Source organism: Ursus americanus, chromosome 30 (genome assembly GCF_024610735.1).
Source record: "Ursus americanus isolate L20-20 chromosome 30, mUrsAme1.1.p, whole genome shotgun sequence".
NCBI classification, from domain to species: Eukaryota; Metazoa; Chordata; class Mammalia; order Carnivora; family Ursidae; genus Ursus; species Ursus americanus.
In genome coordinates this window covers 26,103,263-26,225,158 of record NC_142156.1, presented here as the reverse complement: position 1 = coordinate 26,225,158, position 121,896 = coordinate 26,103,263, and the positions used below count along the sequence as shown (strand labels likewise).

General features: G+C 44.4%; 1 protein-coding gene across 1 annotated transcript; it reads left to right on the top strand.

Annotated features, from left to right (window-relative positions):
* The first annotated feature begins 416 nt into the window (after positions 1-416).
* LOC148107469 (small G protein signaling modulator 1-like) lies at positions 417-84,976 on the top strand. Its single transcript, XM_087857173.1, is given in 16 exon segments — positions 417-763; positions 27,917-28,126; positions 54,802-54,869; positions 55,944-56,107; positions 56,498-56,627; positions 60,412-60,550; positions 62,917-62,981; positions 64,902-65,047; positions 68,610-68,738; positions 72,610-72,792; positions 74,280-74,348; positions 75,691-75,700; positions 75,703-76,277; positions 78,223-78,347; positions 80,272-80,354; positions 84,798-84,976. Coding segments are annotated over 16 exon segments (2,622 nt in total).
* The last annotated feature ends 36,920 nt before the right edge of the window (positions 84,977-121,896 follow it).

Below are 121,896 nucleotides of genomic sequence, written 5' to 3'. Positions count from 1 at the left end.
GATGCTGCCTTCAATGCCAGAGTCCGGGCACCACTGACGTCAGAGGGAGGCGCCGCCGACGCTGGGGCTGCCTCCAGCACCGAGGCGTCCTCAGTCAACGCCCCTCCAGGAACACCGCCACTGGCGCCGCCTCCAGCACGGCCTGCACGGCCTCCAACGCCTCCAGCAACGCCGCTGCTCCCGCTGACTCCCTTGAGGCCGAGGACGCCTTCAGCGCCACCGCTGCTGACTTCATCAACGCTGCTGAAGCCTCCAGCGCCGCCATCTGCATCCACGCCGGAGTCCCTGCCGCACTAAAGTGAGGAGGGCCGTCCAGCGCGCGGGGCTTCCACGGGTGCCCTTCGGCCTCCTGCGCACCGGGCCCCGCCTCCAGAAGGAGCGCGGTCCCAGAAGCCTTTGGCAGGGGCGCCGCATGCATGACTGCTCCTGCCGCCTCCAGTGAGGCGGGCGCTGCCTGCAAGAAAGGCACTGCTGCGGACACCACCTCCAGCAAGGGGACTGCTGCCGCCGTCTCTGGCAGGGGTGCCGCTTCCGTGGACGCCCGCCGCCTCCTCCAGCTTGAGGCCCCGGGAGCGGCGGGCGCCGCCTGCGTCGTCTCTTGCAGGCCTGCAGTGCGCCGGTCGCGCTGGTGGTGCCTCCAGCAGGGCGCCGCGTCTGTGCACGTCCCTGCTTCCTTCACTGCTGCCGGTACCGCCTCCAGCAAGTCATCGCCGCCTCCTCGAAGGGCGCTGCTTCTGTGTGGGCTTCGGCCACCTCCAGCTCGGTGGGTGCCGCCTCCTGGAAGGGCACCGATGCCGGCGCCTCCGGTTGAGGCGCGGCTTCCGTGAACCCCGTGCGGCCTTCACCGCGCCTGGTGCTGCCTCCAACAAGGGCGCCACCGCCAGTGCTTCCCGCAGGGGCGCCGCTTCCCGTGGTCGCCCTTGCGGCCTCCAGCGCAGCGGGCCCCGCTTTCAAGGGTCACCCTTGCGGCCTCCAGCCTGGCGGGCGTTGCTTTTGTTGGAAGGTTGGATAGGCAAGTATTAACGAACATATTTTTTCAGACACTCCTCTTTACAAATTCTTTCTCCCCTTTCACATTCAGAGAAATTGGAGTGACGACAGAAGGAAACAAAACATTATGCAGTGTATAGAATAAATGATGGGTGGATGGATGAATGGATGATTTAATCTGGTTGTTTAAAATTATACACAAGTATTATGAATTCTTTCTTAAATGACTCAATTCTGTATATCTCCATTCAAAATACATAATATATAAAGACATATTTTCCATAATTTATTTATAACTATATATATGTAGATATATTTCATTCATATTAATGGCTTTCCATTATATACCATGTCAAATTTGAAGAGAAATTAAAATAAGATGGTTTTAACTCCTTATATAAATTATAAAGAAAATAATGATAATTTATATTAATATAAAAAAGCAGAACTGTATCTTGGAATTTAAAAATATCTTAAATATACATATTTGTAGTTTATGATTATTTACATTTTTTAAGCTATTGAGGGTGAATGGTTTAAGCAATAACCTTATTATATATTTTACCAGAATGTCACAGTATTGGATTAGACCGAGCACATTTCCTCTGAAATACAATAAATACTGAACAGTACTTTGCAAAATGAATAAATGGGCAAGTGCATGCTAACTCTACCTTTAGACAGTATTTTAGGCTAGTCCTCCAAGATAAATTAGATGAACTGCTTACAAGTGTATCATCAAGTAATCATATAAATGGGCTAGTGATTCATGCCTTTTAAACTGCATGGATAACTGCTAATTGAATCAGATATCAAACATGCAGTGAATGTTATGATAGATGAGCTAACCAGTTTGACATACAAACAATTAAACCAACAGCCACGTCATAACTATGTAATTATCTGTGTTCATAGCTATGTATTTATATGGTTTACAAAATGTTCACATCTATTATACCACTCTTTACAATTAGGAACCCAAAGTTAAGCAATTACGACTTGGGCTATTTCAGATACATAAGAATTAGCAGAATCAGAATTAGGAATTTAGGTTTGTGTCTTTAAATCTAATGCCCTTTTTACTACACGATAAATGATTAAATATAGTTATAGACATAGATAATAAAACCACACACGCATAAATATACAAACAGATATATATCAATATACTTACAGACACTATGATGATACTAAATTTGCCATATTTAAAATCATAATAATAAAAATTTTAAGTAAGTGTCAACACTACTATTTTCTACATTTTGCTTTTTACCTACGAAGTAATCTGGGTGGTCTGCTCTGAGAAATTTCCTAAGTTTTGGGTTGTCGGAATATAGTGCTAACAGCAAAGAGGAAACGACAAGTACAAGGAAAGTTAGAAAAAAAGTCATACTCTGCTTACAATGAAGGAAAATAGAAGAAACTGTGACAGCTGATCTCACACATTTTAAGAACATTCATGTGAAGAAAAGGAATTTGTTCTGTTACGGGATTGTGGCATCGAAATAAACAGACTTCGTGGAATACCATCGTTTTTGCCCGAGGAAAGGTTCATCTAGAGTTTCCGACATGGACGTGCTCCGGCCATGTAAGCAGATGCTGACGCCCTAAGGAAAGTTGAGTCTTCATTCCTGCACTCACGCTTGATGCACGTGCCGGCGCTGTACTTCGTTCTCTGTAGAGATTTGGACCAAGTGGGAAGATTTGATTTCTCAGATGAATTAATTTCCTAGGACAGCCTGTTCCCTGAAAATCTGAGAAGTCGTGTTGCAGACAGTGAGTTCGGAATGCGGAAGACTTGTCAGGGGTTACAGCTGTGAACGTTAAAGGGAGGAAACGTGATTCAGTTGGGGGAGTTACTAGACCAGGATGCTGCTCCGGCAGTGTCTACCAGCTCAGTGAGAAGCCCTGGAGCAAAGACTGCCCTTTTTAGAAGTATCTCATGTTGGACAAAAATGACTATGTCCCTGAATGACTTTCTCACGCCTTCTCCGGAAGTGGCACCGTCACCTTCTTTAGCTCTTCTGCTGGATCTGTCCTGAAAAAAGCATGATGTTGGCTAGAGAGCTGAAGCAAACCCTGAAGGAGCTAGCAGTGAGCTGGCAGCGATCAGCTAGCCATTTTCTTCTGAGTTGGACGGATTTCCTCTCTTGAAGGGGTCCTGAGAGCATATCTGTATCCCTGCCACACCCTACCCTAACCTGCTTCTATGAAAACCTACTTTGCAGAAACTAGCAGTTACACAGGATAAAAAACTTGGAGTCATTACTCTCTCTTCTCTTTAATAACCCCTGTGTGATCTATCAGTCTTGTTGCTTCTCCTTTCAGACACTGTCCACGTCCCTGACTCCATACCTGCTGCCCCAGTTCAACCCATCATAATCTTTTTTCTTGGATTACTGTGATAGTTTCCTCACTAGTCTTACTGATTTTAAGCTTGCCTCTATAGTCTATTCTCTGCACAGTATATTATATCTCCTTTGTGTTCTCAAATCTTGCTGTCCATATCCTTGGGTCCTATCATATCTTTCATTTACTCAGACTCTTCAGTGATTACCCTTCTTACTCTTGAGAAGAAAACCACATTATCTAGTCCTCTCATTGTTATTATTAATCTTTATTCTGACCTCTAATTCTCTACTTACTCTGTTCCAACCTTAGTATTCCTTAAATATGCTAGGCACCTTTTAGCCTCAGGGCCTTGAACTTGCTATTCCCACTCCTTTCATACATATTCAGGTCTTTGATAAAGTGTCATCTTTTCAGAAAGACTTTCCCTGACAACTCTATTAAAAGTGCAATTCAAACCATAACTCCAGGTTGAAAGATGGCACTGCCATTTCTCCATCTATTATTTTTTTTCATAACACTTAACAACAAGTGTCAATTACTGTATCTCCAGGACCTAGACAGATTTTGGCATTTGTTATGTTTTCGAATGAGTATTTGTCGAATGTGCGAACTCTCAAAAACTATCATTTTCCTACCTTCACTCCGTGATGGTAATAGGAACTGTGTATTTGCACATTTTGTGTGGTTATCAGTGAGAGACTCGGTTGGGCCTGATCCAAAAATAACCAGAAGATTATTAGGAACAAGGCAACAACATAAAAAGAGATCCATGATGGGGCGCCTGGGTAGCTCAGTCAGTTGAACCTCTGACTCTCAATTTCAGCTCAGGTCATGATCTCAGGGTTGTGAGATGGAGCCCAACATCAGGCTCTGCCCTGGGTGTGGAGCCTACTTGGAATTCTTTCTCTCCCGGTCCCCCTGCTCTTCCCCCTTTCCCCCTCGCTCACACAGGCACTCACTCTCTCTCTCTCTCTCTCTCTCTCTCTCAAACATAAATAAGCAAGTAAATAACAAAAGAGATCCATGACATAAGAAATGTAATGCCAAGTAACGTTAAATGCTTACTCTGTGACTGGCACATGCAAATTATGAATAATTAATTATTTAATTTGTCCTTAAATAGGTATTAATATCATCTGGTCTACTGATAGAAACAGGTTTAGAGAAGTAAAGTACTTAACCAAGTCTCTGTTTATATGGAGAAGTAAAGATTATCTTCCCCATCCCTTTATCATTTCTACTGCATTCTGAGAATTAAGTACAATAACCATTTGTCAGGAATCATGCAATAACTTCCTAAATTTCACCAAAAAAATTCTGCATTTCCTAGTCTTTTATGGACCTCCCTCAAATGCACATTATTTTTTTATCCCAACCTTGATTTAAATATATAACTCAGTCTTTAGCATAGATTTGTAACTCTGTAAACTCAGATTTTTCACAAAGTAGCATTTACTCATTCATTGACAGTTCTGCCTATCCACCCACAATTGATTCAGTCACGCATCCGTTCACTTATTAGATTTTTCTTTAACTGTGCAATCTCCTGATGGTTTATTTGAAGATCACAAAGACAAAGTTTATACCTTCATGGGAATTAAATATATATAAGCATTTTGTATAAGCTAAGTGACACCGGTATTAAAAATAAGATTTTCTGTCAGTGGGTGCAGACATCATGAGGCTCTAATTTAGTTTGGAGATTAAAGCATTCACATAAACCCCACATACACCAAGATGAAATAACAACATCTTAAGAATGTGGTCTTGATGGAGCCAAGTGAAGAATAGCTCAGGACTGTTCCAACCCAAAGGAATTGCCAAAGTCAAAAAATGGGGGCATATGTGAAGAAATGAATTATGCTTAGCTGAGCTTTCTAAGCTAAGTGTATCTTATCTTGAGAGAAATTGGAATCTGTGAAAGTATTTTATTTATTTATTTATTTTAAAAAGATTTTATTTATTTATTTGACATGGAGACAGCCAGTGAGAGAGAGACAAGCAGGGGGAGTGGGAGAGGAAGAAGCAGGCTCCTAGCAGAGGAGCCTGATGTGGGGCTCGATCCCATAATGCCAGGATCACGCCCTGAGCCGAAGGCAGACGCTTAACGACTCCGCCACCCAGGCGCCCCCCGTGAAAGTATTTTAACTGAAAGACTGAAGTTGCCAGAACTGTATAATTGAGGAATTACTCTTACAATAATAGGGAAAAAGGATTGAAAGCGAGCATCTGCTGATACCTGGTTTCCCATGCCCTAATAGTTGAATGAAACTATTTTCACTAAATTTAACAATGACTGCCTGTTGCTAAATATTGTTTATATATGTCTTATACCTTCATCTTGTTTGACGTCCCATTATCACTTAGTACTTACATAGTAATAGAAAGTAAGCAGCAGGACAGAAAGGTTAAAAACTCAGATGAGATACAGAATGAAAAATAGAAAAGACCCTAAATGGGGCATACTGGGATAGACTCAGAACCCAATTAGCAAGACTTATCTTTAATGCAAGTAGGAATGTGAGTGTCATGGGGGAAAACAGCTTGAAAAATGTAGACTTGATTTGAATTTGGTCATTTTGGAGAATGGCATTGGAAGTTGATTACTGAACCATATGTAGATAAACCTAATGGGATTACTGGGCCATAAATTATACGGACACAAATCTTGGCTTTCATGCCTTTGTCTCCTATAGATCTCAGCTAACAGGTGCAAGAACCAAGTCCTGACCCTTGGAGTCCATACCCTATTCTGGTTTTGACAGGCGCAAAGGAGGGAAGAAAAGGTAAGAGTTTGGGATGCGGGCAGCAGGGTGACTGAATTTGGGCCCCGACTTCTAGTAAAGTGAAGAGAGGTTAATTAGAGTTAAATGAATAATTATTAAATAAGTGTTGTTCTGAGTTGCCATGTACAATGAAGTAAAGGTGATATTTCGTCAATTATGTAAGTTTCAAATTTTTCTCTGAAAGCAAGGTTACTTAAATAAATTGCTGGACTTGTCCGGACCAAGCATGTGCTTAACCCATGTTATTCCAGAATTTTTCAGGCCTCATAAGCTGCATTTAAGTTGTTTTTGTTGAGCTACCAGAATGTTAAAAAAAAAAAAAAAGTGTTCCAATATCTCTAGTTTTAGAGCTTCACCGCAACTATTGGTTTATAAGAACCTTTTTAATCTATAAATGAAAATTGCTTAACCTTTAATGGCATTTGAATATAAATCAAAAGAAAACAAGCATATATGTACAACATGAGATATAAAGGCAAACTATAAAGATAAGGTATTTTCAATAATTAAAAATCATTATTCGTAGAGCTTATATTCTTGTGAGATTTTCAGATCCACATAAAGTATCTTTAAGCATGTCATTTTTTTTTAAAGATTTTATTTATTTATTCGACAGAGATAGAGACAGCCAGCGAGAGAGGGAACACAAGCAGGGGGAGTGGGAGAGGAAGAAGCAGGCTCCCAGCGGAGGAGCCTGATGTGGGGCTCGATCCCAGAACGCCGGGATCATGCCCTGAGCCGAAGGCAGACGCTTAACCGCTGTGTCACCCAGGCGCCCCTAAGCATGTCATTTTTAAAGAATTTTGGTATAAACTAAGAAATAATGCAAATGTAGCTAAGCTGTTCCTTAAGCAAATATAACCAATTCTTAGAGTGTGCTCTCAAAGATTTTAAGGTCTTTTAATGACAAAGAAGTGAGAAATTCAAATATCATAACTGCTTCGTTGTAAGTTTGCCTCCGTGTTATAAATTTGTCTTCTCCACCCACTCCAAACTTCACACCTCATTTCACACAACCCTATATACTTGGAAGAGCATTCTGATTAATGTTTACTCTTTTCCCTCTGTCTGAAATCATTTTTTTTTCTCTTTCTTAAGCCCATCTGTTTTGTGGCAAACCCACCTGCTTCAATTGCTCCTTTGTCTTTTTCATTTTTCTTAGCACCGTCTATGGTTGCTGATAAAACCTCTCTTCGTGAGAATTGCGAACTCATTGAGTTAGAATTTGAATGTGCTTGACCTGTTTTCTTTCCTACACATTTCTGTATGAAAGCTAGGTACTGGGGCGCCTGGGTAGCGCAGTGGTTAAGCATCTGCCTTCGGCTCAGGGCGTGATCCCAGCGTTCTGGGTTCAAGCCCCACATCAGGCTCCTCCACCAGGAGCCTGCTTCTTCCTCTCCCACTCCCCCTGCTTGTGTTCCCTCTCTCTCTGGCTGTCTCTCTCTGTCAAATAAATAAATAAAATCTTAAAAAAAAAAAAGCAAGCCAGGTACTCATAAATAATATTAGGAGTAATAATATAATTAAAAATACTAAACAAAAGATTTATCCTCTCAAATCAGTAAAGATGCATAAAATTCTGAGATGTACATTTCTGATTTATAGTTAAGTGCTGAAAAATATTTGAAGACATAGCACTGAAATATATTAAGTACTGCTTTTATATAGCTCACTAAAGGATAGGATAAAATTTCCACTTTCCTGTAACAACAACTTTAAAAGTATTTGAGAGTATAATTTCAAAAATCATATTTACGGTGTATGTTGCTGACATATATTTTATGCTATAAATGCCAGAGTATTGAATTACAGTATTTCCACCTTGTTTAATGCATGCTTTTTCTGTTAAAATTATGAAACATTGATCATTTTGAAGACTGTCCTTTTTTTTCTCTCAACATCATAGATAGGTTTGTTTTTTCTAAGATTTTATTTATTAGAGAGAGAAAGAGAGAGAGCGCAGGGGGAGGGGCAGAGGGGAAAGGAGAGGGAGAGAATCTCAAGCAAACTCTGTGCTGAGATCATGACCTGAGCCAAAACCAAGAGTCAGATACTTAACTGACTGAGCCACCCAGGCGCCCCTCTCAACATCATTTATACATTATTTTTTCCATAAAAAGCCAAAACAAAAAAAGGTTTGACGAGTACAGCTTCAACTTTTCAAAGACTAAGTCAGAATGTTTTTATTCGGAAGTACAGCTGGATTCATATATGACATAAATTTGCATAATAACTAAGCAAAGGCAAAACAGGGTTTATAAACCACTTTTTTGTTTGTTAAATAAATAAATAAATAAATAAATAAATAAATAAATAAATAAATAAATAAAAATTTCCCTCAACATCATTTATAAAAATTTTTATAAAATTTTTAAAAAGTAGTTCTACCTCGGGGGCGCCTGGGTGGCACAGCGGTTAAGCGTCTGCCTTCAGCTCAGGGCGTGATCCCGGCGTTATGGGATCGAGCCCCACATCAGGCTCCTCCACCATGAGCCTGCTTCTTCCTCTCCCACTCCCCCTGCTTGTGTTCCCTCTCTTGCTGGCTGTCTCTATCTCTGTCGAATAAATAAATAAAATCTTTTAAAAAAAAAAAGTAGTTCTACCTTCCTGAACACATAAACACACCACACCCACATTCTATTGAATACCAAAAAGAACGGTGTCCTAGGTTTTATTTTTAAGATATTAGTAAAATTACCAGGGCCATTGATTGTTGAGACCTACCACTTTAGAAGACTGACGGTTCTCAATAATGACTTTGTGATTGATTATAGGGTTGCAGTTCCATTTAAGAGTGATTGTCATACTGTCTTGTCAGTTTGTGTTTCTTATATAGTAGAAGTCTCGTGGATCCTCTGCAATTTCTGTCTCTTAACCGTCTGGAGAAATATGGTTTTGGTTTTGTTTTGTTATTCCCATACAACTGTGTTCTCAGCGTGACCAGATAGAAAACACGTATTAATGCACAAGAAACATCACATATAGGGCGCCTGGGTGGCACAGCGGTTAAGCGTCTGCCTTCGGCTCAGGGCGTGATCCCAGCCATCTGGGATCGAGCCCCACATCAGGCTCTTCTGCTATGAGCCTGTTTCTTTCTCTTCCACTCCCCCTGCTGTGTTCCCTCTCTCGCTGGCTGTCTCCATCTCTGTCGAATAAATAAAAAAAAAAAAAAGAAAGAAAGAAACATCACATATAGATAACTTCACATCTTTTTCATAGCAGCCTGTCAAAAGGGAGACTTGATGACAAGATCCATTCCACACAGATGTTATTTTTTCTATCCCCTGTGTTCAAATGGACTTTCGGGCTTCTATGACGGCGTTTATTCTATTTGTGTATTAGGGCTCTATGTGCATTGATCCCCATTTTAAAGTATATTTAAAGAACTTGCAGGTAAGGGATAATTTTATTTTTCATCTTTGCATATGCTGTAATACCGAACAAAAACTTTTTGCGCATCAATGCATATTTATTGAAGTAACTACTTAAGAATACATTAAGCATTCAGTTTTTTTTTAAACCTACCATGTGGATTTAAGAATTTAATTGTATTATATTTTATATTAAAGTGTTTTTTTCATATAGCAGTTGTAATAGTATGTATGGAACCTGTTGTTGTAACTCATTGCCTGGGTTCAAATGTTAGAATTCTTCAGTATAAGTGTGTTCTTCGAAGACAGGAAACTACTATTCACCTAGAATGTGAACAACAGGAAAATTGCAATGGCCATGTATTTTACTTAAGGTTCTGTGAGCCATTTGAAGTAGAAGCATACCAATAGAATGAATAGACCTGTAGTGAACACAGCCAAGAATCAAAGAAAAACAGGGGCGCCGGGGTGGCGCAGTCCGATTAAGTGATCGACTCTTAATTTCAGCTCAGGCCTTGATCTCTGGGTCCTGAACTCAAGCCCTGCATTGTGCTCCGCACTGGGCCCGGAGCCTACTTAAAAACAAAACGAAACATAAATATGAAACTAAAAATACCAAAGGACATAGGACCACAGAATTAGAGGAGCAAATTTACATAAGATTATGCATATAGTTCTCACTTAATAAATTGTCAACATCACAAACAGAATTCACTGGGAAAATGTAAATGACCAAAACTGAGCCAAGAAATAGACAACCTCAGGCGGCCAAACAGCAGAGAAGACATCGAAAATGTCGTCAAAATACTACGTCTAAGAAACGTGGCAGGCCTAGCCATAAAGGCGAATGCTTTTTGTATATTCCAAGAAGAGATCCGTTGAGGATGTAATATAAACTCTTCCATAGGAAAAGATGGCATGCTTGCTGGCTTATCGTATGAAACAACATAACCCTGGCAGAAAAACCTGTTAAAATGTGGGAGGAAAAAAAATATACATTGATATTTGTGCAAATATAATACAAATACAGCTATAAATAGAGATTCGGAATGAAATATTAGTGCATCTCTTCAAGGATTCAGTATGGATAAGCCATCGTGGGTGGATAGACAAAAGGCATTTGGTTAAAATTAGCATTCGCTCGCAATCCAAACTCTTAGTAAACTAAGAATAAGACATTCATCCTCAACTTGATGAGGAGCGTGTCCTGGAAACTGGCACACGGCATCACACTTCAGCGCTGTCACGTATTCCCATTCGCCAGAAATAAGAAGTGAGGTCCGGTAACACCGTGGTTAGAGCAGTATTCAGGGTTGCTCTATCCAATGCAAGGAAATGCGAGACATGCATTTGACACCAAATTGTTATTGTGTGCTGATTATATAACTGGCTAACAGAATCAACAACGAATACTTTCAAACAGTCAGAATTTTATCATATATTTATTTTTTTTAAGAAAATACATTTTTATTAGATTCTTTTTCTTATAAGTTTTCTTTTTTTTGGTGTATTTTTTTATAATAATATTTTTTATTATATTGTGTTAGTCACCATACAGTACATCCCTGGTTTTTGATGTAAAGTTCCATGATTCATTAGTTGCGTATAACACCCAGTGCACCATGCAATACGTGCCCTCCTTACTACCCACCACCAGTCTATCCCATTCCCCCACCTCCCTCCCCTCTGAAGCCCTCAGTTTGTTTCCCAGAGTCCATAATCTCTCATGCTTCACTCCTCCTTCTGATTACTCCCACTTTCTTTATCCCTTTCTTCTCCTACCGATCTTCCTACTTCTTATGTTCCATAGATGAGAGAAACCATATGATAATTGTCTTTCTCTGCTTGACTTATTTCACTTAGCATTATCTCCTCCAGTGCCATCCATGTTGCAGCAAATGTTGAGAACTCGTTCTTTCTGATAGCTGAGTAATATTCCATTGTATATATGGACCACATCTTCTTTTTTTTTTTTTAAGATTTTATTTATTTATTTGACAGAGATAGAGACTGCCAGCGAGAGAGGGAACACAAGCAGGGGGAGTGGGAGAGGAAGAAGCAGGCTCATATCAGAAGCCTGATGTGGGGCTCGATCTCATAATGCCAGGATCACGCCCTGAGCCAAAGGCAGACGCTTAACTGCTGTGCCACCCAGGCGCCCCATTGCCACCCAGGCGCCCCATGGACCACATCTTCTTAATCCAGTCATCTGTTGAAGGGCATCTTGGCTCCTTCCACGATTTAGCTATTGTGGACACTGCTGCTATGAACATTGGGGTGCATATGGCTCTTCTCTTCACTACGTCTGTATCTTTGGGGTAGATACCCAGTAGTGCAATGGCTGGATCATAGGGTAGCTCAATTTTTAACTTTTTAAGGGACCTCCACACTGTTTTCCAGAGTGGCTGTACCAACTTGCATTCCCACCAACAATGTAGGAGGGATCCCCTTTCTCCACATCCTCTCCAACAATTGTTGTTTCCTGCCTTGTCTATTTTTGCCATTCTAACTGGCGTAAGGTGGTATCTTAGTGTGGTTTTGATTTGAATTTACCTGGTGGCTAATGATTTTGAACATTTTTTCATGTGTCTGTTAGCCATTTGTATGTCTTCATTGGAAAAGTGTCTGTTCATATCTTCTGCCCATTTTATGATTTATTTATTTGTTTCTTGTGTATTGAGTTTGAGAAGTTCTTTGTAGATCTTGGATACCAGTTTTTTATCTGTAGTGTCATTTGCAAATATATTCTCCCTCTTTTCCCTTGTTTTGATGTACATGTATGGGGACTCCATAGGCAAAACAAAACAAAACAAAACAAAAAACCCAAAACAAAACCCACTGAGGCTCTTTCACCAAATTTACTACCATATGGTATGTGTGATATTTCAGTTTCTGCAAAGTTGGGTTAAACTTGACCCATCTTCAAACACAGAAGAGAATTTAGCTTCAAAATTATTTCACCTGTCACGGAGAAGTTTAAACAGGTCACGCCGGTTGCTATTATTTTGTCAGTAGCGTGCTCTCTTGGGTAGAATGGGCCTTTCAGTGGGTTGTAGGATGTCATTCTGAATTCTGCAAGTCTGGTGGCTGCTGCTCCCCTAAGAGGCATTAGCGGGACCCTCAGAGTTCACCTCCCAAGCTGACAGCCGTGCCCCTGTTGTCGATCTCTGCTAACACCACCCTTTTTGCTCAGACCACAGAACTATGGCAGCAAACAAGACTTTGGGGTGTGGTTGCACAAATACATTTTGCACTGAGCCTGTGTTTGCCTACAGTTGGCTCTGAGGGAGCCTCTTACCCTTAGGGACTGAGTTAACTCTTAGAGAATCTCTAAACCCTGTGATGCGAAGGAGCCCTGAGCCATGTTACAGTTCAAGCCTGAGGCACCAAAGAAGGTCCAACCTGTAGCTTCTAGGCCAGCCTAGAGAATGACCTGAACTTAGTTGCAATGACAACAGCATAGGAAATAAAATTCATGAAGGTATTTGTGAGAGCAACACAAATTGAATTGGAAAATATAATTATAGGGGCGCCTGGGTGGCTCAGTCAGTTAAGCGTCCCACTCTTGGTATTGGCTCAGATCATGATCTTGTGGGATCGGGCCCTGAGTTGGGCTCACGCTCAGTGGGGAGTCTGCTTGAGATTCTTTCCCTCTATGCCCCCCCGCCCTGCGTGCTCACTCTATTGCTCGCTCGCTCCTTCTCTCTCTCTCTAAAATAAATAAATAAATCTTTTAAAATTTTTAAAAAATTTAAAAATTAAAAAGAAGAAAAAAAACACATGTAATTGTAATCATTGCTGAATTAACCATGAGCATATCCACCAAGCAACTGAGGGATGATTTCAGAACCATTGGTAGTTTTCCTGCTATGCTCAGTCTTTTCTTCAAACACTCCTTCTAATAAACATATCCTATGGTATCCTAGAAAAAGGGGCTTGAAACTTTCTTGGGATGAACGATGTTCACACATGTGAAATATTTGTTTCAATGCCCATAATAGAACAATACAGTTAAGTTTGGGGAATGAATTAGAAAGAGGGCAAAACTTCAAAATAAATTTTAAAATTTCATGAAATCAGCCCATGGCAATTTGTGTCTGCGTTTTAAAATAGAGATAATTTACTGTGCTACTGAAAATAGCCTATGAAATTATAAGGGGATAACAAAAATTAAAAGATCAAGGGGGAAATGTTGCTATTCCTGGAGAAGAAAGCTGAAAAGGAATGCTGTTTAAAAAAAAAAAAAAAAAAAATTGTCAGGGGCAAGGTCATGCTCGATAGCTATGGTACTAGCGCCACCCACTGTTCTAAGTATAAATTGCAGCTATGCCAGAGCCTATTCGTTCTGAATTTTCAGAATTCTTTTAAAACCTGCCCTTTCATGGCAGAAACAGGTGTGTTTTTGTTTTTGTTGTTTTGTATAATAATTTTTTATTATATTATGTTAGTCACCATACAGTACATCCCTAGTTTTCGATGTAAAGTTCCATGATTCATTACTTGCGTATAACACCCAGTGCACCATGCAATACGTGCCCTCCGTAATACCCATCACCGGCCTATCCCAATCCCTCACCCCCCTCCCCTCTGAAGCCCTCAGCTTGCTTCCCAGAGTCCATAGTCTCTCATGGTTCATTCCCCGTTCTGTTTACCCCCCCTTTCTTCTTCCCTTTCTTCTCTTACCGATCTTCCTACTTCTGTTCCATAAATGAGTGAAACCATATGAATATTGTCTTTCTCTGCTTGACTTATTTCGCTTAGCATTAGAAACTGGTGTTTTGTGTTGCTTTCACTATTTCCACTTACCTAAATCTTATTAAGGATTACTGTGCTAAGAGCTTTACATAGATCTTTGTACTTACTTGTCATAACCTTATCAGGCTGGTAGTATTTTTATCCCCATTGGATAGATGAACAGAACAGAACTTAAGAGTCCCTAAATAACTTAGCCAAGGTCCCATAGGTGGTGACGGACAGAGCCAGGGGTAGAACTTTCTGATCAGCAATCAACCTCAAGGCTGCTGTTCTGCCTTTGTCTGCTTTATGGCTATGTCTTGGTATCTCTCCTGTAGGAGATCTTCCAGAATGTATGTTTCCATCACTTCAGCCTTCGCTTATCATCTTTAGAAGAACTCACACAGAGGAACGAATTATTATAAAACACTATTAGGGCAAAAAAGAGCATCTGCAGGATATTTTGGGTGGTCCTTCCTATTTTAATTAAAAAAAACACACGGGTATCGAGTTTCAGGCCTTTATGTGCCTTTGTACTAATTTGTGTGTCTGACAGTGATAACTTGTATTTGGATATTTTCAGATTACCGTAAGTGAGAGATAGGAAGATGGGTCAGATTTTCCCTGAAAGGCACCCCCTCTAAGACTAAGGATTCCACCACCAATGTATTTCTATCAGGGGGACAAGAATGGCTTATTGGTGCTTACTTTGTATAGAAGGCTTGTTATCAAACCTTCACTGGCTGTCATATGGAGATGCTAAAAACTCTTAGTACTATCTTCCAATGAATCCCCGGGTTGTGCTAAATGTAATGGTATTTTGTGTCCAAGGTTTGAAAACACAAAACGGAGAGAGGAGGAAGCAAATGGAAAAGTATAGACTGGATGAAGTCCAGGAGGGCAGAGGGCAAAAGTAGAGGGAGACACGGACAGGGTCGCAAATCCAACTGGAGGAGAGAAGCAAAATCAGGGAAGTGTACCCAGGAGCCAGGTCCTAGGAAAAGCAGAAGTTGGAGATCCAGTGTCAGCACGCAGCCACGAGCTGCACAAACGCCGAGTGATGTGGAGTTGAGACCAGTTGGAAGCCCACAGTGGGGACTCCATGACAGTGTGTTGGTTGTTAGGAGGACAGCTTTCAAATCAAGAGAGTCAACACCAGATGCTATTAGAGTCCCTTCAATTCAACGGCATAAATATTTATCCAGTGCCTTTGGAATGAAAAGCACTGTGGTAGTTGTGCACTGTGAGTAGTCAAAAAATCTGCCTCAACAGACCTCTTCCCCTGTTCTCTCTGCAGATTAGCACAGGTAGTATTTAACGCCATCTAGCGGTAAAGACCGGTAAAGCTCAATGGCTGAGTTCCAATCTGATTAAGCATGGTGAGCCCGAAAGCTACAGTTTAGTTACCTAGTTACAGCCTAGATTGGCATCTCCAAGCTGTGTAATGATTCCCGAGCCAGCATCCTACTTCTAGCCTGGAGAACCCTACTTCTTACGTGTGTGTATTAGTTGTAATTTTTTTTCTCTTTTTAAAAATTGTGGTTAAAAAACACATAACATTAAGTTTATTATCTGAATCATTTTTAAGTGTACAGCTCAGTTGCCTGAAGTATATTTACATTGTTGTGCAACAGATCTCTAGAACTTCCTCATCTTACAGAACTGAAACTCTGTACCCATTAAAACAAATTCCTCCTCCCTCCTCTCTCCAGCGCTTGGTCACCACCTTCCTATTTATTGATTACTTTAGAGACGTCATATGAGTTGAATCACACAGTATTTTTCCTTTTGTAACTGGCTTAGCATAATGTTCTCAAGGTTCCTCCAAGTCTTAGCATGTGACAGAATTTTTTTTCTTTTTTTTTTTAAGGCTGCATAATATGTGCTTGTATATACCACATTTTCTTTATCCGTTCATCCATTGATCACATCTCTTGGCTGTTGTGAATGCTGCAATGGGCCTGGTGCTTATTTTTTAAAAACCCAAACTACCCCACCTAGAGGTTTAGCAGTCTACGGAGTGTTGATGGAAACAGAGGCAGAAAGGTGATGGGTTGCAGGCTAAGTGTCTCAGGAAGCAGAGCATGTAGCAGAATTGTTGGCTGCCATGCCTCACCGCCTGTACCTTTCACTTAGAAGAAAGTGTAACTGTTGGTATGACCCCTTGGGTTTACAGAAAGACAAACTTGCAACAAAGGGCTGGAACTTCTCTTCAGTGACTCATGCCGGTCACATAGCTCAGATCTCTAGTGTCCTTGTATGTCCCCCAGAGATTTCATGGGAGTCATCCTCATCTGCTTCCGACATGGACACATGTGTGCTTTGTCCAATTCCACAAAGGAAGGCATGCTAGAGGGGAAGAAAGAACACGGATTCTGAACTCTGGCCTCTGAGGATACTCGTTTTAGTCCATTGTTTTTAAACTTGGGAAAATCATTTAAATTCTTCGAATTTCAGCCTTCTCATTTATCAAATGAGGATGATAATGCAGACTACAAATTTTTGGTGAGGATTTAATGAGAGTAATTGTCAATTCTAAAAAAAAAGCCCAAGGAGGGTGAGCTAATTTAGGGGTTATCAACAGCTGCTACCACCACTGGGTCCAAGGGACAGAGGGAAATGATATAGATTATATCATTGTTCCCATTTATTCACTACGCTCCCAGGTTTGTATGTCTTGCCTCATGGATATGTGACTTGCTTGGCTAAGAAAGTGTGAGCAGAAGTGATAGACACTTACAAACAGCTGGCATCACAGTCTTTCTGACAGCTGGGCAGCTTGATAAGTAGGCAGCACTGGGCTTGGAGTCAGGACATCTGTATTAAATTCCTGGCTCGGCCACTTACCACCTAATAGATCTTGGGTCAATCACTGGGCTTCACCTGAAGGCAATTTCTTCACTGGGGAAGTGGGCTCTGTGATGGTTTTATACTGATCTGTCAGTGTCCTTTTATCCTGCTACCATATACCTTGGCTCAACCATACAACAACGGTCCCTTAAAGGAGGAATTCTTGTCCCTAGATTGAGTACTTTATTTTCCCTGTTCTTTGACTAAACATTGTCTTTGTCCTGGTACTTATGCACCAAGCAGGGTTTTTTTGTTTGTTTGTTTGTTTTCTGCTAAGAATGACTATTTCTTCTATCAACCAAAGCACTGCAAAGTCGACTCATTCCAATTTTTAATAGAACGATTCCATTGGCTGGGAAAAAGAGTGTCAGTTTCAGGAATGATTTGGCAGGTGCAGGAAAAACCTCAGCACTCTAGGGCCTCAGACAGATGCAGATCCTTTCAAGTGGCGCTGAGTGTTGTGATAAAGCAGTTTTCAAAAAGGAGCTGTAATGCAATCTTTTAGTCCCCCACCTCCCCCCAACTACACTTCCAAACTCCCAATTGGGCTTGTCACCTGCCCTGCCACCACCTTCTTTTCCTCCTTTTCATTGGAAGAAAGATTGTATTTCACTTGAGTTACTCCAACCAGATTTCCTGGACTGGCTACCAAGGACATCTCTGGTGGTTTTAAATCCTGCACACAGTTGTGATAAAAGTGAAGGGATAAGGGTGAAGAGTGCCATTTTAGGTGATCACCAGTAAGTCTGAGAGTTGTGGTGCTCTCCAAATCACTATATCAACATTCATTAACGATGTGCTTACAAGTCATCCTGCTAGGTACTTCTGAAGTGTAAAGTCCCAGCACTGGGGAAAACAGTCACCCCAAAGAATGGTAGAGAGAAGATGGGATGAAGGAAGGGAGGTCTCTTGCCTACCTGGCTGAGACAGAGCTATGCCCATCTTTCCTAGGCACTGTCCTGGGATCTCTTACCAATCCTACCTGACGGCCACACTGATTTCTCAATAAAAGGCCACGAGTGGGGCCATCACCCTCTCACAGGGCCTAGATTGCTCAGAGATATCCATATGCACAGGTGTCAGCTTGATCCCTAGGCCAACCTCCCTGGGCAGCACCACGGTGGGTGGGATGGCAGAAAGTTCTTCAGGTTGAAAGTCTTTCAAAACAGATTATCATGTCTGATAATCCCGTGTTTGGGTTTCCATGACAATGGATCTTCCTGCAGTTTTTCCAGCCTGGTTAAAACTTTTAAAATGAATACATGCAAAATCAAAATATGGCCTTGCCTGCCTTCACCAAGAAAGAGGGTGGGATTTCATCCCACTTCCCACCTTTCCTCCACCAACAGGCTTACATCTGTTTGTTTCTATTTCTTTAAATTTTTTTTTAAAGTAGTAAAAGTAATACACACGGAGTGTGTTCGTTTCCTGTTACTATTGTGCAAATGACCACGAACTGAGTGGCTTGAGGCAACACAAACTTACTATCTTCGGGTTCTGCAGGTCAGAAGTGCAAAATGAATCTCAGGGGCTAAAATCTAGGTGTCAGCAAACCTGTATTCCTTTTGGAGACTGTAAGGGAGAATCCTTTTTGCTATGTTTTCCAGCTTCTAGAAGGCTCCTCGGCTCCTGGCTGCTTCCTCCTCAAGATCTGTCGCTTAATCACATCTGCGAAGTCCCTTGTGCCATGTACATACAGTACCATAGTCCCAGGTTCCAAGGATGAGGAAATAGACATCCTTGGGGATCACGTTGTGTCTACCACACTTATTAAAAAGATAATAAGTAGTATAGAGAACATAAAATAAAAAGTCAAATCGTGCCCCAAGTAATTTTTAATTGCGTCTGTGTACATCCCTGAAACTGTACCTCTTGGAGGAAAAAATTCCAAGCATCAAGGCCAATGGAATCCCCCCACTCACCCCAGCAACTACTCAAAATTGGCTCACGTTTTAATTTGCCTCATAGAGACCTGTGACCTCCTTGGATAGAGGCCCTTCTGGCAAATTACAGGAGAAATCAAAACACAACTCCCAGGGCTAGAGCCCTCTGGGCACTTGAAGTGTGGGCCATGCCCAGTTAACAAGGACAGACATTAGCAGTCAGGCCATTTCTAACTGGAGTTTGTCTCCACAAAGAACATAAGCGAATTTACTTCTCCTAAAAGACTTTTTGCCTCTGTGGTATGAATGGTTCTGAGAAACGAACCCTGAGGCCTAATTTTATGGGAGGGAAGGGCTTGTTTAAATAAGAACATTCTGCCACAGTAACATGACTAAGAAACTATGTAAGTAGAAAGCCCTGGGGCGCCCTCCCCCGATGCAGCAGAGCCCGGTGATCTGGGCAAAGTGTGTAGACAGATCTTGTTATCTTGAAAGTGAGCTCGGGAATATTGCCCAAATAGGAGGCGAAACCATCTTGGGCTGAAGCCATACCCTGAGATTGCAGAGTATTACTTTAGAATGTTGACTGCATTTTAACGTGAAAAGTTTGTTAAGCTATCATTAATGGGCTTGGCAATCACAGATTTGCTTGATTCAAAGAATGGCTTTCGAACGATCCCAATTTAAAATCTTGTAATCCCAATGAACAATCCCTAAAACGTGGAGTTACTCGTACTGTGGCACGAACAATCCGAGGCTGAATGTAGGTTCTCTCAAGAGAATAAAAAGGCGGACGTTCAAAAAACATGAATTCTGAAACCAAGGACAGTTACAGACAGCAAACAGCGGTCTCAATTTTAGTGAGCTAATGAATGTGAAAGCATTTCAGAATATTACTTATCTGTGTGTCCAAACGAGATGAGAACAGGGTATTGAAGAGATATCTGCACTCCCATGTTCACTGCAGCATTATCCACAATGGTCGAGATATGGAAATATCCTATCAACGGATGAATGGGAAAAGGAAATGTGGTGTATTTATGCACAGTGTGATATTATTCAGCGTGGAAATAGAAGGAAATCCTCCCATTTGCAAGAACATGGATGGATCTTGAGGGTATTAGGCTGAGTGAAATAAATCAGACAGAAAAAGACCAATACTGTACGATCTTATGTATATGTGGAATCTAAAAAAAAAAGTCGAACTTATAGAAATAGAGAGGAAATTGGTGGTTACCAGGGCCTGGGGGGAGGGGGAAAAGTTGGTCAAAGGGCACAGACTTCCAGTTATAAAGTAGATAGGTTCTGGAAATCCAATGTACAGCATGGTGATTATAGCTAACAATACTGTATTATGGGGCGCCTGCGTGGCACAGCGGTTAAGCATCTGCCTTCGGCTCAGGGCGTGATCCCGGCGTTATGGGATCGAGCCCCACATCAGGCTCCTCCGCTAGGAGCCTGCTTCTTCCTCTCCCACTCCCCCTGCTTGTGTTCCCTCTCTCGCTGGCTGGCTCTATCTCTGTCAAATAAATAAATAAAATCTTAAAAAAAAAAACAATACTGTATTATGTCCTTGAAACTTCCTAAGAGTAAATCTTAAATGTTTTTACCACACACACAAAGTGGTAGAAGTGACAGAAGGGGACCTTACTGTGGTCCTTATCTCACAATATAGAAGTGTATCAAAATCTTTAAAAAAAAAGGGGGGGGGGGCGCCTGGGTGGCACAGCGGTTAAGCGTCTGCCTTCGGCTCAGGGCGTGATCCCGGCGATCTAGGATCGAGCCCCACATCAGGCTCCTCCGCTGTGAGCCTGCTTCTTCCTCTCCCACTCCCCCTGCTTGTGTTCCCTCTCTCGCTGACTGTCTCTATCTCTGTCGAATAAATAAATAAATAATCTTTAAAAAAAAAAAAAAGAAGTGTATCAAGTCATCCCATCGCACACCTTAACCACATGCAATTCGATATGTCATTATATTTCAGCAAAACTGAAAAAAAAAAAAAAAGAACTCCTATCGGTCTCTGGTTCTACACTTTCAACACCCTCCTTTCCCTGCCAAGTCTCCCTTCTAGTATTTCTGGAAAAGCCCAGAGGGTGTAACTCAGAATTCACACCCATCTGCCCACGTTGCTTTCTTTTCTTCTGCTCTGACCTTTGCCAGGTGATATCATCAGTAGCTACCTGGCCGTGCAAACGTTTTCACAGAGGTTGTCACATCTCCTTCTGGCACCGTGATCTGAGATACTCAGGAGAATGCCCCCTCCACTCATTTCCCCCTCAGCTTTACTGAGATATAATTAACATATAACATTGTGTAAGTTTAAGGTGTATAACATGTTGATTTGATACCTTCATATATTGCAAAATAATTACCCCCGCGGCTATGGCTAACACCTTGATCACATCACGTAATTACCATATGCTTTCCTGTATAGTTCAGGTGAGAACATTTCAGATCTACTCTCTTAGCAGCTTTTAAGTATATAATACAGTATCATTAGCTATAATCACCGTACTGTACATTAGATCCTCAGAACTCATTCATCTTTGACCTGGAAGTTTGTGCCCTTTGACCAGCATCCCCTCACTTCTCTCAACCCCCAGACCTGGCAACCACCATTATACTCTCTATGAATTTGGCTTTTTTTAGACTTCACCGTTAAGTGAGATCATACAGTATTTATCTTTCTCTGTTTGACTTATTTCACTTAGCATACTGCCCTCGAGGTCCATCCATGTGCTATCACACATGCCTGTCTTTCTCATGACTGAACAGTAATCTGTTGTATGTACACACCACATCTTCTTTATCCATTCATCTTTGGATGGACACTTAGCTGTTTCCATATCTTGGCTGTTGTGAACAATGGTGTGATAAATGTTCCTCCCCCGTCCACCTGTAGATGTCTACTTGTTCAGCGGGTAGCAAAGCAGTTGCTTGTATGCTGTCTTACAGAGGTTTAGTTATGTTTATTTATAGTTCCTGTCATCCAGAATAGAGTTCAGAGGGCTAGGCCAGGAGACAATTCCCCCAAACATACTGTTTTCAGAAGTGCCCCAACCTCTAAGGTAACTTGTATTACTTGGAGTCCTTCTCTTCACTCAAACTCATACAGCGGACTTCTGGTGGAAAGTTCCTACACTGATGTCTCCCTTGTCACCCTGACCCTTCTCCTGGTGGCACCCTCAGCCTTTCCGCTCACTTCAAAATGTGGTAGTAATGGTTTTGAGCAGGAATTGGCCAACTATGGCCCCCGGGCCAACAACAACACACAACCTGTTTTTGTACAAGCTTCAAGTTAAGAATGTTTTCTACATTTTTAAAGGATTGAAAAAGTAAAAAACAAAGATTATTTCATGACACATGAAAATCATATGAGATTCAAATTTCACGTCTACAAATAAAGTTTTATTGGAAAATGGCCCCATTCATTTGTTCACGTATTGTCTATGGGTATTTTCCTGTTCTAATTACAGAGTGGAGTGGTTGCAACAGAGACCAGATGGCCTGAAAATCTAAAATATATATATGGGCCCCTTATAGCAACGGTTCACTGACTCCTGGTTCAGAGCATGGACCCTGGAGCCAGTCTGCTCAGGGTTTGAATTTCGTTCTGACACTAACTTATGATGTGGGCAATATCTTAGCATGTTCTGGGCCATGCTTTCCACATTTGTAAGGGGGGAGGATGAAAATAGTTTGATTTATCTCATTAGCTTGTGTGAGGATTAAACAAGTTGATTTAGAATAGTGCCAGGCACAGGCCGTGAATATTAATTATTATTGTTACACTACAGCTGGTAACCATGGAAAATCTATCTGGTGTTAAATAAAAATTCTAGATCGAATGTGTGTTTCTTAACTGACCATGAAGTAATAGGAAGACAAATCTGCTGACTATGACAGTCACTTAAACAATATAGTCACAGTGTCACTGTTACCAAGCGGCTGCAGAATGAAACTTCACTCTTGTCCCAAATAAAGGTCAAATTTAGGCATTTAATTTCCTGGTTTCCTACAGCATCCAGGAATCTCAGCAACCAAGTGGTTTTCTTTTGTTTATTTTATTTTGAAGAAGGTTGAATAAAACTTTCCATTTTTTAATGGTCCTCTATAGTAATTTTTCCATGTAAAATATAATTTTATATAGTTGTATTATGGCATATACAATTTAATTATTTTTTACTTAAGCTTACATTATAATTTTTTCACATTGCTTCTTAGTTCCCACCATCTCTTGTTTTAAAGAGTTTAAGGAAGACAGATTTTCAAGTTCATATAGGAACTTTTCAAGATACATCTATAAGCAAAGTTTTGAAAACTCAGGTGGTTTTCATTGCTTCTCACCTACGTATTGATCCAATTTTCATCAGACTGATGACTTTGAATTGCTCATGTCATTGGTTTCTCCCAAAGGTGATCTTGGAGCATATTTCGATATTTGCAGCAACGAGCATTCGTTTTAGAGGGGTTTTTTTTTTTTTTTAGATTTTATTTATTTATTCGACAGAGATAGAGACAGCCAGCGAGAGAGGGAACACAAGCAGGGGGAGTGGGAGAGGAAGAAGCAGACTCCTAGCGGAGGAGCCTGATGTGGGGCTCGATCCCACAACGCCGGGATCACGCCCTGAGCCGAAGGCAGATGCTTAACCGCTGTGCCACCCAGGCGTCCCAGCAACGAGCATTCTAGAAACAAACTAAAGGCTTTTTGCTGTATTCATGAAGAGGGTTCCCAAGCATAAATCTTGCAGCGATGGGGATGAGGATATGACTGGCATTAGAACACCGACCATCATTTCTCACTCAGCAGAGAAACAGGACCTACAAAGCCACATGGCAGAGGCAAGAACAGACCCAAAGATGCTTACCAGACAAATCATTTGGGGGGCAAAGAGTAGATAGTGAGTTTGTAGGGTACAATTTTTAAAAAAAATGCTCCTAGGGGTGTGGAGGTCAGTTCCTTCGTCCCATTTGGCTCACAGGTCCCAAATAACCATGCATCGCCCTGCACCTGACCTACATACAACCACCTTGTCCTAAAGCATTTGCCCTTGAAAGACCTTAAAGTGGTGGTTAGAGCCAATTACGTTTTTCCTCTATTTTGGGGGGGGTGCATTCTAGCAGCTACATTCACTCATATGTAGGCTCAAAGAATGAGCCTCTTCTACCTAGAAAAAAAAAGAGACGCTTTTTAAGCAGAATCCATAACTTCCCTCAGAGAAGCAATCAAGTCAGCGCAAAATAAACCTGGTAATCAATGGAGGAAGTGAAGCTCTTGCCAGTTACCCTCACATGCATCTATTCTCTTAGGCATTGTAAGGGATAGCCACAATTTTCATGTCAAACTAGCCTCCAAATTCATGTATCCTCATTTCTTTCTCCAAGGCACCTTCAAGCAGAGTGTGCTGGTGCATAAATATGTTTGTATTTGTGTAGATTTTGGAGTCTGAATATCTCTGGTTGTGAGGTATGCTTACTGTTTCTTCTGAAAAGATATCAGAGGAAAGAGCAAGTGGTATTTCTGGGAATCCTGCTCTTATTCCACCCACCCATCTAGTTGACTCCCTAATTCTCAGCCTCATTTTAATAAAAGACATTGAGTAGCTCTGCGTTTATGATTTAAATGGACTTTCAAATTGGGATTTAACCATCTGATATAACAAAGTGGGCAGACTTCAGTCTTCAGAGGGAAAAGAATAAACATACCGAAAGCTGTAATTAAAATTTTGCCTTTGCCTCCAACCCTCTTCATGCAACTATTGTCAAACTTGAAATATCCAGTGCCCAAATTCCAACCTCAGGTTTTACAAAAAGTGGTAGGGGGTGGCAGCTGAAAACATTCCAGAAAAGGCAGCTGAAATGATTTTGGTAGAAATCCAGATCCGCCGGATGAGCATGAACACGCTGACGTGTATTAAATTCAAATTGTACCGGAGGTTAGAGACCATTGGTCAATTTCCTTGAACAGAGGGGGTTAAAATAACTTTGTGAAGCCCGCATTCTAGAACGCAAATGCTTCAGCTCCTAACGGTCCACGTGGAGGCATCACCGAGGAAGGTATGACCAAGTAGGCCCTAAAGAAATAAGAAAGAAAAACTTCAATACAGAACAATTGGGTATATTTACCAGTTACTCAAGCCCCCAACCTTAGAGTCATCCTTGACCCATCTTGTCTCTCACACCCAGGGATGAGATCCAAGGTCTCTGGGGCCTGAAGCATATATAGTAAAGATCTTAAGAAAAGACACACACACACACACACACACACACACACACACACACACACACGCGGGTTTTTTTTTTCTTTGCAAACTTTCCAGAAACATAAGCTAATGAAAGTGTCCAGAAGCCTCACAGTAAATTCCCCTCTGTGCACACTGCGCTCCTGTTGGTTCTGCCTTCAGTATATGTAAGAATCCAGCCTCTTTTCCATCTCTCCCCTACCATCCTGGACCCAACTACTTTCATTTCTTGCTTGAACTACTGAAATATTACTATGTCTTCCCTTGGGCCTTTGTAGTCTGTTCGTCCCACAGGCAAGCAAATTAGATTGTGTCCTCGGTTGGCTTAAAACCCTCCAACTTCGTCTTCTGTTGTACTCTGTAAGTCCTTACAGTGCCTTTCAGGGTGCCACTCTATCTGGCCACCCTGTGCCTCTTGGACCAAGTTTGCTCCTCACTCACCTCTTACCGACCAGGATTCCTTGCAGTTTTGGGAACCTGCTAAACATGCCTCCAGGCTTCTGCATTTGTCATTCCTGTTATCCAGAATACTTTCCCCTGGAATCCGTACTTCTGTCTGGTCTTACACTTCAATGTCACCTTCGCAGACCACCCAGTATAAAACAGCAGCAGCCTGTCCCCCCAGACATCCTCTCTTCCCTGCTTTGCATTTGTCTCTACATGCTCAGTGTCATGTGGCATATCTTTGTTTGTTTTACTCTCCTCTTCCAGACTGCAGGCTCTATGACGGTAGGGATTTTACTGTATTCACTGCTGCGATCCATTCTTACAACAGTGCCTAACGTTTGTGGAAAGAAGAGATTATCTAGCCTGGGTCATTAGGTTAATCATGATGTCATTGGCAGGGAAAGAAAAAATATATTCAGGGAGATGGTGGAATGCCTTCATGCCTTCTGGATGTTAAGTCTAAAGTGACAGATTCTTAAATTATCACTATATGCTGTAAATAAATACCTATTTTTGATGGAGAAGAAAGTGAGTGCTAGGAGTAACCCGCCTAGAACAGGACCTTTTTTTTTTTTTACATTTTTTATTTTATTTTTTAAAATATTTTTTTATTATGTTAGTCACCATACAGTACATCCCTGGTTTTTGATGTAACGTTCGATGATTCATTAGTTGCGTATAACACCCAGTGCACCATGCAATACATGCCCTCCTTACTACCCATAACCAGCCTATCCCATTCTCCCACCCCCCTCCCCTCTGAAGCCCGCAGTTTGTTTCTCAGAAGTTGTGGTCCATACACACGTAGTAAAAGGGAGTGAAACTTGACTGGAGAATTCGTGCATTGTAACTTTAGTAACTTTTGTAAAACCAGATATGAAATTTAAAAAAAAAAAAGCATGAGAGACTATGGACTCTGAGAAACCTTTTTTTTTTTTAATTTCATATCTGGTTTTACAAAAGTTACTAAAGTTACAGTGCACGAATTCTCCAATCAAGTTTCACTCCCTTTTACTACGTGTTTATCTTTCATGTTCCAAATAGGCAAGGAAAATTTCACAGACTGCAAGGACAAAACAATTTCTTTCAAGAGGTATTTTCTCAAACCGTGAACACAAATCGGCTGGTCATTTACTCTGAGATTTTACTTCTGTGGGTCAGGTAGCAAAACGTCCCTCCCCTTCACTCCTCAACTGGGGGTCTCTAATCCCATCTTCATTTCCCAGGTCTCTCCAGGAAGAAGTGAGTTCCAGGAGGGGTTTCAGAGGGCTCCAACAAGAGCCTTCTGCAGTTCAAAGGAGCAGTCCCTGGATTTGGCTGTTGGTCAAAGGATGCAATCAGTGAAGGAGAGAAGACTGGACGTGCCCTGTCCCCGTCTCCGCCTCCGCGGGGATGCTCTTTAGGCTGCTGGTCTCTTGGAAAAGGGGGGTCTTGGGGCGAACTTTCCCCTGGAGCATAAGGGTGTGCATTTCTCCAGCTGGGGAGGAGTCCCGGTGTTTGGGGGGTACAGGATGTCCAAGTTAAGGCTCTCTAAAGAATTTTTCCCAACGGATCTCCCCCAGGAAACTGACACTTCTGAGGAGCTTTTCTCCCTCGCATCAGGTCTCTATTTACCCGAAGAGTAAATGAGCCTGTTTTGAAAGCTATAAAAGGTGGCGCGGGGGGATCACGTCTGCCCTGGAGTCCGGCTTCCGGCTCTCTCAGTGTCAGTTAAAGCTCCAGGGGGTGAACGCAGTTGTCAACTGCTCATTCATTCAACAAATATTTATTGAGCGCCCGCTGAGTGCCAGGCACTGGGGGTGCCCGGGCCCCAGTAGCAACTTAAGAATTTATACTCGTTCCCCCAGAGGCGCGGCGCACAGTGGGAGCGACCCCGCACTCCTCGCCCACCCGCAGCTCCCCTGGGTGTGTCCCGCGCCTCCAGCGCTGCCCTCCCGACGCCCCCCGGGATCCAACCTCGAGGGTTTAACCCGGGGGAGGAAGGCGGGGGGGGGGGGGCGGCGCCAAACACTCAAAGGAAAAAAACCTGAGCCCAGTCGGCCCTGGGAAACCGCTCCCGGGAAGCACGCGAGGCGAACCCAGGAGAGCGCAGCGCCCCGGGGCGGGCGGGAGAGGCCGGCGCCCGCGGGTCGGGGCGGGGAGGCGGCCCCGGCGGGAGGAGGGCGCGGCCCGCGGCAGGGGCTGGGGCCGCGCCGCAGGGAGGGGCGCGCGACGGCGGGGCTGCCCGGCCCAGCAGGTGACCGCGGGCCGGGGCGGAGCAGGAGCAAATCCGCGCGCGCGGCGCGGCGGGGAGACGGCTCGCGGGGTCGGCGAAGTTTGCCGGAACACGGCGGAGGAGCCCGAGCCGTGCAGGAGCGCGGCACGGCGGCTGCCGGGGACGCAGGAGCTGTAGCCGCCGCAGCCGCCGCTGCGGGGCGACGTCGCCGCCATGGCCAGCTGGATCCCGACCAAGAGGCAGAAGTACGGGGTTGGTGAGTGCTCGCCCCACCCCGCCCGCGCCCTGCTGCCGCGAAGTTCGCGGGAGCGGCCCTGCCTTGCGCAAAGTTGGGTGGCGGACGCCGGGCCGCTGGGTACCCGCGCTGCCCGGCACCGGTTTCGGCTCCCGCTGCCCTCGCGGGCTCAAGCAGAGCTCAACTCCCGCAGCGGCAGTTCCCGGTTGGGGACGTCCCTCCGGGTTTGGGGAATCCGAGTGCACTCGGGCTCCGGGACTGGTAATTGGGCTCCAGAACCCAGAGCTCCAGCGCTTTGCATGGTGGGAACGTCAAAAGATGAGCGCTCGCTTGCTATTCATTCATTTGGGGCACCGGGCCTGGGTGCTCGCCTTTCTCCTCCCCATCCTTGGGGTTTCATTGAGTAGTTGTAATCGGCCGCCGTCGGCGGATTGCGGGTTGCCGCTCGCGGACCCGGGGCTTTCTGCCTTCCCTCTTCCTGGGTTCTCTCTGATGTCCCAAAGTGAGGGTTTGGCGGGAGAAAGCCGCCCGCCCCCCTTTCCTCCCAGGGACTGGGACCCTGCTAACAGTTATAAACTGAATGGGAAACTGAAGTCGTGGGGTGGAGGTGATGGAAGAGACATGAAGTGTGTGACCAGGCAACGGGGGTGGTTGCGCGGGGGCTGATTGTGCAAACACCCTCGTCGCTAACGGAGCGTGTATGAGACGGTGTAAGACTGCCTTCCGAGCCCCGAGTTTCGTCGTGGGATAACATGAGGATTTTTTTTTTAAAGATTTTATTTATTTATTTGACAGAGATAGAGACAGCCACCGAGAGAGGGAACACAAGCAGGGGGAGTGGGAGAGGAAGAAGCAGGCTCCTAGCGGAGGAGCCTGATGTGGGGCTCGATCCCATAACACCGGGATCACGCCCTGAGCCGAAGGCAGACGCTTAACCGCTGTGCCACCCAGGCGCCCCAACATGAGGATATTTTGTTAAGAAAACTGTGACAGGTCCTGGCCAGGCCCTTGGCATTCCTAGCAGCCCTCCTGGAAGAACCCCCACCACCCGCGGAGGGATTGTTGTTGTGTTGTTTTGCATCGGAAACACTGGATGTGCCTGGTTTTGACCCGGGTGAAAAACCATGGCCCTTGCACCTTTTAACCAGGAGCGAGGTTGCAGAGGTCTCCTGGAAAGACTGCCTTAAGTCCGGCGATTACAAGGGCAAGTAGACTTCCTGGCGGTTCCCTAGAATAAACAACAGTTGTGTGTGTTGAGAATTTTATCACTTCCTCTCAGGTTCATTCACTGGGCCCATTTGTAATTTAATCTTTTACTTTCGTCCCTTTCCTGCCCCCATTTTCCCTCCGAGCTTCAGTTAGGAGTGGTCCCTGAACCTCTTCCGTGCTTCTGCGTTTTCTGTCAGTGGAGTTCTTTCAGAGATACTCTTAACATCCTCTGGGTGCTTTTTACCTCTGTAACCGCGAGTCAGTTAAACCAACAACCAGACCCTTTTACATTTACTATAGTATTCTTGATTGTGACCCTTTATGTATGTATGTATCTGTGTATATAATAATATATATTGTATATACATAATTCCTTGTTTTCCCTCTGCTCCAAAAAGCTTGTTTCCTCTTAAATTTTATTTAGAATCCTTGCACTCTCCTGTGGCTACAACTCAGAAATGAGTAGGCGTTTCATCTGCCTCAGACTACCTGGTCCTGGGGCTTCAGGCAGGTGCCAGCACTAGCCAGTAGTTATGGAAGTGAAATGGTCTAAGATAGAGGGAATCCATTTCTTTATTTTTGAGCATTTCAGAGTACTACTAAATTAAAGCATATTTAGCAATGCCTAATCATTAATTACTACTTACAAAGTTTAATTTTATCAGTTTTAATTTTAACAGGATCCAAAACTATTATGACTTTTGTGTAGTTAATGCAAGCATACCCCCAATATGGTTTTAATTGCCATAGTCATAGGAGCAAGTATGACATGTTTTCTTTTTAATATACTTTTTTTTTTTTCTATTCTGGGGTCAGGTTCCCCCGTTATTTATCATCAGTCGAGAAAGGTATTTGAATTACATTTCCAGGGCATAGGTGGTAGCAAAATGGCCCCAGGATGTAATTTGGCACACTTATTTTACTAGACACAATAGATTCTGATTAATCTTGGCTTGACAAAAGGACCCACTGTTAGGACAGATTAGCTGAGGAGATAAATCACCATTGTTTTTTTTTTTTTTAAGATTTTATTTATTTATTCGACAGAGATAGAGACAGCCAGTGAGAGAGGGAACACAAGCAGGGGGAGTGGGAGAGGAAGAAGCAGGCTCATAGCAGAGGAGCCTGATGTGGGGCTCGATCCCAGAACGCCGGGATCACGCCCTGAGCCGAAGGCAGACGCTTAACCGCTGTGCCACCCAGGCGCCCCAACCATTGTTTATCCCTAAAACTCACTGTTGTTCCTAACACCTCCCTGCTTGGAAGCCTTCATTGGCCTACAGGGTAAAGTCTAAATTGAGCCCAATTTTCAAGGTTAAGATAATCTGGTTCAACCTATCTCCACCAACCTTATCTCTCCTGGCTTCTTTCTTGAACTCACCAGTGCCGACACTGCCCTTCCTTGCTCTTGCGCCATGTGCAATGGCGAGTCTCTCCTTTGAGACTTTGCTCTCTTGTGCCTGTCCCCTGTCCAGAGTGCCCTCCCACTTCTCCATCCCCCCAATCCGGCCTTTTCCTCAGGGCTCAAATCCATTGCCATTACTTCCCCAGATTTGGTATGAACCAGACCTTCCCAAACCTTTACGCCTGTCCTCACAGTCACTACATTGTGCCATCCTTTGTTACTTACCCTTTTATCCTTGGGTTCACTGAATCAGGTTATGGTTCTGTATTCCTGTCACAGTACTAGGCATAGAGCGTGTCTTCAGTAACCACTTGTCCTTGGTGTTGAGGTGACATTCTAAAGCCCTAACCTAATTTCTGTGATGATTTAATGCAGTTCCTCTCCCACCCCCCCAACCCTCCATTCACCACCATTTGAGTTTTATTTTGTTTAGTTAAGTGCAGAAAGTGAGAGCCTTCACTCTGTCTTCATCTTTGCAAGTAAAAAGAGAGAGAGAGAGAGAGAGAGAGAGAGAGAGAGAGAGAGAGATGTGCTGTTGAGAAAATAAGGAAGCATAGAGTAGAAAGACTCACTTAAACAGAATTAGGAAAATTGGCTTGTTGGACTTTTGGGAGGATAGTAATCACTTACGAGTGTCTGTTGGTCAGATTGCGTTTCTGGGTGAAGGAAGCCATATGGTAGCCATTTTGAAGCATTTCAATGACTCACAGCTACTCTGTGTGAGGGTAGGGCTTTGATCTCAATTTGAATTTTGCTAAGTGAAGCTAGCAGTCTCTACTCATATTATCTTGGTGCCACTATTGGTTGCTCCTGACGTAGCCCAGATTTTTCTATGGGGACTGAGATGCAATCTGTCTGGGCTTTCTTGGTTATTAAACATAGCTGTGTTGGCTCAATCTCTAGCATTTAGAAGGGCCTAAATGACCCATGTGTGTTTTCTGTGTTATCAAGGGAGAGAAGCAGTAGATTTGCTTCTTTAAAGTTCTAGTCCATTCATATCCCAGTGTGAAGTGCTCCCTGCCAAGTGCTTAGAATAAAGTGCTCTTCCTATAGCCATGGAAAATTCCCTTTCCTCCTTCCTTTTTCTTTTTTTTTTTTCTTTCTTTCTTTCTTTCTTTCTTTCTTTCTTTCTTTCTTTCTTTCTTTTTCTTTCTTTCTTTCTTTCTTTCTTTCTTTCTTTCTTTCTTTCTTTCTTTCTTCTTTACTTTCTCTCTTTCTCTCACTCTTTCTTTCTTTCTTGATTTTTTTCTGTTTGAGGATATGAGGGTACAATCACTTTTATTTAGATTTAAAGCAAATGTTAGTGGTATATATCCAGGTTACTCTTCTGATGATTGGAAACATTTATGTTTAAGTCTGCACCCAAACAAGCTATTTATATCAATAACAGCCCCAGACTATGTTGATGGTTGATTTTTTTTTTTTGCAAAATAGTTCATTATTGCTTATTTGTGATCTCTACTGTTATAATGTGATAAAAGATAGTGTGGGAGAATCTTTGCTTTCTGTTTGATTCTGCTAGGCCCCATTAATCTGAATGCATTTAGCTTGGTAGAGTAGATTCTCGAATGCTGGTGTAAAAATTGAAAGCAGACCCTTGTAGCTCTTTGTTAATGCATTCAGGTGTGCTGTGGGTTCCCGTCCAGCTCTTGGGGGGAGGATCTCAGAATAATCTCTAGTATTACTAGTCCAGTTTCCCTTTAAAGAGAAGAACTTAGTGTCTAAAGAGGTAAAGTGAATTGCTTAACACAAGGTAATCTTTTGACTACATGAACTCCCTTGGTCATCTGGTTAAGCCAGTGGATCCCTTCCTTAGAATAATGATTTTAAATACACAAAGTCAACTCTGAAGGATTGAAAATGAAACCCAGTTGTATTGAAATACAGCTGTCAAGATATTTTTCAAAATTTGTGATATTGTAATATACGTGCTTATCTGTGCACTAGATACCAAGATCTCCTGGCAGGTCTAATAACTACCGTACTTTTGAATTAGTGATGAGCATGTATGATTTTCTTAAGATATCTGCAGTAACTGTGAAATGATATGAAAATACCTATGATTTCAGTTTGGTACAAGTGGGGGGTCTATTGCCTGTTGTCATAATTAAGGTACATGCTGAGGGTTAGAAAATAGAGATGTATTTTTTTCCCTTTTCAAGTCCATGGATCTCTGAATTTGAGCACAGACTAAAAATCCTTGGCTGAAGATCACACGGCAGATTAATTACTGAACCAGAGTAAGCAGCAGTAGTAAGTAACCCTTGTTGATCAGCTGTCTACAGAGGCAGGGTGCTGCTAGATATTGTACAGCTGATGAAGAAGTCTTTGCCCTAATGTGTTCTTGTTCTAATAACATCGAGGCTAAGAACAAAGGGCAGAGAGAAGTAATATTTATTATGAATTTACTTTGTTTTACAAAACCCTTTAATTCAGTATGTTCCAGGTACATGTGGGGGTTGTGGAGACATTTTCAGTGAGCCCATGAGATTGAAAACTTTTTTGGCTATGATGCTAAGATGTTATCGGCCTGTTTCACTCTACCCTCTCTTGAGTATATGGTTTCCCAGAGCCTGCATGAAGTGTGATATCACAGCAGATTGAACGCCGAAGTCGATGGGAGAACCCAGTTGCCTTTCATGAAGGTAGACATTAAAGAGATTTACGAAGATGCAAAGCAGTGCCTCTCCTAAGTGGTTTTGTTTGGAGAAGTGTTTTTTTTTTTAATGATTTTTTATTAGATTATGTTAGTCACCATACAGTACATCCCCGGTTTCCGATGTAAGACTCGATGATTCATTAGTTGTGTATAACACCCAGTGCTCCATGCAATACGTGCCCTCCTTACTACCCATCACCGGTCTATCCCATTCCCCCACCCCCCTCCCCTCTGAGGTCCTCAGTTTGTTTCTCATAGTCCATAGTCTCTCATGCTTCATTCCCCCTTGTGATTACCCCCCCTTTCTTTATCCCTTTCTTCCCCTACCGATCATCCTAGTTCTTATGTTCCATAGATGAGAGAAATCATATGATAGTTGTCTTTCTCTGCTTGACTTATTTCACTTAGCATTATTGGAGAAGTGTTTTTATTTGGAAAAATACATATTCACAAAAAACATGCATTGGGTTTATTATGATTATTTTATTATTTATTTAAATTTTTAAAAACTTTTATTATTTGAGAAAGAGTGTGCAAGAAGGGGGAGGAGCAGAGGGAGAAGAACGAGCAGACTCCACCCTGAGCATGGAGCCCAAGGTGGGGCCTGATCACAGGACCCGGAGATCATACCCTGAGCTGAAATCAAGAGTCGGTCACTCAACCAACTGAGCCACCCAGGTGCCCCATGATTATTTTATTTTTAAGATTTTATTTATTTATTTGAGAGAAAGAGAGCACAAGTGGAGGAGGAGGGGGGGAGGGGGGAGGGGGAGGCAGAAGCAGACTCCCTGCTGAGCAGGGAGCCCCCTACGAGGCTCCATCCCAGGACGCCAAGATCTTGACCTGAGCCAAAGTCAGCTGCTTAACTGACTGAGCCACCCAGGCGCCCCTATTATGATTATTTTAAATTAGTTAAGTAAAAAAGTATAAAATGTCTCAGTTTTACTTTCTAATATGGTAAATAGTGACAGATGGAACCCAGATAAACAAAATCTCTTTGAGAGTCTCGTAACTTTTAAGAGTATAAAGGGGTTCCAAGACCAAAAAGTTTCAGCTTTGCTTCTCTACCTGCTATTTCATTAAATTGAGATAATGCTGTAGTTCTCATCTATCGTCCCCTTTCCCAGATAAGACAACTGAGGCTCACAGAGGGTACGTTTTTCATCTATGGCTGTATAATCTTACTCTCAAGCCAAAACTCTACTCCATATGTTTCCCCAGACTTTAGTTGTTCGTTGTCACCTTGATCTCTGCCGTGTCCAGGTGACCTTGTGAAGCAGCTTCATGCCTGATTCCAACCCGTTTGCCTGGTCTGTTTCCTAGTTCATCTTCTATGTTGCGACCTTTTTTTTTTTTGTCTTTACTGAAAACAATTATTGCAAAAGAAAATCCTACATTCCTACCACTAAAGGAGAACCAGTATCACATGTCATAGGAAAGAGCAACTATAAAAATAACACCAACAAAAATAAAACAGCAGTGTACTGGAGTCTGGCTAGAATCTGGTACCTGTCAAGCCATTTCTCTATTAAAGAGCAAGGATGATGCCCAACTCCAGCGTTCTCTCTGTTGTAATGTAGATCCCTGTGATTGGTGGAAGTTAATATTCTGTAAAGTAGCTGGGAACACTGACTTAGGGAATACTGAGCCATCGCTCCTAGGCGAAATTCAAGGTCAGGTTGCTGTGAGCCTCTGGTCACATTTTCATCAACTGGTCAGTACATAACCTTATTTTATGTGTCTTCCGTGTAAGGTTTAAAGACTTTATTTATTTATTTATTTATTTATTTATTTATTTATTTATAAAGATTTTATTTATTTATTTATTTATTTATTTATTTATTTATTTATTTGACGGAGAGAGAGACAGCCAGCAAGAGAGAGGGAACACAGGCAGGGGGAGTGGGAGAGGAAGCAGCAGGCTCCCAGTGGAGGAGCCTGATGTGGGGCTCGATCCCAGGGCTCTGGGGTCACGCCCTGAGCCGAAGGCAGATGCTTAACCACTGAGCCACCCAGACACCTCTTTGGCAGTCCTTCGACATTGGTTTATAGGTAGCATCCAGCATACCTCAGGAATCATGGGCTTTTATTTTTAAGTTTAAAAATGTTATATGCAAGTAATGAATCATGGAACTTTACATCAAAAACTAGGGATGTATTGTATGGTGACTAACATAATAAAAAATATTATTTTTTAAAAAAAGTAAGAGGTTAAAAAAAATGTGCTTTGGACATCAGGCGAAGAAATGACTTTGAGGCAGAGATTTGGGTAAGCAAGGGAAAGCAGAGGATGGTTGTGTTAATTTTATTTTTGCAAGTGATGTCCAGGCCGTGTGCTCCGGCAGTCGGGACTCAAACGATTGTCTGAATTACTGGCAGCCAGTTCCCAAGCAAGAGACGAAAGTGGTCTTTGTCTTTCCCAAAGCTCTGTGCCATCGCAAAGCTGCTGTTGTTCCAGTGGCTTTATAGTCATGGATCCACGTTTCCAGATTGTGCCATTTTCTCCTACTTTCCCATACCCCATTAAACTCGGGGACTGCCCATGTCAGATACAGTAGTTGGACCCCTTGGAAGCCCTCTCTCTCTAAGAATCCTAGGCATCCATTCTTTATCTTGTCAAATAACTTGAGGAAAAGAGATCGGAGCAGAGATTCATTCCCTCTTGAAGATAGCTCTTGGCTGACTCAGCCAAGGTGCGTAAGAATGCATCCTGCTGACCGGTTTGTTACATGTGTACCTGGGACAGGATGTGCCGTACTTTGTCTGTACTTTCTCTGAGCCTGGAGTGATAGGGCTCTCCCTCCCCAGACTTTCCTGCTGGAGACTGGTTATAAGTCATAAATCTGAGTTACAGAATCTGACAGCTTTGCCTTTTTGTGTGTAGAATCAAAATATTAAGGGCTAGAGTCTATACGTATCCCTTCATAGCTAACATCCTTGTATATTGGAAAAATATGCCGCAGAGGCATAAAGTGATTAACCAGAGTCATGGGTCTACTAGCAGATTTGTTTCAGCCTATTGTCTTCTGGCTGCTTCCTCTCTCTTTATAACCAGACAGAGCAAGTTTCTTTATACGCCTACTTAGGGGTCTGACAAGTAATTGAACCCCACGCAGTCCTAACGGGAAAATGTCTGTCTTCCCTGGGTTTTTTCTAGGTGGAGGTTTGTTATAAAGAAGATCCAGCTATCAAATCATCTTCTCCCCCCCCCTTATTGAAATATCATTGACATATAACATGATGGCAAGTTCACTTGTACAGTGTCAAGTGTCTAGAATGTGAAATGATCACCACGTTAAGTCTAGTTAACATCCATAAGCACACATCGTTATAAAGTTTTCCTGGTGATGGAGACCTTTTTTTTTTTTAAGATTTATTTATTTATTTTAGAGAGAAATAGCATGAGTAGGAGGGGCAGAGGGAAAGGCAGAGGGAGAGAGAGAGTCTCAAGCCGACTCCACACTAAGCATGGAGCCCGATGTGGCTCGATCCCGTGATCCTGAGATCACAGCCTGAGCTGAAACCAAGAGTTGCACGGGTAACCAACTGCGGCACCCAAGCGCCCCGTGATGAGGACTTTTAAAGGCTAATTTCAACTTTCAAATAGACAGTACAGTATTATTAACTGTAGTCATTAGGCTGTACACTACATCCCCAGGACTTACTTATTTTAGAATTGGACTTTTAAAGGCTAATTTCAACTTTCAAATAGACAGTACAGTATTATTAACTGTAGTCACTAGGCTGTACATTACATCCCCAGGACTTACTTATTTTAGAATTGGAAATTTGTACCTTTCGATCGCCACCCATCCCCCACCTCTGGCAGCCACCAATCTGTTCTATCTATGAGTTCCATTTTTGGGGTTTTTTTTTTTTTTGCTTACAATCCACATGTAAGTGATATCAGACAATATTTGTCTTTCTCTCTCTGTCTTCTTTCACTTAGCATAATCCTGCAAATGGCAGGATTTTCTTCTTTTTTATGGGTGAATAATATTCCGGTGTGTCTGTATCACATTTTCTTTATCCATTCATCCATCAGTGGACGCTTAGCTTGTTTCCAAATCTTGGCTATTTTAAATAATGATGCATGAAACATGGAGGTGCAGCTATCTTTTCAAGTTAGTGTTCCTTTGAATAAATACCCAGAAGGGGGATTGATGGATTAGATGGTAGTTCTATTTTTAATTTTTGAGGAAACTCCATACTGTTTTCCATACTAGCTGCACTAATTTACATTCCCATCAACTGACACAAGACTTTCCTTTGCTCCATATCCTCACTAATACTTGCTTCTTGTCTTTTTAATAATAACGTTCTAAAAGATTTGCGGTGATATCTCATTGTGGTTTTGATTTGTGTTTCCCTGATGATTCGTGACATTGGACATCTTTTCATGTGTCTCTGGGGCATGTGTCTTTGGAAAAATGTCTGTTCATATCTTCTTCCCATTTCTAATTTGGATTTTTTTTTTTGCTACTGAGTTTATGATTTCTTTCTATATTGGATAACTCCTTATCAGATAGGTGATTTGCAGATATTTTCTTTCATTTGGTAGGCTGCCTTTCCGTTTTGTTGACGGTTTTCTTTGCTGTTCACCTTCCCCTTTTTAAGAGTTCTGGGAAGGAAGGATGTTTTGAAGGTTTGAGCCTGCAAAGTAGAAGTCACGCTGTGGGTTCCATGGTGGTCATGTTTCAGGCCTGCTATGGGCCCAGTGGTCTTTGGTCCATGGTATTGACATAATGTCAGTCGCCCAGCACCATGGTATTGAAATAATGTCAGTCGCAAAATTAATAAGTAGTGTGACAGTCTTACAACTTTACAGGCATGTTTGAGAATGAATGTTACTATGGTTTACCGAGTGTTGATGGGTGAAGGAGAGGTCATGTATCGATCATAAAGGATTATAATATTGACCTGGAAGTGAGAGAACATTGGTCTTTTTTTAGACCTGTATTTTGAGCAAAATAGTGATGCTTTATTCAGAACACTTAAGCTAGGAGAAGTCTGAGCAAGGCTCCCTGCTGTCGTGGGGGATGCCAGTCCTCCTGCACTGTTCTGATGGGAAGGGGCAGTGGGCAGTTCGATACTGGGAGGATATGCTCCCTCATCTCAGGCCGAGAGCTACTGTGGACTTCGTATTGGAACACACTCCTCCTAGAACAGGGCTGGCGTCCGTCTACCTGGTTTCTGAGCTCTCCAGCCAGGCTTTGAGCTCCCTTATGAACAGAAGCAAATAAACAGAGAAGGCTTGCCCCCCACATCATGACAGCGTGATTCATTTTAGTTTTTCCATCTCACAGGATTGTGAGGCATAGTTTCTATGAACTTCCATGCTTGTATATCTTTTCTCAATCAGTGGGTACTCGAAGCATAGTTACACATTTATTGTCTTTGAAAAAGGAATCCAAAGGCTCAGAAAATGTTGGGAACTTTGGTATAAGCGTAATTCTAATGTGCCGTGTCTTATAAGAATACTGTATGTGCCGTATCATTGTGGTCTGAAAGATCCAATTAAAATTGGTATAACCTTGGGGCGCCTGGGTGGCACAGTGGTTGGGCGTCTGCCTTCGGCTCAGGGCGTGATCCCGGCGTTACGGGATCGAGCCCCACATCAGGCTCCTCCACTGGGAGCCTGCTTCTTCCTCTCCCACTCCCCCTGCTTGTGTTCCCTCTCTCACTGGCAGTCTCTATCTCTGTCAAATAAATAAATAAAATCTTAAAAAAAAATCTTTAAAAAAAAATAAAATAAAATAAAATTGGTATAACCTCTATCAAATATTGATTTAAAATGCATATACCTTTTGACTTACCAATTCCACTTCTGTGAGTTTATCCTGAAGATACAGTAACACATGTGGGGAATGATATATGGACAAGTGTATTCATTAGAGCATTTTCATAAAAAAATGTGAAAATGTATGTGAGTCAGTGGGGGATGGGTTTAGTAATTTATGGCACATGCATGTAAATATCAGGCTCAGACAGACAAAGTGTCTGCTAAAGATGATACTGATGATACTGGCATTTGGTGGTTTAAGGATGATCTCTTCAAAAAATGGTGCCGGGTCAATTGGTTGTGTATATTGAAAAAATGTGCTGGACCCTTGCCTCATGCCAAAAGAATTGATCACTGGACCCCTACTTCATGCCATAAAAAATGATTCCAAAGGTCTGAAAGGTGGAGACTTTCAAAAGAGAGCACAATAGGGGTGTCTGGGTGGCTTAGTCAAGCATCTGACTCTTGATTTTGGCTCAGGTCATGATCTCAGGGTTGTGAGATTGAGCCCTGTGCCCGGCTCTGTGCTAAGCGGGGACCCTGCTTGAGATTCTTTCTCTCCCTCTGCCCCTCCCCCGCTTTCTCTCTTTCTCTAAGAATAAATAAATACATCTTTAAAAAAAAAAAAAGCAGAGAGCATAAGAGAACATCTTGACCTTGGAATAGGCAGAGATTCTAAAAAGGGACACAAAATACACTAACTTAGGAAAAAAAAATTATACCAAGTCTATTAAAATTAAGAACTTCTGTTCACAGAAAGACACCCTTGAGAGATTAAAATGGCAACCCACAGAAGGAAGAAGACATTCCCAGTACACGTGTCTGACCAACGGATCATATTGCCAACATGTAAAGAACTAGAAATCAGTAAGAGAAAAGAATAACCCAATAGAAAAATGGGCAAAAGACTTGAATAGATTATCATAAAAGATGATAATCCAAATGTCCAGTAAACCTTTGGAAGGTGGCTGCTTTCCATTTGTCATCGTGGAGTTGTAAACACAATGGCAGCCCCACCAGAAGAGCTAAACAGAACAAACAAAACCATGGAGGGCACCTGGCTGGCTCAGTCAGTTCAGCATCTGCCTGCGTCTCAGCTCATGATCCCAGGGTCCTGAATCGAGTGCTGCGTCGGGCTTCTTGCTCAGCAGGGAGTCTACTTCTCCCTCTCCCTCTACCCTTCCCCCCTGCTGGTGCTCTCTCTCTCTCTCTCTCTGACGAATAAATAACTAAAATCTCTAAACAAAACCAAACCATGGAATCATTCCGGCTATTGGTGAGGACATATGGCTGTAGGAAGTCTCACGTGTCGTGGAAGCGTACATCGATCGGTACAACCATTTTGGAAAGCAGTTCAGTAGTTCCTAGGAAAGTTAGGCGTGGACCTCCTCTGTGCCTCAGCAGTTTCACTGTTAGGGGAATGACAAGTTTGTGCAGAATGTTCAAGTACACTAAATAAAATAGCCCCAAATTGGGAACTACACACATACCCGTTGGCAGTTGAACATATGTATCAATGATGGTGTCTCCACTCAATGAAATACCATAGGGCAGTGAGAATGAAGGATTTACATGTCCTCACAAAAATACAGTTTAATCCGACAAAAGGCTATGGGAAAGAAGGTGAACAGAAAAGGGTACCCATTGTATTATTGAATTTCTATAAATACGAATACAGGAGAAACTAATTGGTTTTTAGAAGTCAGGGTAGCGGTTACTCTAGGTGTGTGCAGGGTGAAAGGTGTGCTGGCAGTGAGGATGAGCAGAGCATTTAGGCTGTTGGTAATGTCCTTTCTTGATCAGGGTGCCGCATAGCTAGGTGATTCAGTTTATGAAAACCTAGTGCACTGTGCATGTGTGGCACGTGCATTTCCTGTATGTATATTACACCAAAAGAAGAATTTTGGAAAGGAAAAGAGTGAGGCAGCTATTTCCAAGATATATCTGAATGCAAGGGCAAGATGCAAAAAGTACCTATAGTACTAATTCTGTTAAATGAATATTTGTGCCTTACCCACTGTGTCCAGCACTGTTCAAGGCACTGAATGCAGTAGGCAGAGAAAGGTATGTGTTTGCGTGCACTTGTAAATGCCAGACCATTTCTGAAACTGTACGTAAGAAATTGTCCCATCAGTCGTTTCTTGGAAGGGGATGGTGGATTGGGTGTCAGAAGTAGAGAGCTTTTATTGAGTACTTTTGCGTCTTTTAAAGTTTGTCTGATGTGGATTCGTTACCAATTTGAACAAATAAATAAATTGGACTTAAGGATCCTATGATTATTCATGTAATGTGTGACCTAAAGGCAGTAGCTGTTGTCACCTCTGTGTTAGGGGTCTAGCACATGAAACAGAGTATTTTGGTGGTTTGCCCCAAATCACACAGGATGTCTTGTCTGGGTTCAGCAGTTAGGTCTTCGACCCCATCTCTCAAACTTACACTGACTCTTGCATATTCTAGCAGAAATCTAACCTTATGTGTCCCTGTGTACTTGAGGACAGTCTGTAATTTTGTATACTTTGCTTTCTATGGTTGGGTGAATTACTTATGACACACTCTGTCTCTGTTCACAATCAAAAACCAATTCCAAGATTGTTCTTCACTTAAGGGCAAAATGGAATCTTCATGTTTACACCAGTCTCATCTCTTTATAACCCTAAAACTAAAAACTCGCAGAATCACATCTCACTAATTCTAACCTATCGGCTGTCCTAAGGCCCTAGATGACTATTTTATGGCTGATAAACCATTAGTCTCTGGCTTTGACCCCTCTATCTGTTCAGAGACAGTAGGTGTGAGGTCATGGTCTTTTTTTGTTAAGGTAATGGACAGTCCCGTGGAATACATAAGACTTGGTGTCGTTGGGGCGCCTGGGTGGCACAGCGGTTAAGCGTCTGCCTTCGGCTTAGGGCGTGATCCCGGCGTTATGGGATCGAGCCCCACATCAGGCTCCTCCGGTGGGAGCCTGCTTCTTCCTCTCCCACTCCCCCTGCTTGTGTTCCCTCTCTCGCTGGCTGTCTCTATTTCTGTCGAATAAATAAATAAAATCTTTAAAAAAATCTAAAAAAAAAAAAAAAAGACTTGGTCTCACATTACATAAAATATTTGGCTAACAAAACAGAACAGTTACATACGATTATTTCTTAGTCTAACAGCTTCACTAATAGGGTATGCCTTTCAAAAAAATAAGTCCTGTTCTGCATGAGTGAAGAAGAACAAGGTACAGATGTTGATTTACTCAGTGCCACATGGTAAGCCGACATGGTAACTACTTCCAGTCCTGCAGACTGTGGTTAGTGCCAGTGGCCAAACCACGCTTAAAATCAGAATTGTCAAGGCAGACGCAAGAGTGAAGTTTTGGAGGGTAGCTTCTTGTGGCTTGGAACTTTGAAGTTCAGGTCTACTAACTTTTGTTACTCTTGGCCTTTATGAAGTCATACAAGGCTCTAAGCCAAGTGAGAAGTTGGGAATATGATTAGCACACTTCCTGGTACCGCGGGCAGTATGGCGATCATTACCTGAAATTTTGCTAGGCCGGAGCCTGCCTGAGAGTACGCTGGGCTGGCAATCAGGTGCCCTTGTTTGCAGAGCAGGGTAGATTATTAAGTAGTTAATGTTGGTTAGCTCTGAACCCATCTTCAAAGGTCCAGACTAAACTCTAGTATCAAAGTGTCAAAGTTCTTATGGCTGGAAATGGCCTGGTCTTGCAAAAATTGTCATAGAAAATATGTGAATTCCCAGGGGTCTCTGGGTGAGGGGACTTCTATTCTCTGTTTCTGTGCTCTTGAAGTAGCACTCGCTCACTGGCTCAGATCAGTCTGGGATCTGAAGAGGTAAAAATAAATAATAAACTCACACATAACTGACTGACTAACATGGGTGTTTTGAGTCAGGCCAACTGGAATTTTTTTTTTTTTTTAAGATTTTATTTATTCGACAGAGAGAGAGACAGCCAGTGAGAGAGGGAACACAAGCAGGGGGAGTGGGAGAGGAAGAAGCAGGCTCCTAGCGGAGGAGCCTGATGTGGGGCTCGATCCCATAACGCCGGGATCACGCCCTGAGCCGAAGGCAGACGCTTAACCGCTGTGCCACCCAGGCGCCCCAGGCCAACTGGAATTTGAATCCCTACTCACTCTGACGAACTTACTGCTCTGAGGAAGTACACGTTCTCCGAGTACCTGCTACTTTCCAGTGGCTCATGTGCTGTGAGGATTATGTAAGATACAGAATGTGTGGAAAATACATAGAGAGAGTAGGCACTTCATAAAGGCTGGCTTCCTTCCCTCTGGCTTGATAGAATGCCACACAGTCCATCCTCTCCAGCCTCGTCTCCGGTCATGGACACACAGCCATTTGTGACCAGTAGCCCGCCATTTCTGGCCCTATCACACAGACTATCATAGAATCTGAAAACAGGAGTCCCCTGAGGACAGAATCCTGAATGACTATCTTGTGGGCCTGTGAGCCTCTCCTAAAGAAGACCGATGCCTGCTTGAGTCAAAGAGTTGACTGTGTATAGAATACTGCAGAGTATTTCAGAAGAACCGTAGACACCTTGGGAGAGGCCAGTACCCAGTTCACGTTGGGTGACGTGAGGATTGCAGCTCCAGCTTTTTTTCCATTTGCGCGATAGCTTCAGGGAGGTCTTTTTGGAAGCTCACAGATTCAGAAATGGTTTGACTCTGGAAGAATTCCTTTCATGTTTGAGTTCCGATCTAAGCCAAGAGCCTTGGAAATTTTGAATCCACCTCTTTGGTATAGTTGCTATAGAAAATATAATGATCACTATGGTAAACATATCATATATTAAAATATATAGCATATTGGGGCGCCTGGGTGGCTCAGTCGTTAAGCGTCTGCCTTTGGCTCAGGGCGTGATCCTGGTGTTATGGGATCGAGCCCCGCATCAGGCTCCTCCGCTGGGAGCCTGCTTCTTCCTCTCCCAGTCCCCCTGCTTGTGTTCCCTCTCTCGCTGGCTGTCTCTCTCTGTCAAATAAATAAATAAAATCTTAAAAATATATATATAACATATTAAAAGAATGTATAAATTATCATAGTTTTGTTTTAAGAATTATTTAGTGAACTATCCAACCCTTAGCTATTTGGGAATTTTTCCATTAAAAGAACCATTTCACGTTTCACAGGTCAAAGCTACCATTTAGAGAAACATGCATTTAGCTTACAGCAAAATTCTGAAGCTCTCCTGGTGAGAAGTACTTAGATATAGACCGCAATGAAAAGAAAACTACACTCATTTTCCTTAGCCCGTAACGTGAGAGTTCAGAAGGAAAGAAGCACTTCTCACTAAGAATAAACTGTGAAATGCGTGGGAAGTTGTTGGAGGCTGTGCCAGGCGGTTTGTAAGAGGAAGTACACAGAAGTTCGCAACTATTAGTGGTTAATTCGAAGGTACTTAAATCCGCAGTGACTAAATGGCATTAATGTTACATCAACAAATTGACCTGCAAAGGTAACCATCCTCAATGTCCCTGTGATCGTGAATGATTTGTACTTAAAAGTAAGTATATGAAAGTCCTCATTATAGTTGTCATTGCTCCAGAAATAAGTTAAAAGAAGCCTTGCTTATCTTTTCCCTGCTAAGACTACTGTAACGTTCGCCAGGTCATCTCTTCAAAAGACAGCTGGCCTGATTGTTAGAGTGTTCGATTAAGAAAACTAGATACTAAGGCAACATAAGGGTTCCAGCTTGCTCAAACTCTCGGTCAAGCCTAGAAACCTAATAACTGTGGATTATATTGACCATATTTGAATCAGTTATTGAAGCTGAAAAAATCGATCAACTTCTATTTCTGGAATTCAAAACAATACTCCTAAGACTAGAAGCAATCCTTCGTAGCCACAGATTATCAATGAAGATATTTGGAATTTCCATGTTTTTGTTTAAAAATGGTCACATGTATACAGGTCCTTAGGGTTGACCCTAATGCTTTACAGCATTTCAGTTGCAGTCATCCAAGTAGAAGTGTGTGAAGAAAAATACCCCACCGTTAAGCTTACTGATACATGAAAATGTTATCTGCAAAATAAACCACAGGTGAAATGCTGTAAATATGTGTTGGAGCTCTTCAGTGAAGGAAGTGGGTTACGTTTTAAAGTTGAATGAAATAATCATAACTCATCAGTAAAATGTGTGACCCTTGATAAAATGTGTCACTTTTAGTCTAATTCAGTGTGGTGATTTCTAAGGTATTTTTGCTCATTCCTCAGTATGAAAATCCGCATCGTTGAGTTACTCATTGGGGCTCATATGTCACTTTTTCAGAACCTTATCCAAAATGTCAGTTGAATCCTCGACGTCAGTATATTCTTGAAAACCTGGCAAGTTTTACTTTTTTCTACTTTCTTTAAATTGTCATTAATGTAGTTTAATACACTTTATTAGTAAATCCAAAGAAGAAATCAAGAATAGATGTAGAAAAGAAAAGTTTTTGGTTCTTTGTGTATTTAGGAGTCTAGTTTAGTATTTGAGTGATTTATTCAATAATAATTGTTGAATGCCACTTAAAACAAAATGAAAATCATCATCTTTTACCTATAAAAAAATCCCTTACATAGATGAATTCACAAATGGAAATTGGTGGTATGCTTTCTTAAGACGAAATTGTTGGGATTTAAAATATGATATTTTTATATGATTTGATATCTCTCAAATCTGAGAAATAAAAATCCATTCTGCAGATAGTTTTAAATTTGCATTTTCAAGTTAATATTTTCAGTGGGATGTTAGACCTACCACGCGAGCAGATTTGTCCTGAGAGTATTTCCATATCTCTGCCGTGAAGTGCATCCTTAGTCTGGAACTGAATGAAGCAAAGTTGCTCACATTACCTCGAGATACAGACTCAGGGACTGCTCTCTGTTACGGGGTATTAAATGGCTCTCTCTGGTAAGCAGTGTACAGAATAATCCTGTGCAGTCTGAAAAATCCCTAGAGATGTTTACATTTAAATTGCCTGTTTTCCACTGAAAAGCAAAATAATTCCAGTGGAGAAATATTACCATTTATGTTCAGGAAAAAAGGATGGGCAGACCCGTAGCTGCAGAACTTCAGTACCAACTAAATATTTAGTAAATAAAGCAAAAGAAGAGCTGAAAATGAGTTTGAAATCCATATGTAATGTGCAGTAGGCTTACATGATATTAATTGATGGCATAAATATATGCAATGTTAAACTTACTAAAAATTCACTGTGAGGGGCGCCTGGGTGGCACAGCGGTTAAGTGTCTGCCTTCGGCTCAGGGCGTGATCCCGGCGTTGTGGGATCGAGCCCCACGTCAGGCTCCTCCGCTATGAGCCTGCTTCTTCCTCTCCCACTCCCCCTGCTTGTGTTCCCTCTCTCACTGGCTGTCTCTATCTCTGTCGAATAAATAAATAAATAAATAAATAAATAAATAAATAAATAAATAAATAAATGAAGTCTTAAAAAAAAAATTCACTGTGAGACTAGAGCAATGCTCTTAACTTCCCAGTCGTTGCTGGCAGTTTTGAACGAAAGGAAGTTTTGGTTTGGGTTTACGCCCCTTATCATCATTTAACAATAATGTCGTCTTCATCATTATTAACATACTCGTTCTCATCCTTATTTTCATTGTTAAACAAAACGTGTCACAAAGCATTGTTTTCATAACCATATGTATATTAACTCTGGTTTCACAAACGAGAAATTGGATTCTTATAGAAGAGTTTTAAATACCTTGCCTGAGGTCATGAAGTTATTTTAAACGACAGTTGGGATTTGAACCTGTGTCATCTGGTCCCATAGGTCACTTCTCACATTGCAAAAATCGTATCATAACTTTAAACATAATTTGGGAAAGAACATGTTTTCTAGGTTTCTCATATATGGGGGAGCGATTAGAAAGTGACTCAGAATACTAAATTTTCACGTAACTGGGTTACGTTGCAGATGCTATTTTAGAAGCAAAGGTTCAAAGACAAAGGTGCCTTTAAACATGGAGACACAATTAATTAGATTTTGATTGTTTGAGTGAGGTGGTACCACGGTGAAAATAGTGTTGTTACTATTAACTATTCCCCAGTGAACCACTCCCTGTATTTATGTCTTGTGCGGTCCCCTCATACATTGACTCTACGCCTGACCTTGTGACTTTCTTTAGACAATTTAACGATTGTAAGCACCACACAAATAGAAATTTTATAAACACTTGCAAATTGTGCTGTTCTCTTGTATTATAGTTACAGTGTAAAGAAGTCCAAGCTGTCTATAGGCAGGCAGCGCGTGTAGACAGAGAGAAGTGTACAGGATTTATCTGGACTTTCTAGCCTAGCCAAACCACCATCTGAAAGCAACCTAGTAAGCTCAGTCATCTCCATATAAGCGGAATGGCCAAGATGGACTCATTCAACCCACAAAATCAGGAGAAATAATAAATCGTTGCTGTTATAAGCCATTAATTATTGGAGCAGTTTGTTACACAGCAATAGTCAATCAAAATGCAGAGAGTCTTATTAAATAACTTTGTCAAGAATCTTATTTCAGTGGAAAAGAATAATTTATATGAATGAACTGGAATCTCATCCACATATTTAGTAGGGTCTATGAATATCTTATACACATATTTAATAAGATCTGTAGCATGAATAAATATCCCATACACATATTTAGCAGGGTCTGGGACAAAATGTATAATCAAGGAATTTTGTAATTATAAGCTATTTTATTGATAGAAATGTCATTTATTGGATTCTTACTGCCACATTTTTGATGCTACAGTCAGGGAAATGATGGTTTCATTTCAAATACCTTTCATATGTATATAGTATATATGTGTATACAAACATATGTATGTATATGCACATAATATACATACATACATATGTATATACATGCATGTATATATATTATTGCCTAGAATATATGTAAAATGTGGTTTTAATCAGTTTAAGTAATAATGAATTAATATAATTAATATAAAGAAATTTATTTTTTTAAATTTTTATTCCAAATTGATGTCTGTGTTTTAATTGATTAGTTCAACTCATTTGTATTGATTATGTTGAAACTAAAATTTAATCTTGTTTTTTATTTTCAAATTACTTTTAATTTTTTCTTTTTTGCTATCCATTTTTTTATTTTATTTTTTTTATTATGTTAGTCACCATACAGTACATCCCTAGTTTTCGATGTAAAGTTCCATGATTCATTACTTGCGAACAACACCCAGTGCACCATGCAATATGTGCCCTCCTTACTACCCATCACCAGTCTATCCCATTCCCGGACCCCCCTCCCCTCTGAAGTCCTCAGTTTGCTTCCCAGAGTCCATAGTCTCTCATGGTTCATTCCCCCTTCTGTTTACCCCCCCTTTCTTCTTCCCCTTCTTTTCCTACCAATCTTCCTATTTCTTATGTTCCATAAATGAGTGAAACCATATGATAATTGTCTTTCTCTGCTTGACTTATTTCGCTTAGCATTATCGCCTCCAGTCCAATCCATATTGTAGCAAATGTTGAGAAATCGTTCTTTTTAATGGCTGAGTAATATTCCATTGTATATATGGACCACATCTTCTTAATCCAGTCATCTGTTGAAGGGCATCTTGGCTCCTTCCACGATTTAGCTATTGTGGACAATGCTGCTATGAACATTGGGGTGCTTAATGGCCCTTCTCTTCACTACGTCTGTATCTTTGGGGTAAATACCCAGTAGTGCAATGGCTGGGTCATAGGGTAGCTCAATTTTTAACTTTTTAAGGGACCTCCACACTGTTTTCCAGAGTGGCTGTACCAACTTGCATTCCCACCAACAACGTAGGAGGGATCCCCTTTCTCCACATCCTCTCCAACGATTGTTGTTTCCTGCCTTGTCAATTTTTGCCATTCCAACTGGCGGAAGGTGCTATCTCAGTGTGGTTTTGATTTGAATTTCTCTGATGGCTAATGATTTTGAACATTTTTTCATGTGTCTGTTAGCCATTTGTATGTCTTCATTGGAAAAGTGTCTGTTCATATCTTCTGCCCATTTTTTGATTTGTTTATTTGTTTCTCGTGTATTGAGTTTGAGCAGTTCTTTGTAGATCTTGGGTACCAGTCTTTTATCTGTAGTGTCATTTGCAAATATCTTCTCCCATTCCGTGGGCTGCCTCTTAGTTTTTTTGACTGTTTCCTTGGCTGTGCAGAAGCTTTTTATCTTGATGAAGCCCCACAAGTTCATTTTTTCTTTTGTTTCTCTTGCCTTTGGAGATGTATCATGAAAAATGTTGCTGTGGCCGATGTCCTACAGGTTGCTGCCTATGTTCTCCTCTAGGATTTTGATGGAATCCTGTCTCACATCGAGGTCTTTCATCCATTTGGAGTTTATCTTTTTGTATGGTGTGAGAGAGTGGTCAAGTTTCATTCTTTTGCCTGTAGCTGTCCAATTTTCCCAGCACCATTTATTGAAGAGACTGTCTTTTTTCCACTGGATGTTTTTTCCTGCTTTGTCAAAGATTAGTTGCCCAAAGAGCCGAGGGTCCATTTCTGGGTTCTCTATCCTGTTCCATTGGTCTGTGTGTCTGTTTTTGTGCCAGTACCATATTGTCTTTGTGATCACAGCTTTGTAGTACAGCTCGAAATCTGGCCTTGTGATTCCCCCAGCTTTGTTTTTCCTTTTCAACAGTTCCTTGGCGATTCTGGGCCTTTTCTGGTTCCACACAAATTTAAGGGCTGTTTGTTCCAGTTCTTTGTAAAATGTCATTGGTATTTTGATCAGGATGGCATTGAAAGTGTAGATTGTTCTGGGTAGCATAGACATTTTGACTATGTTAATTCTTCCGATCCACGAGCATGGAATGTTTTTCCATCTTTTTGTGTCTTCTTCAATGTCTTTCAAGAGTGATTTGTAGTTTCTAGAATACAGATCCTTTACTTCTCTGGTTAAGTTAATTCCGAGATAATGTATGGTTTTTGGTGCTATCGTAAGTGGAATGGATTCCCTGATTTCTCTTTCTTCAGTCTCATTGTTCGTGTATAGAAATGCAACTGGTTTCTGAGCATTGATTTTGTATCCCACCACATTACTGAATTGCTCTATAACTTCTAGTAGTTTGGGGGTGAATTCTTTGGGTTTTCCATATATAGAGTATCATGTCATCTGCGAAGAGAGACAGTTTGACTTCTTCTTTGCCGATTTGGATATCTTTGATCCCTTTTTGTTGTCTGATTGCTGTTGCAAGGACTTCTAGTACTATGTTGAATAATAGTAGCGAGAGTGGGCATCCTTGTCGTGTTCCTGATCTTAAGGGAAAGGCTTCCAGCTTTTCCCCATTGCGAATGATATTTGCTGTAGGCTTTTCATAGATGGTTTTTATGAAATTGAGGAATGTACCCTCTATCCCTACACTCTGAAGTGTTTTAATCAGGAAACGATGCTGTATTTTGTCAAATGCTTTTTCTGCATCTATTGAGAGGATTGTATGGTTCTTGACTCTTGTTGATATGATCTGTTACACTGATCGATTTGCGAATGTTGAACCACCCTTGCATCCCAGGGATGAATCCCACTTGGTCATGATGGATAATCCTTTTAATGTACTGTTGGATCCTATTAGCTAGGATCTTGTTGAGAATTTTGGCGTCCATATTCATCAGGGAAATCGGTCTGTAATTCTCCTTTTTGAGGGGGTCTTTGCCTGGTTTGGGGATCAGGCAAAGTAATACTGGCCTCATAGAATGAGTTTGCTAGTTTTCCTTCTGTATCTAGTTTTTTGAAACAGCTTCAGGAGAATAGGTATTATTTCTTCTTTGAATGTTTGGTAGAATTGCCTGGGGAATCCATCAGGCCCTGGAGTCTTGTTTTTCGGGAGATTTTTGATCACTGCTTCAATCTCTTATAATTAATTGGTCTGTTTAAAAAATCAATTTCTTCCAGTTTCAGTTTTGGTAGTTTATAGGTTTCCAGGAAGGCATCCATTTCTGCCAGGTTGTTTAATTTATTGGCATAAAGCTGTTGATAAAAGTTTCTAATGATCCTTCCTATTTCATTGGTGTTAGTTGTGACCTCTCCCTTTTCATTCATAATTTTATTAATTTGGGTCCTTTCTCTATTCTTTTGAATAAGTCTTGCCAGTGGCTTATTGATCTTATTTATTCTTTCAAAGAACCAGCTTCTAATTCTGTTGATCTGAACTACTGTGCTCTTTGTTTCTAATTCATTGATCTCTGCTCTAATCTTGAACTGCTTTCTCGTGCATGGGTTAGGCCTGTTCTTCTGTTCCTGTTCCAGCTTCTTGAGGTCAGAATATAAAAACTGCATTTTAGATTTTTCTATTCTTTTGAGTGAGGCCGGGATGGCTATGTATTTCCCCCTTAGGGCTGCCTTTGCAGTGTCCCGTAGGTTTTGGACCATTGTGTTTTCATTTTTGTTATTCTCCATAAATTGTTTAAATTGATTTTTGATTTCCTGGTTTATCGAATCATTCTTGAGCAGGATGGTTCTTAGTTTCCAAGTATTTGAGTTTCTTCCAAATTTTTCCTTTTGATTGAGTTCCAATTTCAAAGCATGTGGTCTGAGAATATGCAGGGAATAATTTCAGTCTTTTGGTATCGGTTGAGACCTGTTTTGTGACCCAGTATATGGTCTATTCTGGAGAAAGTTCCATGTGCATTCGAAAAGAATGAGTATTCTTTTGTTCTGGGGTGTAGTGTTCTATATATATATATATATATCTATGAGGTCCATCTGGTCTAGTATCTCATTCAAAGCCTTGTTTCTTTGTTGATTTTCTGCTTAGGTGATCTGTCTGTGAGCAGAGTGTTGAGGTCCCCTACTATTAACATATTTTTATCTATATGTCTCTTTATTCTGGTTAAGAGTTGGCTTGTGTATCTTGCTGCTCCCCTGTTGGGGGTATAGACATTTATAATTGTCATATCCACTTGTTGGATACATCCTTTAAGAATAATATAGTGTCCTACTGTGTCTCTAACTACAGTCTTTAGTAAAATCCAATCTGTCTGATCTGAGAATTGCTACCCCAGCTTTCTTTTGAGGTCCACTGGCATGAAAAATGGTTTTCCATCCCTTCACTTTCAGTCTGGATGTATCTTTAGGTTCAAAATGAGTCTCTTGTAGACAGCAAATGGATGGGTCATGTCTTTTTATCCAATCTGCAACCCTGTGGCATTTATGGGAGCATTTAGGCCATTCACATTGAGAATGATTACTGAGAAATATGATTTTAATGAGGTCATGTTGCCTGTAAAGTCTTTGTTTCTATAGATTGTAGCTTTCTGTTCTGTATCACTCTTGGGCCTTTTTACTTTTATAGAACCCCCCCTTAATATCTCCTGTAGGGCTGGTTTCGTGGTTATGAAATTGGTCAGTGTCTGGCGATTCTGGAAGGTCCTTATCTGTCCATCAATTCTGAATGACAGCCTTGCTGGATAAAGGATCCTTGGCTGCATGTTTTTCTCTGAAAGAGCTTTAAAAATGCCCCCCCCCAACCCTTTCTCTCATTCCAGGTCTGTGTAGACAAGTCTGACGTAATCCTGATATTTTTGCCTTTGTATGTGAGAAATTTCTTTGCCCTGGCCGCTTTCAATACTGCATCCTTCAATCTAATAGTTACGAAATGCACTATGACATGACGGGCGTGGCGTAGGTTTGTCGTGGTTGAATTTGGGACGGGTCCTCTCTGCCTCTTGAACACGAATGCTTGAATCCTTTGCTAGATTAGGGAAGTTTTCAGCTACAATTTGTTCAAATATCTCTTCTAGACCTCTCTCTTTTTCCACCCCTTCGGGGATGCTGATGATTCTGACATTGGAACGTTTCATTGAGTCAGTAATCTCCCGTAACCTACATTCTTGAGATTGGATTTTTTTGAGCCAAGTTTCATTTTAACTTTCCCTTCTACCATCCCATCCTCCATTTCACTAATTCCTTCTTCTGCCTCATTCACCCTAGCCGTCAGAGCCTCTAGTTTAGACTGCATTTGATTCATAGCATTTTTAATTTCTGCCAGATTCGCTCTCATTTCCGCCCTTAGAGATTCTATATTCTCGTTAATATTTTCTTCAAGTCTACACATCATCTTGACCATTGTTACTCTGAACTCCATTTCTCACAATTTGGTTATATCCATAAATATCAGTTCTGTGGCAGAGGCCACAGACTCATGGTCTTTTCTTTGCTGGGGGGTATTTCTCCTTCTCGTCATTCTGATGAGGAGAGGTAGCCGGGATGCCCAGAGCCCAAATTATTGACCAGGACCCAGGCAGCGTGCTTTTGTTTTATAGGGACCTTAGGAATGTGGGCTTCTTGATTTTTCAGCCTGCCTTCTGGGGGAGGGGCCTGCCGCACTGATACTCAGGCACCCCTGTTTGGGTAGAGTTGCCCCGTCCCCTGCGAGGGGGGATGGGGATGGGCACAATGTGAGCTGGTAATTCCGGGCTTTTGTTCTCTGGCAGCTTTCCCTGATGGTTTTCTGTGCCTCTTCTGAGAGTCAGAGCAGCAGTGGCTGAATCCTAGCCTCTGTCTCAGAACAGAGAGATCACAGTCCGCTCTCCACTGAACTCTCCTGGCCACTTTACCTCTGTTTCTGTTGGTGCTGCTAAAAACCCTGAAGTGTCCCGGGTTGTGCGCCCCACAGCCACTCTCCCAGTCCTCGCTTCCAGGGCTGGCAAGTCCCTATCCTTTGTGCTTCGAACACCGCCAGCCGCCCCGGTTCCCGCGTGCGCTCCCGAGCTCTCGGTTTCAGTGTGGTTCGGGGTGCTCCGGAGCACCGGTTTTCAGTCTGGTCGCGCACGCGCACTCCCAAACTGTTGGTTTCAGCCTAGTTTGAGTGTGCACTCCAGAGCTCTGGTTTTCAGTTTGGACGCGCGCACACTCCCGAGCTCCCGGTATCAGTCCGGTTCCAGTGAGCACTCCGGGGCGTTGGTTTTCACTCTGGTCGGGCGCGTTCCCAGGCTTACGGTCTCAGTCTGCTCTCTCTCTTGCGGGTGCCAGTCCGGGAGCCCGCCCGCTCCCCCGTGCAGGTGGCTCCTGCTTCCTGGTCGGTGCCCGAGCACGGTGGCTCCCTCCCCCTTCTAATTTATCTTCCAATATCTGTGCGGGGATTCACGGCTCCCCCACTTCGTACCTCAATGCTCAGTGCTAGAGATGTTCATTTGTAGAGATCCAGATGTATCTTCCTGCGTCTCAGGCTGATTCCGTGGGTGTTTAGGCTGGTCTGGTACCTATCCAGCTCGACTCAGGGGACCGGCTGAAAAAGGGGACCCCCTACTCCTCTGCCATCTTAACTCTCTCTCCGAGCCTCATTATTTCTGCTTGGGTTGCAGGGCCATCCCTAAACCAGTCACTTGGCTGGAACAGTGGAAAATGCTGACCGGCCAGGCTGGGGTCAGATGGCCATTCCTGGAATCCTGGCATAGAGGGTGGGTGGACTCCGCCTCAGCCACATGGACTGGGGTTAAGAGAGGAGTGGTCCTTAGAAAACTGGGGTGCTGGGACCAAAGAAGGGGAGATGGATTCTGGGAAGCCTGGAATACAGATGTTGGAGACAGGTGGGTCCTAGTGAGAAGGGTGCAGGAGCCCATGGGTGTGGTTTCGTGGCCTCCTGGGCCCTTTGCCACGAATCGGTGAGCAGGCATCCTGCGGACCTAACCATCCCTCCCCTTCCAGCGTCTACTGGGACTATGCCATGACCATCTGCCTGGAGGAGATTGTGTACCTGCACTGCCATCAGCAAGGTAGGGACCATGGGGGAGCACGGGGCTGGGGTGTTCCTCCTGGCTCCCCTGCCTGGCCCCACCTCCTTAGTACCTGTGCAGCCTCAAACAAGTGACCTCTCGCTGAGCCTCAGTTTCCCCATCTGTAAAACGGAATCACAACAGCACCTACTCCTGGCGTTGTTGTGAACATCCTGTGACATATGATAAGGGCTCAGCACCAAACCCATGGTATTAGCTGCTCACGCCTATTGAGCGCTTACGATGTGCCAAGCAGGGCTCTAAACAGCTTGGCACGAGGTCACACACCCCGGGAACTCCTGAGTTTGGACTCGAAATCAGGTCTTTATCATTCCAAAGCCTGTGCTCTCAAGATCTGGGATTAATAACTAGAGTTCTCCTTTAAGGCTCAGAGAAGGCACATTCAGAACAAGCAAAAGGCCATCCTGCTGTAGAAAGCAAGTGATCCATGCCCCACCAAGGCACAAAACATGAAGCTTAGTTAGTGAGACAGATCTGGGTTCAGATCCAGGCCCTACTGTGCAGCCCTGGGCAAATTACATCGCCTCTCTGAGCCTTGGTTTCATCACTTGTAAAACACACAATAAGAGATATACCTCATAGGTCTATTTTGAGTATTCCAGTAAGACACTGCCTTTAACATGCTGTGCTATATACAGTAAGCGCTCAATACGTGCTAGCAAGTCAACTACTGCCCTGAGAAGGGATAGGTCTGCAAGCCTCCATGAAGAAATAGGTCAGGCTGATTCGTAGAGGGTGATTGAGGGTGTAGAGGGACATCACATGTTTAGGGGCATCATTTCCTTTGGGGGGTGACTTCATCGGGGCCAAACATAGTCTTCTGGATCATGTCCTCTACTTCCTGGTCAGTGACCGTGGCAGGTGGGGTGGAAGAGGCTTGGCGGGGGCTAAAAACTGGCCCTGACCTTCTGCCCAGGCCTTTCTCAGAGCCTTGGAGCAGGTCTGTGGGTCTGGTTTGACATGCCTGGGGGGATGTGTATGCCGGGAGGGCCCCATACCCATGCCTCATACTGACTTCCCGCTGGATCTCCTCTGGCTGGGTCGTGGTGGCAGTGGACAGCGGCGGGACAGTGGTGCTGGTCAGCCAGGACGGGATCCAGAGGCCGCCTTTCTGCTTCCCCAAGGGAGGGCACCTCCTGCAGTTCCTCTCGTGCCTGGAAAATGGGCTGCTCCCTCATGGGCAGCTGGACCCTCCACTCTGGTCTCAGCGGGGAAAGGTGAGTGATCACAGGGGACCCAGGGAGGCTGGGGTGGGGGTCAGCTACGGGGAGTGGTCATTCTTTATTTTTTGAAAGAGAGGTGCATGCGTGTGTGTGCAAGCAGGGTGGGGGAGGGGTGGGGGAGAGGGAGAATCCCAAGTAGGCTCCGCACCCAACCCAAGACTTGGGGCCGGATCTCACGACCCTGAGATCATGACTTGAGCCGAAATCAAGAGTCAGATGCTTAACCGACTGAGCCACCCAGGCACCCGGAGGAGTGGTCATTCTTGCCCATGGATCCTTAAGTGGCTTTGTGGGCACATACACACCCCACTGAAACCCTCAGGCTGTGCAGATTGTGGGGACAGGTGTATCCCAAGGACTGTGCAATAGGACACCTTCTTTCAGGGCAAAGTATTTCCCAAACTGCGCAAGCGAAGCCCTCAGGGTTCCGAGTCCACGTCTTCAGACAAGGAAGACGACGAGGCCACAGATTACGTGTTCAGGACCATCTGCCCCGGCATGCGGTCTGAATTCGGTAAGCTGCCCCGTCTCTGGGCCCCCTGGATCCAGATGTTAGCTGATCATGAAAATGATTCCAGGTGTTTGGAACTAGAGGACAAGTGGTTTTTTTCCCAGGGGCCTGAGCCTCACAGAGCTAACACAAGCAGTCATGTATGGTTTTCAGAATCTTTGAGAACAAGGACGTCCTTTCTGAAGAAGTGCCTACATCAGAAATGGGCAGACTCCTTCCTGTGGTCCAAATTCGGCCCCCTGCCTACTTTTGTAAATAAAGTTTTATTGGAACACAGTCCCGCCCATTCATATCCATATTGTGTGTGGCTGCTCTCACACCGCAGCAGCGGAGTGGGAGTGTTGTGACAGAGACCGTATGGTCCACAAAGCCAAAAATAGTTACTATCTGGCCCTTTATAGAAAAAGTTTGCAGATGCCTGCCTCAAGTAATAAGAGAGAAGAGTTTGGCCCTGTGGGAGGGATGAGGGGCCATAAATGGTTCTAAACCCCCTCTCAGTGTCTTCCTGCCTCTGTCTCCACCACCCGGTCTGTGTGCACAGAGGAGGCAAAGACAAGTTCTGAACCGTGCAGACAGGCTCAGAGTCAGAGGAGGGCATTTTCAGACTCCTGTGTTGCTGAGACTGTCTGTACCATCTGGCGTGGTAGGCGTGAGCCACGTGTGGCTCCCGAGCACTTGAAATGCAACGAGTTCGAAGAGAGATGTGCCTTAAGTGTAAAAGACACCCTGCATTCTGGAGACTTTGGAGCAACAATAGGAAAGAATGTAAAATATCTCATCAGCAATGTTATATTGACTCTATGTTAAAATGGTAACATTAGGGATACACTAGGTCAAACAGAATATACTGTTGAAATTGATTTCATCTGTTTCTTTTCCCCCTTTTAGTGTGGCTACTAGAAACTTCTAAAATAAGCTGGTGGCTCAGGGAAGATTCCTATTGAACAGAGCTGGCCTAGGGCGGGGTTGACACATTGGATGAATAATTGTGTGTTTGGGAGGGGGGGTCTTGTCCATTATAGGATGGCAAGCAGCATCCCTGGTCTCTACCCACTGGATAGATGCCAATAGCATCTAGCAAATTCTCAGGTTGCGACAACAAAAAATGTCGCCAGACATCGCCAAATGTCCTTGAGGGGCCAGAATTGCCCCAGTTGAGAACTGCTGGTCTGGACAGAGGATGGATGAGGTTGAGGGGGGATATCGGTCAGGAGAGTGTGAATAGGGTCTTGGGGTCTGATGCCCTGGGTCAGAATCCCAGCTGCACTATTTGTTCACTGGGTGGTCTTGGGCATGATGCTTCCATCTGTGCCTCAGTTCCCAAATCTGTAAAAGGGGATAATAATAATAATAATATTTGCTCTCAGTAAGTGATAGCTGTCGTTAGCAGAAAGAGAAAGGGGACCTCGGTCGGAAAGAGCTGTTATGCCAGTTACCACCTGCTGGGGCCGTGGATGGTTCAGTAGTGTTGCCATTCTGAGCCTCAGTTTCCACTCTGCAGAATGGGAGGAGAGATGCATCTCCCACAGGGGCATTAAGGCTGATAAAGCAATCCCTGCACAGCAGCCGGCACACAGTAGGGCATTTTATAAACATCAGCGTTCTTTCTTCCTCAAAGCCAACACAATACATGGGAGCTGTGCAGAGCCGGGCAGGGGGGAGATCAAGCCCCGAGGAGTGGGTTCTTTGGCTGTTTCAGGGTTCTGCCCACCTCAGACATTTCATTTCACTAGTGCTTTTTGTTTTGTGTCTCAAGTTGCTCCTGACCCCCTGGGCAGCCCTGCCCCCGGCTCCGCGAGCCCCGCCAGGACGGTGGTTCCTACCAGCCGGTCCGTGCTGGTGGTGGCCAGGGGCGGTCAGTGGGCGCGAGCCAGATGGGACACCACCTTCCCCGTGTCGGGCCGGAAGCAGCAGCCCCCCAGTAATGTCTGGGCTCCTCCCATGCCTGGGGCTGGGTGCTGGCCACCTCTGCCATGCTGTCTTTTGAGTCTTGGTCCCCAGGACGAGGGAAGCCGGAGACAAATGGATGCCCTCACGCTGTCCAGCCTCCACGTGGCAGAATGCAGCTTGGAGTGTTGTGGGGTCCATAGGGAAGGGGTCCACTGGTGATGCTGGTGGAGTGTGAGATGCTGGGGCCGGGGCCAAGGCATACTGGCCACAGCTTGCTGAAGCTGATCAATGCTTCCCTCAGACTGGCGGAGAACTGGGGATGCTTTTCTAGAACATTTTACAGGGGCTCACTGGTCTTTCTTGGCCAGCTCATCAGTGAGTCAGCTTGGGGAGGAGCTTTCTGCACTAACAGTGGCTAGGGCTGGGCCCTGTCAGCTACTGAGCTCTGATGACAAGTGGCCCTGGGTCCATAACTTCCCAGCCTCGCAGCCCAAGGGAAGAGGCCAGGGATTACCAGTCATCCTTGAGGGGGCAGGGCCTGTGGGACAGATGTGCACCCTTCTCAATCTCCTAGGTCAGGACTTGGCAAACCAGGGCCCAGGGGCCGGAGCCAACCTCATTCAGTGCGACCCATGAGCTAAGAATGGTTTTTACATTTTTTTAATGATTGAAAAAAATCAAAAGAAGAGTAATATTTGTGACCTGTAAAAATACGAAACTCAGATTTCAGTGTCCATAAATAAAGTGTTATTGGAACATAGCCACGCTCACGTGTTTGCAGCTTGTGGATGGCTGTGTTTGCATGATGATGACAAAGTTGAGTGGCTATGATCGCGGCCAAATGGTTCACGAACCCTAAAAATGTTTACTGCCTGGCCCTTGACGGAAAATGTTTCCCGAGCCCTGTCCTAGAGAAAATAAAATGTTTGCACCTGTCTGGAACTGCCAGGAGGCCAGGAAGTTAGTGATAGAAATTGTAATGTGTGAGTCACCGTTGTGTCTGTCATGCGGCTCTGCAGACGGGGCGGTTTCCATGGAGCTGGCAGGGAAGGCGGTGAGGGACACTCCAAGTGCTGCATCCTGGGACCATGTGATCACAAGTCACCAGTGTCCGTGTTAGGATATCAGTCATGCTCTCTTGGTTCTCGAACGTGGCTGCTGTTATCAAAATTTTTTTGGATATACGGATTTAAGGGCTGTATCTCCAGGAGGTTTAAATTCAGTAGGTCAGGGGTAGGATACAGGCATGGCTTTTTAAGAAGCCCCCCGCCACGTGATTCTGGGTGGGGGTAACCCACCTGTTTGAGACCTGTTGATGGAAGAGCCCTATGGCTCAGGATGATGGACAGTGCAGGTGGCCTCATCAGCAGGAGCTCCATTGGGTCCCTCGTCCTTGGCACCCTGCCTCATCTGTTGAGTTAGGCTCCCTTCTGTCTCCCCGGTAGACTCTGTCTTCCAGAGAGTCTGTCTCTGGCGACTCGGGACTATGAGCCGTCCCCAGAAGCCCCCAGCAGGCTCCTCTTCCTTCTTGTCAGCCTCCTGTGAGGACGCTTGAATGACAACATGGTGAGGCTCGGCCTCCTGCTCTGGGACTGGGTCTGTCCCTCTTGTCTGTCTCTCTTCCCCCCATGCCCCACTTCTTCCTCTCTCTTCAGCTCTCATCAGCTCTGCCTGTCTGCTGAGGGCCCCAAATCTTGGTGGTGGTTTTCCCTGGATCAGGTGGGCTCACAGGTCTGGGTCAGATAATGATTGGGGTCGCTGTCTCTGACTGTCACATTCAGGGTCTTTCCCTGTCCCTGTGCTGGCCTAGGGGCAAGCTGGTTGCTTTGGGATGAGCTTTCTGTGACCCACATAGGCTTAACCGGGGCTCTTGCTCCGACCCTCCTGTCCACCACAGTCCCCCAGGACCTGATGGATGTCTCCGTGAGCAACCTACCGCCCCTTTGGCAACCCAGCCCCCAGAAATCCTCCTGCTCACCCCGTTCACAGAGTGGCCTGGCCGATGGTGGCTCGTCCAATGGCTGCAACCATGAGAGGTATGAGGGGCTTAATCTGTGGGTGGAGGGTGTGGAAGGATTTGCCAAAGATTTGTAGATACCCATGTCTTGCCCAGCACTGAATTCAGAGGAGGAACATAAGCTATGAGATCATCGAGGTCTGGGTTAAATCCTAGCCTCATGAAGTCCTAGCTTCCTTACACGTATCAGTCAGGATAACCAAGGTTATGTTGCAGTAACAAACAGTCCTGGAATCTCAATGGCTTAGTACAACAGAGGTTGATTTATCATGCGTACTGTGTGTCTCTCGTGGGTCAGCTGGGGGCTCTGCTTGCACCACATTAAAGGGCCTGGCTGATGGAACGACACCTTCTGGAATATTCCCAGTCGCAGTGACAGAGGGAAAGGTAGGTCTGGGGCTCCTGAAGGACAATGAAATGCTCCACCCTGAGAGCAGCACATACTCTTTCTGCTCACGCCTCATTGACCTCATCCACAACATTCCAGGAAGCGCAGCCCTATCATGCTCTTGGAAGGCGGAAACTAGCAATACTACTCACTGCAAACCACATGTGCCTCCATTTGCTTCTCCACCGAATGGGGATACGAATGCTTGCTTTGCATAGCTATTGTAAGGACAAATCAGATACTGGTCTAATGTGGCCAGCACGTGGTACCCAGCCCCTGGAAATGTTCAATTAAGTGACGCTTCTTATTTTATTGGATAAAGTTAGACCCCCCCAGATCATCTATCTCCTGGCCGACAGATCTCATGTGTCTTCAGGGCTGCTCAGTGCAATAATGAGACTGGTCTTGTTTCCCACCAAACCCACCTGGCCTGGCTGGGGAGAGTGGAACCCCTTTTTCCATGCCAGGCCCCTGGCCCCATGGGTGGTCCTGTCTTCAGCCATAGGAGCTTAAGGGGTGGGAGCTGGCATCACACTCTTGCAGTCGTCCAGGGCCTGCTTTCGGCACGTGGTCCACAGACCTGCAGCAGCATCCTGGGGCAGATCTCAGTCCATCTTGCCAGACCTACTGAAGCAGAATCTGCATTTCACTGGATCCTAAGATCGTGTGTGCACGTTTCAGTTTGAGAAGCTTTCCTGTAATCAGAGAGTCTCCCACGTTTGTGTGCATCAGAATCACCAGTGGGAGGTGATACTGGTTCCCAGACAACTTCCTTAGGGGCCCCGATTGAGTCGGTCTGTGCGGGGCCCAGGAATCCGCATATTGGAGAAATCCCAAGTGATTCTTGGGCTGTGGTCCAGGGGCCATTGAAAAATGCTGTTGTAACCTAGTGTCCCCTCTCGTGGCATCTGCTTCCACACCTGGAGTGACGGGGAGTTCATCACCTTTCACAAGCCAAGTCCCCTGTGGGACAGCTGTCCGTGTGGTGCTCTTCTTAGGTAAACTGAGCAAGCCTGAGCCCCACCAACTTGAGGCCATGACGAGGGTGATTTTCATGTTTAATGCCTCCATGTGTGTAACTGGAACACCTTAGCCATGCCCCTGTTCCTGTCTTGTTGAGTTTTCCTGAGTGTCCCCAGGATGTCCTGAGAAAAAAAGATGCAGATATTCCTCCACTCTGTTCTCTGTGAGAATGCAGTCCCATCAGCAGTCCTTGATTTCGCCAACAGTGCTAGGGCCTTACTCCCCTCTCCTCTTTCAGCCAAAACAGCCCCCCCCCCAAATTCCCATGCAAGGAGAAGCTCTGAGGCGTCACCTCCTTTGCAACAGCCAGACTCTGAGTCCCAGTTCGGCTCAGTTTGGTTTAGCTGGGTCACTTCAGAAGTCAGAACTCTTTCTACAAGTGACAGAAACCCACTGCAGACTGGTTCAAATACAGAAGAAAATCTCAGCAGAACTGAGGAGTCTAGAGGTGCAGTGACTTCAGGCATGGTTGGTTCCAGACGCTCAGAACACAAATGTCTCTGTTTCTTCACCTCTTGTCTCTGGCTGCCTCCGTGATGGTTTCATTCTCAGGCAGGCCCTTCCTATGCAGCGGCAGAAATGGATCCCAGCAGCCACTGCCCTACATCCCTCTGGCTTAGGAACTCGAGCAGAGAAAAGAGTGTGTATCTCCCCGTAGTTCCAACGAAAGTCCCAGGGCTCATTCTCATTGGCTCAGGTCGGATCACATGACCACGTCTTACCCAATGCCTGTGCCTCCAGCCTGAATCCTGCACGGGGTCGAATCAGCCCCATGCAAACCACAGAGAGTTGGGGAGAAAGTGACCCCAGAGCTGATAGGTGAAGTGGACGAATGGGTAGAAACAGTAGTCCCCCCAGAGTCCCCTTGGCTGGTTGGTTTTAATCTGCCCCCTCCGGGTAACGGGCTCCACTCCTCCAGGAAACGTGGGCTCTGTGTGGTCTTTTCTAAGTGTCCCCTCTTCCTCCACCTGCAGGGCACCGCTGAAGCTCCTCTGTGACAACATGAAGTACCAGATCCTTTCCAGAGCCTTCTATGGATGTGCGTACTGGCCTTTTTTGCCACTGTGGTCTACGGGCACGTTGATCGAATGCCTGTTGTATGGCATCAGTATTGGGGGAAGGAGCCCGGCTCTGGCACGTGAACCTCGGCTCCCCTAGTTCCCGGATGTGTCTAGTTTTAGTGAAGTTAGGCAGACTTCTCGGAGCCTGAACTCCCTCCACCAGGGACTGGGCATAAGTTTTATCTCTAGTTCTTAGAGAGGGCAGCCAACGATGGGGCTCCTCGTGGCAGGGGTTTGGTTGGTCACCATCGCATCCCCAGTGCCTGCCTTAGAGGGTTTGTTCTCAGAATTAAAAGAGAAGCCTGTATAAAACCCCTAGCACCCAGCATTCCATGTCATGGGTGCTCAGCGAAAGTCCGTTCCCCTCACCTGTGGGCAGAAGCAGAAGAGTAAGGAGAAGTTAAAAATTAAAGCTTAAATACAGGTATTCTGATTATTTCCAGTTAGCATATGAGGAAGCTAAGGCACAAGGAGGCAGAGTGACTTGTCCAAGGTCACACCGCTAATGCAGGACAGAGCTGGGACTCAAACCTAGGCCTGTCTGACCTCAAAGGCTGTTTTGTTTGTTTTCCTTCACTCGCTGTGTTGATTCTTAGCACGTTTTATTTTCCCAGCCTCCCAGCCTAGATGAGGGAGATAAATCGTGTGTATTATCAGGGATTCTAGAAAAGTGTTAATATATCCTGCGTAGGCCTGGGGAATAGCAGGGCCAGCCGTGTGCCCGAGTGCCTGGAGGGGCAGGGAGAGCATGAGCTCCCAAGAGCAAGGATTTTTGCCTGTTCTGTTATCACCCATCCCCAGTGCCTAATGCAGGGCCTGGCGTGGAGCAGGCCCTGGACGAGTATTTATGGGACCCAAATGGAAGAGCTTCCTGGAGGAAGGGTTGGGGGTCAAGAGGGATCTCAAACAATGTTATCGCATTCAGTGGCTTGTCCCTGGTGGTGGTTAAGAGCCCAGGTTCTGGTGCTGTGCAGCTTGTGATCAAATCCCAACTCTGCACTTCCTAGCAGTGTGACCTGGGCAGGAGACAGAAGCAGTCTGTGCCTCGGTTTCCCCGTCTATAATGTGGAGAAGATAGGAGTACCTGTTTCATATGGTTGTATGAGAATTTAGTGAGTTAAGTATGTGAGGTACGGGCAGCTCCCTGGCACGTAGTGCGTGCTTGTGTAAGTGTTAGTCACTCCCTCCTCCTCCCCCTCCTTTCCCCTCCCCCTCCTCCTCCTCATTGCTGGTAGGGGCCTGTCCTCAGGCCCCAGAAGGGTCCTCTCTGGGCCTTGGTAAGGGAGAGTCAGAGGGCGGGGGCACAGGCAGAGCAAACACACTCTGGCATTTGCTGATTGCCTCTTGTGTACCAGGCACTGTGCCCTCCAGGTGCCCAGGGCAGAGCAAGTAAGGGGCAGCAGGTTAGTGGGAAACCCTTTAAGAGTGCAGAGCCATCTCTGAAAGCAAACTAGGTACATCTCCCAGGGCCTTCTTTATCCAGCTGCACTTTGCACAAGATTCGTCCACCTCTGCCATTCTCCTCCCTTGGGACAGATTGGAGGCACCCAGAGGCACAGCGAGCCTGTGGGGTCACTTACCACCTCCTTCCTGCCGCCCCTTCCCGGCCTCTGCCCATGGATTAAATACCTTGGCTTCTGGCAGAAATAATGTCACCCTGGCCCAGGCTAAGAAAGGTGATCGGACGTCTCCAGGCTCACCCAACTATTAAGCAGTCAGGCCAGCAAGGGATTTTGCCCCTCAGAGCCCCTTCCTCGCCTGGAAGAAAGGGATGGTGGGACTTTCTAGGTCATGAGGGTTCACTGGGATTGCGGGCGGGGCAGTGCTTTGAGATCCATGAGACAAGGCAAGGTGGGTTGGGTGGTGGATGATGGCCCTTTCCCTCCCTCCCTCTCCAGGGCTTGCCTACTGCAGACACCTGTCCACCGTGAGGACCCACCTGTCAGCCCTGGTCAATCACATGATCGTGTCTCCAGACTCGCCCTGTGATGCTGGGCACGGGCTGACGGCCAGGATCTGGGAGCAGTACCTTCAGGACAGCACAGTAAGGCTTGGCCTGGCTCGGTCTGCAGTGGGGCAGACAGAGCCTGTGGGGGGACCGTCTGGTTATCTGAGCAGTAGACCCACCTGCTTGTGAGGACTTGAGGCTGTTATGACACCTTTGGGTTCTGCATACCCAACGCAAAGGCCCTTCCCTTCTTGAGAGTTCCAAGACCCACAGCCCACTTCTGCCTGTAAGGGTGAGGATCAAGGAGGATGGAAAGTACATATTCTCATCTAGAAGGAGTAAGAATGAATCCATCACCAAGCATTTATTAAGCACCAGCTGTATGCTCAGTGGTGCAAGAAGTGCTTTAAGTCCCCAGCAGGAAGGAACTTACAGCACAGTTGAACTACTTAGAGTGACGGAGGTAGTGAAGTCAGAGGAGGCAGCTGGGTGGAGGAAAGCCCGCCACGTGCCCCTCTGCCTCAGGGCCAGAGAATCCTCCCATTAGATATTTCACCCGGAGACAGATTTCTAAGATTTTCTTATCAGAAGGCAAATGTCCCCACAAGGAAGGTGTTTACGGTGGAAAAAAGCTTCACGGTCGGAGAGTTTGGGAAACAAGATGAGTCAACTTTTCTGTACCCTGCAGCACTTCCTAGAACCTTGGCTAGGCTGATACACTTGCCGGTCTCAAGAAACGGGGGTGGGTGGGATGGGGGGGGAGCATATGGAACAATCCCTCAAATGTGTGGGGCCACAGGGACCTTTGTTGGAAAAGTGCCTCCATGGCTGGTGTGGAAGGCAGAATCGATTTCGATAGACACTAGTCTCACTGCCGCCAGCAGCAGGCTTTCAGAAGAGAGACCTGATTTCTCCACGCGGGACGAACGCGGTGGCTCAGTCCGCCGGGTGCCTTCCCACCCGGGCCCTGGGGAGGGCCTGGCTTCGCCACGCTGGGGAAAGGTGCTATCCTGTGTATTGATTTGGGAATGCTGGGGGACTCTGGGAGAAACAAACTGGTTCCCAAACCTGGACAAACAGAAGGGTTATTTGACATTTTTTTTTGGCCAAAATTAGCTGTTTTTCTGAACAACAGGAGGAATGCCTGCTTACTGGGACAACTCAAACAAGGAAGAATGCAGGTGTATAAAACGAAAATTGTTTAGTTACCTTCTTTCTGCCACAATGCGTTCGTTCTGATCGCCTGAGTTAATGAATAGTGTCAGTTATGTAGAGACCCTAATGTATATTTCTGGTGCTTATACATTCATAGATATGTCTACATAGATATGTCTGTAATTCTTATTTTTTTAAAATGAGGTGATGTTATATTTGTATTTTAAGCAACAATTTCAGTTTATATCAAAGACGTCTTTCAGGGGCGCCTGGGTGGCACAGCGGTTAAGCGTCTGCCTTCGGCTCAGGGCGTGATCCCGGTGTTCTGGGATCGAGCCCCACATCGGCTCCTCCGCTATGAGCCTGCTTCTTCCTCTCCCACTTCCCCTGCTTGTGTTCCCTCTCTCGCTGGCTGTCTCTCTCTCTCTGTCGAATAAACAAAATCTTTAAAAAAAAAAAAAAAGACGTCTTTCAGATCTGTAGGTGAAGTCCTAAATGCTAGCACCTTAACACCTCACAGATGAGTAGCCCATAATTTATTCAAATCTTCCCCTAATGATAGACAACGGGGCTCTTTCTCTTTTTAAAAACTATTTCAAACAGTGCTCCAGTCAACATCTTCATAAGCACATACCATTCTGCCTAGTGCTTTTATTTCAGGGGTAGATTCCTAGAAATTGATTGATACGCATTTAAAATTTAAATAGATATGCCAGCTTACTTTCTCAAAAAAGTCACAGTGTTCATAATCCCCGGGGGCCTGGGAGAGTGCACATTTCCTGAGGAATTCGAAAGATATAGACTTCTGGGCTCCACTCCAGTGTTACTGATTTAGCATCTCTGGGAGTGGAGCCCAAGAATTTATATTTTTTGGAAGTTCCCCAAACGCTTCAGTGATCCCCCCAGTTTGGAAGGTACTAGTCTAAGTACAAGTTGGTTGATCAAATAAATTAGTCAAAAATGAAAAATTTTCGTCTAACACTTTTGCAGTCCTTTCACAAATGGGCCGTATTTTTACCCTTCTTGGTTGCATTGTTGTATTAGGGTGGACTGAGCAGCAGTATAACAAATGTCCCCACTTTTTCAGTTGCTTGACATCATGGGGTATGTTTCTTGCTCCGTGAGGAGTCCTAGGTGGGCATTCCTGGCGAGTGGGCATTTGTCCTCCCTCCAGAGGTTCAGGGGCCTTTCATTCTCATGGCCCCACCATCCTCCAGGGTTAATGGGGGGATGCAGAGTCTGAAGGGAGTACACTTGCTCCTTTAAAGCCCTGGCCTGGAAATGGCTTATAGCACATCCTGCCAGATCCCATTGGCCAGCGCCTCATCACGTGGCCACACCTAACTGCAAGGGAGGCTGGGAAATGGAGTCCAGCTGTGGGCTCCAGGACCCAAGCAGGTGGCTTTTTAATGAAGCGTTTACAGCCTCGGACACAAATAGTTCTCGGATTTTAAGCAGCTTTGACAAGGCTGTCTGCAGAATACAAGTTAAAATTTCCAACAAAGACAAAAGAATGGCTGGTTTTGCCATTGTGGTTGGGTACATCTAAGACGTGCATTAAGATGTAAAATCAGTGGGATGCCTGGCTGGCTCAGTCAGTAGAGCATGTGACTCTTGATCTCAGGGTTGTGAGTTTGAGCCCCATGCTGGGCATTGAGCTTACTTTTAAAAAATGTCACATATGCTTGTAATTTTGGAATGTAAAGAGATAGGAGGAAACAGAACCCTACTACCCTTCAGAGTAGCTTTCTAGTAGTCATTGGTACTTTCCATACACACACACACACACACACACACACACACACACACACACACACACAAACATGAACAGATTGGGCCTGCTGGGTGCCCAGCATGACTAATTATAACTGCAAAGTCTTTGCCTGAAAGTGAATTTTTGAAAAGAGAGTAAATCTATTGGACAATACAGCAAACAGTTGTTAAAGTCGTCTTAGTGTGCACAGGAGTCATAGTGCATGAAGAACCAGCTGGAAATGTTCATTTGGGATTGATTTGCTTTTAAGCAATTTTCTTTGAGCTGAATCAAGGTTAATAACTTTGAACTCATGCTGCCATATCGACACAATGCACAACATCGACTAAAAATTCAGTAGAAATGTTCGTTCATTCTATACTGACCTTTTGGGATTTTTTGCAAAAAAATGGGTTCACACTAGATATGTTCCGCCTCTTGGGATTTTTTTCCACCTAATAATACACTTTGAACATCTTTTTGTGTAAGTTCTCACGGATGCGCGTCCTGCCCTTTCTCCTCCTGCCCTTTCGATGTGGTGTTCCCATGTAGGGATCCGTTGTTCCTCCGTCAGCGGGCAGTTGGGGGTTTTCCCATATGATGCCAGGATGGCTGTCCCGGTACACACAGCTTTGCTTATTCACAGCATGATCTCTAAAGGCCAGGTCTGAGAAGTAGGGCTGCCAGGTCACGGAGCCCTCCTTCTGGTTTTCTGTTGACCAACCCTTTACTTCCTGCCACCTACCACAGAGCTACGAGGAACGGGAGCTGCTACATCTCATCTCCTATGGCGGCATCCAGCCAGAGATCCGCAAGGCTGTGTGGCCCTTCCTCCAGGGCCACTACCAGTTCGGGATGACAGAGGCAGAAAGGAAGGAGGTTGGTTGCCCCTGATGGGCAGTGGGGTCTTTGGCAGCAAAAGGTGGGGCTGGGGGTGCTCTGGTTTCATGCTGGACCAAGATGGGGCAGGGGAACGTGGGGGAGCCAGGAAACCCCAGGGCGGGGCTGTCCGGTAGAAATACAATGCAAGCCACAGATGCCATTGCTTAAAATTTTATTTTGGGAGATAATTATAGATTCACATAGTTACAAGAAATAATGCAGAAGGGTCTCGCATATCCTTTATCCAATTTCTCCCAATGGTAGCATCTTACAAAACTATAATACAGTATCACAACCAGGGCATTGACGTGTGTGTGTGTGTGTGTGTGTGTGTGTGTGTGTGTGTACCACCCCAGTCAACATACTGAACACTTCCGGTGCTACCAGGGTCCTCGTGTTACCCTTTTTGAGCCCCACCTCCCGGCCTAACATTTGGCAACCACCAGTCTGTTCCTCCTTCCTGCAACTTTGTCATTTGGACGATGTTGTAGAAATGGGATCATGTCGTATCTAACCTTTTGGGATTGACCTTTTCACTCAGCATAATCCCCTGGCAGTCTGTCCTTTCTATGGCCAAGAGTTCCATGGTGTCCCACGGCCTGGGTGAATCACAGTTTGACTATCCATCTGTCGGCGGATAGGTGGGTTTTGTCCTGGTTTGGGCTATTACAAAGAAAGCTGCAGTGAACATTCGTGTTTTCGTGGGAGTGTAAGTCATCATTAAACGCTCAAGGGTACAATGCTGGGACGCACACTATGCATGCTTAGTTTTGGGAGAAACTGTCCAGCTTCTGCAGCGGCTGAGCTGTGTTCTCTTCCCACCCGCAATATCCAAGTGAGCCACACCTGCACCCTCCCTGGAGTTTTGGTCTCGTTGCTGTTTTTTACGTTAGTCACTCAGACAGGTGTCAAGGAGGTTTCATTGTGGTTTTAATTTGCATTTCCCAAATGGCCAGTGACAGTGAACATCTTTGCACACGCTTACTTGGCATCTGGGTATCTTTGGTGAGGTGTCTGCTCACGTCGTTTGTCCATTCTCTAGCTGAATTGTTCGGGTTTTTACTGTTGCATTCGGGAGTTCTTAATACACTCCAGATATTCCTTCTCTGTTGGATAAATGGTTTGCAAGTATTTTCTCCCAGTCTGTGTCTTGTCTTTTCATCCTCTTAATGGGGCTTTTGCAGAACAAATGTCTAAATTTTTTATGAGGTTTAGTTTACCAATTTTTCCTCATGTACATTGAGCTTTTGGTGTCGAGTCTAAGAACGTTTTGCTTAGTTAGCCCTAGATTCCGAAGATTTTCTCTTATGTTTCTTTTCTCAAAGTTTTATAGTTGCACGTGTTACACTTATGTCTGTGATCCATTTTGAGTTCCTTTGTGTATACAGGGAGTGGTTGAGGTCGGGGTTCATTGTTTGCCTTTGACGTCCAGCGGCTTCAGCCCCATTCGACAAAATGGCCATCCTTCTTGCACTGAACTGCTTTTGTGTCCCTGTCAGCAATCAGTTGGGCCCGTTAGTGTGGATTCCCGTTCCGTTGCATTGGTCTAATGCTACCCTGCTGTGAGTCGTCTCCAGCCGATAGCACACCGGGGCACCTACGTTGATCCTGAGTGTTCGGTTAATGCTTTAGTAGTCCTGTTTCAGAAAGTAGAAAGGAACAGATGCCCATAAATATTTTTACAAATGATAAGTTCACAAGAAGTTGCAAAAACTGTGACAAAGAGGTCCTGCCGTACCCAATGGAAGCATCGCCTAGAACAGTAGCTCATTATCAAAACCGGTACGTTAGCGTGGGCACCATAGAGCTCCCTTGACTACAGGCCTCACTAGGACTTCACCAGCTTCTGCAGTATCTCGTGTGTGTGCACACGCGTGTGTGTGCGTGTGTGTGTGTGTGTGTATGGGTAGGTCTGTATCATTTTATCAAGGTGAAAGTAATTTTAATAATACATTTTATTTAACCCAACATACCCAGTATATTACCATTTCAGCCTGTAGTCAATATAAAAATTATCGAGAGATTCTGCATTCTTTTATTCATACTAAGTTCTTAAAACCTGGTGGTATTAACATTCCATATCCGAGTACCACCTGTGCTATTATACATTTGTCAGTAAGTTGACTCACTATGTATATAGCTTATTTAAAAAGATATTTGGTATCCCTGCCATCAATGGAAAACTGACATGACTTGCGTAATAGAAGGAAACCATAAAAACAAATAGGATATGACAAAAGGACATAATTCAGTTCCACGCAGATGCCGTAGCCTGCCTGAGGCCAGCTCTCTCTTTGTCAGGAGGGGGTTTCTGAAGTGTGATAGGAGGTGTTCAAGACACTGTAGCACCAGACTGACCTTCCCCGTAATCTGAAAAGTTAAAGGGGAGCTGAAAATAGAAATCACACCGTGATTCTGTATGATAAGACCCCATGCCAGTGAACTGTCTGAAATCGTCTCGGAAATAGCGGGAGGCCCCTGCCACACCTCACCCCCTTGCCTGCTGGGCTCCCGGTGAACAGGAACAGCGTTCTGGTGTGCCAGGCCCTGTGCTTGGGACCGGGGACCCAGCGGTGTGTTAGACGAGGTCCTTGCCAGGTTAGTGGGGGTCGTGCAGAGTCCGATGGAGGCAAACCCAGGGTTGTAAGAGCGCATAGGAGGCACCTCTACCAGGCAGAAGGCTTACCTGCTCTCTTTCCAGGCCATGGGGGTGAGGCAGGGCCTCTAGGAACAGGGGCCAGCCAGAGCTAAGCCCAAGGGGAGACTCGTGCATAATGCAGTGTGTGTGTGTATCTGTGTGGGGAGGGGCGGGAAGGGCATGGTGGACATGGTGGCTGGCACATAAAGGACAGGAGGGTGGGGGTGACAGTGAGAGGTGGGGCTGGGGAGGAAAAAAGAGGAGGCTGCTGAGGGGTAAACTCATAGGAGGGGCCAGGCTGGGACAAGCAGGCACCGGGAAGGAGGCTGCTGGGGTCGTCCTGGTGCAGGGTCATGGAAACCTAGCCTAGAAAGGCAGTGGGAATGGGGAGGTATGCTGGGATGAATCTTCTGGAAGTCCGTGGGAGGGAGGACAGGCCTTGGGCAGGGTGGACCCTGAGTCTCTCTCTGGAAGCCCTGAATAGCTAAAGGATTCCCCACCCCTCCCAACCTGGACACGGAGCAAGCTCCCTGCCTTCTGTCTTCATGCCTGTCCACACCCTTACTTAGATCAGCCTGTCTGTCCCGACTTGTGCCCAGAGGCCGGGCTGATTCAGAGCCTTGGTTACCCAGGCCGTGTATCAGGAACAAGGCCAGCTACCCTCCCATCCGCTGACATGCCACAAGGGAAATGCTTGAAATCTGTAGTCCTCCTGTAAGTAAAGGGAGGGGTCAGTTTTGTTCATCTTTGTATCCTCGGCACCTGGCCCTGCACAGGGCACGTGGGAGGCCCTCAGTAAATGTGGGGGGGGGGAGGGTGGACGGGTGGTGGAGTGGGTACCTGGCACATTGTAGGTGCCTCCCGAATTAGGGGTGAATGAGTGAATGAGGAAGGAGAGAAGGTAATAAGAAAGGAAAGAAACAGTCCTCTCACTTCAGTACGCCCTGGGCTTAGTATGCTCCCTGGCTCCACGGATATTTGAATGTGTGAATGAATGAATGAATGAATGAATGAATAGGAGGGAGGAAGGGAACATTGAAAGAAAGATGCAGCCTCGCGCACGTTTGTGTACCCTCAGGGCCCAGCCGGTGCCCTGCACATAGTGGGTGTCCGTTGGATGTCCATGACATCTGGGGTGTCTCTGGGGCTCAGGCTCCCAGGTCGGAGCTGGCGTCCTCGTCTGGCTTGGGCTGGCTCTCCCCAGGGCTGACCTTGTCTCTGCCCCGGCAGGTGGACGAGCAGATTCACGCGTGCTATGCGCAGACCATGGCCGAATGGCTGGGCTGTGAGGCGATCGTGCGGCAGAGGGAGCGGGAGTCCCACGCGGCTGCCTTGGCCAAATGCTCGTCAGGGGCCAGCCTGGACGGCCACCTGCACCAGATGAGGCACAGGGACGCTACCATCAGCAACGAGGTGATGGGCGGCACCCATCTGGGAGCACGGGGGTGGGGGAGGGGCGGTAAAGGCAGGGATCTGCTCCGCGTAGCTCTTGTAGGGACGGTGACGGCTGTCTGGAGCTGTCACCCCTAGCATGTGGGTGGGAGGTGACCTTGGAGTTCGAGAGACCTGCATTGGAATCCAGCCTCACCATTTTCTGGCTGCGGGGCCTCCAGCAAGCACCTTTACTTCCGGGCCTCAATTTCCACATCTGTTAAAGGGAACACCCACTGGCATAGGGGAAGTTTGTGTGCAGCTCACGTGAGATCGTGCATACAAAGCGCCTGGCACAGCGCTCGACTTTCACATATTCGGCACATGCGCGCTGAGCACCGCGTTCTGGAATGTCGGGAACGCTCCCGTGGCCACATCACACCTCTCCGCCCTCACCGAAGCGCCGGCTTGGCAGCCCAAAGAAGGAGCTGAGAACAAGGTTAATTCTCTTCCCCAGCGAGGCACACTCATCGGGTTGCCAGCAGTCACGCTGCACAGCATAGCAAGCGACCACCAAAAGTCAGTGACTTCTGACAATGAGCCCTGAATGTGTCCTCGTGGGTCTGGCTCAGCGGAGCACTTCTTTTTTTTTTTTTTTTTTTTTAAAGATTTTATTTATTTATTTAACAGAGATAGAGACAGCCAGCAAGAGAGGGAACACAGCAGGGGGAGTGGGAGAGGAAGAAGCAGGCTCATAGTGGAGGAGCCTGATGTGGGGCTCGATCCCATAACGCCGGGATCACGCCCTGAGCCGAAGGCAGACGCTTAACCGCTGTGCCACCCAGGCGCCCCAGCGGAGCACTTCTGAGTGGGGCTGGCAGGGCTCACTCTTGCCCGCTGTCAGCGCCTGGTCCGCTAAAAGGTTTCTTGATCTTCGCTGGGCTCTCTGCCATGTCTGGGGTGACCGGGATGTGCCCCACATGTCCCATCGTCCAGCAGGCAGAGCTGGGCATGTTCTCATAGTGAACGCAGATCATAGACAAAGTGGAGATACACGAGGGCTGGTTAAACGTCTGCCCTGGCAAGGTTGCTCACATCCCCGGGCTGCCGCAGGTCCCAGGGCCAAGCCTCGCAGCCGAGTAGGCAGGAATGAGAAGTTCTAAGGGCAAAAGCATGTAGACAAAGGAATAAAAAAATCAGGCCATTAGTGCCAACCAGTCACTGGGAGTTGAACTTAAATAGTAGGCGGAAGTCTCAAGTACAGGGCAATTAAAGGTAGGGTTTTGCGGTTGCAGGAGTGGGAACTGGGGTCCCCTGGCTGCTGTGTGGCCCTGAGGCTCCAGGGAGCAGAGGGATACCCCCCCCCCCACTCTCATTGTACAGATAGGAGGCTGAGGCCCTGAAGGGACCTGCCCAAGTCAGGAATAGAGATGAGGCCGCACTTACAGAATCCCTGCCTGAGCTGAGAGCAGGGCCCCAAAGCCGGGATACAGCCTCACCCCTGCTCTCTCGGCCCCTTTTTCTATCAGTCCTCCCAGAGCTGCAGTTCAGGCCGCCAGCATGTCCGCCTGCAGAGTGACTCCAGCAGCAGCACACAGGTGACCTTCCAGAGGCCCCGCCCCTTCCCCATCCTCCCCTTCCCCCACCCACCCTCTCCCTCCAACCTGGAGTAAAGGGATGGGAGGTCCATCATCTATAGGTCACCTAGGGTTTATTTGTTTTAGCTTTTCATGCTAGCATTAAAAATGGAGTTTTTAGGCACACAAGTAATATATGAATCCCTGTAAAAAATTAAAGTATTGCAGAAAAAGCTAAATTTGGCTTTGATCATTCCTAATACCCACTTGCCCTCCCTAGAAATAGCATCATTTTGCTGTGTGTGCTGTCAGACCCTACTGATTGCCTGTACGTACACAGAAATATGTACACGGTATATAGAGGACATATTGCAATGTTTGGTAATTTTTGAAAATTTCTACATAAATGCCATCATGTGTGTTGGTCCACAGCTTTCCATTTTATTCAGTGAAATGTTAACTCGTCTCATGTGATATTAAATAAAAAAGCAAAGCCCCCAAAATAGGTGTACTATGTCACCTCTTGCATAACAAGAGGGAATATTAATATTAATATACCTATTTTCAAAAACAATGGATGAATAAGCCAGAAATGAATCAGAATGGTCGCCTGCAGGAGTCAAGGGAGGGCTCAGGAAAAGAAGCTACATTTCCCTGAATAGCCCTTGTTTCCTAGTTCCAACTTTGGAGTTAGGGACATTTTTTTTTTTTGCATAATTTAAAACAGTTGAATCTAGAAGAAATTTTGAAAAACCAAAAACGTGATTTTAACAGCAAATCAGATTGGTGACATAAACACACAGAGAAGAAATACTTCGTGTTCCCTTGGAACATGGTCTTACATCCTTGATAGGATCTGACCTCAGGACACAAAGAACCACAGAACAATCTTTGAGATGTATCCTGGAGGCTTTTCCATGGTAGTTCATACATTATCAAAGTACTTTTGAAAATTAATCCGTAACAGCCAAGCACGTGGATATACTATGCTGTTTCTAGCCTGTTCCTTCTGTTTTTAACCAATTTTTTGCTTTAAAAACTATGTGCCTATCATTTTGTGTGATGAAAGTTACGCTCCTTGCCACTTGAATTCCCTAGTACTCTCTCCTCAGGCAATTTCAGTGCTTCCTTATTTCTGGATTATTCTATGCATTTCCATGCAATAGGTCACTTTTTTTATTTTTCACAGCGGGAGCTTGTATCATACCTGGTTCCACCCCATCCTTTTCCCCAACTGTATAGTATTCCACGTGCATGTTCCATATTTGAACCAGTCCCCTGCTGATGGATATTTAGGCGGCTGCTGGAACCAGGCCACAGGGGACATTCTCTGTCTGTCTGTTTTTGTGCACCTCGTCTTCAGGTGTTTGAGTCTGTGACAAAGTGGAGCAAGTCGAGGCAGAAGGCAGGTTGGAGGAGAAACAGCCCAAGATCCCCAATGGGAACCTGGTGAATGGCACCTGTTTCCCAGACTCTGGCCATCCCTCCTCCCACAACGTCTCCTCGGGCCTCTCGGAGCACTCGGAGCCCAGCCTGAGCACAGAAGACAGTGTCATGGACACCCAACAGAATGCCCCCCTGGCACTTCGGCCTGGGGACAGCAGCGTGGAGAACGGGCAGAGCAGTGAGGCCACCACCTCCTGGGATGAGGCCCCCCATGAGGAGCTGGCCATGCAGGACAGCCTGGAGAGCGACCTCCTCGCCAACAAGAGCATGGACGAGTTCATGTCCTTCACCGGCAGCATGGACGTGGCCCTGCCCGTGGAGGGGGCTGCCATGGAGGGCTGGGGGGGCGGTGAGGTGGAGAAGCACAGCCAGGTGGACAGTGAGGACAAGCTCTCAGAAGAACCCGAGATGGAAAGTCTCTTCCCCGCCCTGGCTTCTCTGGCCGTGGCCGTTTCTGCCAACAACGAGGCATCACCCGTGTCCTCCAGCGGCGTCACTTACTCTGTAAGTCACCAGGATTCTCCTCCACTCCGTGTTCTCACCTAACAGCTGCGGGAGGGTGGGCGTGTCCCACAAGCCTCAGTTTCCCAGCACGACCTCTGCTCTGTTACATTTTCCCAGGCACAGAGGCTGCACTGGAAAAGCCCCTTTGGGAGGGAGGACAATATCATACCAGGCTCTGCTGTTCAAACCACCCCAGGTTCAATCCCAGCTGAGGCACGCCACTTCATGTCTCTGAGCCTCAGTTTCCCTATCAGTCGAGTACCTTCTCTCTTGAGCTGTTCTCAGAATTAGTGAGTCCGGTCCTCCATGCCTGACATGCGGTGACCTCTCAGTCAATAGCAGCCTTGAGGATGAGTATCTTGGCGTACGATCAGGTCCAACGTCCTTTAAATCCTCAAGTTTGCTTTCTTGCCAGAAGGTCCAAGCCAAAGGATGTCAACTGAACGGGAGGTTTTCGGAGCCAGGAGTTGTGTTTCCATTTTCCTTTGAAGAACTTGTTATTTCTATCTAAGATACACATGCCCATAGTTTGTAGAGTCAAACAGACAAGGCTGAATAGGAAATCAGAAGTGCCCCCCACCTGCCCCCGTGGAGCCCTCCCCAGAGGTCATAGTGGTTACTTACTCTGCCCAAGTTATCTGGTGTTTACCCCTGTGTCCGTAAATAACATACTTGTATTGCTACTTCTTGATCTTTTTTTTCCCCTTTTTTTCTGCAATTCCAGACATTCCACACCCACACCCTCGCCCCATAAGTGACACCTTCCCATCCCCATCCATCCACTACAGTTACAATGATTTCAGTTAAATGGCTCTTGTTCACACTCGTATAACAACAGAATGTATACACCACGTAGGAAGCACTATTTCTTTTTCTTTCCTACAAAAACAATTTTGTTTTCCCCGGATGCATTTTGATTTCCTTATCTCTGTTGTCTTTTCCTACGTTTGCTACGTATGGGTCATCACTCCATGCCCCCAGCCTCCGCACTCTGCCAGTTTTCTAAATCTCTCCTGGAACACTGCGGACACATGAGGTTTTCTGTTCATTTGTATGTCTCGCGAAGTCTCTCCAGTGGCCTTCCCCGGTCCACTGCTCCCAATGGATAGCTGTCATCTTAGATTTTTCTCCACCTGTACATGGAGGTTACTTTTGCTTTTGAATTATGCACCTGTGTATGTTGTAAATCTGATTCAAAGCTGTTAATTATCCAGAGAGATCTATTTTACAGTTCATCTGACACCTTGATTCAAAACAGGCAGCTGTCCTTGAGAACCCAAATGTTAGTTTTTCTTCCGGGGTTCCCTTACCAGGGATGGGGCTTTTGAGGGGGTCCCACCTTCATGCAGGAAAGTCTCTTATTAGATTCCTTACCTTAGGGGAGAAAGACCCCAAAACCATTCAACCCAAGCTTATGTTTTGCCAATTTGGAAGCTTCCTTCAAGGCAGAAGCCAGATTTGGTATTTTCTTGCCTTTCTGGGTTAAATTTTGGCCTTGGAATGTTCCGTATTTTTCTTGCCATATCATTGGACCTTTTCATCAGGTGGGGTCAAGGCAGTAAGTCCAGCATATGGTGGGAACCAGACTCCCGCTCGCTTCCTCCCTTCTTCCTGTCCGGTGTTCAGTGGGGGAGGGTCGCTGCCCCTCCAGCTGGTTATAACCCTCGTCCACTCAACGGGGACCATTCGTCTGTGCACCTTAGAGAATTGTTCTGTTTTATAGAAGGGAGAAAAGCTAAAAGAACTTCCATCCCACAAAGTGAAAAGAGGCTTTCGGGGGAAACAACAGAAACGAAATCGAACACCCACCCGGGCCAGGGAGAGGACATGCTTTTCAGTGGCAGCAGGAGAGGGCGAGGAGGGAGGAGGGAGAACCCTTGGAATCCCACCTCTGGGAGGAGTTGGGGTGTAACTGTTCCTTCCTCCCCGTCCCCTGGGTCTGCAGCCGGAGCTCCTGGACCTGTACACGGTGAACCTGCACCGCATCGAGAAGGACGTGCAGAGGTGTGACCGCAACTAGTGGTACTTCACGCCCGCCAACCTGGAGAAGCTGTGCAACATCATGTGCAGGTGGGGGGATGGGGAGGTCTGCGGGGGGGGGGGGCGGGAGGGGTGGCAGAGACGGGGCTCACAGGGAGCCCAGCCGGACGGCAGCCTCTGCCCCTGGCACCTTGCCCACCTGGCGTTTACACCAGCCCACGCTGACAATAAGATAACAATCCGAGCAATGATCACAACAGGGAGCATTTATTAAGCACTTACTGTATACAGGCACTCTCCTGAGCCCTTCACTAAACACTGTTTCATCTCGTCCTCACAGCAAGCCCGTGGGGTGAAGTGTTACCCCCGTCCACAGGGGAGGAGATGGAGGTTGAAGGCCAGCGCTTTGCTCCCGTCCCCCAGCGGGCAGTTGGCTGAGCAGGAGCTCGTACTCACGTCTCTCGGGCTCCAGAGTCTTGTGCTTTGTTTCCTTAAGCCAAGACCTGGAGCCTCTCATTACTTTTCACTACATACTGAATATTTTCTTTCTTAAAATAAGAAGGTAACTCAGGCTTATTAAAAACCTCAATCACCCAGCGAAACCACAAGTTCCTAAGGTCTAAAGAGAAGCTGCTTCCCTCTCCAGTCATAATGCCCCCTCGCCTAGAAGAAACTACTGCTAACAATTGAGTAAACATCCTCCCAAGCCATGTGTATATTTATGTGTAAATAACATAATATAGTGTGTATTATATAATATCACATGAGTACATATGTGTTTTAATGTTTTTTTATTTTATCTATATGGGATTAATACTCTGTCTTCTACGAATTGCTTTATACACTTAATCATGCATCGTGGGCATCTCTCCAGGCTGCTCTAACTCAGGGTTAGGGCTATACTAGTGTAGCCCACAGGCCAAATCCGGCCCACCACTCGTTTTTGTAAATAAAGCTTTATTAGAACCCAGCCATGCCCATTCGTTCGCATAGTCTCTATGATTGCTTCTGCAGAGTTGAGTAGTTGAGACAGAGAACGCACGGCGTGCAAAGCTGAAAATAATTATTATCCGGACCTCTCAGGAAAGGTGTGCCAATCCCTGCTCTAACTCATTTTTATTAATAAGTACTATCCCTTAACTATTCTATTTTACAGTCTCCTAAGCAATCATTGCCTCTCAAAATTGAGTTGAGGAGATACAAATATAATGAACTTTAATATAGTATGTTACATTAAAATGAAAAGGTGCTGGGGAAGAAGGAAGGATAAACCAACCTTTTCTGGGTTATGGCCTTGGAAGAAATCATGGAAGGCCTCACAGAGGAGGTGACATTCAAGATGGCCTTTGACAAAATTAGGAGAGACTCAAGAAACCACTTGGCATATATGTACTCTGTGGTGAGGCCACCTGGGTTCAGATCCTGCCTCTGCCATTTATTATTAGGTGTATGACTCTATGCATGTCACTTGTGTCTCTGGCCTCAGTCTCCTCATCTGTAAAACGGGATATGATAATACCTTTCTCATATGATTATTTTGAGAATTTCATGGTGTAATACATTTTTAGTGGCTGAGTATACAGTAAATGCTCAGTAGATATTAGTTATTATTAAGGGGGCAGATGGGAACTCCAGGCACAGAACTGCTAGGGCAAAGCACAGGGGCATGAATGTGTGCCTGAGAGGAGGAAGTACCAGGAGGTGGTGGGGCTGTGATGGGGAGGAGACAGTGAATGCCGTGTACCCCCAGCGAAGGGGTTTGCATGTTGTCTTGTCATAGTGGGGGGCCTGTGAACATGTGGTGCTTTGAGTTGGGCTTTAGGAAGGCCATCGTGGTGCCTGAGAATAGGATATTTGAAGCGTGTCAGATGGGGGAAGGGAACGAAGGTGGGAGCTGAAGGAATGAGTGGTCCAGGTGAGGGGTGGGGAACTGCGTCAGGGAGGAGGGAGAGGACGAGCGGGTTGGAGAGACAGGTCGTGAGTGCCATCCTTGGGCCCCTTGTCTCTCTTGAAGCTACATCTGGCAGCACATTGAGATCGGCTATGTCCAGGGCATACGTGACCTCCTGGCTCCACTGTTGGTCATCCTGGATGACGGTGAGTATGTCCTCCCCACTCAGGGCCAGGGGTGCAATTTTCTCCCTACTGCAGAGGAGGGGATGTGAACCTCATTTTGTGACTCCATGGAATGGGTCAGTGCAGGTGCTCAGAGGACCTGTTGGTGACCACACCAAGGTCCTAGTAAAATAAAAAGTTCGTTCCACATTAGCCAACACTTATCGCCAGGTGCCCAACACCCCGCCAGGCCTTCGCTAGCCACTGATTGTACAAACGTGAATGGGAACAAAGAAAAACCCAGGCCCAGATGTCTTCACTGGTGAATTAATACCAGTTCTTCACAAACTCTTCCAAAAGGTAGAATAGGAGGGAATACGTTCCGACTCACTCTATAAGACCATTCCTTATATGAGGACCCATTGGTACCTTGATACCTATACCAGACAAAGATGTCACAAGAAAAGAAAACTACAGACTGATGTCCTCTATGAATATAAAGACAAAAATCCTTAGCAAAACACTTGCAAACTGATTCCAGCAAGATATAGTAGGACTATATACCATGGCCAAATGGGATTTATCCCAGAAACGCAGGCTGGTTCAACGAATGAAAATGAATCCATGTAATTCACTATACTAATAGAATTAAGGACAAAAATGACATGGTCATCTTAATTGACGAGGAAATGGCATTTGACCAAATCCGACACCCTTTCATGTTAAAAACACTCTACAAACTAGAAATAGAAGGAAACTTTCTAAACACGATAAAAGGCACCTAAGAAAAACCTACGGCTATTTCATACTCAATGGTGAATGACTGAATGCTTTCCTCCTAAGATTAGGAAAAAGATAAGGATGTCCACTTTTGCTACAGAAGATTCTAGCCAGGACAATTAGGGAAGCAAAAGAAATAAAAGGTAGCATACTGGAAAGGAAGTAAAACTATCTATTTGCAGATGATGTGATTTTTGCATATAGTAATCCCAAGAAATAAGAAAAAAAGTATTGGAGGGGTGCCTGGGTGGCTTAGTAGGTTAAACATCTGACTCTTGATTTCGACTCTGGTCGTGATCTCCAGGTTGTGAGATCGAGCCCTGTGTCAGGCTCCACACTGGGCATGGAGTCTGCTTAAAATTCTCTCTTCCTCTCCTGCTTCCCTCCCCCCCCCCAAAAAAAATATTGGCGCTAATAAAAAAGTTCAGCAAGGTTGGAAGATACAAGATATATATACAAAAGTCAGTGGTACTTCTATACACGTGCGTTGAACAATCCGAAAGCGAAATTAGGAAGGCAATTCCAATTGTAATAGCATCTTAGAAGATATTTATGAATAAACTTAACAGAAGAAGTGAAAGACTCGCAGGTTCAATTCCAGACTGCTGTGATACAGCAAATATTGCAATAAAGCGAGTCAAATGAATTGTTTGATTTCCCAGCGCATATACAAGTTGTGTTTACACCACACTGTAGTCTGTTAAGTGTGCAGTGGCATTATGTCTAGAAAAATAATGTACTTACCTTATTTTAAAAATACTTTATTGCTAAAAGAAAAAAAAAATACTAACCATCATCTGCGCTCCCGGCGAGTCATAATCACTGATTACAGATCACTGTAACAAACATGATAATAATGAAAACATTTGAAACAGTGCAGGTATTACCCAAATGTGACACAGAGACACAAAGTGAGCAAATGCCGTTGGAAAAATGGTGCTGATAGACTTGCTCGATGCTACAAACCTTTAATTTGTAAAAAAAAAAAAAAAAAAAAAAAAAAAAAAAAGCGGTATCAGAGAAGTGCAATAAAACAAGTATGCCTATATACCAAACCTGTAAAAGACTGTTAACAAAATTAAAGATCTAGGGACCCCTGGGTGGCTCGGTCAGGTGAGCGTCTGCCTTCGGCTCAAGTCATGATCTCAGGGTCCTAGGATTGAGCCCCATGTCGGGCTCCCTGCTCATTGGGGAGCCTGCTTCTCCCTCTCCCTCTACTCCTCCTCCCTGCTCACGTACTCTGTCTCTCTCAAATAAACAAAAGCTTTAAAAAAATTAAAAGATCTAAGTAAATGGAAAGACATGTCATGTTTGTGAATTAGAAGACTTGGTAGTGTTAAGACGGCAGTACTCTCCAAATTGACTAGAGTCAGTGTGATCCCTATCGATATCCCAGCTGCATTTTTTGTACAAATGGACAAGCTGACTCTAATGCGGATAGCATTTCGGTGGAAACCTGGCGGTGAACTCCAGGTAGTGCATTCACCTCTCCGGTTCTCCCCCACCCCCGCCCCCACCCTGAACAGGGCCCCAGAGCTGAGTGCCTTTGCACTTGCCCTCCTCACCTTTTGGAAGGCTGTTCCTCTTCTTCCCAAAGGAGCAATCTCTCCCGTGTGCTACCACCTCTAACAAAAAGTGAAAATAATTATTCTGCCTGTATATTTAGCTCCTGTATGCAAAATTGACTCGGGATCATAAAAAGCTGCCTTTCTCTGCCGAGGCCTGTAATAAACACGTGTTGTACATTTCAGAAATCAGACGGGCCTGTGCTTTACTTCTGACACTTTTGGCTCTGCTCCCTTGGGCAGGAATCTCGGCCCCCTCACCAGTTTCTTTCACCTCCACGCAGTCCCTCCCCTGGACGTGGCATGAGTCTTTGTGGCAGTACATATGCCGATTCCTATTCAGTCAGCTTTGTGCCTGGAAGGTCAGAGGACGCCCTTCTCCTACACCAAATCCCAATTCCCCACCTGCGCTTAAGGGCTCTGCGTGGTCTGCTTTGTGCCTGACTTTTTGAGCTCAATTCGGACTCTTCTTCTCCTGGGTTACCTGCTCCTTTGGCCTTCGTCCTGTATGTGGGGCATGTCAACCTGTGCCTCCTTGTCCCTCTGCTTGGGAAGGCTCTTCCTTTGGACCATTTCCCTTGTGGTTACGAGATGCATCAACTCACACATCACACCTCAGAGAAGAGATGGTATCCAGCCCCCCGCCCCCCAGTCTTTGAGAGTGGTGCAGACACTGTCCACCACACCACCCTTCATGAGCTCCGCTTTGACTCCTCTTACTTACTTGTCTGCTTTTTGCCCTGTCTCCCCCATTGGGTGGGAAGCTCAGTGAGGTCTAGTTTAGTTCACGCCAGTGGTGCCTGGCACATGGCCACTCAGTAAACTCTAGTGGACAAATGTCTTGTTTCTCCAACTAGATTGTAAGCTCTTGAGCAGTGGGACAGCTTGTCCTTCCTTTGACTCCTTCTCCATAGTGCCTGGCACATAGGAAGTGCCCGGTGAGCGCCGCTTCATAGCTTGTTGAATGTGGTTGACTGTCATTTAGGGGACAGCGACTGAAGAGGAAGGCATCTAGAGTCATAAGTTTCCAAGTGCCGCTGTAAATGTGCTCTCACATGCTATGTAAACATGGGGAGCCCGTGACATGGGACAAGCTTTGATCTGGATTCTAGTTCCACTGCTACCACTAACCAGCGGGCATCCTTGGGCAAGTTTTTTTACGTATTCTTCAAGGGAGCAAGTCCCCTAGACCCCCTCAGCTCTCACCCCTGTGAGTATGGGAGTAAAGTGAGGGGCCACCTAAGGCTTCCTCTCAGCTCTAAATTCTGACCGCCATCCTTTGAGGCCAGGACCATCCCCAGCATCAGGTGGTTTCCGCTTGGTTTTTTGAACATTTACTAATATCCATAGCTTAATCCTATGCAATAAGAGGCGTCGTTCTTTCCAGGACAGACAACAGGTGCAAAGGTCAGCGGCATAGAGATGTCACTGAGAAGTTGGGTCAGAGGTGTAGGCAAGAGGAGGGCCCCGTAGCTGGAGAACGGAGGTGGAAGGCTGGGTCCTGCCCTGCGGTTTCTTGCGGGTTGCTCCCGTGAATGCTTGAAACGCGAAATGCGCGTGGTTCATTTGTGAGAACTGGCCTTGAAAAGCAATCTGGTGACGGAGGTGAGGAGGGCAATGAGTGGGCAAAAGTTGAATTTTGCAATCAAGTTAAATTCCAGGCCTCGTCGTGTACAGCTTCAACACACCCTCCACAGAGGGAAAGGAAAAGCTGATTCGCGAAATTGTTCCAGTGAGCGCTTGGGCTGATGCCCGCCGCCCCCGCCTCCCCTCGCTGCGCACGAATTGTGGGGGCTTTCTAGATGGCTTTAGGACATATCCCTTGTGAATGGCAAATGTGTATATGAATAAAAAATGAGTCGGGCACATGCCCAAAGCTCGTGGGGGGACGGCGGTGCCTGTGCACCTTCCTCAGCTGCTCGCACTGGCGCCTCTGCTGGGTCCCACCTACACATTTCTCTTCCCTGGGCTCCGGGGCTAATCTGAGCCGGGGCCCCGCCGGGGACCGTGGTCGCAGGCCACAGTGGGGGGCTCTGAAAGGGTTCTTGTGAGCCTTCTATCCAGGGTGCTGGGTGCCCCGTGTGTCCACCGAAGGCACCGAGGCGCGCATTGCCCCCCCCCTTTCTTTTTCCCTGTCAAGTCACTGCAGCTCTTTTGAGTGCTGTGCGCCTCGCCTTCCCCACGGAGCACCCCAGGCCCCCGCACTGGCACTGGAGCTTGTGTGCCGAGGGTCCCGACCCCCGGCCTAACTTCTTGGTCCCCTTGGCAGGAATGTGCTGGCCCTTCTTCCGGCTGTGGTCAGAGTCCGGTCACGCCTAGATGGTTTCTGTGAATCCTGGGCGGCCGCCTACACCGCCTCCCAAAGCCGGGTTCCTCCCCCGACCGCTGCAGCCGACGACTTCCACGTTCACAAGCCCCGAGTGGCCAGAACGGCTGCGCCTCTTTTTGTAGACTTACCGGGGGGATGCGTGTGCTCGCCTGGGCCGGCAGCTTTGGTCGCTGCCAGGGCGCCATCAGGACTGGCTTCCTTTCCCTTCCTCGACACGTTCAAGGTGCTGAAGCCACGTGGCATTTTTGCTGGTGTCCACACTGTGCTTAGTGAAGCGTCCCTGAGAAGGGAAGTTACCTCCCGTTTGAAAACCATCCCAAACTATAGCTTGAGAGTATGGGAGGTTGATATGAACTTTATCTAAGAATGTTCGGAGCTTTTAAACAAATTAACTTAAAAATAAAATTGACTTTCTTTAGAATTGTTAAGTTGAGAAAAAAGTTTAAGCGTGTTACTACGTGTCAGCCAATGAGATCTTCAAGATCAAATTTTTTAGATGGATTGTGCCTGCTCATTATGCCAGGTATGAATGTTTGGGGAGTTATCTGTGTTTCTCATCATTTTTAAGCCTTGATCTTTTGGCCATTATACCTTTATTTGGGCACATGACGAGCCAGAACTTTTGTGGAAAAGAGCTCTCTGGAGAAGGTTTCTGAACCAAAGAGCCGTTTACCCACGTGTCAATTGCTTTCTCTATTCACAATAGTACTTGAGATTGGTTACCTTTCCCCCAAGAGGGCGCCTGGGAGCCTCAGGCAGAAAGGTGGTTAGAAGTCTGCTGAGGTGGGTCTGGTCCGGACGCACCTTCATGGTGTTCTGTTTGACAGTGTATAGCCTCTATGCCCACACTTCTGATGACAGGGAACTCATGACCTCTGAAGAGGGACAAGCACGTACTTGGTGCTGGCAGGTGTTTTCCTGAGCCCAAGTGCGTCTTCTCATACTTACTCTCTCCCACTCTCCAGATTTACTTCTTCCCTTTGGGGCCCCGTGGAAGTCAGTCCTGGTTTTTAGCCTGGGTTCTCTAGAAATCAAGGCTGGAGGCAGAAGGAAGAGGGAGCAGGGATAAAAAGGAGGGCGGCAGGGGAGTCCATAGCAGGGAACTTGCCGCTGTTAATCACGACTGATGCCCCAGTCCACGGGACCGTGCCTCTGAGGGGCCGCCCCAGCCAAACCCTGAGATGTCCCCTCGGCAGTGAGAAAGGGGAAGAATCCAGGTATTGGGTCTGGTCTCACGCTGGGGGTCCAGCTCCCTTACACGCCAGGCTCCACCCACTCATGTGACCTCCCCAGGGTTGGGGACAAGAGGCACGTGGGCAGCACCACTCTTACAGTTCAAACCAGGACCCCTTTGAGAGTGAAAGGGACACGTGAATTATGTCTAAACAACAGGCGTAAACTGGGGCTGGTCTGGGCAAACTGGGATGCATGACCATCATCCTCAGAGCCCATGAAGAGCAGGATCCGGGACTCATGAGGCCTCGAGGCTCTGCAAAGGTGCCTAAGGGGCTCTGCTACAACTCTCATCCACATGGCAGTCTGAGTTGAGGGTTCATTCATTCCACAAATATTTATTGAGTGTCTGCTAATACCAGCACTGCCCTGGGCCCTAGGGAGGCAGCGGCAGTGTGCAAAGCCAGGCACAGGTTTCTGCTTTCTGGGAGTCTATAGTTTAGGAGAGCAGATATCCACTTAACAATAACTAAACAACTCTTTAATTACCAGTGTGGTGCTGTGGAGAAATGCTGTAAATACACAGAAGGGTATAACCTCTTCTGGGGCAGGTGGCAATCAGCAAAATGTCCCCGTGGGAGTAAAGTGAAAGGTGAGATTCTAAAGTGTGAGTGGAATTAGCCAGGCTGGGCTGGGCAGAGGAGGAAAGCCTGAGGGAGGGAGAAGGGGAGAGGCAGGGGAGGAGAGAAGATTGTCTCAGTCAGGGGGGATCTCATGGCAGAAGATTCCCGGCCGGGAGGACTTTGGTGCCCAAGATGGTATGAAATGCCCCCATGGGTCTGGGACCCAGGATCCAGGGGGAAGACTGGGTGGTGGTGAGACCACATGGGAGGGCCATGTTGCTCCAGCCTGACACCAGGCTAAGGATCACATCTTCAGTGATTTAAGTTGAAGCTGTGTCCTCACTACCAAGTGCGGTGTGGCAGCATGTGCAAAGGGGAAAATCTTTAACATGCTTTTGGGAGTGTCCTACAGTGAAAGTTACAGGTGCTTTGGGTAGGACGGAGGGAGTGGAGATGGAGAAAAGTAGATGGGTTGGGGATATACTTAGGAGACAGGATAGGCAGAGCTCAACAACCCATTGGGTGCAAGTGGGGAGGTACAGGGAAGCAGGGAAGGGTCAAGGATGAGCTCTGGTTTTAGCACGAAGAGCTTCAGCATGGAGGTGCCCTTTCACGAGGGGAGAGGGATGGAGAGGGAGGGAGGAGCTGTTTGTGTGGGAGGAAGAGACCCAGCCATTCCTTTTGGATTTGTAGAGGCTGGGGGCAAGTGAGACCTCCCCATGGAGATGGGAAGTAGGTAGCTGGGGTGGAGGTCTGCCACCTGGAGCAGATATTTGGCCTGGAGTTAGGGACTGGGGCTTTATGAATCTGTGAAGCCACGGGAGAGGTTAGACCTGCGAGGGAGAACTAGAAAGGAGTGTCCAGGATGGAGTCTTGGTTTAACTCTACTGTTTAAAGATCTGGAGGCGAAGAGAGAGCTCTCAAAGCAAATTTAGAAAAAGGGGCCAATCAGAAGGTGAACAGAGAGAGCGGTCACTTGGGAAGCTGAGGGAAGAGTGTTTCAAGAAGGAACAAAATAGTTAACTGCGCTCAAGGCTTCTGAAAGGTCCAAAAGATTTAAACCAAGAGGCTGCAGGTTTATCAACGTGCAAAGCCATTGCTGACCGGAAGGAAAAAAGAGAGTTTTAGCAGAGGGCAGTTCGATCGGAGGGGCTTGAGGAGTACGGGAGCCAAAGAAAAGCAAACAGTGGAGTGTGGATGAATTGGAGCGAGGCTGGGACAAGAAGAGATGAGGCGCATTTGGTGGGGGCCACCGGGGAGGGCTCACTTCGGGAAGGTGAGAGAAGGTCCAAAGGCTGCTGGCAAGGAAGCTTGTAAGGAGAGGCTGAGGTTATATGGGAAAGAGGGGAAAGTGAAGTCAAGTGCCTGAGAGGACGGGGCAGGGAGGGGACTATGAAGCAGCCAGAGATGTGAAGGCCGAGTGAATGCGAAAGGGCTGCCCATAGGTTCAGATAAGATGGTGGCAGGATAGGACAGAATTCCTGGCTGTAGGCTTCGTATTTTCTTTGAAACTTTGAGAGAAGTTCACCTGCTACATGGTAGCAAGAAAAGCTGGAGGTTGGAGGGAACAGTTGAAGTATTAAGTTCCATGATGCGAAGACGAACCAGACGGGTCCACCGGCTTCTCGATACCGGCTGGCCGGGACGCTGGCCGGCCGAACTGGCCGCACAGGTGGTGGCCACTTTCTTGAGAGTTTGAGGCACGATGTTCCTGCCTTCTCATTAAAAGGCGTTCTGGACTCAGTCTATTAATGAGCATCTGAGATGCTGTTCTCACTTTTTTAGCTTCTCCATTCATTTCACAAACTACTATTCTCTGCTACCTGTCTCAAGATCTGAAATTTGGCTTAAAAAAAAATCACTTTCTGGGAATGGCTTTGACATCATAGCTGAAGCGACAAAGCCTTTAGAACAGAGTACATTTTGTTCTTGCTTTTGCAGTTGTTCATTGGGATGGGGGTCATTTCATCAGGACAGGAAGGCCCCAAATGCACACAGATCAGAGGTGGCAACGGTCCTCATCTCTCGTCTGTGCTCCTTTGTTGTAGAAACGATGGTCCTGTTCGAGGGCCACATCTGGAGGCTTGAGTTTGCTAAATGTGCTCTACACCTGGACAAGTCACAGAGACTTTTTTTCCCTCCAAATTTTTATTTAAATCAGTTAACACACAGTGTAATATTGGTTTTAGGTGTAAAATTTAGGGATTCAACATTCCATACGTCACCCGGTGCCGCTCATAGCAAGGGCACTCCTTAATCGCCGTCACCTGTTTCACCCACCCCCTCTCACCCGCCTCCCCTCCAGTAACCATCAGTTTGGTCTCTATAGTCAGGAGTCAGTTTCTTGGTTTGTCTCTCTCTTCCCCCCTCCCCCACCATGTTCATTTGTTTCTTCGATTCGAAGGTCAGGTGGCAAATACATATACACTGGAATATTACTCAGCCATAAATATGAAGCCTTGCCACTCACAGACAATTTTTATGAGAAGCTGTTTAAGGGACACTATCCCTCCTGGGAATGCCAGAGATCCAGGGGATTTAAAAGTCTGGAATAAAATCTGTTGCAAACCACTATATTGGTGAGTGGCCTAATTCTAAGTTCTGTTCGGCTAAGATGCCCCAATAATGGGCCTATGCCCCTTGTGGGAGAGAGCAGTGTTGATCTGAAAGCTGTGGTTTAGTGCTATGGGACTTCCGGTGAATTCCTTTAGGAGGAGTATAAACTTTGTGCCCTGGAGTTAAGATTATGGTGTAGAAGAATAACAGGCCTTCATAAACGTGAACACTGCTGCATGCCCTCTCTTGACTTCTGACTCATAACCTGGCCAGGCTAACCTCTGATTCCTGGCAGGAACCTTCCACTCTAGCTATGCAGATTAGATGAGGTTGAATCCGCTCGAACTGCCCGCAGAGCACTCGGGGCTCTGTACCTTCTTTCACCTCGGCACCCTCAGTTCCTTGAAGACCAGGACGATGCCTCCTACGTGTTTGTATTCCTAGAGTTTCGCACTCCTCCTTTCTTGATGTACTTACCTTCTCGAGTTTTCAGAAGAGTTGCTCGGTTGTAACGACTAGACTTTGAAGTTGCTAATTTCTAAAGCTGGGCCTTTTCCCTTTTGTTGTGATATCAGCAAATTCTATTTTCTCTCTGCTTTTAGTAGACAAATAGCAGCATTCTCATGATGCTCCCATTGTCTGGACCCAGCTCTCCCATTCTCCTCCTCTCCCCTCCTATACCTCTCTACTGCTGAATTAATAAGAGATGAGCCAAGAAGTGTGAGCCGCTTGTGTGGTTAAAGGTGACTGATGCCACGTGAATTTCAGCCCTAAAATAACAGGCACAGGCAATGTAATGCATGGTGGTGTAGACTGCCCTCTGCTGGTATCATTCAGAACTGCAGAAAGCCTTGTTCTAACCCACTCTGTGTCACATTAACGGAAGAAGAAACAGCTTTTCACAAGTCAAGAAGCTTAGCCCCTTGGAAATCCGAAGACATGGAATGTTAATGTCCCTTGGATCCCCTCGGATCCCCTCTCCAGAGCCATACACTTGATTTTAGTAAATCACTTAGCATCACTGGGAGAGGTTGTATTGCTTTAGAAACCGAATGGTCTTTCTACTTTACAATTTTACCAAGTCCTGGCACTGGGTAAAGCCGTCCTTTGAAAAGTCACACTTACCCTAGAAGCCAAAGCGGTGGCTGTGTGCACTGAGGGAGACAGGGGTGGCCCGTGCTGGAGAAAGGGTGCTGGGCTAAGCTGGGGAAGGACAGCCTTGGATTCCTGGCTCCTTCCCCAACCTGAGTTTTAACTTGTGAAAAATAGGGTGGTTTGACTAGATGATTTCTAAGGACCCTTCCAGCTTTGTGTCTACTGTAGACAGCACCATCCCGGCCCTCCAGGAGCGTATAATCCAGGTAGCATGTTTCCTGGAGCCCCCAGGGGTCACTGTGGTAAAGCACGTGCGTGGCCTGCAGTGGCTGGTTGCATGAAGTGATCTGACATGACAGATGGCTGGCCATCTCTGTGACTGGACCTGAGTGTTGGCACGTGCGCGCGCGCACACACACACACAAAATCACACTCATGCTTCCCTCCGGCTTGCTGCCCCTATCGAGTCATGTTTGCTGAGGTCATGTGGGCATCCAACACTCCATGGCAATTCCTGTGTACGTTCCCACATGGCTTTCGCTTCCATTGAGCACAAAAGCTCTTTCAAAGCTTCCCTCCCCCAGTCCTTTGGTCCTGCCACCTGTCACCAAACTCCTAGTGGGTGATTTTGCCTCCCTCCCGCTTCACAGAGGAAGACAGAAGCTATTGGTAAAGAGCTCCCCTGCCCTGCCAGCCTCTCTCTCACGGCTGGCCGACTCCTGTCAGTATTTAACTCACTCATGCTGCCCCGTCCAAAAAACCAAAACACAAAACACAAAGCCAGCCTCTCCGAGGATGCCACATCCCCATCCTGTATCTTCTGTCTCCTCCCTTTCACAGCCAAATTTCTTGAAAGCAGTGTCTACATTCACTCTCTCCCTCTCCTTCCCCCCACTCATCCCTTGCCCCACTCCGTCGGGCTTCCTTGCTCCTCTCCACTCCCCTGAAACTCTCACCACTGACCTCCATGTTGCTAAAGGCAGTGGACACTTGGGCATTTCCTGTCTTCTCATGCCTAGGTGGTTCCCCTCTCCCTCTGTGAGCCTCTCTCTTCCCATGACTACTGTTACCCTAGATGCTTCTGGTTTCTCTCCTCCCTCTTTGGCTGCTTATTTCCAATGTGTGGGGTCCTGCCACCCTTGTTTTTCCTTTTGGGTTCTGTCCTAGATACTTTTCTGTTTTGCTCCACACACTCTCTTGTCAAAAGGAGATGGAAACAGAGTGGTGGGGGTGGGATCAAGAACAGAGAGGGAGGTGTCTTGGATAGGTTGGTTATAAAAAGCAAAAGGGGAGGGAACTTGGTCCTGTTTCCAGTTCAGAACTGTTGGTGGGGCAGTGGTGGTGGTGATCAGGTTGGATGGAACAGTGTAGGAAAAGAGAACAGCACCAGGTGGCAGGCCTGAGCCCCATCAGCCCCTGTGGGACATTGGGGGCTGGGGCCCGGACATGCGTGCACATCCTCAGGGGCCAGCAGGCCGAACCCTCTAGATGGCTGCCAAGGTGGGGGTGGTGATGGGACCCCGTAGATGAACGTGGCTAGGGTGAGCTGCCTGGAGAAGGAATGGGGTGGAGACTGTATTGTAATTGTGACAAGGGGACCCCAAGGGGCCCATAGCACCAGCAAGGGCTGAGCTGGGGTGTATCAGCCAGAGCAGGTCGACAGGCCCTTTGGGAGAAATGCCAAAGGAGAAGCCTCATTTTCCAGCTGGATACAAGGGGCAGGACCAGACCACCTCGCTAAGTGAAACCAGCTTATGCATTCCTAGTGCCCAGTCCAAGGTGGAGGTCAGCAGAAGGCAAGGCCTCCATGCCCTCTAGGGGTGCTTGCATGTTTTCGTGGCATGGTCATTGGTTTCCCCCAGAATGAGTGATCCAGGAGAGCTCAAGGGAAATCCCAAATGTCTTTGATGGCCTAGTCTTGGAAGGAATACGCTGTGATTTCTATTGGTTACACACACAGGCCCTGCTCGCTGTGAAATAGGAATACACTAGGGCACCAGCACCTCTAAGCCCTGACGACCTCGTGGATAGGGGCATGGGAGTGAGAGAACATAGGACATCTTATCCACCCCCAGAAGTCATCCAAAAGAACTCCTTTAATTAATTGGGCAGAGACTGTAGCAACATAAACTGTCAAGTTGAAAGTTTACTGGTCCTTATTCTTAAGGAGGTGTGGGATCATGAGAATATCCAAGTAGTTAACAGAGGATAAAGAACCCATGTTTTCTTTGCACACTTGGGTATGAAGTGAGAAATTTATAAATTTTACAAGAAATTTGAAGGGGCCTTAAAATGCTTGAAAATATACTAGGAAGATCGGTAGGGGAAGAAAGGGATAAAGAAAGGGGGGGTAATCAGAAGGGGGAATGAAGCATGAGAGACTATGGACTCTGAGAAACAAACTGAGGGCTTCAGAGGGGAGGCGGGTGGGGGAATGGGATAGGCTGGTGATGGGTAGTAAGGAGGGCACGTATTGCATGGTGCACTGGGTGTTATACGCAACCAATGAATCATCGAACTTTACATCAAAAACCAGGGATGTACTGTATGATGACTAACATAATAAAAAAAAACATTAAAAAAATAAAGGTTTATAATTTTTTCCACAGGGAAAAAAAAATACACTCGTAATAATGATAAACATAGTCTATGGGTCAACACAAAAACCCCTGTAAGACAATGTAATGTTAAGTGAGCAAAGAATACACCTTGTGTGTTTGCTTTTAACCACTGAAAACTATATGCAGTTGGGTAGAAACTAGGAAAAAAGCACAGGGAGCTGAAACTATCTCTTTGACAGGCACCTGGATAGATTTTTACAAAGTTTGTATTATTAATAAAATGAAAGTATTATAAATTCATTTTATTAATTATGGTTTGTTTTAAAGTGATGAGTAAAAATCATATTTTTGCTTTGTTTTCTGGTGGGGCAGCCCACTGCACACTTCTTTTTTCTTTCACTGGAATGAGTGTTTCCATTTGAAAACCACCCAGAATATAATTTTCACTGGCCATTGCTTTAAAAATCTTTCTTAAAAAACATACAACTGACATACCATTTCCTTCTGCTCTGAAACATTGTAGAAGTTTTAGGGTGCACCACAGACTACAGAATAGAAAGTATAGGATGATCTCATTTGTGCACAATAGTCAGATGTTTCCACCCCACCTGCCCCCTCTGTGTTACTGATTCCTGACTATGGTCTACGCTTCCCTTGAGTTTCAGTAAATTTATTTCTTTTGTGAAATATATTTACTATGAAATGTATTATTTATCTATTGCTGCATAAAAAATTACCCCAATGCTCAGTGGCTTTAAACAGTGGGCATGTATGTATTGTCTGACATTGATTGGGGGGGGGGTCAGGGATTTGGGAGTGGCTTAGCTTGAAATTGCTCACGAGGTTGTATTCAAGGCCTGGTCTAGCCCTGTAGTTGTCAGAAAGCTTGTGCAGGGGGTGGAGGACCCAGCTTCTGCCCACTGCTAAATCTACAGCTTCTCCCACATTTTAGATTTTGGTTATAGTAGCATCCCATTACCAAGTTCCCAAGTCTATTAGTTATCTCTGGCTGCATGACTGCATAACAAGTTACCCCAAAACTTAGATGCTTGAAACAACAATTTCAAGGTCTCTTTTGAATGGCCAGTAAGTGAGGGCTGACTGTTGCTTGCTGTGTGGACCTTCTTCAAAGTACAGCTGCCTGTATTTTTCCATGGCATGGTCATTGGCTTTCGGCTGAGTGAGTGATCCAGGAGAGCTCAAAGGAAGTCCCAAACGTCTTTGATGACCTAGTCTTGGAAGTCATATGCTGTGATTTCTATTGGTTACACACACAGGCCCTGCTCGCTGTGAAATAGAAGTACACTAGGGCATAAATACCAGGAGGTGAGGAGCATTGGGGGCCATCTTGGAGACTGGCCACCATAGTTCACCCTCTGGCCTCCAATGACTCATGTCCTTCCCACATGCAAAATATACTCATCTCTTCTCAAGGTCCCTTGTTAAGGGTTTCATCCCATTAAAGTATCTCCTCAAAAAAAAAAAAAAGAAAGAAAGAAAGAAAGAAAACCAAACCTAGGATCTCATTATTTACATTAGGGCCAACTGTGGGGCTACTCAGGCCCAGTTGCTCACAGTCTGAAGATCTGTGAGTTAAAGAGACAAGTTATTTGCCTCTCACACACCCAATATTCAATGGTGGGGCAGCGGGCACGGGATAACTGTTATAGACATTCCTGCCAAAAAGCAGGGAGAAGGGGGCCACATAGGAGTCACTGGTCCATAGCAATTCTGAAATCCATTGGGATACATTTAAAAAATCACTTTAAAAGGACTCAGTCCTACTGCTGCCTTGGAATGAGTCTCTTTGCCTTTTGGCTTTGCCATCTGGCTCTTATTTCTACCCTAATCATCTTTCCTTTCCCATGAGAGGCAGCCTATGCTTGCAACCAAGTAGTTTCCCAGTCTTCCTGTCTGTAGATGTTTGAGGTCCAAAGTCTACTTTTCATTTTGAACTGTCTCTGCCCTTTCAGTCCAAGCTGGTGGTGTTTCTGCCACAGCGATTCTCTTATTAAAGTTTTTGTGGGTCTCCTGCCATAGTGTGTTTTATTCCTTGGACGAAAGCCACACCCACAAATCTCTTCCAGATAAGACTTTATCTCTACCTTAGGCTGCTACTGACTGAGAAATCGAAAGGCAATGCCTTCAAAGTCCTTAGAAGTCCCAGACAGTATGGGGCTGAACAGTTCTTTGAGGTCATAACAAAGGATTTTTCAGTTCCACTCTCAGCTTCACCTTTAGACCACGTTTTCTTGAGAGGGCCCTGGATTTGTTCTTTGCCCAGAAGCCATTTCTTAATTTTAGCATCCTTTCCATTTGGGGAGACTGGGGGTTTTCAAATGCAACCATTCCTGGATCCTTCCTGTGTAATTGTCCCTCCTCTGGCTTATCTCTGCCCTGTTGCATTTTGGTCTGAGCAGTAAGACAAACACCAGCACACCTTCAGAATTCAGTTCCGTCACCAGCTCGGGAGGTACATTATATGCTCCACGTTCTGTAGATGACAGTGTTGATCATCAACTTTCTGCCACTACACAACCTCTTGTTTCCAATAATAGTCTCCTCTGCTTCCTTGAAGCCCTCACAGGCAGCCTCCTCAAATGCCACCAGCTTTTGCTAACAGTTTGTTCCAAGTCCTCTAGGCTCTCGTTAGCCCTCTTCAAAGTACCCTCCCCCCGCTGCTGCCCGCTGCCAAGCACACAGCTTCTCCCACCTTGTAGGTTTGTGTTTTAGTAGCACTTTACTTCCATGGTCCCCGATTTATTAGTTACCCACTGCTGCATAACAAACCACCCCAATACTTAGATGTTTAAGGCAATAATGACCATTGATTATCTCTACCCATTTTCTGTGGGTTGGGAACTAGGGGACGACTCAGCTGGTGGTCCTGCTTCAGGGTGTCTCATCTCCTGGAGTAGCAGTTCAAATGTCAGCTGGAGCTGCGGTCATTTGAAGGCTTTCCCAGGACCAGCAGATCCAGTTGCAAGATGTCTCACTCACCTGGCTGGCCAGTTGTTGCTGGCTGTACACAGGAGGCCTCAATTCCTTACTGCGTGGATCCCGGGCTATTTGAGATTCCTCACAACATGACCGCTGGCTTCTCTCAGAATGGGTGAGAATTTACTTTTTGTGACCAAAACTTGGAAACCACACACTGTCATTTCTGTAGTGACAGCCAGGTGTTCTTACTGTGGGAGGGGACATGCAGGGGGGCACTGATGCCAGATAGCAAGACCAGGATGGGGGCGCTGAGGAGGGATCTTGGACACGGGCTGCCACTTGAACTATGTGAACAAAACAATGTAGACACACACATACATTTATTGAGGTGGAGAAAAAAAACACCCCCAAGGAAAGAGTACACATGTGTGTGCACACACACGTACATGTGCACACACACACACCCACACACAAATGTGTCTAGAATAAAAGAATAATAAAATGAGAAATAGGTACTCTCAGACAAGTACAAGAAATAAAACATTATCAATAACTTTAACTTTCAAGCCTTTGTTCCCCACATCTCATTCCTTTCCCAAAATGGGAAGGTATTGAACATTGTGGTTACATGACCTCTGCTTTCTTCATAGATTTTTGGAGGGGTAATGTTCTAAATATTTAACAACCAGTATGATGTGGGCCTGATGACTGGGATGAGGCCCTAAGTGTTCAGCACAGCTGTGCCAGTGCATACTGGCTAATACCAAGCTTGGTGGTGGTATCTCTAACCAACAGGTTTCATTGAGAATGTTTTTAGAGTTTGCTTTTTTCATTTACTGTTTTATTTCTGGGATTCATTCATGTGGAAACATGCAGCTATAGTTCACTGCTGTGTAGTGTTCCACCGTGTGACCATCCCTTACTTTGTTTAGTCTCTCTCCGAATGATGGCCATTAGGTTCTTTCCAGTTTTGTTTTCTTTCCTCCTATTAAGACAATGCTGGTATGAGATTATCTATACATTTCTTCCAATATACTTGTGTAAGAATTGCTCTAGGTATATAGCTAGCAGTGCAGTTCCTGGATCTCGGAATATATATGTGTTCAACTTTAGAAGGTAATGTCAAACTGTTTTTCCAAATGGATGTAGGAATTTGTATCCTGATTACCATTTAAAGAGTTTTCTTTGCTTGACACTTTGGAATCGTTAATTTTATTATTATTACTTTTTTGTCTGATGGATGTTAAATGGTAAGTTAGGTTTCCTTTAGTTTCTGTTTCTTGATTAGTAATGAAGATGATGATCTTTTCGTATTCTGGGTTTTTAATCATTCCTGTTTCTCCTTTTTTGGATGTCAGTTCCTGCCTTTTGTCTACTTTTCTACTGGGTTATTTCTGTTTCCCACTCTCCCCCCCCCCCACAAGTCCCACACTTTATATGTTTTATTGAATCAGATAATTGATATTCAAATTCAGTGACTTAGTCATGTCATTAAAGACATCAAGGGCTGTTCTGGCCTGTCCTGCCTGCCTTCTGGGCCTCCCTTAGGGTGAGTGGTTGCAGCAATCCTGAGCCTCACGTTCTCTGCACTGCACCTCCAGAGGCAGCAGAATATAATTGACCATGGACATGTCAGAGAGCTCAGGGATTGAGGCCAGGGATTATCCCCTGTCTGGTCAAAGATGTGTTTCCTATACTTAACATTCCTGGTACTTTGTGGGCTCCCACAAAGTATGTGTTGCAGGAATGAGCAGAAATTGCTTCCTTCCTAGGAGATCCTGCCAATCCTCTCCACCTGCCTCACTGACCACAGGTGGGTCCTGTGCAGCTTCCTGAGCAGTCTCGAGCCAGGAAACACCTTGCATGGACAGGTGCGGGCTTGATGAGTTGGGCGGATATAATTTCGCCTTAGAGCTATTGGGATTTTCAGTCTCCAGATTCCACAAAAGAAGGAGACGGGTCACTGTGGAATCTGTTCCAGGGAAAGGGCCATAATATCCTCTGGGAGCGGTCTTGCATTCCATTTACAACAGGAAATACGATGAGAACTTCTCCAAGGGGACCTCACCTACCCCATCTTCTTCTCTTTGTACTGATGGGTCTACAGCTCTCTGACTGTTGGTAGGAGCCAATGCTGATGCTGGGTGCGGTCAATGGCAGCAGAGCAGAAGGAGGATGGAGTGGTGGGAGGTTTTGCTTGATACCCTATACAGCTCTCTGGACTGATCAGTGTTTTCAGCAGAATGTTTTCCTGCTCTATCTAGTAGTTTCCATTTTTCAGCTCTTTTCTCTTTGTGAGGATCCACTTCCTTTCCAATTGTGGAAGTCAAATATCTTTTCACCAGATCCACAGTTTGCCTCAATCTATCTCCAGTACTTCCCTTCACACTAGAGAGGATTGCAAGCTCTAAGTGTTGTGAGTAGCAAGTCCTCCCCACACACAAGATGAGTCTCAGGGCCAAGACAATGGAAGTTCCTGTCTTACACAAAGAGATCCTTCAAGTGTGCCTGTTTGGATAGTCTCTGTTTTTGGCTTTTGTCACTTCTGAAGATGGATAAAAATTTCATTGAAAAACATGGAGAAGGAATTGGAAAAAGGAACATTTTCCCTGAAGGAAACACACATTTCTTCTGAATGTGACCTGACATGATCAAGGAAATAGTTTATGGTGATGGCACACCTACTTAGAGATGACCTATAGTCTTTTATGCTCATTTTCCAGAGTTTTACTGAGATGCAATTATATAAAATAAATGGCATCTACCTTAAGTGTATAGTTTTATGAGTTTTAACATATGGATATACCCATGATACCATCACCACAATCAGAATAAGGAACATATTTGTCACCACCAAAAGTTTCTTCATATCTCTTTGTAATCCATTCTCAGGTAACCAGTGAACTGGTTTCTGTCACTATAGATTACTTTGCATTGTCCAGAATTTTATATAAATGGAATTGTACAGTAGGACTTTATTTTTGTCTTCCTTCTTTCACTCAGCATAATTATTTTGAGATTCATCCACCATTGCATGTATCAATAGTTTTATTTTTTATCACTGAGTAGTAATCCTTCTCATGAATATACCATAATTTATTGATTCACCTGGTAATGGACATTTCGTTATTTTCCAGACTTTGGCAATTGCAAAGAAAGCTGCCATAGTTTTACTGTATGGTGACTAACATAATATAATAAAAAATATTATTATTAAAAAAAAGAAGGCTGCCATAAATATTCATGTCCTACTCTTTATTTGGATACACACTTTGATTTTTCTTGGTTAAATACTTAGGAGTGGAATAGCTGGGTCATAGGGTAGATGTTATGTTTAACCTTTTAAGAAACTGCCCAACTGTTTTCCAAACTGGTTGTGCTATTTTGCACTCCCACAAGCAGTGGAAGAGTGTTGCAACTGATCCAAATTCTTGGCATCATTTAATGTCTTCCGTCTTCTTAATTTTAACCATGCTAGTAGGTACGTCATGGTATCTCGTTGGAGTTTTAGTTTCTATTTCCTTAATGACTAATAATGTTGAGAGTTTTCCCATGTGCTGTTATGTTATTCATATATTTTCTTTGGGAAAGTGTCTGTTGAAATATTTTGGCAGTTTAAAAATTAAGCTATTTGTCTTTGAGCTGTAAGTGTTTTTTATATGTTCTAGATACAAGTCCTTTGTTGCATTTATATTTTGGAAATACTTTCTCCCAGTCCTTGGTTTGTCTTTTCATTTTCTTAACATTGTATTTTGAAGGTCAAAAGGTTGGAATTCTGATGAAGTCCATTTTATAAATTTTCCTGTGTTACAGTTTCTGCTTATGATGCTCTGTTTAAGAAATATATGTTAAGGGGCGCCTGGGTGGCACAGCGGTTAAGCGTCTGCCTTCAGCTCAGGGCGTGATCCCAGTGTTCTGGGATCAAGTCCCACATCAGGCTCCTCCGTTATGAGCCTGCTTCTTCCTCTCCCACTCCCCCTGCTTGTGTTCCCTCTCTCGCTGGCTGTCTCTATCTCTGTCGAATAAATAAATAAAATCTTTTTTAAAAAAAAAGAAATATATGTTAAGCACAGTTTACTAGGTATTTCTTTTCTGTTTTCACCTGAAAGTTCTACTTTTATAGTTAGGTCTTTGATCGATTTTGAGGTTAAATTTTGTGTATGGTGTTAAGGGTCAAGATTTATTTATTTATTTATTTATTTTATATTTTAATAATATTTTTTATTATGTTAGTCACCATACAGTACATCCTTGGTTTTTGATGTAAAGTTCGATGATTCATTAGTTGTGTATAACACCCAGTGCACCATGCAATACGTGCCCTCCTTACTACCCATCACCGGCCTATCCCATTCCCCCACCCCCTCCCCTCTGAAGCCCTTAGTTTGTTACTCATTTTATTTATTTTTGTACATGACTTTCCTATCAGTTCAGCATTTTTTAGAAAGATTGTTGTTTCTCCCATTGCCATGTCCCACAGTTCTGTTTCTGGAGTCTCCGTTATGTTTGATTGATCTATGTGTTTATCTTCATGCCAATAGTACTCTATCTTTTCACGGATTTCTGCCCTTTATTATTTTTCTCTTGATCGTTCGGATTTAATTTGCTCTTATTTCTTCTGATGGATGCTTAGCCCATTGACTTGATATCTTTATTTTTTTTCCCTAATAGGGGTGTTTAGTGCTGTTCATTTCCCACTGAGCACTGCTTTAGCTGAATTACAAAATTTTTCATATGTTGCATTTTTATTTTCATGCAGCTCAGAGTACTTTTAAAATTTCCTTTTGATTTCTTCTTTAGTCCAAGGGTTATAAAGAGTGTGTTTATTTTTTTTAAATATTTGGGGATTTTCCACATACCTTTCTGTTACAGATTTTCAGTTAATTTCACTGTAGTTAGAAAACATTCTTTGCTTGATTTGATTTCTTCAAAATTGACACTTATTGTATGGCCCAAAATATGATTTTTCTTGGTAAATGTTCCCTACACTCTTGAAAAAAAGATATTTCTTTTTCTATAGTCTCCATTATGTTTAATTGATCTTTATGTTTATCTTCATGCTATTACTATGCTGTCTTTTCATTGATTTCCACTGTTGTCTTTATTATTGATTTTCTTACTATGTTTGGATCTAATTTGCTCTTGATTCTTCTGATTTAGTTTGCTCTTATTTCTACAGTTGTTTGATGGATTGTTCTACAAATGTCAATTAGTTCAAGTTGTTTGAGAGTGTTCAGTCTTTATGTACTTATTTTCTTCCTACTTGTCCTTTTCAGTTATTGAGAATAGAATGGTAAGTCTCCAACTGTAATAGTGGATTTGTCTATTTCTCTTTTTCAAGGCTCCATGTATTTGGAAACTTATTGCATTTAGAATTATTCCATCCTTCTGATGAACTGATACATTTATCGTTATGAAACATCGCTCTTTCTCCTTGGTAATAGTCTCTGATATAAAATCTACTTGTCTGATAGTAATAAAGCCTTTACAGCTTTCTTTTCATTAACATAAGCAGAGTAGTACATATTTTTTATCCTTTTACTTTTAACTTATTTATATTTTATATTTAAATCGAGTTTCTTGTAGATAGCACATAGTTAGATCATGCTTCCCTCCCCCATTTTGACAATATGTGAATTTAATTGGGGTGTTGAGACCTTCTGCATTTAATGTGATGAAAGACTTAATTGAGTTGAAATCTTTTGTTTTTTTTTTCTGTTTGTCCCATCTATTCATCATCTCCTTTCTTCTCATTTCTTGTCTTCTTTTGGTTTACCTGAGTAATTTTTTTTGTGATTCTGTTTTATTTCCAATATTGTCTTATTAATAATACCCTGTATAGTGTTTGCTTAGGGTTTAATGTGTACATCTTTAACACAGTCTCCCTTCAAATAATATAAAAATAATTATTATGTATGGAATGTTTGAGTCTCGCCCCAGATTCATATGTTGAAGCCCTAATACCCAGAGTAATGGGAAGTAACCAGGGTTAGATGATGATCTTAGTGCCCTTATAAGAAGAGGCACCAGGACCTCTCTACATGCACACACATGTACACGCACCAAGGAAAGGCCATGTGAGCACATAGTGAGAAGGCGGCCATCTGTAAGCCAGAAAGAGTCCTCACCAGAACTCAACCACTCTGGCACCCTGATCTCAGACTTCCAGTCTCCAAGACTGTGAGAAAATAAATCCTGTTTTGTTTAAGCCACCCAGTATGCAATATTTTCTTAGGGTAGCTCAAGCAGATTAAGGCAATGATCTTACAATTGTATATCTTCATTTCCCTCTCCTAGTCTTTGTACTAGTGTATATAATTTTACTTCCAGATATGTTATAAGCTCCACAATGCATTATGTTTTCCTTGAAGCATTCAATTATTTAAGGAAATTTAAAAACCTAAAACGACATCCTATTTGCTCACGTTTTTGTAGTGTAGTGTGGTCTTCATTCTCTGTGTAGATTCAGGTTTCCATCTGGTATCATTTCCCTCCTGCCTGAGGGGAAGTGATATTGTTGTTTTCCTATAATGTTGTTCTGGTGATGGTGAATTCTTTTAGTTTTTATATGTATGAAAAAATATTAAATTTTCTTTGGTTTTGAAAGGCTTTTTCCTTAGAGTGGAATTCTAGGTGAATAATTTTGTCCCTATCATGTTTTAAGGATGTTGCTCTATTACATTCTGGCTTACATATTTTCTGCTGAGAAGTCTTCTGTCATTCAAATTTTTATTCCCCTATACAGTTTTTGGTCTGGCTGGTTTTAATATTTTCTCTTTACTATTGATTTTAAACAATTTGATTTTGATGTGTTATGGTGCATGGGGAAGTCAGGGTTTATTGAGCTTATTGGAACTGTGGGCTAGTGAAAATTTATAGCCATTAGTTCCTAACATACTGTTTTCTGTCCTCAATAATTTCTGTTCTTTTTTGGGGACCACAATTATGTTCCTTAAAGTTGATCTATAGATAACTGTTACTCTGTTTAATTGTTTAAAGTCTTTTTTCTTTCTGTTTTCCATTTTGGATAGTTTCTAATTGTTGGCATATTCAAATTCACTAACCTTATTTTCTGTAGTGCTTTATCTTCTGTTATTCCCAGGCTGTGTATACTTTTTGTTGAAAATTTTATTGAGCTAATTGTTGATTCATATGCAGTTGTATATTTGCCTATTTTTCACCAAAGTTTGCACTTTGCAGAATTATAGTACAATATCACAACCAGGATATTGACATAGATACAATCTACCAGTATCATTTAGATATCCCCAGTCTTACTGATATGTGTGTGTGTATCAATGTGTAATGTCTTTCAATAAAGCTTTAAAATCTTCCCCATAAAGTGATTGCATATTTTTATTAGATTTATTTGTAATTACCTTATACTTTTGGTTGCTAATATAAAATTAGGTTTTCTAATTGTTTCTTTCACAAAGTAATTTTTAATTGAGTTTTAATCTGCTCACTTGCAGATAAAAATCTATTCTAATAATTGCTTTGTAGACTTTTTGATATTATATGCAGACAATCGTCTCAGTGAGAAATGATTTTGTTCCTACATTTCTAGTTCTTTCATTTTAGATTTATTTACGTCATTTTAATTTATTTTCCTGGTTTTATTATTTTGGCTATGACTTCCAGTAAATGGATGTGGTGATAGCAGGCATCCTTGTGTTATTTCTAATCTTTGAAAACAACTTTATTGAGGCATATTTTACATACCATAATATTGCCCAATTGTCAATTTGATGATTTCCATACATTTACAGGGTTGTGCTGATTTGCAATTAATCCCCACTTCCACCCTCTGTCTTAGGCAACCACTGATCTATTTTGTCTTATAAATATAGAGATGCTCAAAATCAATGGTTATAAGAGAAATTCAGATTAAGGGGAAATCACAATTTAACCATTAGATTGGCAAAAGCTAGAGAACTGCAAATGCTAAGAATTGGTGGGGATATGTGGACAGAGGAGTCCTTGCAGGCTGCTGGATGGACTGTTGATTGATGTAGTCATTTTAGAAAGCAATCTGCTAGTACATCGTCAAGTACTCACATACTCTATGACTCAGTTCAACTGCTTCTGGTATTCATCCCAGGGTAATTTCTGCACAGATCTATAAGAGGTCATCCTTTGGAATGTTTATTGCAGCATTTTTATGGGAGCGGGGAGTTAAAAGCTACTTCAGTGTCTGTGCTAACAAAGTGGATAGGTAATGTGTGGTGTCTGCATTAGACACAACAAACGAGAGGTACATGTTATATGTGTGTATCTTAAAATGTTATAGCTTAGTGGAAAAAGTAGGAAAAAATGAGATGCAATGCAAAAATGCAATATAATACCTTTTATGTAAATAAAGATATATGTTCTCAAGTTAAAAAAACATTAAAATACAAACAAAAATAATAATATGCTATTAATGAAGGAGTATAGCTGACTCACCCTGCTGAAGTACTTGAGATATGAAACAAAGCCCAGAAATCTAGCTTGTTAGCAAGCTTTGTAGGGATAACTGGGTAACTGACTCTGGTGGGCCAGGAGGGTGCAATCCAGAGAGTCTGAAGTGACCTGCCCTCAGAAGGTTTCACCACAATTCTCTATGTCCTGGTCATGTGATCTGAAAACTTTTATCCTCCTGTCTTCATTTGTTCCTAATGCTTTTTTAAAAATAGTTTCTGCTTGTAGACTGTCTTCTCTGTCTTCCTTCTTTTATTTAGGTGAGAAAATTCTGTTTGACTTAACTGATGTGGTGTCTGCTACTGTACTTTCTGACAATCTAATCCTGTTATTCACAATTGTCGAAGTAATGATTGCGAGCACTGTAGAGTCCCATTTCTTGGTTTACTTTTTCATTTTTCTGATGCATATCCTGTAGTAGTCCTCTCAAAGAAGGGTACATGGAAAGTAAATTGAGACTTTACATAGTTGAATTCATTTATATTCTGGTGTAGTTTATAATTCTAAGACAGAAGTCACTTTCCAACAGAATTTTGAAAGCACCACTGAGTTCTAGTAGCCAGTGTTGTTTTTGAGAAGGTTGGGTACCATTATGGTTCCCATGTGTGTGTGTGTGTGTGTGTGTGTGTGTGTGTGTGTGTGTGTGTGTGTGTTTTAATCCTTATTCTGAAATCATTTTAGACTGACATAAAATTTGAAAAGGTAGTACAGTTTCGGTATATCCTCTACCCAGTTTTCCTCATTGTTAACATCTTACATTACTGTGATACATTTCCCAAAAGGAAGAAGCTGATATTAATACTATTACCTCCAGGCTTTATCCAGATTTCACCAGTTTTCTATTAATGTCCTTTTTATGTTCCAGGATCCAATCCATGGTAGCACATTGCATTTTAGTTGTCAGATATCTCCAGTCTCCTTTGGACTTTGGCAGTTTCTCATGACATTGGCAGTCTTGAGGAGTACTAGCCAGGCATCCTGTAGATGATTTCCCAGTCTAGGTCTTTCTCACAATTAAAATGTGGTTGTGGATTTTTGGAAAGAATACGATAGAGGTGAAGTGCTTTTTTTTGGTTACATCATATCAGAGGTACATGCTATTTATGTCTGCCTGCACTAAGTATGTTAACCCTGACTTGGTTAAGGATTTATTTACCAAGTTTTTCTTGTCTGTCAGATGATGGACATTTGGGTTGTTTCTGGTTTTGGCTATTGTGAATAATGCTGCTATTTGTATACAAGCTTTCATGTGGAGAATGTTTTTTTTTATTTCTCTTGGGTCTATACCTAAGAATGGTATTGCTGGGTCATACGGTAACTCTATCATTTTGAGGAATTGCCAAACTGTTTTCTGCAGCACTCGTACCACTTTACATTCCCACCCTTCAATGTATGAGGATTCCAATTTCTCCACTTTCTTGATAACACTTGTGTTTCCCTCTATTATTTTGATCATAGCCATCTGAGCGGGTGTGACAATGGAATCATTTTGTGGTTTTATTTCCCTGATTGCTAATGATGTTGAGCATCGTTTCATGTGCTTATTGACCATTTGCTTTATTTGACCATATCCTCTTTGGGGAATGAAATGCCTATTCAGATCCTTTACCCATTTTTAAACTGGGTTAATTATCTTTTTACTATCAAGTTGTATAAATTCTTTATGTATTCAGGATACAAGTACCTTATTTGACATAAAATTTCTCCCTTACTTTCTGGGTTATCTTTTTACTTTCTTGAGGGTGTCCTTTTATGCACAATGGTTTTTAATTTTGATGAAAACCAATTTATCTTTTTTGTCACTTGTGCTTTGGATATTGTATCCAATAAGGCTTTGCCTAACCCAAGTTCACAAAGATTTACTCCTATGTTTTCTTTAAAGAGTTTAATACTTTTGACTGTTACATTTAGGTGGATTTTTTTTTGTTATGTCCATTTTATGTTAGTTTTCTGTGTATTATGTGAAGCAGGGGTTCAAATAATTTTTTTTAGTGTGTATGTATGTAATTGTCTCAGTACATTTTGTTGAAAAGTTTATTTCTTTTTCATTGGATTTTCTGGATGTCTTTGTCAAAAATCAATTGATTATAAATATAAGACCTTATTTCTGGATTCTGGATTCCATTCCATTGATTTATATGCTTATCCTTATGCCATTACCACACTGTCTTGATTCTTGTGGCTCTGTAATAAGTGTTGAACTCAGAAAGTGTGAATTTTTCAATTTTGTCCTTAATTTTCAAGATTGTTTTTTCTGTGTTGGGTCCTTTGAAGTTCCATGCAGATTTTAGAATCAGGTTGTCCAGAAAGTCTGTTGGGATTTTGATGGGGATTACACTGAATCCATAAATAAACTTAGGAAAGATTGCTTTCCAAATAATATTCAGTCTTGCATTCCATTAGTTTATATTGGATGTCTTTCCAATTATTTTGATCTTTTATTTATTCAACAATGCTTTATATTTTTCAGTGTACTTATACTTCTTTTGTCAAATTTCACTGTATTCTTTTCGAAGTATTTTATTTTGTTGCAAACGTCATTGTTAAAGTCATTTTCTTGCCTTGTCTAGCTAGAACTTCAAGTACAATATTCAGTAGAAGTGGTCGGAATGGGCTTCTTAGTCTTGTTTCTGATTTTAGGAGGAAGGCCCCCAGTCTTTCACCACTGAGTATGACATTAGTTGTGAATTTTTAGTTAATGCCTTCATTAGGTTGAAGAAATTCCTTTTTAGTCCTAGTTTGTTGAGTGTCCTAATCATGAAAGGGTGTTTGGATTTTTTCAAATGGTTTTTCTGTATCTAATGACGTGATCAGGAGTCTTTTCTTTATATTAATATGGTGTATTACATTGATTTTTGTGTGTTGAACCAACTTTACATTCCTGGGATAAATACCACTTGTTCATGGTGTATAATCCTTTCTATAAGTTACTGGATTTGGTTTGATAATATTTAGCTGAGGATTTTTATATCTGTATTCATAAGGAACATTGGTCTGTAGTTTTCTTCTTTTTTCTCTTTTTAAAAAATGATTTATTGCTGGTGATGGGTATTAAGGAGGGCACATATTGCATGGAGCACTGGGTGTTATATGCAAACAATGAATTATGGAACATTACATCAAAAATTAAGGATGTACTGTATGGTGTCTAACATAGCATAATAAAAAATTTTTTAAAAGAGAAAAAAGATTTATTTATTTATTTTAGAGAGGGGGAGGGGCAGATGGAGAAAGATAGAGACCCCCAAGCAGACTCCATGCTGAGCACAAAGCCCGACATGGGGCTTGATCCCATGAGCCTGAGATCATGACCTGAGCTGAAACCAAGAGTTGGTTGCCTAACCAACTGCACCATCCAGGCATCCCTGTAGTTTTTCCTTATGATGCTTTTATCAGGTCTTTCAGGATGATACTGGCATTATCTAGGTTATGCAATTTGTTGGCATTCCCTTATAAACCTCTTCATTCCTGTAAGGACTATAGTAATGTCTCCTCTTCTGTTGCTGAGTTTAGTAATTTGAGGGTTTTTGTTGTTGTTGTTGTCATTCATTCTGCTAAAGATTTGTTAAATGTTTATCATTTCAAAAAAGTACTTTAGGTTCCATTGATTTTTCTCTATTGTTTTCTATTTTCTGTTTCGTTTATTTCTCTTTTAATCATTATTATTTTTTTTCCTTCTCCTTACTTGGGTTTAGTTTGGGTTTTAGTTTCTTTTTCTACTTTCTTAAGGTGACAGGTCAAGTTATTGATTTGGGTCCTTCTTTTTTATATAGGCATTTACAACTATACATTTTCCTCTGAGCTCTAATTTTATTGTATCCCACAAGTTTTGGTATGTTGTGTTTTCCTTTCATTCATATCAAACATTTTCTAATTTCTTCGGTAATTTTTTGACTCATTGGTTAGAATGTTTAATTCCCACATATCTGTAAAGTCTCCAATTTCCTCTTATCATTGATTTATTATTTCATTATCATCAGAGAATATACTTTGTGTGATTTTGATTTTAAAAAAAAAATTGGAGATTTGTTTTGTGGATAACCTGGCATATAGTTTATTCTTCAGAATGTTCCATGGGAACTTGAGAAGAATGTGTATTTTGCTCTTGATGGGTGGAGTGTTTTGTAGAGGTCTGTTAAATCTGATTGGTTTGTTGTGTTGTTCATGTCTTCTATTTCTTTACTAACCTTCTGCCTAGTTGTTCTACCCATTACTGAAAGTGGAATATGGAAGTCTCCAACTATTATGTTGAATTGCCATTTCTCCCTCTATCCTTTCAGTTTTGCCAAAATATGTATTTTGGGCTCAGCTGTTAGCTGTATATATGTTTATAATAGTCATATCTTCCTAGTGGAATTGACCCTTGTATCATAAAATATCTTTCTGGTAATATTTTTTTACTTAATTTTTTCCTTGATATTAATTTAGCCACTCCAGTTCTCTTTTGGTTGACATTTGCATGGTATATCTTTACCCATTCTTTTATTTTCCCCCATGCCTTTGGATTTAAAGTGAATCTCTTATAGACAGCATATAGTTGGATCATTAAAAAAAAAAACCATTCTATCAATCTCTGCCTTTTAATTGGAGAGTTTAATACATTTATACTTAATGTAATAAGTATTAAAATAGGATTTATGTGACCATTTTGCTATTTATTTTCTTTTTTTTCTAAAGATTTTATTTATTTATTCAACAGAGATAGAGACAGCCAGCGAGAGAGGGAACACAAGCAGAGGGAGTGGGAGAGGAAGAAGCAGGCTCCCAGTGGAGGAGCCCGATGTGGGACTCAATCCCAGAACACCGGGATCACGCCCTGAGCTGAAGGCAGACACTTAACCGCTGCGCTACCCAGGTGCCCCTGCTATTTATTTTCTATATGTCTTTTTTGTTCGTTAGTTCTTCCATTATTGCCTTCTTTTGTATCAAATAGAAATTTCCTAGTATATCTTTTAAATTCATTTTTAATTTCTTTAAAAATATTTTTTAAAATATCTTATTGATTGCCCTGGGAGTTACTGTTAGTGTCTTAATTTATAACAATACAATTTAGATTAATACCAACTGAATTTCAATAGTATGCAAAAACTACTCTTATATAGCTGTTTCTCCCTCCTTTATACTATTATTGTCACAAATTACATTTTTAAACATTGTGTGCTCATTAACATAAATTTTAATTACTTATTTTTGCAGTTGTCTTTTTAAAATCAAATAGGAAAAGGAGCTGCATATAATAGCTACATTTATACTATTCTAAAATGTTATATTTACCTTTAGTGGTGCAGTTTCTTTGTGATTTTGTATTACTGTCCAATGACTTTTTTTTTTTTTGCAACCTGAAATATTTTCTTTAGTATTGTTGGACAGCTTTGCTAGTAATGAATAACTCTCCCAGTTTTTTTTCTTTTGTTTATAGAAGAATGTTTTAATTTCTTTTTCACTTTTGAATGAGAGCTTTGCTGGATATAGAATTCTTAGTTGGCAGTTTTTTCTCATTGCTTAGAGATCTTCATGTTAATTGATTTCTAATTTGCTTCCATGGTAGTTGGATAATGCATTTTGTATGACTTGTGTACTTTTTTTTTTTAAAGATTTTATTTATTTATTTGACAGAGATAGAGACAGCCAGCGAGAGAGGGAATACAAGCAGGGGGAGTGGGAGAGGAAGAAGCAGGCTCATAGCGGAGGAGCCTGATGTGGGGCTCGATCCCATATCGCCGGGATCACGCCCTGAGCCAAAGGCAGACGCTTAACCGCTGTGCCACACAGGCGCCCCATGACTTGTGTACTTTTAAATTTATGTAGACTTGTTTCATAGTCTTGAATATGGTCCATCTTAGTATATGCTCTGTATGCATTTGAATGAAAAATTTATTCTACTCTTGTTGGGTGGATATCTATAAATGTTAATTAACTCAAGTTGGTAGGTAGGGTTATGCAACTTTTCTATATCCCCACTTACTTTTTGTCCCCTTGTTTTTGTCAATTACTGAGGATTGTTGAAATCTCTGACTATAATGGTGGATTTATATGTTTCACCTCATTTTTAACAAGTTTTGCTGCTGTGTTTTGAACCTCTGTTATTAGGTACATAAACCTTTGATATTTGTACATCTTCTTAGTGAACTGATTCATTATTATGAAAATATCCTCTTTATCCTGGCTAATAGTCTTTGCTCTAAAATATGTCTTGTCTGAAATTAATATAGCTACTCCACCTTTCTTATGATCTGTGGGAGCATTACATCTCATTTTTCGTCCTTTCATTTTGATTTAATTGTCTGTATATTTAAAGTGTTTTTTTGGTAAGCTGCATGCACTTGTGTCTTGCTATGTTTAAATCCCATTTGACATCCTCTGCCTTTTCTTATATTTCAGTGTACTTTATATATTAATATGTGAATATTATTATGATTGAATATAAATCTATCATTTTGCTATTTGCATCATCTTGGTATTTGTGTCATCTACTTCTTTTATTTTATTTTATTTTTTTGTTGTTATTGTTTTTATTTTTTATTTTTTTTTAATGATTTTTTTATTATATTATGTTAGTCACCATACAGTACATCCCCGGTTTCCGATGTAAGGCTCGATGATTCATTAGTTGTGTATAACACCCAGTGCACCATGCAATACATGCCCTCCTTACTACCCATCACCAGCCTATCCCATTCCCCCACCCCTCTCCCCTCTGAGGCCCTCAGTTTGTTTCTCATAGTCCATAGTCTCTCATGTTTCATTCCCCCTTTTGATTACCCCCCCTTTCTTTTATTTTTTTTTTAAAGATTTTATTTATTTATTTGACAGAGACAGCCAGTGAGAGAGGGAACACAAGCAGGGGGAGTGGGAGAGGAAGAAGCAGGCTCCCAGCGGAGGAGCCCGATGTGGGACTCAATCCCGGAACGCCAGGATCACGCCCTGAGCCGAAGGCAGACGCTTTAACGACTGCGCTACCCAGGCGCCCCTACCCCCCCTTTCTTTATCCCTTTCTTCCCCTACCGATCATCCTAGTTCTTATGTTCCATAGATGAGAGAAATCATATGATAGTTGTCTTTCTCTGCTTGACTTATTTCACTTAGCATTATCTCCTCCAGTGCCATCCTTGTTGTAGCAAATGTTGAGAACTCGTTCTTTCTGATAGCTGAGTAATATTCCATTGTATATATGGACCACAACTTCTTTTTTTTTTTTTAAGATTTTATTTATTTATTCGGCAGAGATAGAGACAGCCAGCGAGAGAGGGAACACAAGCAGGGGGAGTGGGAGAGGAAGAAGCAGGCTCCTAGCGGAGGAGCCTGATGTGGGGCTCGATCCCATAACGCCGGGATCACGCCCTGAGCCGAAGGCAGACGCTTAACCGCTGTGCCACCCAGGCGCCCCTGGACCACAACTTCTTAATCCAGTCATCTGTTGAAGGGCGTCTCGGCTCCTTCCACGATTTAGCTATTGTGGACAATGCTGCTATGAACATTGGGGTGCATATGGCCCTTCTGTTCACTACATCTGTATCTTTGGGGTAAACACCCAGTAGTGCAATTGCTGGATCATAGGGTAGCTCAATTTTTAACTTTTTAAGGGACCTCCACACTGTTTTCCAGAGTGGCTGTACCAACTTGCATTCCCACCAACAATGTAGGAGGGATCCCCTTTCTCCACATCCTCTCCAACAATTGTTGTTTCTTGCCTTGTCAAATTTTGCCATTCTAACTGGCGTAAGGTGGTATCTCAGTGTGGTTTTGATTTGAATTTCTCTGATGGCTAATGATTTTGAACATTTTTTCATGTGTCTGTTAGCCACTTGTATGTCTTCATTAGAAAAGTGTCTGTTCATATCTTTTGCCGATTTTATGATTTGTTTGTTTATCATGTATTGAGTTTGAGAAGTTCTTTGTAGATCTTGGATACCAGTCTTTTATCTGTAATGTCATTTGCAAATATCTTCTCCCATTCCGTGGGCTGCCTCTTAGTTTTTTTTGACTGTTTCCTTGGCTGTGCAGAAGCTTTTTATCTTGATGAAGTCCCATAAGTTCATTTTTTCTTTTGTTTCTCTTGAATTGGAGATGTGTCATGAAAAAGGTTGCTGTGGCCAATGTCGTAGAAGTTGCTGCTTATGTTCTTCTCTAGGATTTTGATGGATTCCTGTCTTACACCAAGGTCTTTCATCCAGTTGGAGTTTATCGTTGTGTATGGTGTGAGAGAGTGGTCAAGTTTCATTCTTTTGCATGTAGCTATCCAATTTTCCAGGCACCATTTATTGAAGAGACTGTCTTTTTTCCACTGGATGTTTTTTCCTGCTTTGTCAAAGATTAGTTGCCCAAAGAGCCGAGGGTCCATTTCTGGGTTCTCTATTCTGTTCCATTGGTCTATGTGTCGGTTTGGTGATCACAGCTTTGTAGTATAGCTTGAAATGTGGCAACATGATGCCCCCAGCTTTGTTTTTCCTTTTCAACAATTCCTTGGCGATTTGGGGCCTTTTCTGTTTCTGCACAAATTTAAGGGCTGTTTGTTCCTGTTCTTTGAAAAATGTCATTGGTATTTTGATCAGGATGGCATTGAAAGTGTAGGTTGCTCTGGATAGCATAGACATTTTAACTATGTTAATTCTTCCGATCCATGAGCATGAAATATTTTTCCATCTTTTTGTGTCTTCTTCAATGTCTTTCAAGAGTGATTTGTAGTTTCTAGAATATACATCCTTTACTTCTCTGGTTAAGTTAATTCCAAGATAACGTATGATTTTTGGTGCTATTGTAAATGGAATGGATTCCCTAATTTCTCTTTCTTCAATCTCATTGTTCATGTATAGAAATACAACTGATTTCTGAGGATTGATTTTGTACCCCGCCACATTACTGAATTGCTCTATAACTTCTAGTAGGGATGTACTGTATGGTGACTAACAATGCAATAAAAAATATTTAAAAAAAGAATAGAGTTATGAAAGAAGGAAGGAAGACTGACAGAGTCACTCACGTAGAGTGGAAAAGACATGGAGGAGGTAGGGTTTATGCACGTCTCCTGTTTCAGTTCCATATAATCGAAGATCCAGTGGTCGATGAATGAGAACACATTTCAAATGTGAAAGATTACTCCAGGAGGAGTAAGCATTGCTAAGACAGTCCTGCAAAATGCAGTTGAAATAGGGTTGATGCACATCTTCTGATTTGGTTCTGGGAGCTGTACGAACTTTGGACTTTTGTCAGTGTTGCAAATGATCACTGACCTCTGGGCCACCTCCAGGACCACATCCTCCTGCTTTGGTCTGAAATAGACATCAGGGAACACCTGGTAGCCAAACCGCCAACCATGTATTAGTTTAAGGTCTGCTAGCAGCAATCCTAATTCTTTCACAGCTTGTGTGACCTGGTGGTTTTGGCCTCTTTGAGCCTGCACTCCCTGCTGGCAGTGCGGAGCACACTTTCAGTTTGGGGGTGACTCTGTGTCTCCCAGAGTGCCATCCCTAAGACCCCCAACTCAATGCTGTACTTGTTTTACAGATGGTTCTTCTTGGCTCACATTCCTTGGCCTCGTGGGTAGGATGCAACACGTCTGACCTCTGCGTCTTCACAGCAGATTCCAGTGCGATACGTACAAGAGTGGTACACCCTGTCATCTCCCCGGTGGTTCTGCATCACAGTGGTTAAGTTGTCTTGGTTCTGAACCTCCCAAATAAGTTCACGCTGACTTGTCCTCAGGGCCACTACCGAAGCTGTATATAGATCCCCAGTGCCATGCTGGCTCACTTTCTCAGAGCAGCTTTGGAGAACCTGGGTCATCTGTCTTGTTATGCAGCTGTGGGAAACAGCGGGGGGAGTTGTATGAGATCATGAGAGGCGCGTGGTTTTCCGCAGCTCTTACAAGAGGTCTACAGGTTAGTGTTGGGTGTGTCTTCTGAGGTCTTGAGGTGATTTCCCTGCAGGACCCATGTGTGTCCTGAAGAATGTGAAGCTCCCCACAGACCCCCTGGGGCAGAGTGAAGGCTACATTCTGAGGGTCAGACAGCCCCTCCCCTGACTGTCCTCCTCTGGGACTGCTGGGTCCCTGTCCTGCTTGCCTGTCCCATTCCCAGCCTCTCTGAGAGCCCTCAGCATGCCCTTCTCTGTGGAGGAGCCTTTGCACTCGTGAGTGTTGCAGGTGGCATGGCAGAGACTATGTGTTCCTGTGGAGACAGGAGGGGAAGTGACTTTGAACAGTCCACACTGTGGGTGGGGCATGAGCGAGTTGGGAGCAGACAGGGTGGCCTTCCCGCCCTGCTCTTGCCCATAGACTGAGCAGAATTGATAGAACCTCAAACTCACATGAAGAAATGGGGCCATGAGGTGACCCCCTACCTCCTACAAGGCTTTTTGGAGGTTCAGGGGACCCAAGGAGTTGGGCAGCTCCCAACTGACTGGCAATCATCCATATCTCAGCTTGATACCTGGACCTACTAGTGTCCACAGGGGTCCACCGCTGGGCGAGGGGAGCTATGTTGCTTGCACGAGACCAGGGGACTGTCCTTTCGCTCCTTTCTCAGCTCCCTGAGGGGAGAGATAAGGCCACTCCATCAATATCTCATGCCTACTAGCGATGTTCTGGACGAAGCTCTCTGCTGACTTCTGCAGGTTGGGAGGGCAGGACTGGGTCCTGCAAAGTGAGGGGTCAACAGCTCCTGGGGCCCTTTTCCAGAAGAGCCCAGTGCACTCACCTTCTGGGGTCCAGTCCCTAGAGGTACCCACTGCCCTCCGTCCCAGTTCAGCAGCTGCTGGAGGACACAGCCCGACCACCACGGGGAGTTGTACGGCTCAGGTGGAGGTTCCTCGTGGGATGTGCTCGGGGCACCCAAGTGCCTGCAGGGACTAGTCTGACCTTCCTCTCATCTCCTGTTTGTGCTCAGGCACCGGGGCAGCACCCCAGGTTTTGTGTACCTTCCTGAGGTGCTAACAAGTAAGTCAGGGAAGCGACGGAGAACATATGTGCAAGTTTGCCTTCCCCCTTTCCTGCCCAAATCATCACTTTCCTAAGTCCTTCTCTTCTGAAGGACAGACTGCTTCTCTTGTTTTAGCTCTCAAGTCTCTGGAAGGAGAGATTCTCGAGAGCTGAAAGGAAGAAAAGAATCAGGCATGTCCACAGACTCCCAGACTCCCTCCCTTCCTGAGGCCCCTCAGCAGGGTGAGCTCTGCCCTGCTGCTGTCAGGGCTGCTCCCCAGGCTCAGTGGTGAGGGGTCAGGCTGATGCGAAGAAAGGGGTGGGGACGGCTGCAGAGTGATTTCATGAACAATGCAGACGCAAAGCCTCAGTGCCTGCAGGAGACCAGGTCCACCAGGGTGGGCCCTCGTGAAACCAGGGAACAAGGAAGAGCTAGGAAGAGGTGCTTATGGACAGACAGCAGTGAGAGGAAGTGCAAGAGATGGAGGAGGAATTGAATTATAGGCACAATGTTGTTCCTTCCCTGGGAATCCTCTTCATCCTTGAAGTTATCTGTCAGTGCACAGTGGATCGAGGATGCTGTGTGTCCTTGGGAGAGGACAGAGGACAGGAGGTGAGAACCTCTGGCTCCTGCTCTTAGCATGATGGGCTCTGGCCTCAGTTTGATGGGTCCTCAGCTCTGAGTCCTCCCTGGCCTTGGTCCCTTTATCTCCATAGGGTGGAAGTGGGTCTCTGGTCTCTCACTTGCTTTTCCCACCTCGGCTTCTCTCCTTGACCAGGAATGAAGTCTGTTTCATCCTGTCCCCCCGTAAGCCATCACTGTCCCCATGACTGTCTATGCAGGACTTTGCCTTCCTCCCGCCTTGCTCCTCTCCTCCCTGCTCCCCTTCCTCCTCCTCTCCTCATGATGCCCCATTCCCTTCCCCCTGCCAAGCTCTACCAATCATATTGTTCTCAAATAGGGGACAACCAAGGAAGGAGAGGAGATATGCTGGCTCCCACAGAATCAATTCCCTGATCCCTCTGTGTCGGGAGCAGCTGTCCTGGGTCTGGGATTGCTGGGGAACTCAAGGGAGAGAGTGCCAACCGCCTCCACATATCCAGTGTCTCAGTGACTGAGATGACCTTCCCAGGGAAATGCTTCAGGCTGAAACAATGTCACCTGTTTGCACAAGTGGTACAGAGGTTGAATGCAAAGGAGAGCACAGTAACTTGTCCATTTCCCCTGAATGTTTGAGTGCCGCACTGGAAAATGGCTACAGTGTGTCCACTGAAACACATGGTGCCTGCCGGTGCTCCGCTGAGCCTTACAGGGCAAGGACCTCGGCAGGGCGGGCAGAGCCCTGGGCAGGCCTGAGGAAAGTTCCCAGGGTGGGCATCACTGGAGAGTGGGGAGCATGGCCAGTGCTGTGAGCCCGGACTGGCGGTTGTGAGATGAGTAGTGACTCCCTGGCCCTGCTGCCAAGAGGCTCTGTCCTATGCCTAGACGACCCCTGGTGACAGGTCAGTGGGGCTGTGACAGCAAGTGTGTGGAACAGGCCCAGCGGCACGTTCGCACAGGACTCTAGAACCCCGGCCCGCCCCAGAGGGTCTCCGGGGTGGTAGCTGCACAGGGGCCTCTCTCCCCTGGAAGCACATTCAGGGGTCAGACTCGGGTGGGGTGTGAAGGCTGCCATAAGCTAAGGGACATGGGAGCCTATGTAGTGATGCCGGAGGAAATATTCTTTAGCCCCCCCAGCTCTGGGAGTCCTCTTGAAGGTGCAGCAAACAGGACAGAACCACAAAGGTTTGGTCCAAATCCTTCCACCTCCTGGCTCACAGCAGAACTTAGCGTCCAGGTTCTCATGTGTGGGAGAGGGTTGTTGTGGCCCACAAGTCATGCCATTGTAGGTCAATGGCAAGAACGACATAGAATGTCTCGTGCACAATTCCCGAGAGGCACTGACCAGAGAAACCAGGCTTCGACATCTGGCAGAGGCAGAGGGAGGAAGTGCAGGTGTTATGGGAAAGATCATGAAAATAGCAAACCAAGGAGTGCTGATGACAGAGCAGAGCACACCAAAGACCCATGGACACAATTTCTGCTCTTTTCAGTTAGAAAATATGAAATGAACAAATCATACCTGTCTCCAATGTTTCCCTTTTCCTTTCTGATTTCTTACCCACCTTCTTCATTCTCCCGAGTGGCAGGTGCAACCCCATGTTCCCAGAGCCCTCTCCCCCACTGTTCTCTACGTCAGTGCTGTTCCCTACCTGAAAAGTCTTCCTCTTCCTCATTGCTGGAGTCGTGTACACTTTCCACTTCCAAATCTGTAGGAACAGAAACAGGAGAAATCCTGTTATTAGAAAGAAAGGCTCACCCGTTCATCCCACTTTAGCTGAGAGGTCTACGGGTCATGCAGCACTACCTGACCTTTCTCGTACATTGTCAGATGTTCACGGGGCTGCTGGAGACAGAGCCCTTCAACGAGACTAGGATCCCAGTTGCAAACCTTCTGGTGAGACCAAGATGCTGTAGGAATATCCTCAGAGTGTCAGGTCTACACGCCCCTTCTAGCTCTCCCCTCCAAATGTCAGAATCTGAAATTCCAACAGCTATGGGCTGCTTGGCATGTGGCTGGTGTGAGGGAGCAATTGGAGGTTTTATTTTATGATTTGAGTGTAGTTCATTGAGTTAATGAATAATTGTGTGAAATGGATTGCAGACAGACTCCTTCAGGGATAGCACAGCACTAGAATCCAACGATGAGCTAGATAAAACCCCCGCTCCCCTGCTTGCTTCTCTCCTATGAACTGCTGGCCTGATTCGACCACTTACATGGAGGTAGTTCCTGGGCTAACCCACACCTGCCAGGCACTACTGGAGGCCTGTCGACACTAAGAGACCAAGGGGAACACCCAGTTCCTGGAATAAATGCATGGATTCAATGCAGCAGCTACCAAGATGACAATGTCATGGTATAAAAATAGAAAAACTGCTAAAATATCTATGGCACCGCCAAGGAACACAGACAGCCAAAACATTCCTGAGAATGAAGAACAAGGTGGTGGCTCCAAAGACGCCGACTCTAAAAGACAGTGGACAGCGTCACTATGCAGACAGGATGGTGCCATCACAAGAATAGGCAGGGACACGTTGGAGCAAAATAGAGAGCCCCCAAACAAAAGCACTCATTCGTGGCATAAGGAACCTTGACAAGACTACACGTTAGGAAAAGCATACTCTCTGAAACATCTAATGAGAAGGAGAATGAGAAGCCAACCTACATGTTGGAGAAAATATTTGTAATTCTTTTATCAGAAAAGGATGCTCATTTAAAAAATGGGAAAAAAATAAGAATGGCATTTAACCCAATTAGGGAATAGGGAAGAGACTTAAATAGACTTTGCTGCAAAGGAAACAAATGAGTGGTCAACAGACATATAAAAAGATATTCAACATAACGCATCACGAAGGCAGTGGAAATCGAAAGGACGATATCCGTTCATCTGTTAGGGTAGCGGGGATCCAAACCAGAAATTCAACCCCGGAACGGATGTTGGAAGGATGCAGAGAACGAGAGCCTTTGTATGCTACTAGTGGAATGCAGAATGGTGCAACTATCCTGGAAAAGTGTGTCGAGGGTCCTCCAACTGTTGTTGCAAAAGGAACTCGCATAGATCCAGCACTGACAGGGTTCGGCGGGTGGGAGAGAGGGGAAGGGGCACACAGGTAGGTGGAGAGGATGATGGGAAGCTGCTCTGTCCAGGTGCTGAAGAAGATGTCTGCACAGGGGCACCCCAGCAAGGTGGCCACATGCTTTCTCGTCCCCCACGAAGGAGCTCCTATTAGGCTAAGTGTGGCCATGTGGGCGCAGGTAAGACTGCTTCTCCTGAACTTGAATCTTTGCAGTCAAGCTCCAGCAATGAGAAACTATGATGTGCAGATGGAGGATTTCTAGGACAACCTTCTTTCGATGGGACGGTTTTTGGAGCCAATGAATGACATTTTAAAACCAAGCAGTCTGTTTGTCCTTGTTTCTTTGAGGAAAATAGGTGTATGATAATCACATTCTATTAAAATACATGTTTCTCACAAGATTTAGGCACCAAAGGAAAACGGAAACCCAAATTTGGCTCTGTGTACATTCATAGTGACTGAAAATAATTTGTTTACCTGCAAAATCCTTCAGAATAAAACAAGCCCCTCTTTCACGGGCACATGGACAGGGAAGCAAGTGGTGATGCTCCCATCGCACTGTCAAGGTTTGAGGTTCTCTTTCCCCGCCTTCCAATGCACAAAGCGCCCTTCCTTCCTCCTTGGAAGAGGCCCAGGTACCCACAATGACGCTCAGTCCCTGAGGCAGACCTCATCTCTCCTTTCCTATTACACTTGCTTTGCCCACCTCAGAGAGCCACGCCTAGGATCAGTGGTGGGCGTGTGATTTTCCACGTGAGAATGACAGTTTTATTCTTAGACCCAGTACCTGAAGGTAAATGGTCGATCTCAATGGAGAAAGACAGAGGGAACTGGCCCCAACTAGTCCTGGCAGCTGGTCCTTTCTCAGGTTCCTCCCAGAACTGAGTGTGGCACGAGGCGGCCACAGAAGCCACGTGCAGAAGGAAGGAGTCTGTCCCAGCACGGAGTGCTTCGGATTGAGGCTTGGGAGGGCCTCATTGCGGGGCCTCTGATGAAGAGAGTTGTGTGTGAGTGAAGGGGCAAGAGCGGCGTACCGTGCCACGAGACCTACCACGAGGGAAGAGTCATAGCGTCACTGACTCAGTAACAGGGATTATGAAACGCGAATTTGTGTCTTCTGTGCACAATTATCCTCTTCCTAGGGAGTGATGAGATTTGCTTTCCAGGTTCCCTGATGTGTATTTGCAAGTAATGAACACATATTTAAACTGTACCTGTTGAAGAGATTTCATATGCATAGACGTACATGATGTGATGGTGATGGGGAATGTCACTGAGAAGGTTGACAACATGAGGGGCAATGTTTAAGGGAACATGAACCTACAGGAACACACCCTTCACCAAACTAACACACACACAAATCCTAAGGATCACAGCACATGCACTCAAACGCAGACACACTTCCTGCCCCGCACACAAACCCACACCACCTACGGACAGCACACTAGCTTCCAGGGACAGTGCCATTGGGCCACAGGTCTACACTCGGAAAACCCCTTTCTATTTCAACTTCCCCTATGCTCACGCCAGCAGGACCTGGCATCAGGGTGGCTCTCAATATTGACCCTGCAACAAAGCCCCCTTTCCCATTTTCTAGATGGTTGCAAACAAGTGAGTGACTCTAGAATAGAGGATACGTACCACCCTCATTTTTCATCAGGACCACCTGCAATTTCAGAGAAGAAAACGTTATGAGGATCAGATCATGCTTGTCCTGTTTGCACAGCACTTTTGTTATCTTGGTGATGGGAGAAAACCGGATGGGAAAGGGTGATAGAGCCCAGCGAACCCCAAAACATGAACAGAACAAAGTCAGCCGTGGACGAAGGTGTCAAATCTTCATGCAGGATGCATGTCCCGGGTCCATTTGACAAAATCACTGGCAAGGAGGAATAGCTGCTACCTGGGAAAAAGCTCCCTACCCTGCAGACTCTTGCTGATCCTGCTGTTTTTTACATGTCTTTGGAATCAGGTAACAGTTGGTACCTGATTCATCTCAGTGAACATTCTCCCCACCTCAGTGAACATTCTCCCCACCAAGGAAAGTGTAGATAGCAAGCGGGATGTTCATGCTGAGATTTGTGTGTCTGACTTCGATTGCTAGAGGAAAAAAGAATGTTGTAGCTCACACGAAGAAGGGCCTGCTTACCTCGTTGGTGGAACACTGGGCGTCTTTCCCCCTGCTGTCCTTGGAAAGGTCATCCATGAGGCCATCTGGGGAATCTAGGTAGATATGCACAGAGACTGTCAGGACACTGTTGGGGCTGCTCAGGAATTGCTTGGGGAGTTTTCCTTGGTGTGGACATGCACATGAGTGTACAGAGATGGCTGGTTAGTCCGTATGGCCTGATCTGCTGCTGGATCAGGAAAGGTCAGGGAGAGGAGCAGGAAAGTAAAGAGAAACATGGCCTCTGAATCTGAGCTACAGGGAACTGAATCAGGGTGAAATCGTCAATTTGAAAAGGGGGCAATCAGTAATATGCATGCTACGCTTTCCTGACAGTCCTATGAACCCCACTGACTCTTTGAAGTTTAGCAAAACTGCAAATGTGTGGTGCACATTTTCAAGACAGTTTCTTTGCAGGATAAATATACCCTGCTCCTACCTATATCTCATCTCTTCTAGAAGGTTGTAATTTATTAAAAGAACCCTGTGTTGCAGGGCTGCATCCAACCCTAGGAAAACTACCCTACAATTTTATATTTTTTCCCTAATCATTTATCATAAGGAAAATCAAAGATCCAACATTTCAACATACATTCCTGCATTTCAACGTAGCCACCATAGACAAGGTGCTGTTTCATTCCAGTCTTCCTTTTCTGTGCAATGTGTGTGTGTGTCCTTTGAGTCAGTGGGACCCATTCTCCCCGGAGCCCACCAGCAAGTGGCAAGTTTGTTACAGAGGGG